At 37.6% G+C, this 104,180-nt stretch overlaps 3 protein-coding genes across 3 annotated transcripts; all 3 read left to right on the top strand.

The window, feature by feature from the left end:
* The first annotated feature begins 10,202 nt into the window (after positions 1-10,202).
* LOC120299451 (vomeronasal type-2 receptor 26-like) lies at positions 10,203-28,038 on the top strand. The gene is made up of 6 exons (XM_039324306.1): positions 10,203-10,207; positions 10,780-11,068; positions 11,369-12,226; positions 13,929-14,156; positions 26,130-26,256; positions 27,143-28,038. Exons 1-6 carry the CDS (start codon positions 10,203-10,205, stop codon positions 28,036-28,038), a joined length of 2,403 nt encoding a protein of 800 aa, XP_039180240.1.
* A 30,325-nt stretch (positions 28,039-58,363) lies between these two features.
* LOC120299450 (vomeronasal type-2 receptor 26-like) lies at positions 58,364-67,873 on the top strand. Its single transcript, XM_039324304.1, has 3 exons — positions 58,364-58,681; positions 65,616-65,742; positions 66,978-67,873. Exons 1-3 carry the CDS (start codon positions 58,364-58,366, stop codon positions 67,871-67,873), a joined length of 1,341 nt encoding a protein of 446 aa, XP_039180238.1.
* Positions 67,874-70,149: 2,276 nt separating this feature from the next.
* LOC120299449 (vomeronasal type-2 receptor 26-like) lies at positions 70,150-79,294 on the top strand. Its single transcript, XM_039324303.1, has 6 exons — positions 70,150-70,301; positions 71,299-71,587; positions 71,895-72,752; positions 74,073-74,300; positions 76,852-76,978; positions 78,399-79,294. Exons 1-6 carry the CDS (start codon positions 70,150-70,152, stop codon positions 79,292-79,294), a joined length of 2,550 nt encoding a protein of 849 aa, XP_039180237.1.
* Positions 79,295-104,180: the final 24,886 nt, after the last annotated feature.

Raw genomic sequence — 104,180 nt, 5'->3', positions numbered from 1 at the left:
CATGAAAACCCCATGGACAGTACTAAAAGGAAAAAAGATATGACGCTGGAAGATGAGCCCCTCAGGTCGGAAGGTGTCCAATATGCTACTGGGGAAGAGCAGAGGGCTAGTACTAGTAGCGCCAGAAAGAATGAAGCGACTGGGCCAAAGCCGAAAGGACGCTCAGCTGTGGATATATCTGGTGGTGAAAGGAAAGTCCGATGCTGTAAAGATTTTTTCTCCATAGGAACCTGGAATGTAAGATCCATGAATCAAGGCAAGCTAGACGTAGTCAAAAAAGAGATGACAAGACTGAACATCGACATCTTAGGAATCAGCGAACTAAAATGGACAGGAATGGGTGAATTTAACTCAGATGACCATCAGGTATACTACTGTGGGCAAGAATCCCTCAGAAGAAATGGAGTAGCCTTCATAGTCAATAAAAGAATAGGAAAAGCAATACTGGGATACAATCCCCAAAATGACAGAATGATCTCAATTCGAATCCAAGGCAAACCATTCAATATCACAGTAGTCCAAATCTATGCCCCAACCACTGGTGCTGAAGAGGATGAAATTGACCGGTTCTATGAAGCCCTACAGCACCTTATAGAATTAACACCAAAAAATGATGTCCTTATCATCATGGGGGATTGGAATGCTAAGGTAGGAAGCCAAAAGATAACCGGAATAACAGGCAAGTTTGGCCTTGGAGTACAAAATGAAGCAGGGCACAGGCTAATAGAATTTTGTCAAGAGAATACGATGGTCATAACAAACACTCTTTTCCAACAACCCAAGAGACGGCTCTACACATGGACATCACCAGACGGTCAACATAGAAATCAGATTGACTATGTACTCTGCAGCCAAAGATGGAGAAGCTCTATACAGTCAGTAAAAACAAGACCAGGAGCTGACTGTGGCTCAGATCATGAGCTTCTCGTTGCAAAATTTAGGCTTAAATTGAAAAAAGTAGGGAAAAGCACTAGGCCACTCAGGTATGAACTAAATCATATTCCTGATGAATATACAGTAGAGGTGACAAATAGATTTAAGGAACTGATCTGATAGACAGAGTGCCTGAAGAACTATGGATGGAAGTTCGCAACATTGTACAAGAGGTAGCAACTAAAACCATCCCAAAGAAAAAGAAATGCAAGAAAGCAAAATGGCTGTCTGAGGAAGCTTTGCAAATAGCTGAGGAAAGAAGGGAAGCGAAAGGCAAAGGAGAAAGAGAAAGATACACCCAATTGAATGCAGAATTCCAGAGAGTAGCTAGAAGAGATAAGAATGCCTTCTTAAATGAACAGTGCAAAGAAATAGAAGAAAACAACAGAATAGGGAGGACCAGAGATCTCTTCAAGAAAATTGGAGATATGAAGGGAACGTTTCATGCAAAGATGGGCATGATAAAGGACCAAAATGGCAGAGACCTAACAGAGGCAGAAGAGATTAAGAAGAGATGGCAAAACTACACAGAAGAACTATACAAGAATGAGCTTAACATCCCAGATAACCACAATGAGATGGTCATTGATCTCGAACCAGACATCCTAGAATGTGAAGTGAAATGGGCCTTAGAAAATCTGAGCAACAACAAAGCTAGTGGAGGTGACAGTATTCCAGCTGAGCTATTCAAAATCTTAAAAGAAGATGCAGTAAAAGTGCTACACTCAATTTGCCAGCAAATTTGGAAAACTCAACAGTGGCCACAGGATTGGAAAAGGTCAGTTTACATTCCAATTCCAAAGAAAGGCAATGCCAAAGAATGTTCAAACTATCGCACCATTGCACTCATTTCACATGCTAGTAAAGTTATGCTTAAAATCCTACAAGCTAGACTCCAGCAGTATGTGGATCGAGAACTACCAGAAGTACAGGCAGGATTTCGAAGAGGCAGAGGAACTAGAGATCAAATTGCCAACATACGCTGGATCATGGAGAAAGCTAGGGAGTTCAGAAAAACATCTACTTCTGCTTCATTGACTATGCAAAAGCCTTTGATTGTGTGGATCACAACAAATTGTGGCAAGTTCTTAAAGAGATGGGAGTACCAGACCATCTCATTTGTCTCTTGAGAAACCTATATGCGGGTCAAGAAGCAACAGTGAGAACCGAACACGGAACCACTGATTGGTTCAAAATTGGAAAAGGAGTCCGGCAAGGCTGTATACTGTCGCCCTGCCTATTTAACTTATATGCAGAGCACATCATGAGAAAGGCAGGGCTAGATGAATCAAAAGTTGGAATTAAGATTGCCGGGAGAAATATCAACAACCTAAGATATGCAGATGATACCACTCTAATGGCAGAAAGTGAAGAGGAACTAAAGAGCCTCTTGATGCGGGTGAAGAAGGAGAGTGCAAAAGTTGGCTTGAAACTCAACATTAAGAAAACCAAAATCATGGCATCCGGCCCTCTCAATTCCTGGCAAATAGATGGGGAAGAAATGGAGGTAGTGACAGATTTTATTTTTCTGGGCTCCAAGATCACCTCAGATGGGGACTGCAGCCAAGAAATTAAAAGACGCTTGCTCCTGGGGAGGAAAGCTATGGCAAATCTAGACAGCATTCTAAAAAGCAGAGACATCACCCTGCCAACAAAAGTACGCATAGTCCAGGCCATGGTTTTCCAGTTGCAATGTATGGCTGTGAAAGTTGGACCATAAGAAAGGCTGAGCGCAAAAGAATTGAGGCCTTTGAACTATGGTGCTGGAGAAGACTCCTGCGAGTCCCTTGGACTGCAAGGCGTTCAAACCGGTCAGTCCTAGAAGTGATCAACCCCGACTGCTCTTTAGAAGGCCAGATCCTGAAGCTGAAACTCAAGTACTTTGGCCACCTAATGAGAAGGAAGGATTCACTGGAGAAGAGCCTAATGCTGGGAAAGATTGAGGGCAATAGAAGAATGGGATGACAGAAAATGAGATGGCTGGATGGAGTCACTGAAGCAGTAGGTGTGAATTTAAATGGACTCCAGAAGATGGTAGAGGACAGGAAGACCTGGAGGAGCGTTGTCCATGGGGTCGCGATGGGTCGGACACGACTTCGCAATTAACAACAACAACAACAACAAGTTCACCAGAACAGGATCAACCCCCATTTCTACATTCCTTGATGATGATGATGTCCTTCGAGAGCCTGAATAAATATTATAAAATGCAAGGTAGATTCTGCTATTTATTTATTTATTTATTTATTTATTTATTTATTTATTTATTTACTTCACTCTTTTTCACTTCCCATCTCCTTCAGAGAGGTGCTCTGGGAAGTATACAACTTAATCAATTAAGCATTAAAAAAAGAATAATTTAAGATTTTCTTTTTAAAAAAGCAAAGTACAATGCACTGAAGAAAGTATAAAATATTAAGCAAAATTGGTGAGCAAAATGATCACAAGAAGTGTATTTCCATTCTTTTTTTCCTCTGTAATTGTGCTTTATTTTGTTTTGTGTAACTGAAGTCTTACTCCCCTATTTTCTACTTCTTGTCTTACTTACAAAGGTTCATCAAAGTGCAGCAACGTCTATTGAGACATGATAAACACATTTCATTCTGATATTTTTCAAACTACTGCTGCAAAGAATGGTACTGATTACTGATTACTAACTAAGGATAGTTATTGTCCCTTCTTCTTCAAATCTTAAGGGAATTCCAGCAGACACAGTAAAAACTATGACAATGGATTAAAACATTAATATCTGCTTCGAAAATCAAAAGTGCATGTAGGGAGAAAAAGAAGGATTTGTATTCCATCTGTGACTCTTTATTTTCTTAGCTTTAGACAAAATTCATTATCTTAATCTTAGATAATATTAAGGAATGGTCAGCTTTTCAATTGAATGGTAACATAGGGTCTACTGTTTGATGTCTACTATGATTATATATTATAGTGAATTTGTTGTTGTTGTTGTTGTTAATTGCGAAGTGGTGTCCGACCCATCGTGACCCCATGGACAACGTTCCTCCAGGTCTTCCTGTCCTCTACCATCTTCTGGAGTCCATTTAAATTCACACCTACTGCTTCAGTGACTCCATCCAGCCATCTCATTCTCTGTCGTCCCCTTCTTCTATTGCCCTCAATCTTTCCCAGCATTAGGCTCTTCTCCAGTGAATCCTTCCTTCTCATTAGATGGCCAAAGTATTTGAGTTTCAACTTCAGGATCTGGGGTTGATCTCTTCTAGGACTGACCGGTTTGAATGCCTTGTAGTCCAAGGGACTCGCAGGAGTCTTCTCCAGCACCATAGTTCAAAGGCCTCAGTTCTTTTGCGCTTAGCCTTTCTTATGGTCCATAGTGAGTTAGTTATATTAGTTATATTAGTTTTATTCAAAACATTTGTTTTACTTATTTTTCCAACTGTGATGTGCATTTCTCCTCCCTACATCTGCAAACTTAGTAGTCCTCTCCCAATTGTCCACAAATACTATCAATCTGGAGATTTAATCATTGCTGCTATTATTTATCAGGTTCCCTTTCTTATAAATGAATTCACTTTTCAAAGCCTTCCTTCTTTTGATGTCCTTGATCATTACCAGTAAGTATCCTACTACTTCTCCTCATCCTCACACCACACATCCTCTTCCCGCTAAAAAGCTGTATTTTCTTTCACTTTTATGCTTAAATATATTGTTTGCTCATCAATTCATTTGATCAGATCCATTGACCATATTTAGTCATTTTTAATTCTAGACCACACAAATGCTTAATCTTTTCTAATACTGATCTTGAAACTGAGATGAATATTATTAACTTTAACCATAATGTATATGACTTTCATTCTCCTCAAGAAACTTCCTTCCTTCAACAAAGTCCCTTGTTGAAAGTAACAAGTTGGACTAATCTGAGGGTCCTTGGTGCTCTCTGAGCTTGATTATTTTCTTTCAGAGGATTCATTAGGCTAACTAGGTAACATCATCAGTGCTGATAATGCTAACTAGTTAGGGCAATGAAACATCTGAAGAAAACTAGCAAACTCAGAGAGCACCAAGGATGCCTCATGTCAACCCAGAGTGGAATTGAAATCCAGGAAAACCCTCCAGGATGAAGGGATAGAATTAGAATGGTGGGCATATCTGCAACTGCAGGCGAGATATCGGAAAGACAAAAAAGAGTTAGGCATTAAATTAGAACCAATAGAATTGGATAAAATAATATTGGGGTCGGAGGATAAAATGATTAAAAAATTATACCACTATTTGTTAGATCAGGCAATGTACAAGGAACAAGTAAAAGTGACTATGTTGAATTGGAGCAAGGACTTTGGTCTTAATTTTGATCTGCACATCTGGCAAGATCTATGGGCAAGAAACAAGAAGCTTACTTTGGCCACCTCTTACAAAGAGAACCTTTACAAAATGTTTTATAGATGGCATCTCCCACTCACAAGACTGGCTAAAATGTGTACCAATGCCTCCCCTAAATGTTGGAAATGTAATTTGACAAGTGAAACTTACTATCATATGTGGTGGGAATGCACGCAAGTCATGATTTTTGGAACAGGATTAAAGTATGGTTGGAAGAAATATTAGAGCAAGTGGTAGAACTAAAACCAGAATTCTTTCTATTAGGTTTAACTACGCAAAAGCATGACAAAGGCATACTCTATTTAATGCTACACATTTTAATGGCTTCCAGACCGGTTTTTGCTCAAAATTGGAGGAATAAGGGAAGTCCAATGGAAGAAGAGATCCTGCATAAAATTTTATCATGTCCTGAGATGGACAGGCTTACAATGATTATGAAAGACAAGACAGAACACGAATACTTCGAAATCTGGGGCAAATTTTACCATTGCTATGAATTAAGGACAACTGCTCAGACTTCAAGTTAATGGTAGAATTAAAAGATATATATAACTGTACATATAATTGTATATATAATTGTATTGTATAGAAGATGAGGCTTATACAGAGGTTAAGAATGATGTATTAAGCTTTTGTACCATGATAGGAACTGATAGGAAAATTCATTCTGGAATGTCATGTTTGTCCATGGTTGTTTTAATTGTATTATAAATAAAACTATTTAAAAAAATTAAAAAAATAAAAAAGAACCTTTGGGGATTTCTTTGATAATGATTGCAGTCTCATTTTCTGTCATCTCAGCTGTGGTGCTCTGGATCTTCATTAAATATCAGACCACACCTATTGTTAAAGACAATAATAGGAATCTCACCTATAGCCTTCTCATTGCCCTCCTCCTCTCTTTCCTTTGCACTTTGCTCTTCATTGGACAACCTGACCAAGCCAAATGTCTCTTGCGACAAACTGCCTTTGGCATCATCATCTCTGTAGCACTTTCTTGTATATTGGGAAAAACAATTATAGTGGTCCTTGCTTTCATGGCTACCAAACCCAGCTCCAAAGTTAGGAAATGGGTTGGAAAAAAGATGGCCAATCTTAACTTGCTTCCTGGCTCAATTTAACATCTGTATAGTGTGGCTGGCAATTTCTCCTCCCTTCCCAGATTCTGACATGCACTCCATGCCTGAAGAAATTGTCCTGCAATGTAATGAAGGTTCAACCACCATGTTTTATACAGTCCTTTCCTTTTTGGGGTTCTTGACTACTGCCAGCTTAACGGTGCCTTTCCTAGCTAGGAATCTACCTGACAGCTTTAATGAAACAAAGTTTATCACTTTCAGCATGTTGGTCTTTTGCAGTGTTTGGGTGTCATTTGTTCCAACTTATCTGATCACCAAGGGAAAATATATGGTAGCTGTAGAGATCTTTTCCATTTTGGTTTCAGCGGCTGGATTACTGGGTTGCATCTTTTCCCCCAAATGCTATATCATTATTCTGTGACCTGATCTGAAACAAAAGAGGCAACTAATGAAAAAATGAAACTGATTTTAACACCAAATCCTTTGAATAAAGCCAAATTGGTTACTTTTAGCATATAGATTTTTTCCCCAGCTTAAGATTCCCTCTATCATTACATCAATATGATGTAAAAAACAATGTACTGAAAAGTTCATTTAACAAGCTATAGAATTGCTCTGCATCTTTTCTTTGAAATTTTAAATAATTATTCTGAGCCCTAAACAGAATGGTAGGAGATAGCTAAACAAGAAAATGTTAAAAATATTTTATTTATATAATGTGCATTAATGTAAAACTTTATGGATGTAAATCCTGAAGCCATGGGCTTCACAACATCCCTGCCAAAAAGAAAGAAAATGCCTTTGTTATATCATCCATAACACGGAAAAGATCCCTGGCACATATGAAGCCAAACATTTGTCAACTTTCTAAGTGTTTCAAGATGCTGTTAATAAAAAAATTCTAAGGGATAATATGAGTGCCTTACTTGCCACTTCAAGATCTCCCAATATTCCCCTTAATCATTTTTAAGGGACAGGAAAATTCAAATTAAAATCCCTTTCCACAATTCTTAAAGTCTGAGAACCACTTTGCTGTAGCAGGCAATGTGCTAGGCCAGAAACAATGGAACTAAATGTTCTTGTTCTCCTTTAGTCATAAAAGGAGATATGTGGTTCTGGAACCTGGGGAGAGGTGTTTGAAGTTGATGATGTTGTAGATTTTCTTCTCAACCTCCCTGATGAAGTAGTTTTATTCACAAAGACAACTGTCCCACCAACAGCGACTTCTTTAATTTTGATGTCACTATTATTCCTGAATAATAGTTATTGGATGACATCTGAATCTTTCCTACTGAGATTAGTGCATAAAGGGAGCATTGATTATTTTGGATTTAGGTGGATGGTGAAGGTAATAATTGTGGACATCCAATTCCTTGTTGCATTCATCTGGGTGTATCCTTGCATTGTCATCATCATAGTCAGCCATTCAGTTACATCTGATCCTTGGCCCTTCTATGTATCAGCAATCCTCAATAAATAAATAAATAAAGAAGAATAATTTTTTTACTTATTTGTTCAACTGGGTTCTCTTTATCTATTTTTAGATCTGTTCTGTGTGGAGAACAGATCACACTTTGTGCATTGATTTATGCAGAAATATTGAAAACTAAAATGGGTTTACAAACATTGAAGTGTCAATGTATATTTCAGGGTGCCAAGAATTATAGTATGATTATGAATGAAATAAAACAAGGGTAGTAATACACATGGCCTCATCAATCTGCCGCTGGAACAGTTATATCTGGTGTACCATGTGTGGTACCACAAATGTTCTCCTGATTGCTGCAGGATCTTCAGAACCAGAGATAGCAGAAGGAAGATTCTGATAGTTGAGGAAGCATAAGTCCACCAGAATAGGCTCAACCTCCATTCCAAAGGCCCATTTCCAATTGACTCTATTTTCTACATTCCCTGATAATGTCCTTATAGGGCTTTCCATTCTTCCATGCATTTCCATTCTTTCTTTTTCCCTCTAGTAGTGTTTTATTTTCTTGTATGCATATGAACTCTTATTCCCTTATTTTCTACTACATGTCTTAGTTCCAAAGGTTCATAACAGTGCAGCTATGTCTATTGAGATATGATAAATATGTTACCTTCTGATATTTTTTAAACTGTGTGGTATCACAAATGTTCTCCTGTCTGCTGCAGGATCTTGAAAAGCAGAGATAGCAGAAGGAACATTTTGAAAATGCCCATCTCTTAGTTGAGGAAGCATAAGTTGACCAGAACAGGCTCAATTCCCATTCCACATCCCCATTTCCAATTGACTCTATTTTCTTCATTCCCAGATGATGACTTTCTAGAGCTTGAATAAATTATAGTATTCAAGGTAGATTTTGATATTTATTTATTTAATTATTTGTTTTTTTTAATTTATTATTAGTTTGCTAGTTTGTTTGTTTGCTTGCTTGCCTACATTACAATCTTCTTTACTTCCCATTTCCCTCAAAGAGGTTTATTGGGCAATATACAATTTAATCAATTACATTAAGCATTCTGATTACTATCTAAGGATAGTTATTGTCCCTTCTCCAAATCTTAAGGGAATTCCAGTAGACACTGTAAAAACTGTGACCATGGATTAAAACATTTGCATTCTATTAATGTCTGCTTTGAAAATCAGACATGCATGTAGGGAGAAAAAAAGGACTTGTGTTCCATCTGTGACTCTTTATTTTCTTAGCTTTAGACAAAATTCATTATCTTAATCTTAGATAATATTAAGGAATGGTCAGCTTTTCAACTGAATGGTAACACAGGGTCTACTGTTTGATGTCTACAATGATTACATATTATAGTCAATTAGTTATATTCAAAACATTGGTTTTACTTTTTTTTCCAACTGTGATGTGCATTTCTCCTCTCTACACCTGCAAACTTAGTAGTCCTCTTCCAATTGTCCACAAATACTATCAATCTGGAGATTTAATCATTGCTGCTATTATTTATCAGGTTCTCTTTCTTATAAATGAGTTCACTTTTCAAAGCCTTCCTTCTTTTGATGTCCTTGATCAATACCAGTAAGTATCATACTACTTCTCTTCATCCTCACACCACACCTCCTCTTCCCCCTCTTTGCTACTAAAAAGCTGTATTTTCTTTCACTTTTATGCTTAAATATATTGTTTGCTCAACAATTCATTTGATCAGATCCATTGACCATATTTAGTCATTTTTAATTCTAGACCACACAAATGCTTAATCTTTTCTAATACTGATCTTGAAACTGAGATGAATATTATTAGCTTTAACCATAATGTATATGAATTTCATTCTCCTCAAGAAACTTCCTTCCTTCAACAAAGTCCCTTGTTGAAAGGAAAAAGTTGGACTAATCTGAGGGGTCCTTGGTGCTCTCTGAGCTTGATTGTTTTCTTTCAGAGGATTTATTAGGCTAACTAGGTAACATCATCAGTGCTGATAATGCTAACTAGTTAGGGCAATGAAACATCTGAAGAAAACTAGCAAACTCAGAGATCACCAAGGATGCCTTATTTCAACCCAGAGTTAAAAATATTATCCTTCTTTGGACTAATCTAAATATTGCAGAAGCTCCCTCATTAATCTTGAGGAGATTTTTTAATTATTATTTCATCCATATATCAAACAGGAAACCCTTAGTGTATAATTTAGGTTATTACAAATCTAAAATGTAAAAGGGAGCTGGCTTCCTTCAATTAGAAAATACAGATAAGATATAGATAATACTGAAATCAGATAGAAACATAGAAAACTAATAGCAGATTTTTTTTCTGATGATGAACATGTGTTTATCCCCTCCAAGTATAAACTAAGTTACTGGTGATTGATACACATTCTCTTTGAAAGTTGGTTATGAGGTACTACCATTCTTTCTGTAAATTTAATATTTTCTAATAATAGCTTTGAACTTCTCTTCTGTCAATTTCAGATTAGGCCCCCATTGTTTTATGTTTTAATTAAAATTGAGAATACTGCCTTCTAGAACCTTATTCACACTTGAAATATAGTTAAAGGATTCAGTCATGTACTTCATTTCCCTCTGTCTTCTAAGCTGAATATATTCAGTTCCTCTAATATTTCCTAATGTTTTTTTGTCCCTCAAACCTTGCACCATTTTTTTTACCCTTTTCTGGAGTTGCTCAATCTTATCAATATATTTTTTTAAGTTAGGTCACCAAAACAGTACACAGTATTTCAAATGAGATGCAATTAAATGCTAGCCTTAACTCAATGTTAAGTAGCCACAACTAGGTAGTGCTTCCTGGTTGATAGAATCTAGAGCTATTATTTGATAGTGACCAAATACCAGGTGTCCAGAACAAACAATCAGCACTAGTTTATATGTTTATGAATACATATGTATAAATTAAAATAGCTGTCCAATTCTGAAACAGAAATATATTGACAAGGCTTATAACTTGCCCTGAAGGTTCATCACTCATAATTATCAGCACACTTTGGCTCTGGCATTTGCTGTAAAGGAGATCAATGAAAATGGGCTGTTACCTAATGTTAGCCTTGGTTTTCACATTGCTACTGACAGCCATGAGGAAATTACAATTTATCATTTGGCAATGGAATTTCTATCTACCAAAGATAAATTTATACCCAACTACAAATGCAATGACCTGACCAACACAGTAGCAGTCATTGGAGGAGCCTGTATTAACAGCTGTATAAACATGGCAATCATTCTGTGCAACTACAAATTTCCCCAGGTGAGATACAAATTTGGATAAATATGACATGTTCACCAGCTATTTATTCTATTCAAAAAATTGCTCATTGGAAAGAAATATTTGAGCAAAACTATGAGTAAGTCATAAAACTGTCACTTTTTACCTGATGAGCAAAACTGCAGATGTCATGTAAAACTAATGTTAAGTATCATATATTTGTATCCCATTCAAACCCAGAGATTGGATTAAATCAACAGATATGATTTGCTTTTCATTTTTATTTTCTTTATTTTGGAAGATACCCTTTATTCCTTTGTTCTTCTGACTTTCTCCATTTAGATTACATATGGATCAGCTCCACTGATGAATACTGAAACAGCAATATTTCTCAAATCAATGTTCCCAGATGAGTATCACCAATTTAAAGGAATACTGCACTTATTGTTGCATTTTGGATGGACCTGGGTTGGATTAGTTTCTTTTTATGATGAAGATAGAGACAGGTTCATTCAAAAGAGCCTTTCCATGTTTTCAGAGAGAGGAATCTGCTTTGACTTTATAGAATGTCTTCCACAAATGGTATTTGGTAATGAAGGTGCTGAATGGATAGATAATGTAGGTAAAATATTCAAAGTAATAATGAAAAGTACAGTCATTGCAGTCATCTTAAGTGCTGAAATTACAGGCATAGTACCTTTCAGAGTAATGATCTATCTTTCCAATTATGATGATATTCCAAAGGACAGAAAGGCTAAAGTTTGGATCATGACAGCCCAGATGGAATTCACTTCCATTCGGATGCAAAGACAGTTGCCCATTGATTTTCTCCATGGTGCTCTTTCCTTTGGAATTCACGCTAAGGAGCTGACTGGGTTCCAACAATTTATGCAGACGAGAAACCCAAACCTAGAAAAAGATGATGGATTTATTAGGGATTTCTGGAAGGATGCATTTGAATGCTTATTCTCCAGTGATATTACAGATGGGAATGCTGAAAGGATCTGCACTGGAGAAGAGAAGCTGGAGACTCTTCCTAATTCTGTCTTTGAGACCACCATGAATGTACATAGTTACAGCATCTACAATGCAGTCTATGCTGTGACACATGCTCTGAAGGCCTTGCGATCTTCCAAACATAAAAGGGGTCAAAAAATGGATGAGAGGAGATGGAGGCTCTTCCTCCAATCACCCTGGCAGGTAATGTTGGCTAATAGAAAATTTGGGGAGATCATCATGTACCAGCATAGGAGACCAGTTTTATGTTTTGTTTTGTTGTTTTATTTTAACTGTTAGAATGCTTTAAAGATAGATTTGAAAGCTATATGAAATACTTGATATTTTCATATCAAAGAAAATAAAATTAATATATGAAAATATAAGGCTTATATCTAGACACAGTTAGAAATACGTGACATAAAACTTCATTTTATGTCTAAAATGGTACGTACGGGATCTTATTCAATCCATTATATTTGTCAATTTTAAATATAAAAACTCAAAAGCTTCATTGCATAGCATTATTATTCCTAATCAGATGGATTTTGGAGTTACTAAAATTCAAAGATTCCCCAAAGTGGTTTTTCAAAATGCAATTGGACTTCCTTTGTTTCTCCTTCAAGGTGTATTGCTTCAGTTCAGAACTGAGTGTCATGGTTCTGATAGATGAAACCATTTAAAAGAACTTCAGGGCAAGCATTTCTTCCTTAAATAATAATTTTATTTGGCTACAACATAACAGCACATACAAGGGTGAACCCAAGACTAAATTCCCCTCCCCTTAGTTACAAAGTTGCAAGTTTCATTTCCCACCCCAAATTGCTATCATAAATCACATTCACCAATTGTTTGAAAATGTGAAATTCTGCCAAAATGTTATCAGCAATAACCTTGGTTCGCATACATGTGAAATGTTTTGGCTAATTTAAAACTACACAAACATCCTCCTTCTTCTAACTAAATATATGACAATGAAGACAAAACGAAAATGGCTTCAGTTCGGTTTATCACAGCGTTGACACTGAGGAAGCTTCTTGGATGAGAAGCAAAATATCTTCAAGGAAAAAAAAAAGAAAGTCCAGTAATCTTTTGAAAAAGCATTTTTGGAACAACAACATGGATGAATGATAATCGCCATAGACAGTAAAATTCAAAGGGAATAAAAATAATTATAAAAATGACAAGAAATCTGTGAAAATAAGAATATTCAATTGAACAGCAAAGTTGTCAATGTATCACACGAAGAAAAAGTCAAGTTTAATTTGTTTTACTTTATTTCTTTTACAAAAGTAACAGGAATTAAAATCTATCTTCTAGAATATTCTATCTCAGAGAATTCTATCTTGCCTAAACTAAGTGCCTTTTTAAGATCCTGTAATCCCTGAATTTGGGGTAAAGTCAGGGCAACTGAATGAAGCTGAGTGTTTACTGGCCAAGAAACCTTTCCTGATACCGCAAGAAGTTTGCAACAAATATTTTCTCTTTGCACCCTGATTGAGAAACATCTGTTGCTTCTTAGGATTGAACTCTTAACCTTCTGGATGGGAGGAAGAGTCTTTACCACTAGGCCACCAGGCGGTTCTCTATCTTGCCTACACTATATGGCAGAACACTGAATTCACAATTTCTGAAAAGATTAACAAAGCAAAGTAATCCCTCAGATCTCTTCCTTTGTTGATTTTGTGTTAGGATTCTCATCTGACAGTTTTTCACTAGAGAGTAGAAAATGCATTTGATAAAAATACATTCCTTCATTTGAAATTGGTGTAGACTGAAGCAGGTCTGAACAGCTTGCTTTTTATTAAGCCTAGACCAAATTGAAAGAAAGAAATAGAGATTTTCCAATCTTCTTCAAAGATTTGAAATAGTTTTCGGTGTCTTTTTTTTCTTCTTCTTCATTTAGCTGCATCATTTTTTGCAACAAGTCTCCTTTAACAACAGCGCTGGAGAACAGATTTCCTTTGGCCCCAATGGAGAACTAGAAACTGGATTTGATATTTTCAATTGGGTCACGTTTCCAAACAAGTCCTTTCTGAAAGTCCAACTTGGAGAGATTGACCCCAGAGCTCCCCCAGACAAGCTCCTCACCATATCTAAAAAAGAAGCTGTTTGGCCTCTCATATTTAACCAGGTTTGTCTCATTCTTCCCAGTTCCTGAAATTATTAACCACTGATCCATTGAAGTAAATATTTAAATAAACACAACTACAGCAACACTAGGAGTAAGCAAATCTTTAGTAATCCATATGCTATTGATCACATGTAGTTCTTGACTTACAACAGTTCATTTAGTAACAAGTCACAGGTACGACATTGGAAAAAAAATGAGGTATGGCCATTTTTCACATTTACAACCATTGCAGCATCCCCAAGGCCATGTGATCAGAATTCAGATGCCTGGCAACTGACTCGTATTTATGACAGTTACAGTGTCCCAGAGTCATGTGATCACCTTTTGTGAGTCATGGGGAAACCATATTCACTCAACAACTGCAGTGATTCACTTAACAACTGTGGGGAGAAAAGTCATAAAATGGAACAAAGTTCACTTAACAACCATCTTACTTAGCAACAGAAATTTTGGGCACAGTTGTGGTTGTAAGTGAAGGACTACCTATATTATTATTTATTTATTAAAGCAATATACTGCTCATATGTAGATGGCTTGTAATCATAAACCTTAGGTGAAAGATGAAAACTTAGAGCAATAAATATTGACATTAAAATTTATTTCAAATTGAAAGGATTAGAAAGAAGGGACCAAGATTTACATGGGGAAGAGGTGGGATCTTATTTTAGTCCATTAACCTCCCCCAAAATGATACATCTGCTTTGGAGCTCCAGGCCAGTTCTCAGAATGAGGTCTTCAGGCGCTTTGATTGCCCGAAGGAGTGAGTGGGTGTTTTTTTTTAATGTGACATGAACACAAACTACTAAAGTCAAAGAGGTCTCTGTGGGGGGGCATCCTTGATGCTTCTTGAGTTTGGTTGTTTTTTGCAGACATTTTATTACCCAAACTAGGTAACATCGTCATTGTGATACCATATTCAGAGAACACCAGGGACCATTCAGTTCAACCCAGAGCAAGGAATATTCTCCTTTACTGGGATAAAATAGATGATTTAGGATTTCTATATCTAAAATATATATCTTTTTAATAACCTCCAATGGTTGGTGAAGGAGTTGGAACATTCTGAAATGATTAAATTAAATTATATCTACAGTTATAACTGACCGGAGACCGCTGATATGTTTTTACATGACAGAAAAAAAAAGGCAGTTATGGGCTGTAGTTTCAATGATTGAAAAAAATGGATAAATCTAGAGTGAGAGATAAGTTTGTAATAATTCTTGTATTGCTGTAAAAATAAATTGGGCGCTTTTTCTTTCTATTTTTATCAATTTCTTGCACTATTTTTCACTCTTTCATTATTTCTCTGTTCTTTTTATTCTGTATTAGTTTGTTAATTCCTATATTCCATTTAAAACTTTAATAGTTTTAATAAAATATCCCCCCAGAAAAAGATGAAATAGGGAAATTTTACTGAAGACTTTCTCTGTCCATCTTGCTATCTAGCTAATTATGCTAATAATATCTTATCTTGTCACCACAAGGCAACTTTAGGTAGCAGTTAGCACTAGCACTTAGACTTATACATCATTTCACATTGCTTAAAACTTTACAGAGTCAGCATATTACTCCCAACAATCTGGGTCCTCATTTTAGCAACCTCAGAAGGATGGAAGGCTGCGTCAACCTTGAGTTGCTGAGACTAGATGACCTCCAAGGTTCTTTCCAAATTTATTATTATTATTATTATTATTATTATTATTATTATTATTATTATTATTATTATTATTATTATTATTACCGATCATCGCACAGTCAGCCAGATGTTCAGACTGGATTTGGCATTTTGTCTACCTATCGAGTCCTTACCCAGGACCTGGGATAGGCAGATGTGGATGTTTGATGGTATTACAGATATCGTCGCAGGATGGAAGCAGTTCCTAATAAGGCCGCCTTTTGCAATTGACTAATAGCGAATTTGTCAATGCCAATGGTGTTCAAGTGGTGCTCCAGTTGTTTTGGGATTGCACCCAAGGAGCCTATGACTATTGGTACTACCCTTGCTTGCTTTTGCCACAGTCTTTCTATTTCTATTTGTAGGTCTTTGTATTTTGTTATCTTCTCCAGTTCTTTCTCTTCTATTCTGCTGTCTCCAGGCACTGCCACGTCCACTATCCAGACTTTTTTGTCTTTCTTATCGACAATTGTTAAGTCTGGGGTGTTATGTTGCAGGTGCTTGTCTGTTTGAATTCTGAAGTCCCAGAGCAGTTTAATTTTATCATTTTCTATGACTTTCTCTATTTTATGATCCCACCAGTTTTTGCTTACAGGCAAATGATATTTTTTGCAGATCTTCCAATGCACCATTGTTGCTACTTTGTCATGCCGCTGCTTGTAATCAGTCTGTGCAATCTTCTTGCAACAGCTTACCAAGTGGTCCACTGTTTCTTCAGCTTCTTTGCATAGGCGGCACTTACTGTCTGTTGCTGTCTTCTCAATTTTGACTTTGTATGCATTTGTCCTTAAGGCTTGGTCTTGTGCAGCCAGAATTAGTCCCTCGGTCTCTTTCTTCAATTTTCCTGCTCTTAGCCATTGCCAGGTTTTATTATTATCTGCTTTCCCAGCTATTTTTTTAATGTATTGGCCATGTAGTGCTTTGTCTTCCCATGCCTCTATTCTGTTCTTCATTTGGTCTTTCTTGTAGGCCAGTTTGGTCTCTCCAGTAGTTAGTAAGCCTTCCTGATATACTAATTTCAGTGCATCTTCATCATTGTTCTTCAGATATTCTTCCAAAGCCATTTTTTCTTCTTCAACCATCTGATGTACTTGTAGCATTCCACGCCCACCTATTTGCCTTGGTAGATAAAGTCTATCAATGTCACTGCGTGGATGAAGGGCATGATTCATTGTCATTATTTTTCTGGTCTGCCTATCCATTGCTTTTAGTTCTGCTTGAGTCCAGTCCACTATTCCAGCTGTGTATCTAATGACTGGGATTGCCCAGGTGTTGATTGCCTTTATGGTATTTCCTCCATTGAGTTTGGATTTTAAGATCTTCTTCACTCTCTTGATGTATTCACCTCTAATCTTTTTCTTGACTTCAGTGTGCTTGATGTTGTCAGCTTGAAGGATACCCAAGTATTTGTAGTACTCTTCCTCATCCAGACTCTTAATGTTATTTTCGTGGGGCATCTTGATTCCTTCAGTTTTCACTATTTTTCCTTGTTTGATAGTAAGTGTGGCACATTTGTCCAAGCCAAACTCCATTACAATATCTTGGCTATATATACGGACAGTGTTGAGCAGCGATTCTATTTCAGATGATGTTTTTCCATACAGCTTCAGATCATCCATGTAAAGGAGGTGGGATAGTCTGGCAGATGTTTTTGATGTTTGATAGCCATGTCCTGAGTTATTCAGTATTGTTGACAGAGGAAACAGTGCAATAACAAATAGTAATGGTGATAATGAATCTCCTTGAAATATTCCTCTCTTGATATTAACCTCTCCCAGCTTTTCACCATTGATCTGCAACTGTGTCTTCCATTGTGCCATCGATCTTTGCACAAATTTTCTGATGTTTCTACTTACTCCTGTTATTTCTAGACTTGATTATCCAGTCATGTGGCGAGAGTCAAATGCCTTTAAACACCTTTTCTTCCAGTAGTTCTGCAGCTGCTGGCCCTGGTTGCTCAGCCAACAGTCCTGAGTCCTGTAACCCATTTTTCACCAGATATCCAGGAACTCCAATATTATTATATTATTACTATATATTATTATTATTATTATTATTATTATTATATTATTATTATTATTATTATCATCATCGCCCAGTCAGCCAGATGTTCAGACTGGATTTGGCATTTTGTCTACCTATCGAGTCCTTACCCAGGACCTGGGATAGGCAGATGTGGATGTTTGATGGTATTACAGATATCGTCGCAGGATGGAAGCAGTTCCTAGTAAGGCCGCCTTTTGCAATTGACTAATAGCGAATTTGTCAATGCCAATGGTGTTCAAGTGGTGCTCCAGTTGTTTTGGGATTGCACCCAAGGAGCCTATTACTATTGGTACTACCCTTGCTTGCTTTTGCCACAGTCTTTCTATTTCTATTTGTAGGTCTTTGTATTTTGTTATCTTCTCCAGTTCTTTCTCTTCTATTCTGCTATCTCCAGGCACTGCCACGTCCACTATCCAGACTTTTTTGTCTTTCTTATCGACAATTGTTAAGTCTGGGGTGCTATGTTGCAGGTGCTTGTCTGTTTGAATTCTGAAGTCCCAGAGCAGTTTAATTTTATCATTTTCTATGACTTTCTCTATTTTATGATCCCACCAGTTTTTGCTTACAGGCAAATGATATTTTTTGCAGATCTTCCAATGCACCATTGTTGCTACTTTGTCATGCCGCTGCTTGTAGTCAGTCTGTGCAATCTTCTTGCAACAGCTTACCAAGTGGTCCACTGTTTCTTCAGCTTCTTTGCATAGGCGGCACTTACTGTCTGTTGCTGTCTTCTCAATTTTGACTTTATATGCATTTGTCCTTAAGGCTTCGTCTTGTGCAGCCAGAATTAGTCCCTCGGTCTCTTTCTTCAATTTTCCTGCTCTTAGTCATTGCCAGGTCTTGTTATTATCTGCTTTCCCAGCTATTTTTTTAACGTATTGGCCATGTAGTGCTTTGTCTTCCCATGCCTCTATTCTGTTCTTCATTTGGTCTTTCTTGTAGGCCAGTTTGGTCTCTCCAGTAGTTAGTAAGCCTTCCTGATATACTAATTTCAGTGCATCTTCATCATTGTTCTTCAGATATTCTTCCAAAGCCATTTTTTCTTCTTCAACCATCTGATGTACTTGTAACATTCCATGCCTACCTATTTGCCTTGGTAGATAAAGTCTGTCAATGTCACTGCGTGGATGAAGGGCATGATTCATTATCATTATTTTTCTGGTCTTCCTATCCATTGCTTTTAGTTCTGCTTGAGTCCAGTCCACTATCCACCTCTAATCTTTTTCTTGACTTCAGTGTGCTTGATGTTGTCAGCTTGAAGGATAACCAAGTATTTGTAGTACTCTTCCTCATTCAGACTCTTAATGTTATTTTTGTGGGGCATCTTGATCCTTCAGTTTTCAAATTTTCCTTGTTTGATAGTAAGCGTGGCACATTTGTCCAAGCAAACTCCATAACAATATCTTGGCTAGTATATACGGCCAGTGTTGAGCAGCGATTCTACTTCAGATGATGTTTTCCATACAGCTTCAGATCATCCATGTAAGGAGATGGGATAGTCTGGTAGATTTTTTATGTTTGATAGCCATGTCCGGAGTTATTCAGTATTGTTGACAGAGGAAACAGTGCAATAACAAATAGTAATGGTGACAATGAATCTCCTTGAATTATTCCTCTCTTGATATTAACCTCTCCCAGCTTTTCACCATTGATCTGCAACTGTGTCTTCCATTGTGCCATCGATCTTTGCACAAATTTTCTGATGTTTCTACTGACTCCTGTTATTTCTAGGCACTTGATTATCCAGTCATGTGGCAGAGAGTCAATTGCCTTTTTGTAGTCAATCCATGCAACATTCAGGTTGGTCTTCCTTTTCTTGCAGTTTTCCAAGATCATTTTGTCTATTAGGAGTTGATCTTTTGTTCCTCTGCTATTGGGGCAGTTTTCTTTCTGCTCAGGTGGAAATAGATTGTTTTCAACTAGATGCTGTTGTGCTGCATCAGCTACCACACCAGTTAATAATTTGAAAGTTGTTGGTAAGCAGGTAATTGGCCTGTAGTTGCCTGGTGTTGCCTTTTGCTGGATTTTTCATTATTAGGTAGGTTTTCCCAGTTGTTAGCCATTTTTCAATTTCTCCTCCTTTTAGTATATTGTTGAACTGCTTGGCAATGAGTGGGTGTATAACAGTTAATTGTTCCAACCAAAACCCATGCAGTTCATCTTCACCTAGTGGTGACCAATTTTTGATTTTCCTTGCTCTTTTTTCTACCATTTTTGTTTTTATTACTAGTTCTTTCATTTCAACTTCTGTTTTATTTGCATCCACCTCTTTTAACCAAGCCGCATCCTTGTTGTATTTCTTTGGGTTATCCCATATCTGCTTCCAGAACTGCACTGTTTCTTCCTTGTCAGGTACTGACTGATTCTTTGCAGTTTCTCCATTGATGGACTGGTAGAAACGTTTCTGATTGGATTGAAATTGGAGGTTCTGCCTATAGTTTGCAATTCGAGCTTCATATCTACTGATTTTCCTGGCTATAGCTGTTATTTGTTGCTTTATTATTTCCAGTGCTTCCTTATCTTCCTTGTTTGTAAGTGGTATTTCTTGATTAGGTATTCTTTGGTCTTCTTGTTCTTCAGCTTCTTTTCTTTCATCTGTTCCAGCTTGCTTGCATGTGATCTTAACTTGCTGATCTTATTTTCTAGTCTAACCTTCCATTTTTCTGGTGCACTGTTTGTTGTTTTTTTCTTCTTGTTGTAATTTTGCGCCATCCCAGGTCTAGTTATAACTGCAGCTGTGCTGTACATAGTGGTTTGTTTTGCAATTGAATGGTGCTTATACTTGAGTATTGCAGTATTTGCATCTTTATGCTTGTGCTAGCTGGTTCTTTGGACCAAGCTCAATGCAGGCAAAGCCTTTATTCTGTTGTTTTGTGTGTTCTAGATGACTCAGTATTCTTTCTTTCAGTTCTTTATTCTTTTATTTGTTAGAGTGATTTTGTTCTCCTTGTTTCTTGCCCTTGGTAAACCTTGCAGTTCGTACAATTCTGTTTCTGTGAATACTTTATTTCGTGTTATAAATCGGCGTTATGGATAGTCTTGTTCTGTTCTTTCGATTCCGATGTTCTTTCCAGAATGGTGCATTCATTTAGATATCCTCTTCTTGTTGGACTTGATCTGTAGTAACAGATCATTATTTCTTTGTTTTCCATCACTGTGTATCTGCGACGGGTAAACACCTTTTCTTCCAGTAGTTCTGCAGCTGCTGGCCCTGGTTGCTAAGCCAACAGTCCTGAGTCCTGTAACCCATTTTTCACCAGATATCCAGGAACTCCAATATCTAGCACGGACCTTGTTAACCCGGGCGACATCCGAGCCGGTATGGCATTCTGAAATTTATGTCTCACCATATTTTTTATGGGAGAGACACTCTTTGTCTGACTCCTCTGATGAGACCTGTCCAGTATGGTTGAACCTCTAGCATAGCTCTCATCTTCATCAGAGTACACAAGCCCCACAACCACGTCAAGGTAGTGCCTCACTGGGGGATATTCATTATTATTATTATTATTATTATTATTATTATTATTATTATTATTATTATTATTATCGATCATCGCACAGTCAGCCAGATGTTCAGACTGGATTTGGAATTTTGTCTACCTATCGAGTCCTTACCCAGGACCTGGGATAGGCAGATGTGGATGTTTGATGGTATTACAGTATCGTCGCAGGATGGAAGCAGTTCCTAATAAGGCCGCCTTTTGCAATTGACTAATAGCGAATTTGTCAATGCCAATTGTGTTCAAGTGGTGCTCCAGTTGTTTTGGGATTGCACCCAAGGAGCCTATTACTATTGGTACTACACTTGCTTGCTTTTGCCACAGTCTTTCTATTTCTATTTGTAGGTCTTTGTATTTTGTTATCTTCTCCAGTTCTTTCTCTTCTATTCTGCTATCTCCAGGCACTGCCACGTCCACTATCCAGACTTTTTTGTCTTTCTTATCGACAATTGTTAAGACAATTATTATTATTATTATTATTATTATTATTATTATTATTACTATCGATCAACGCACAGTCAGCCAGATATTCAGACTGGATTTGGCATTTTGTCTACCTATCGAGTCCTTACCCAGGACCTGGGATAGGCAGATGTGGATGTTTGATGGTATTACAGATATCGTCGCAGGATGGAAGCAGTTCCTAATAAGGCTGCCTTTTGCAATTGACTAATAGCGAATTTGTCGATGCCAATGGTGTTCAAGTGGTGCTCCAGTTGTTTGGGGATTGCACCCAAGGAGCCTATGACTATTGGTACTACCTTGCTTGCTTTTGCCACAGTCTTTCTATTTCTATTTGTAGGTCTTTGTATTTTGTTATCTTCTCCAGTTCTTTCTCTTCTATTCTGCTATCTCCAGGCACTGCCACGTCCACTATCCAGACTTTTTTGTCTTTCTTATCGACAATTGTTAAGTCTGGGGTGTTATGTTGCAGGTGCGTGTCTGTTTGAATTCTGAAGTCCCAGAGCAGTTTAATTTTATCATTTTCTATGACTTTCTCTATTTTATGATCCCACCAGTTTTTGCTTACAGGCAAATGATATTTTTTGCAGCTCTTCCAATGCACCATTGTTGCTACTTTGTCATGCCGCGGCTTGTAATCAGTTTGTGCAATCTTCTTGCAACAGCTTACCAAGTGGTCCACTGTTTCTTCAGCTTCTTTGCATAGGCGGCACTTACTGTCTGTTGCTGTCTTCTCAATTTTGACTTTGTATGCATTTGTCCTTAAGGCTTGGTCTTGTGCAGCCAGAATTAGTCCCTCGGTCTCTTTCTTCAATTTTCCTGCTCTTAGCCATTGCCAGGTTTTATTATTATCTGCTTTCCCAGCTATTTTTTTCATGTATTGGCCATGTAGTGCTTTGTCTTCCCATGCCTCTATTCTGTTCTTCATTTGGTCTTTCTTGAAGGCCATTTGGTCTCTCCAGTAGTTAGTAAGCCTTCCTGATATACTAATTTCAGTGCATCTTCATCATTGTTCTTCAATATTCTTCCAAAGCCATTTTTTCTTCTTCAACCTCTGATGTACTTGTAGCATTCCACGCCCACCTATTTGCCTTGGTAGATAAAGTCTATCAATGTCACTGCGTGGATGAAGGGCATGATTCTTGTCATTATTTTGCTGGTCTGCCTATCCATTGCTTTTAGTTCTTGCTTGAGTCCTTCCACTATTCCAGCTGTGTACCTAATGCTGGGATTGCCCAGGTGTTGATTGCCTTTATGGTATTTCCTCCATTGAGTTTGGACTTTAAGATCTTCTTCACTCTCTTGATGTATTCACCTCTAATCTTTTTCTTGACTTCAGTGTGCTTGATGTTGTCAGCTTGAAGGATACCCAAGTATTTGTAGTACTCTTCCTCATCCAGACTCTTAATGTTATTTTCGTGGGGCATCTTGATTCCTTCAGTTTTCATTATTTTTCCTTGTTTGATAGTAAGTGTGGCACATTTGTCCAAGCCAAACTCCATTACAATATCTTGGCTATATATACGGACAGTGTTGAGCAGCGATTCTATTTCAGATGATGTTTTTCCATACAGCTTCAGATCATCCATGTAAAGGAGGTGGGATAGTCTGGCAGATGTTTTTGATGTTTGATAGCCATGTCCTGAGTTATTCAGTATTGTTGACAGAGGAAACAGTGCAATAACAAATAGTAATGGTGATAATGAATCTCCTTGAAATATTCCTTTCTTGATATTAACCTCTCCCAGCCTCTCACCATTGATCTGCAACTGTGTCTTCCATTGTGCCATCGATCTTTGCACAAATTTTCTGATGTTTCTACTGACTCCTGTTATTTCTAGGCACTTATTATCCAATCATGTGGCAGAGAGTCAAATGCCTTTTTGTAGTCAATCCATGCCACATTCAGGTTGGTCTTCCTTCTCTTGCAGTTTTCCAAGATCATTTTGTCTATTAGGAGTTGATCTTTTGTTCCTCTGCTATTGGGGCGGTTTCCTTTCTGCTCAGGTGGAAAGAGATTGTTTTCAAGTAGATGCTGTTGCACTGCATCAGCTACTACACCAGTTAGTAATTTGAAAGTTGTTGGTAAGCAGGTAATTGGCCTGTAGTTGCCTGGTGTTGCCCCTTTTGCTGGATTTTTCATTATTAGGTAGGTTTTCCCAGTTGTTAGCCACTTTTCAATTTCTCCTCCTTGTAGTATATTGTTGAACTGTTTGGCAATGAGTGGGTGTATAACAGTTAGATGTTTCAACCAAAACCCATGCAGTTCATCTTCACCTGGTGCTGACCAATTTTTGATTTTCTTGCTCTTTTTTCTACCATTTTTGTTGTTATTACTAGTTCTTTCATTTCAACTTCTGTTTTATTTGCATCCACCTCTTTTAACCAAGCCGCATCCTTGTTGTATTTCTTTGGGTTATCCCATATCTGCTTCCAGAACTGCACTGTTTCTTCCTTGTCAGGTACTGACTGATTCCTTGCAGTTTCTCCATTGATGGATTGGTAGAAACGTTTCTGATTGGATTGAAATTGGAGGTTCTGCCTATAGTTTGCAATTCGAGCTTCATATCTACTGATTTTCCTGGCTATAGCTGTTATTTGTTGCTTTATTATTTCCAGTGCTTCCTTGATCTTCCTTGTTTCTAAGTGGTATTTCTTGATTAGGTATTCTTTGGTCTTCTTGTTCTTCAGCTTCTTTTCTTTCATCTGTTCTAGCTTGCTTGCATGTGATCTTAACTTGCTGATCTTATTTTCTAGTCTAACCTTCCATTTTTCTGGTGCACTGTTTGTTTGTTTTTCTTTTTTGTTGATTTTGCATCCCAGGTATTCTGTTATAACTGCAGCTGTGCTGTACATTAGTTGGTTTGTTTCTTGCAGTGAATTGGTGCTTATACTTGATATTGCAGTATTTGCATCTTTTAATGCTTGTGCTAGCTGTTTCTTTGGAACAAGCTTCAATGCAGGTAGCCTTATTCTGTTGTTTTTGTGCTGTTCTAGATGCTCAGTTATTCTTTGTTTCAATTCTTTTATTTCTTTAGTTAGAGGGTTTTGTTCTTCCTGAGGTAGAGGTGCCTGGTTTCCAAATGAGAACAGTTGTATATCTCTGCTGGATTCCTTCACTGCCAACTCCCCCTGGTTTGCCTCTACATTCTGAATTACTTCTGGTAAGGCTTTGATTTCTTTGCCCTGGGTAAACCTTTGCAGTTCGTCCAATTCTGTTTCTGTGAATATTTTATTTCGTGTTATAAATCGGCGTTGATCTGCTAGTCTCTGTTCTGTTATTTCTGATTCTGGATGTTGTTCTTTCCAGAACTGGTGCATTCGTTTTAGATATCCTCTTCTTGTTGGACTTGATCTGTAGTAACAGATCATTATTTCTTTGTTTTCCATCACTGTGTATCTGCGACGGGTAAACACCTTTTCTTCCAGTAGTTCTGCAGCTGCTGGCCCTGGTTGCTCAGCCAACAGTCCTGAGTCCTGTAACCCATTTTTCACCAGATATCCAGGAACTCCAATATCTAGTGCGGACCTTGTTAACCCGGGCGACGTCCGAGCCGGTATGGCATTCTGAAATTTACGTCTCACCATATTTTTTATGGGAGAGACACTCTTTGTCTGACTCCTCTGATGAGACCTGTCCAGTATGGTTGAACCTCTGGCATAGCTCTCATCTTCCTCAGAGTACACAAGCCCCACAACCACGTCAAGGTAGTGCCTCACTGGGGGATTATTACTATTATTATTATTATTATTATTATTATTATTATTATTATCTAAAAGTTAATTATAAACTAAACAGTGAGGGAAAGAGTATTGTGGAAAAAATCTTTCTTATCTTTTTCTACATTTCTAAGGCATAATTTTACATTTTATTTTTATTAATTTTTATGGGATGGCAACCCCACACTTGCATATTAGGTGGCCCTATATTTTTGCTGAGTTAAAGTATTTATCATTTTTATATGAATAAATTTGATTTGATTTTACATGACCCCCCCAAAAATCTGACCTCAAGCAGAGCATACTCTGAGAGATCCAGAATTACAGATTTTCCCACATCAGCTTCAGATATAGTGCCCCAATAGAAAGTTCTATTGATTAATGCAATATCTATGAAATAAAAAGCAGTTGAAGACACAATGGAGAGTTTACATGAGGAAAAAAAATGGAAAATGCAATCCCACTGTTTGGATTATATACAAAGAGTTAATGTGTATACAATTGATGAAGAAAACAAGATGCCCCAAATAAATTCTATGTGTGAATTCTCATTTTATTTCTGAATAGACATTACCACTTTCCATCTGTAATAAGGAGTGTCCTCTTGGCCATAGCAAGATAAAATTGGAAGTAAAATTTTCCTGCTGCTATGACTGTAAACTTTGTCCAGAAGGAAAGATAGCTGACCAATTGGGTAAGCAAAGGAATATATTAAATTTATCAATGATATAATAAATATAAACCAGGGCTGAATTTTTAATTCATATTATGGTGATTGAAAATCCTGACCGTCACATCATATTGAAAGATTATAAACTGTTATTTTTTCAGAAAAAAAACATTTAACATATAGAATCCACTCCAACTTAGGCACTGAAAAAAAGAAAAAACAGTAAAGTGATTGAATGATTCAATGATTGATTGATTGAATGAATGAATGAATGATTCTGGAATTCCCAAGGTTGTCTATCTCATATAATAAGACTAAGAAGCTTCCCACAATCTTTAAAATAGAAATAACAATTTAAAAACTCATTTTTCCTACCAGTTGCCAGACAAATCACCCTTCTGAGTCAACACTCCAACACTTTTGGGAAACAACAAAGTTTTCCAGCCTACTACAAGAATAAAAGTTTAGGGATGCGTTGTAATTCAGGTTGAAGAGTATTGGAGAAGGCTGGATGGTACAGACCAGATTCAACTGTGAACTCCCACATCACAACATTTAACACAAAAGATCTGGAGCATACCCACCTATTGGACTTATTGAGAAAGACAGATACCATTGAAGAGAGGTGGTCACACTTATAACTTGGGTCAGTGACATTCAGGGATTGAACGGTGATAACCAGCAACCTCAATTGCCATTAGGAGCAAGTACTGTACAAGCAGGAGTAGTAGAACTGAGTGAGTTAAGTGTAGACCAGTTATGGTTTTGATATGGGCAGCACCATATAAAGGGATTCCATAATCAAACTGAGAGCTAAGTAAAATTGCAGAATGCTGTAAAATCAGGGCATACTGAAATTGAAAATGAAGATGCTTCAAAATAATGTTTTCATGAATGGTCTCTTTTTCAGACTTAGAGGACTGTTTCCCATGTCCAGAGGATCAATATCCAAACAAGGATAAGGACGGTTGCCTTCCAAAAAGTATAACTTTCTTAACATACCAAGAACCTTTGGGGATTTCTTTAGCAGTGATTGCAGTCTCCTTTTCTATAATCTCAGCTGTGGTGCTGTGGATCTTCATTAAATATCAGGACACACCTATCGTTAAAGCCAATAACAGGAATCTCACCTATAGCCTTCTCATTGCCCTCCTCCTCTCTTTTCTTTGTACTTTGCTCTTCATTGGGCAACCTGACCAAGCCAAATGTCTCTTGCGACAAACTGCCTTTGGCATCATCTTCTCTGTAGCTCTTTCTTGCATATTGGGGAAAACAATTATAGTGGTCCTTGCTTTCATGGCCACCAAGCCCAGCTCCAAAGTTAGGAAATGGGTTGGAAAAAAGATGGCCACTACTATTATCTTAACTTGCTTCCTGGCTCAATTTAACATCTGTATAGTATGGCTGGCAACTTCTCCTCCCTTCCCAGATTCTGACATGCACTCCATGGCTGAAGAAATTGTCCTGCAATGTAATGAAGGTTCAACCACCATGTTTTATACAGTCCTGTCCTTTTTGGGGTTCTTGACTGCTGCCAGCTTCACAGTGGCTTTCTTAGCTAGAACTCTACCTGACAGCTTTAATGAAGCCAAGTTTATCACTTTCAGCATGTTGGTCTTTTGCAGTGTTTGGGTGTCATTTGTTCCAACTTATCTGAGCACCAAGGGAAAATATATGGTGGCTGTAGAGATCTTCTCCATTTTGGCTTCAGCAGCTGGATTACTGGGTTGCATCTTTTCCCCCAAATGCTATATCATTATTCTGAGACCTGATCTGAACCAAAAGAAGCAACTAATGAAAAAATGACACTGATTTTAACACCAGATCCTTTGAATAAAGCCAGATTGGTTACTTTTAGTATATAGATTTTTTCCCAGTTTGAGATTCTGGATTATTCCTTTATTTTCACTTCAATATGATGTACAAAAAATTTTGCTGAGAAATTTAATTAACAACCTAGATAACCTATCTGCATTTTTTCTTTAAAATGTTAAATAATTATTCTGAGCCCCAATTAGAATATTAAGGAATAACTAATCAAGAAGATATGAAAAATATTTTAGTGATATAATGTGCCTTAATGTAAAAAATGATTTATATCCTGAAACCTATGAGCTTCAAAATATCCCTGCCAAAAAGAAAGAAAATGTCTACTTTGTATCACTCATTACATTAAAAGCATCCCTGGTACATGTAAAGCCAAACATTTGTCAACTTTCTGGGTGTTTCAAGATGCTGTTAATCTAAGGGATAACATGAATGCCTAATTTGCCACTTCAAGGTGTCCAATATTCCTCTTAATCATTTTTAAGGTACAGAAAAATCAAATTAACATCCCTTTCCACAATTCTGAAAGTCTGAGAGCCACTTTGGTGTAGCAGGCAAGGTGCTAGGTCAGAAACAAGGGGACTGAGTGTTCCTGTCCTTCATTAGTCATGAAAACCTAAGTATGTTGATTTGAAACCTGGGGAGACATATTTGATCTTAATGATGTTCAAGATCTTCTTCTCAGCCTCCCTGAGAAAGTAGTCTTATTCATGATGACTACTGTCCTACCATTGGTGACCTTTTTACTTTTGATGTCACTATTATTCTTGAACCTTGGATAACATATAATTCTTCCCTACTGATGTTAATGCATAAAGGGGGCATTGATTATTTTGGCTTTAGCTGGATGGTGAAGGCAATAATTGTAGACATCCAATTCCTTGTTGCATTCATCTGGGTATTTCATCGTCATAGTCAGCCATTCAGTCACATCTGACCCTTGGCTCCTCTATATATCAGCATTCCTCAATAAATAAATGAACAACAATAATTTTTTGACTCATTTGTTCAACCTGGTTTTCTTTATCTATTTTTAAATCTGTTCTATGTGAAGAACAGATCACACTTTGCTTATTGATTTATGCAGAAATATTGAAAACTAAAATGGGTTCACAAAAATTTAAGTGTCGATATATATTTCAGAGTGAGGTAAAGCAAGGGTAGTAATACATATGGCCTCATCAATGTACAACTGGAATAGTCATAGCTGGTGTGCCATATGTGATACCACAAATGTTCTCATGATTGCTGCAGGATCTTGAGAACCAGAGATAGCAGAAGGAATCTTCTGATAGCTGAGAAAGCATACGTCCACTCTAATTTTCATTCTAAAGCCCATATCCAACTTAGCAGATTTTCTACATTCTCTGAAGATGTCCTTCTAGAGATTTCCATTCTTTCTTTTCCCCTCTAGTGGTGTTTATTTTCTTTTGTGTTTATGAACTCTTATTCCCCTATTTTCTACTTCATGTCTTAGTTCCAAAGGTTCATAACATTACAGCAATGACTATTGAGATATGATAAACCCGTTTCCTTTCCAAATTGAGTGGTACCACAAATGTTCTCCTGACTACTGCAGGATCTTCAGAAGTGGAGATAGCAGAAAGAATATTCCCAAAATGCCCATCAATTAATTGAGGAAGCATAAGTCCACCAGAACAAGCTCAACCCTCATTCCAAAGCCCTTTTTCCAATTGACTCTATTTTTCAGATTCCCAGATGATGATGTTGTTCTAGAGCTTGAATAAATATTACAGTTTTCAAGGTATTCTGCTATTTGTTTGTTTGTTTGTTTGTTTTTCACTCTTCTACACTTCCCATATCCTTCCGAGAGAAGCTCTGGGCAGTATACAATTTAATCAATTATTTAAGCAGACTAATGTAAGACTTTCTTTAAAAAAAGAAAAATATTAAGCACTGAACAAAGTATTAAGTAGTAAGCAAAATTGGTGAGCAAAATGACCACAACATGTATATTTCCTTTCTTTTTTCCCCTCTATTGGTGTTTTATTTTATTTTCTGTTTATGAACTCTTACCATAAATGCCGGCGTATAAGGCGACTTCCGCGAGCGCTGAAATCGGCGCCAAAGACAGGGGTCGTCTTATACGACGAGTCGTCTTATACGCCGGAAATACTGGTAGTTTCCGGCGTATAAGACGACGTTCTAGGAATGCTGCCCGGCTATAAAGACGGGGGTCATCTTATACGCCGCGTCGCCTTGAACGCTGGCATTTACGGTACTTCCCTATTTTTACGTTCACATCTTACTTCCAAAGATTTATCACAGAGCAGCAATATCTACTGAGATATGATAAACATGTTTTGTTCTTATATTTTTCAAACTACTGCTGCAAAGAATGGTACTGATTACTAACGAGGGATAGTTATTGTCCCTTCTTCTCCAAATCTTAAGGAAATCCCAGCAAAAACTGTGTAAAAACTATGGCCACAGATTAAAACATTACGTTCTGTTAATTGCTGCTTCAAAAAACAGAAGTGCATGTAGGAAGGAAAAGAAGGACTTGTATTTGATCTGTCACTCTTTATTTTCGTAACTTTAAATAAAATTCATTACCTTAACCTTAGATAATATTAAGGAATGGTCAACTTTTCAGTTGAATGGTAACATAGGGTCTACTGTTTGATGACTACAATGATTACATATTATAGTGAATTGATTATATTCAGAACATTCGTTTTACTTTTTTTTTCAACTATGATGTGCATTTCTCCTCCCTACACCTGCAAACATAGTAGTCCTCTTCCAAATGTGCATAAATATTATCAGTCTGGAGATTTAATCATTGCTGCTATTATTTATCAGGTTTTCTTTCTTACAAATGAGATCACTTTTCAAAGCCTTCCTTCTTGTGAAGTCCTTGATCAGTATCTGTAAGTATCCTACTACTTCTCTTCCTCCTCCTTATTCCATACTTCCTCTTTCTCCTCATTACCACTGAAAAGTTCTATTTCCTTTCACTTTTATGCTTAAATACCGTAGTTTCCGGTGGATAAGACAACTTTCTAGGCATGGAAATCGGCGCCAAAGTCAGGGGTTGTCTTATACGCTGGCAAATACGGTATATTGTTTGCTAGTCAGTTGGTATGAGGAGTTCCAATGATAACATTTAGTCATTTTTAATCTAGACTACACAAACACTTAATCTTTTCTAATACTGATGATAAAATTGAGGTGAATTTTATTAACTTTAATGATAAAGTATATGAATTTCATTATTCTCAAAAAGGTCCCTTGTTGAAAATAAAAGTCAAACTAATTTAAATATTGCAGAAGCTGTTTGGTTAATCTTCAGCTTTTTTGTCTTTTATTTTATACAGATAAATATAGATATTGTAATACTGAGATCAGGTAAAAACATAGAAAACTGATGGCAGAAATTTTTGATCTGATAATGGACATGTATTTATCCTCAGCGTGTTTAAACTCACTTGCAGGTGACTGAAGTTGGGTCCAAGGTTCTAATATTCTTTCTCTGAAATTAATACTTTCCAAGAATAGTTTTGAACTTCTCTTCTGTCAGTTGCAGATTATGCCTCCTTGTTTTCATGTTTCACTTAATATTGAAAATACTGCCTTATAGAACAGGGCTTTTCAACCTTTTCACCCATTGTACCACTTTTAGGATATGGCAATATCCAAGTACCACCAGTCTCCTAGAAAGGTGTCAAAAACTTGATGACCCAAAAAAAGGGGAAAAAGTGATAAAGTACAGGTAGTCCTCGATTTACAACAGTTCGCTTAATGACTGTTTGAAGTTACAATGGCACTGAAAAAAGTGGTCCCCAAGTCACAGCCAAGCAAGACACCTGCCTGCCCACCCAGCGGTGCTCTTCCTCCTGTTCAAGGTTTTCATTATTGTGAGCATTTCTGTTGGAGATTGGCAGCGGGGGTGGGGTGGGGGGCTGTTTTGTTTTTATTCCACCCATCTGTTTTTATTCCACCCTGGTTGCAGCAGGGTTTGGTCACTTCACATGACCCTGGGACACCATGATAAATATGAATCAGTTGCCAAGCATCTGAATGTAAATCACAAGACCCTGGAGATGCTGCAACATTCCAGCTGATCAGCGCTTCTTCTGGGCTCAGCAGAAGTGCCAGGATCAGCACCAAGTTCCAGCTAGAGCCTGGTACTGATCCTGGTGCTTCCACTGAGCCCTGACAGCCCTGAAGAAGTGCTGATCAGCAGGAAAGTGGCACTGATCCTGGTGCTTCCATTGAGCCCTGACAGCCCTGCAGCTCCAGCCATTTCTCACTCAGGCTTGTGTGGTGCTGCCACTGGTTCAGCCCATTCCCCTCCCCTGCTACCACTTTTCTAGGATGGTCACGTACCACCTGTCAGGTGCCAATATACCACAGGTGGTACCTATACCACTGGTTGAAAAGCCCTGTTCTAGAACTTCATTCACACTGTTAATATATTTAAAGTTTCAATCATGTCCCCCCTTTCCCCATGTCAGTGCTTCCTTGTTGATCCAGTCTAGAATTAATATTTGCTAGTGATCAAATTGCAGGGTCCAAAACAAACAATAAGCACTAATTTATATCTTTATTAATATAAATGCGGACAAACAGCTTACCGAATCACCCCAATTCACCGCTGTAACCCAGGTAGTCCAGAATATCACACAAGACCACCCTAGTAACAACGGTGCACGAGGGGGAGGTATTGGAGAAAAAAGAAAGAACACTCGTATAGAGAACAGCTGCATGGATGTGGATTGGGGGAAAAAGAAAAAGGAGAAATGCAAATCACCACACAAGCCTGAGCGGGAAAGTGGAAGAAGGGGTGAGAACAACCAGGGAGATAGGGAGGGCGTCCCACCTATCCTGGAATCCAAGGAAAAGAAGACAAGTGATGACATACACGTAGATAAGTGGTGCAGGAAGAAACGGATCACCGGAGTGCAATCCACCCAATTAGGTCCGATAACAAGATCAAGAAGCCAGGCGCAGACCTTGGCTTGCTTATAAGAGACTCTCTCACTTTCTAGCGTTTTAAGCCCTAATGATGCCGGGAGGTGACAGCGAAAGCTTGGCATTTTTTAATTAAACTTTTATAGTTTTAACTACCCTGGTGCTCATTTTATTTTAAACATGATATATATGTATAAATGAAAACAACTGTCCAATTCAGAAACAGAAATATATTGACACTGTTTATAATTCTCACTGAAGATCCGTCATTCATATTTACCAACACATTTTGGCTCTGGCAGTTTCTGTAAAGGAGATCAATGAACATTCTGGAATTTTACCAAATGTTAGTCTCGGTTTTCATATTGCTACTGACTATCTTGTGGAAACTACAACTTATCATTTAGCAACGGAATTTCTATCTACCAAAAATAAATTTATACCTAACTACAAATGGAATGACAAGACCAACACAGCAACTGTCGTTGGAAGAGCCTATATTAACATGTCTCAACATGGCAATCATTCAGTGCAAGCAACATATTTCCCCAGGTGAGACACAAAAAGGGATCAATATGAGAAGTTCACCAGCTATTTATTTTATTTAAAAATTGGGTCACTGAAATGAAATATTTGAGCAAAATCATGAGTAATTCATAAGTCTATCTATTTTTAATTGAGGAGCAAAACTGAAGTTGTCATGTAAAACTAATTCTTAAGCAACCTATCCCACTCAAACACAGTGATTGGGTTAAATAAACACATAAGCTTTGCTTTCTTATTTTTAATTTCTTTATTTTTGAACAGACCCTTTATTCCTATGTTCTTCTGATTTTCTCCATTTAGATAACATATAGATCAGCTCCACTGATAAATACTGAAACACCAATATTTATCAAATGGATGTTCCCAGATGAGAACCATCAATTAGTAGATCAGGGGAATGCTGTGGACATAATTTACTTGGACTACAGTAAGGCATTTGATAAAGTAGATCACAACCTATGTAATCACAACCTATGCTCCAAAACTGCACATTTTTAAGAAGAGACTGGATAGCCATTTGTCTGAAATGGTATAGGGTTTCCTGCCTGAGGAGGGGTTTGGACTAGATGACCTCCAAGGTCCCTTCCAACTTTATTATTATTATTATTATTAATAATAATAATAATAATAATTTAAAGGAATACTGCACTTATTGTTGCATTTTGGATGGATCTGGGTTAGGTTAGTTTCTGTGTTTGAAGAAGATAGAGACAGGTTCATTCAAAAGAGTCTTTCCATGTTTCCAGAGAGAGGAATCTTCTTTGACTTTATAGAACGTATCTGTTCAACTATGATAATGTTCCAAAGGAGAGAAAGGTCAAAGTTTGGATCATGACAGCCCAGATGGAAATCACCTCCATTCTGATGCAAAGACAATTGTCCATTAATTTTCTCCATGGTGCTCTTTTCTTAGCAATTCACTCAAAGAAGCTAGCCAGATTCCAACAATTTATGCAGAAGAGAAACCTGAGCATAGAAAAAGATGATGGGTTTATTAGGAATTTCTGGAAAGATGCATTTGAATGCTCATTCTCCAGTGATATTACAGATGGGAATGCTGAAAGGATCTGCACTGGAGAAGAGAAGCTGGAGAAACTTCCTAGTTCTGTCTTTGAGACCACCATGAATGGACATAGCTACAGTGTCTACAATGCAGTCTATGCTGTGGCATATGCTATGAAGGTCTTGAGCTCTTCCAAACTCAAAAGGGTTCAAATAATGGATGAGAGGAGATGGAAGCTTTTCCTCCAATCATCCTGGAAAATAATGTTGGCTAATACAAAATATCTGGAAATCATCAAGTACAGAATAGGAAATGGGCATTTTTGTATTGTTTTGTTATGTTTGTTTTGTTTTACAGATAGTTTTGAAAGCTATTTGGAAGTACTTGATATTTTCATGTAAAAGAAAATAAAAATTAAATATAAATCTAATACTTAAATATAGGGACAGTAATAAATACGTTACATATGAAATTTCTTTAAGTCTTAAATGGTATGTACAGGATCTTCTTCTATCCATTATATTTGACAATTTTAAATGTAGAAACATAATAGTAGTAGTAGTAATCATAATCATAATCATAAAAAAGTTGGAAAGGACCTTGGAGGTGATCTAGTCCAACCACCTGCTCAGGCAGGAAACCCTATACCATTTCAGACAAATGGCTGTCCAGTTTCTTCTTAAAAACTTCCAGTGTTGGAGCATTCACCGCTTCTGGAGACAGGTTGTTCCACTGGTTAATTGTTCTAACTGTCAGGAAGTTTCTCCTTAGTTCTAGGTTGCTTCTCTCCTTGATTAGTTTCTGCGCTGCCTTCAGGTGCTTTGGAGAATATCTTGACTCCCTCTTCTTTGTGGCAACCCCTGAGATATTGGAAGACTTCTATCTTGTCACCCCTTGTCTTTCTCTTCATTAGACTAGACATACCCAATTCCAGCAACAGTTCCTTATATGTTTTAGCCTCCAGTCCCCTGATCATCTTTGTTGCTCTTCTCTGTACTCTTTCTAGAGTTTTAACATCTTTTTAATATCATAATGACCAAAACTGGATGCAGTATTCCAAGTGTGACCTTGTAAAGTGCTATTAATACTTCATGTGATCTTGATTCTATCCATCTGTTAATGCAGCCTAGCGCTTTGTTGGCTTTTTTGGCAGCTGCAGCACACTGCTGGCTCATATTTAAGTGATTGTCTACTAGTACTCCAAGATCCCTCTCACAGTTGCTACTCTTGAGCAAGGTACCACCTATACTATATCTGTGTATTTGGTTTTTCTTGCCTAAATGTAGAACCTTACTTTTTTCACCATTGAATTTCATTTTGTTAGATAGTGCCCAATGTTCAAGTCTGTCAAGATCCTTCTGTATCTTAAGCCTGTCTTCTGGAATGTTGGCTATTCCTGCCAGCTTAGTGTCATCTGATCAGTTCCCCATTTATCCCCTCATCCAAATCATTGATAAAGATGTTGAAGAGCACTGGGCCCAGAACAGAGCCCTGGACCACCCCAATACACACATCCCTCCATGTAGATGCAGTTCCATTGAGGACCATACACTGAGTATGGCCGGTCAGCCAGCTACAAATCCATCTGGTGGCAATGCTGTCTAACTCACATTTTTCTATCTTATCAAGAAGTAGGTTGTGGTCTACTTTACCAAATGCCTTACTGTAGTCCAAGTGCCACTAATTTTGTCACTTGGTCAAAGAATGAAATAAGGTTTGTCTGGCATGATCTGTTTTTGATAAACCCATGTTGGCTTTTTGTTATGACTTTGTTTGCCTCTAGGTGTTCTCTGATTTGTTGCTTGATTATCTTTTCCATGATCTTCCTAGGTATTGAGTTCAGGCTGATAGGTCTGTAGTTTCCTGAATCCATTGTTTTCCCTTTTTTGAAGATGGGAACTACGTCAGCTCTTTTCCAGTTCTCTGGTAGTTCCCCAGTGCTCCAGGATCTTTGAAAGATATAGTTCAGTGGTTCAGAGATCACATCCGCCAGTTCATTTAGAACCTTGGGGTGTAATCCATCTGGTCCTGGTGATTTGAACTCATCTAGGGTGGACAGGTACTCATTTACCATTTTCTTGTCTATCTTAACTTGTATTTCTAATCTGCTTTTTATAGTACTGTTTTTCATAGGTTGGACTGTTTTTTCCCTTTGTGTAAATACGGATGCAAAAAACGAGTTAAATAGTTCTGCTTTTTCCCTGTTGCTGTCACCTTCTTGCCATTTTCTCCCACTAATAGATCAATCATTTCCTTATTTTTTTCTCTTTTTTTACATGTTGAAAGAAGCTTTTTGTTGCTGTTATTTTTGACTTTTATTGCAAGCTTTAGTTTATTTTGAGCCTTAGCTTTCCTCACTCCATCTTTGCAGGCTCAGACTATTTGCTGGTATTCTGCCTTAGTTATGTGCCCCTCTTTCCACTTTTTATACTTGCTTTTTTTTCTCTTTCAATTTATCAGAGAGTTCTTTATGTGGTCATGCTGGTTTCTTTTGAGATCTGTTACTTTTCTTCTTCTTTGTTATTGTGCTAGACTGGGCTTTTATAATCTCACTTTTCAGAATTTCCCAAGCTTCTTCAGTTGTTTTCCCCTTGAGGATTCTCATCCATTGAATCCTTCCCAAGCTATCTCTAATTTTGTTGAAATTAGCTCTCTTAAAGTCTAAGACTCTAGCTTGACTTTGTTCTATTGCTTGTGCTTGCATAATATTGAATTTCAATATTGCATAGTCAACCCCTCCCCCCCAAGGTTCCTGTGGTTTCAACATCTTCTATCATTTCTTTTCTGTTAGTGAGAATTAAGTCCAATATGGCTAATCCCCTAGTTCCCTTGAAAACTGCTTTAGTACTGAGCATTTCCTGGCCATGATGCTGTTCCTGACAACACATGTAGTTTGCAGTAGATATTTTCCCTTTGCAGCCTGATTGAGAAACATCTGTCACTGCCTAGGATTGAACTCTCAACCTTCTGAATGGGAGGCAAGAATCTTCAACACTAGGCTACCAGGCTGCTCTCTATCTTCCCTACATGATATGGCAGACTTGAAATCCCCATTTCCAAAATGGTTAATCAAAGCAAAGTGATCCCTCAGATTTCTCCCTTTGTTGATTTGCCATTGGAATTCTCATCTGACAGTTTTTCACCTGAGGGTAGAAATTGCATTTGATGCAATTTCTTTACCACTTTGAAATTGTGTAGATCAAAGCAGAATTGAACAGCTTACTTTTCATTAAGCCTAGACCAAATTGAAAGAAACAAATTGAGATTTTCCCATCTCCTTTAAAGATTCCTGATAACTTTCTGTTTTTTTTCTTTTTTTCTTTTTCCTTTAGCTGCACCATTTTTTGCAACAAGTCTCCTTTAACAACAGTGCTGGAGAACAGGTTTCGTTTGGCCCCAATGGGGAATTAGAAACTGGATTTGACATTTTCAGTTGGGTCACATTTCCAAAACGTCCTTTCTGAAAATCCAAATTGGAAAGATCGACCCCAGAGGTCCCTTAGACAAGCTCCTCTCCATTTCTCCCAAGGAAGCCATTTGGCCTCTCATATTTAACCAGGTGAGTCTCATTTTTCCCTGTTCCTGAAATTATTAGCCATTGATCCATCAAAATAATGATTAAACAATGACAACTACAGCAACACTTGGAGCAAGCAAGCATTTAGTAAGCAAATATGTTATTCCTGTATGTTATTCATTACAGGTCACCATTACAGCCAACTGACTGTATTTATGACAGTTGAAGTGTCCCAGAATCATGTGGTTTATGACAAAAGTCATAAAATGGAACAAAACTCACTTAACAACTGAAATTTGGGGCTCATTTGTGGTTGTAAGTTGAGGACTATTTGTATTATTATTTATTTATTAAACTTATATACTGCCCATCTTTAGAAGGCTTGCAATCACAAAAGCAAGATGAAACATCAAAACAATACTGTAAATATTGACATTAAAACTGACTTCAAACTGAAAAGATGAGAAGGAAGGGAGCAAGATTCACATGGGGAGGAGGTGGGATCTTATCTTAGTCCAATAACCACCCCCAGAATGATACATCTGCTTTGGAGCTCCAGGCCAGTTCTCAGAATGAGGTCTTCAGGTCCTTTGGATTGCCCAGAGGAGTGAGTGGGTATTTTTTCTTTTTGAATGGGACATGAATACAAACTACTAAATTCAAGGCACCTGGCAACTTTGGGTACTTTACAACATTAAAATAAAACCATAAATATATTTATAAATATATAAAATCATATCAAATATGTAGATAATATATATTAAAATGTATTCTAATACACAAGGAAAATTTGGAAATAAACCTCCATATGGTTTTCAATGACAGACGCTTGCAGATACAGAACTTTTATTATACACATTAGAAAGTTACAACATTACATTATTTTTTGACATAATTGCCATTCAAACTGAGGCACTTGTCATAACGTCATACAAGACTGAAATTCCTTAGTAGTCGCTTGGCACCAAATCTGGGCTATGGGTGTGTGTGATCAAAAACATCCTAACAGAGCTGCTTCAAAAGTTCTTGGGTGCATCTAGTGGCGTGTGGTGGGAAACCCTCAGATCCCGTCTATTATGCCTACTATCAGCTTCTCCAAATAAAAGCTCCTTTTGGAAGAAACCACTTCCACAAGTTCTACTTCCTTGGGATGAGGTATTGAAGTGGGCCCTGACATTAGACAGGATCTGCAGTAATAGTCAGCCTGGAAGGAAAGCCCTTATCAGGGCACTTTACAAGACCATGTCAGACAATGGAGCAGGGAAGGAAAAATCCACTCCAAAGGGGGAGCCCCCCTGCCAGCTGGAACCCTGCAAGCTATCCAAGTCTGAGTCTTCCTACTCATCAGAAGAAGAGGTAGTGGAGGTGCACAGCCACAAACCTCAGTGGTAGATGGGTGTTGGAAAGAAGGATGACTAGGAGAAAAAAGTGAGGAAGGTAACACTCTGACAAGGCAGCCACCAACCAGGCTAGAAGGAGGAGATGGAAAGGTCCCTCCACCTCAGCGAGGATGAAGAAGACCACCCAGGGCATTCGAGCATGTTGCTGGTGCATGTGATCAGCATGATAAAGATAGCTCTAGACCAGTGATGGCAAACCTATGGCACGTGTGTCAGAGATGGCATGCAGAGCCCTCTCTGTGAGCACATGTCACCGCCCCAGCACACGTGGTCTCTAAAGGTTTGCCATCACTGGTCTAAGCCCAGCAAGTCCAGAACCACCATCAGGGAGGCGCCCCCTCCCTCCACAGCAGTGCAGCTATGCCTCACTTATGGGTGGGCAGGGTGGGGCCTCATTGAGGAGGAGGAGGAGGAGGAGCTCGTCCCTCTGTGATAAGCTGCAGCTGCGCTTATAAGCTGTAGGAGCCCAACCCCGATGTGCTGGCCATGTGGTTGTGGTTTGCCCCTCTACACCTGCTGCTCTGGTGGCACCTCCAAATAGCTGCCATCCTCCAGTGGGTCTTCTCCTTCCTGGCACTGGGTGAGGACAGGACAGTGACACCGGTGGCAAACTTGGCTGTGTCCCAGCCATGGGGGAGGTTGCAGGAGAGGCAGTGCTGGCTGGCAGTCATGGCCAATGTGGGGCAGTGGGCCAATGGCCATGAAGGGAGCTCAAGGTTGGGGCAGGGAGGGAGTTACAGTGTCCTACTTTGCTCTTGCGGGTGATGGCTTGCTATGCTTCATGTGGGGCTGCTTTTCCAAACCCCAACTGCTCCAGCCCTGCAGGGTGCTGCCGCTTCCTCTCAGCTGGGGCTGTCCATAGGTGGGAGCAGCCGGAGCGGTGGGTCCTAAGCACGTTTAGAGGGCCATATGTGCTGCTACTTGGGGGCTGATGAGGTGGAGGAGAGGGTCACTTGCTGCCTCTTTCATAGCCCAGTGCTGCCTAGGGCTTTACCCAGTGCTGCTGCTCAGAGACAGCTGGCTGCTGGCACTTGGCTACATGACCTGGCTCTACCTGGACTGGGAGATGCCAACTCGCAGTGAGCATCGCTCTGCCTGAGCTGTCTGGCAGAGACTATTTCCCCATCACGGTGAGCAGAGGAACCAGGAGCATCATGCCTGATGGAACACCCACTTTCTCCATTCAGGTGGTGCCAGCTCCACCAACACAGCCTTTATAACATACTAGAGTGGGCCCTGAGAATGCAGGGTTCAAAACGGTGCTGGAACTGCTTGGGGAGAACCACCCAAGCACAGTGGGGTTGCCCTGTTTTAAGTGCATGGTCTAAACCTCATCTCCTCCACCAATGTCAAGCCGGTGTAGCCCCCCTTCTAAAAATGCCATCCTTTCTGTGCCCCCTCGATCAGAAAGTGTTGGCCCTGTTTAGACTTTTATTTTAAGCTTTTATTATTCCCTGCCTGCTGCAGCTGACTCAGTTCCCCATCTTCCAGGAAGCAGCCACTCCCCACCCCCATTGACGCTGCCAAACTGCATGTGCCCCTTTCACTGCATGGGGCTACAGTTGTTGCTGCCGCTATTAATAACCACTCCACGCATGCATGTACACAGCAGCTGGCCTACCACTTCCACGTCTCTGTTGCTAGGCCATTGGTCCCACCACAATCTCAATGGAAGCCAGTTGTTTGGCACCTTGAGAGCAGAGGGCAGGGCTGCAAAAGTCCCAGCCAAGTGAGGGAGTAGGCACACACTCTTCTTCTTGAGGAGTTTCTCTCCGAACGCTCGTACTTCCACTTTGCCAGACCACATGTGAAGGCACATGAGGACTCATCTCAGGAGAGGCATTGCCCACGTGGGAGGTGGGAAAGTTCAGGCAATGGTGCCACTGCCCTGCCCTCTGCCTCGGCTCACCTCACTCCACAGGACAAGCCTCTTGCCCCTTGCTCTACCCACCAGAGATCCCCCGGATCTCCCCCAACCCTGCTTGGCCCTCACAGGCATCTCTCCCCATGAGCAACATTGCGGTGTTCAGGATACACATCTTATCTATTTGAATTCTCATCATCTTACATCAACTAATTAATAATACAATATAACATCCTTATTTTGTGATAAATTCCAAATATCTTAAATTTAGTAACCAAAATTTCTCTTATTTTAACATTTAATACTTCCTCTCTTTTTCTCTTAAAATCTACTATCTCATATTTATGCTAGTAATGTTTATTATTACCACTATGTAAAAACATATTTATTACATTCATCAATAGATTTTTAGCTTATATATATCTTAATTACATTTACATTTAACCTTTATAAGCAAATCAATGTTCAAATTTAACTGCTAATATTTATACTTCCAAGTTTTAAAAGACCAAAGTTTTCTTTATCTCAACTCATAACAATATCTAGTATTCAAAGTACACATCTTATTTATTTGAGTAGATTCTATTTTAATTCTCACTAATAAGTCAAAGCCCCAATTTTCTTCAATCTTATTCTAGCTTTCTTTCTTTGTCAAATCGTCTTCCATGTCCATGCTTTTTAGTCATCAAATAAATCTTCCTGTGTTGTTATGTATGTTGTTTGATGTAGAAAAAAACATCCAGTTGCCATTTTTTTGAGAGGACTAACAAATCATCTCTCTATTTTTCCATTTCGAAGTAGTTGTCCTGAACTGTTTATCTTCTCTTCAGTCTGTTCTTCTTGATCCCCAGGTTTCTTTTGATTTAAATAGGAAGTCTTTTCCCTTTTCCATGTTGTCAGTCTCTTTTCTGGGTTTTCCATTAACTGTATGTGTTGAATCTTCTATCATAATATTTAATTGTTCCACTCTTTCTAATATATTCTGTGTAGTTGATTTTATAGTTGTAATCAAAGTTTGAGTTTGTATATCTGGGCTGACATCTTGTTCTTTTCTATAACTTCTTATTTCATCAGTAGCTGTAAGAATAGTTTCATAAATTGCTTTCAACATAAAGAGAATATGTTCCTGATCTTCATTCATATTCTCCTAGTAGTAGTTGTTGTTGTTGTTAATTGCGAAGTCGTGTCCGACCCATCGCGACCCCATGGACAACGTTCCTCCAGGTCTTCCTGTCCTCTACCATCTTCTGGAGTCCATTTAAGTTCACACCTACTGCTTCAGTGACTCCATCCAGCCATCTCATTCTCTGTCGTCCCCTTCTTCTATTGCCCTCAATCTTTCCCAGCATTAGGCCCTTCTCCATTGAGTCCTTCCTTCTCATTAGGTGGCCAAAGTACTTGAGTTTCAACTTCAGGATCTGGCCTTCTAAAGAGCAGTCGGGGTTGATTTCTTCTAGGACTGACCGGTTTGAACGCCTTGCAGTCCAAGGGACTCGCAGGAGTCTTCTCCAGCACCATAGTTCAAAGGCCTCAATTCTTTGGCGCTCAGCCTTTCTTATGGTCCAACTTTCACAGCCATACATTGCAACTGGGAAAACCATGGCCTGACTATACGCACTTTTGTTGGCAGGGTGATGTCTCTGCTTTTTAGTATGCTGTCTAGATTTGCCATAGCTTTCCTCCCCAGGAGCAAGCGTCTTTTAATTTCTTGGCTGCAGTCCCCATCTGAGGTGATCTTGGAGCCCAGAAAAAATAAAATCTGTCACTACCTCCATTTCTTCCCCATCTATTTGTCAGGAATTGAGAGGGCCAGATGCCATGATTTTGGTTTTCTTAATGTTGAGTTTCAAGCCAACTTTTGCACTCTCCTTCTTCACCCGCATCAAGAGGCTCTTTAGTTCCTCTTCACTTTCTGCCATTAGAGTGGTATCATCTGCATATCTTAGGTTGTTGATATTTCTCCCGGCAATCTTAATTCCAACTTTTGAGTCATCTAGCCCTGCCTTTCTCATGATGTGCTCTGCATATAAGTTAAACAGGCAGGGCGACAGTATACAGCCTTGCCGGACTCCTTTTCCAATTTTGAACCAATCAGTGGTTCCGTGTCCAGTTCTCACTGTTGCTTCTTGACCCGCATATAGGTTTCTCAAGAGACAAATAAGATGGTCTGGTATTCTCATCTCTTTAAGAACTTGCCACAATTTGTTGTGATCCACACAATCAAAGGCTTTAGCATATTCAATGAAGCAGAAGTAGATGTTTTTCTGGAACTCCCTAGCTTTCTCCATGATCCAGCGTATGTTGGCAATTTGATCTCTAGTTCCTCTGCCTCTTCGAAATCCTGCCTGTACTTCTGGTAGTTCTCGATACACATACTGCTGGAGTCTAGCTTTTAGGATTTTAAGCATAACTTTACTAGCATGTGAAATGAGTGCAATGGTTCGATAGTTTGAACATTCTTTGGCATTGCCTTTCTTTGGAATTGGAATGTAAACTGACCTTTTCCAATCCTGTGGCCACTGTTGAGTTTTCCAAATTTGCTGGCAAATTGAGTGTAGAACTTTTACTGCATCATCTTTTAAGATTTTGAATAGCTCAGCTGGAATACTGTCACCCCCCACTAGCTTTGTTGTTGCTCAGATTTTCTAAGGCCCATTTCACTTCACATTCTAGGATGTCTGGTTCAAGGTCAGTGACCATCTCATTGTGGTTATCTGGGATGTTAAGCTCATTCTTGTATAGTTCTTCTGTGTAGTTTTGCCATCTCTTCTTAATCTCTTCTGCCTCTGTTAGGTCTCTGCCATTTTGGTCCTTTATCATGCCCATCTTTGCATGAAACGTTCCCTTCCTATCTCCAATTTTCTTGAAGAGATCTCTGGTCCTCCCTATTCTGTTGTTTTCTTCTATTTCTTTGCACTGTTCATTTAAGAAGGCATTCTTATCTCTTCTAGCTATTCTCTGGAATTCTGCATTCAATTGGGTGTATCTTTCTCTTTCTCCTTTGCCTTTCGCTTCCCTTCTTTCCTCAGCTATTTGCAAAGCTTCCTCAGACAGCCATTTTGCTTTCTTCCATTTCTTTTTCTTTAGGATGGTTTTAGTTGCTACCTCTTGTACAATGTTGCGAACTTCCATCCATAGTTCTTCAGGCACTCTGTCTATCAGATCTAATTCCTTAAATCTATTTGTCACCTCTACTGTATATTCATCAGGAATATGATTTAGTTCATACCTGAGTGGCCTAGTACTTTTCCCTACTTTTTTCAATTTAAGCCTAAATTTTGCAACGAGAAGCTCATGATCTGAGCCACAGTCAGCTCCTGGTCTTGTTTTTACTAACTGTATAGAGCTTCTCCATCTTTGGCTGCAGAGCACATAGTCAATCTGATTTCTATGTTGACCGTCTGCTGATGTCCATGTGTAGAGACGTCTCTTGGGTTGTTGGAAAAGAGTGTTTGTTATGACCATCGTATTCTCTTGACAAAATTCTATCAGCCTGTGCCCTGCTTCATTTTGTACTCCAAGGCCAAACTTGCCTGTTATTCCGGTTATCTTTTGGCTTCCTACCTTAGCATTCCAATCCCCCATGATGATAAGGACATCATTTTTTGGTGTTAATTCTATAAAGTGCTGTAGGGCTTCATAAAACTGGTCAATTTCATCCTCTTCAGCACCAGTGGTTGGGGCATAGATTTGGACTATTGTGATATTGAATGGTTTGCCTTGGATTCGAATTGAGATCATTCTGTCATTTTGGGGATTGTATCCCAGTATTGCTTTTCCTATTCTTTTATTGACTATGAAGGCTACTCCATTTCTTCTGAGGGATTCTTGCCCACAGTAGTATACCTGATGGTCATCTGAGTTAAATTCACCCATTCCTGTCCATTTTAGTTCGCTGATTCCTAAGATGTCGATGTTCAGTCTTGTCATCTCTTTTTTGACTACGTATTGACTATTATAAAGCTTTTAACCTAATATACTACTAAGAGTAGTATATTATGTTAAAAAGCTTTACAATCAGAGAGTGCAAAGAAGAATTTTGTCACTGAGTATACAACACAGCTGAGCATCTCACAGCTGATATCTCAAGATTACAAAAGTCTTATGTATAGTCTGGACTATTGGCTAAGTCTCTTTTAAGCAATAACAAGTTGTAAAATCAGGTTTAGCCACAAGATGTCGCCCATGCCAATTAGAAATTTCTTTTTAAGTCCAAAATTTTTATAATCTTTTCAATTTTACTTCTTTTTTGTAAGTAAAAACCCATCACAGCAGGTGTATTTCTGTTCTTTTTTCCCTCTAATGGTATTTTAATTTATGTTCTATTATGAACTCTTCACCCTATTTTCATATCGACTTCATATCTTCTGAGATTCATCACTGTTCAGCAGTGTCTATTGAGATATGATAAACATGTTTCCTTCTGATATTTTTCAAACTACTGCTGCAAAGAATGGTACTGATTACTCTAAGAATAGTTATTGTCCCTTCTTCTCCAAATCTTAAGGGAATTCCAGCAGACACTGTAAAAACTTTGACCATGGGTTAAAACGTTGCATTCTATTAATATCTGCTTAGAAAAACAGAAGTGCTTATAGGGGGGGGGAGGATTTGTATTTCATCTGCGACTCTTTATTTTCTTAACTTTAGATAAAATTCATTATCTTAATCTTAGATAATATTAAGGAATGGTCAGCTTTTCAGTTGAATGGTAACATAGGAGCTACTGTTTGATGTCTACAATGATTATATATTATAGTGAATTAGTTATATTGAAAACAATGGTTTTACTTTTTTTTCCAACTGTGATGTGCCTTTCTCCTCCCTACACCTGCAAACTTAGTAGTCCTCTTCCAATTGTCCATAAATATTATCAATCAGGAGATTTAATCATTGCTGCTATTATTTTTCAGGTTTTCTTTCTTACAAATGAGATCACTTTTCAAAACCTTCCTTCTTCTGAAGTCCTTGATCAGTTCATGTAAGTATCCTACTACTTATTCTCCTCCTCATACTACAACTCCTCTTACCCCTCATTGCCACTGAAAAGTTGTATTTTCTTTCACTTTTATGCTTAAATATATTGTTTGCTGGTCAGTTGGTATAAGGAGTTCCAGTGACCATATTTAGTCATTATTAATTCTAGACCATACAAACAATCTGCCCTAATACTGATGCAATCTAGAACTAAGGAGAAACTTCCTGACAGTTAGAACAATTAACCAATGGAACAACCTGCCTCCAGAAGTGGTGAATGCTCAACACTGGAAGTTTTTAAGAATAGGCTGGACAGCCATTTGTCTGAAATAGTATAGGGTTTCCTATCTGAGCAGGGGGTTGGACTAGATAACCTCCAAGATCGCTTCCAACTTTTTTATTATTATTATTATTATCGATCATCACACAGTCAGCCAGATGTTCAGACTGGATTTGGCATTTATTCTACCTATCGAATCCTTACCCAGGACCTAGGCAGATGTGGATGTTTGATGGTATTACAGATATCGCCGCAGGATGGAAGCAGTTCCTAATAAGGCCGCCTTTTGCAATTGACTAATAGCAAATTTGTCAATGCCAATGGTTTTCAAGTGGTGCTCCAGTTGTTTTGGGATTGCACCCAAGGAGCCTATGACTATTGGTACTACCCTTGCTTGCTTTTGCCACAGTCTTTCTATTTCTATTTGTAGGTCTTTGTATTTTGTTATCTTCTTCAGTTCTTTCTCTTCTATTCTGCTATCTCCAGGCACTGCCACATCCACTATCCAGACTTTTTTGTCTTTCTTATCGACAATTGTTAAGTCTGGGGTGTTATGTTGCAGGTGCTTGTCTGTTTGAATTCTGAAGTCCCACAGCAGTTTAATTTTATCATTTTCTATGACTTTCTCTATTTTATGATCCCACCAGTTTTTGCTTACAGGCAAATGATATTTTTTGCAGATCTTCCAATGCACCATTGTTGCTACTTTGTCATGCCGCTGCTTGTAGTCAATCTGTGTAATCTTCTTGCAACAGCTTACCAAGTGGTCCACTGTTTTCTCACCTTCTTTGCATAGGCGGCACTTACTGTCTGTTGCTGTCTTCTCAATTTTGACTTTGTATGCATTTGTCCTTAAGGCTTGGTCTTGTGCAGCCAGAATTAGTCCCTCGGTCTCTTTCTTCAATTTTCCTGCTCTTAGCCATTGCCAGGTCTTGTTATTATCTGCTTTCCCAGCTATTTTTTTAATGTATTGGCCATGTAGTGCTTTGTCTTCCCATGCCTCTATTGTGTTCTTCATTTGGTCTTTCTTGTAGGCCAGTTTGGTCTCTCCAGTAGTCAGTAAGCCTTCCTGATATACTAATTTCAGTGCATCTTCATCATTGTTCTTCAGATATTCTTCCAAAGCCATTTTTTCTTCTTCAACCATCTGATGTACTTGTAGCATTCCACGCCCACCTATTTGCCTTGGTAGATAAAGTCTATCAATGTCACTGCGTGGATGAAGGGCATGATTCATTGTCATTATTTTTCTGGTCTGCCTATCCATTGCTTTTAGTTCTGCTTGAGTCCAGTCCACTATTCCAGCTGTGTATTATTATTATTATTATTATTATTATTATTATTATTATTATTATTGATCATCGCACAGTCAGCCTGATGTTCAGACTGGATTTGGCATTTTGTCTACCTATCGAGTCCTTACCCAGGAGCTGGGATAGGCAGATGTGGATGTTTGATGGTATTACAGGTATTGTCGAAGGATGGAAGCAGTTCCTACTAAGGCCCCCTTTTGCAATTGACTAATAGCGAATTTGTCAATGCCAATCGTGGTCAAGTGGTGCTCCAGTTGTTTTGGGATTGCCCCAAAGGAGCCTATCATTATTGGTACCACAGTCTTTCTATTTCTATTATTATTATTATTATTATTATTATTATTATTATTATTATTATTATTATTAACTTTAACCATGAAATATATGTATTTCATTTTCCTCAAGAAACTTCCTTCCTTAAACAAATCTCCTTGTTGAAAGTAAAAAGTCTGACTAATCTAAATATAGCAGAAGCTCTCTGGTTAATCTTGAGCTTTTTTGTCTTTTATTTCATCCAGATATAAAACAAGAAACCCTCTAGTGTGTAATTTAGGTTACAGTATTGTATAGTTACATATCTAGAATGTTAAAAGGAGTTGGCTTCCTTCTCTTAGAAAATACAGGTAAGATACAGATAATACTGAAATCAGACAGAAACATAGAAAATTGATGGTCTGATGATGGACATGTATTTATTCTCAGCATGTTAAAACTCAATTACTTGTGACTGAAGTTGGTTCCAAGGTTCTACTATTCTTTCTCTGAAGTTAATACTTTCTAACAACAGATTTAAACTTCTCTTTTGTGAGTTTGAGATTATGCCCCCATGTTTTCGTGTTTCACTGAATATTAAAAATAGTGCCTTCTAGAACTTCATTCACACTGTTAATATATTTAAATTTTCAGTCATATTCCCCCTTTCCTCCTGTCCTCTTGGCTCAACAAATTTAGTTCATCCAATCTTACTGATATGTTTTTGTCCCTCAAACCTTGCATCATTTTTGTTGCCTATTAATGGACACCCTCAATCTTATCAATATGTTTCTTTTAAGTGAGGTATCCAGAAGTGGAGATAGTATTCCAAATGGGGAGTGATAGAATGCTAGAATTAACTCAATGTTAAGTAGCCACAACTTGGTCCGTGCTTCCTAGATGATTCAGTATAGGACTAATTTTTGAAAGTGACCAAATAGCAGGTGTCCAAAATAAACAATAAGCACTAATTTATATCTTTATTAATATATATGTATAAATTAAAACAGCTGTCTAATTCTGAAACGGAAATACATTGACCCAGTTTATAACTTTCCCTGAAGGTTCATCACTCATAATTACCAGCACACTTTGGCTCTGACATTTGCTATAAAGGAGATCAATGAAAATGGTCCTTTACCTAACATTAGCCTTGGTTTCCATATCGCTACTGACTATTCTGTGGAAAGTACAACTTATCAATTAGCAATGGAATTTCTATCTACCAAAGATAAATTTATACCCAATTACAAATGTAATGATGAGACCAATACAGTAGCTGTCATTGGAGGACCCCGTATTAACACCTGTGTCAACATGGCAATCACTCTGTGCAACTTCAAATTTCCCCAGGTGAGACACAAAAATGGATCAATATGAGATGTTCACCAGCTATTTATTATTGAGAAAAGTATTGTCATTCAAATGAAATATTTCAGTTAGACCATGAGAAATTCATAAGGCCATCCGTTTTTTAAATGATGAGCAAAAGTGCATAAGTTATGTAAAACTAATTTTTGAGCACTCCATTTTTCTATCCGACTTAAATCCAGAGATTGGGTTAAATAAACACACATGCTTTGTTATTTATTTATTTATTTATTTATTTATTTATTTATTTATTTATTTATTTATTTATAGCAAGATGCCCTTTATTCCTTTGTTCTTTTCACTTTCTCCATTTAGATCACATATGGATCAGCTGCATTGATGAATACTGAGACAGCAATATTTGTCAAATGGATGTTCCCAGATGAGAACCAGCAATTTAATGCAATTCTGCACTTATTGTTGCATTTTGGATGGATCTGGGCTGGGTTAGTTTTTCGATATGAGGAAGACAGAGACAGGTTCATTCAAAAGAGACTTTACATGTTTTCAGAGAGAGGAATCTGCTTTGACTTTATAGAACGTATTCTACAAATGATGTATGGTAATGATGCTGCTAAGTGGATAGATAATGCAGATAAAGTGTTCAAAATAATTATGAAAAGTACAGCCATTGCAGTCATCTTAAGTGCTGAAATTACAGGCATGTTGCCTTTGAGACTAATGATCTCTTTTTCCAATTATAATGATATTCCAAAGGAGAGAAAGGCCAAAGTTTGGATCATGACAGCCCAGATGGAATTCACTTCCATTCGGATGCAAAGACCATTGCCTATTGATTTCCTTTATGGTGCTCTTTCCTTTGCAATTCACTCAAAGAAGCTGACCGACTTTCAACATTTTATGGAAAAGAGAAACCCCAATGTAGACAAAGACGATGGGTTTATTATGGATTTCTGGAAAGATGCATTTGAATGCTCATTTTCCAGTGATATTACAGATGGGAATAGTGAAAGGATCTGCACTGGAGAAGAGAGGCTGGAGACTCTTCCTAATTCTGTCTTTGAGACCACCATAGGTGGACATAGTTATAGCATTTACAATGCAGTTTATGCTGTGGCACATGCTCTGAAGGCCTTGCAATCTTCCAAACATAAAAGGGGTCAAAAAATGGATGAGAGGAGATGGAAGCTTTTCCTCCAATCACCCTGGCAGGTAATGTTGGTTAATACAAAATTTGGGGAAATCATCAAATGCCAGAATAGGGGTTTTTTATATTGTTTTGTTATGTTTTGTTTTTGTTTGCTTTGGTTTTCTTTTGTTATGTTATGTTTTCTTTTTAACAATTATAATGCTTTACAGCTCTATGGAAGTAATTGATATTTTCATATAAAAGAAACTAAATAAATTAAATAAACATCTGAAGCTTAAATATAGAAAGTTATAAAAAAAACTTTATTTTATGTTTAAAATGGTATAAATAGGATCTTGTTCAATTCATTATATTTGACAATTTGAAATGTAGAAAGATGAAAACTTTTTTTTTATTAAGTATCATTATTATTCCTCATCAGCCCAATTTTGGAATTACTAAGATTCAAAGGACTAAAAGATGCGTTTTCAAATGGCAGCTGGACTTCCTTTGTTTTCCCATGAAGATTTTTCAGTTCAGTTCAGAACTGGAAAAGCTTCTTCAGTGAGGAGTGAAATGTCTTCAGAGAAAAACCAAGAAACTCCAGTTGAATTTTGAAAAAAGCACTTTTGGGACAACCATGACTTGGATAACTGTGAATTTCCACAGACACACAGGTTATGTAGAAAGTTAACAAAGGATCAGTTATAAAGGACTCAAATCTTATACACCAATGCACAGAGTATGAGTAATAAACAGGATGAACTAGAAATTCAGGTAAATGAAGGCAGATATGATAATGTTGCCATTACGGAAACTTGGTGGGATGAAACCCACAAATGGAACACACAGCTAGAGGGATTTAAATTATTTAAAAGAAAACAGACCAAATAAAAGAGGAGGTGGAGTTGCTCTCTATACAAGAAATAACTATATCTCTACAGAAATAGAATACAACAATGATGAAAACTGTCTCGAATGCATTTGGGTCAATATAAAAGGGGAAAAAAATGACATTGCCATAGGTGTATACTATAAACCATCCAATCAAACAGAGGAAATAGATCAACTTTTTGCTACTCAGCTAACTAAGGTATGTAGGAAGCACTTCACAATAGTAATGGGGGACTTTAATTACCCTGACATCAACTGGGAGACAAACTCTGCACCAAGTGGAAGATCAAACAGATTTCTGACAAACCTAGCAGACAACTTTGTCTGCCAAAAAGTAGAGAAGGGAACTAGGGATCAGCCATATTGGATCTAATTCTCACTAACAGGGATGAAATGATAAAAGGTGTTGAAGCCACAGGAACCTTGGGGGGGGGAGTGACCATGCAATATTGGAATTCAACATTATGGAATCACAAGCAATAGAACACAGTCAAACTAGAGTCCTGGACTTTAAGAGAGCTAATTTCAATAAACTTAGAGAGAGCTTGAGAAGGATTTCATGGATGAGAATCCTCAAGGGGAAAACAACTCAAGAAGCTTGGGAAATTTTGAAAAGTGAGATTATAAAAGGCCAGTCTAGCACAATACCAACGAAGGAGAAAAATAACAGCTTTTAAAAGAAACCAGCATGTCTGCATAAAGAACTCTCTGATAAATTGAAAGTCAAAAAGGACAAGTATAACAAGTGGAAAGAGGATAACACAACTAAGGCAGAATATGAGCAAATAGCCTGAGCCTGCAAAGATAAAGTGAGAAAGGCTAAGGCGCAAAATGAACTAAGGCTTGCGACAAAAGTCAAATAACAAAAAAGCTTCTTTCAACATGTAAAAACAAGCAAAAAGTTAAGGAAATGATTGGTCCATTAGTGGAAGAAAGTGGCAAGAAGGTGACAAGCAACAGGGAGAAAGCAGAACTATTTAACTCATTTTGTGCCATCCAACCAATCAAAAATAATACCATAAAAAACACATTAGAAACACAAGTTAAGATAGGCAAGAAAATGATAAATGAGCACTTGTCCACCCTAGATGAGTTAAAATCACCAGGACCAGGTGGATTAGATCACCAAGGTTCTGAGGGAACTGGCAGATGTGATCTCAGAACCACTAAACTATATCTTTCAAAGATCCTGGAGCACTGGGGAACTACCAGAGGACTGGAAAAGAGCTGATGTAGTTCCCATCTTCAAAAAAGGGAAAAAAATGGATCCAGGAAACTACCAACTTATCAGCCTGACTTCAATACCTAGGAAGATTCTGGAAAAGATAATCAAGCAACGAATCAGCAAACACCTAGATACAAACAAAGTCATAACAAAAAGCCAACATAGGTTCGTCAAGAACAGATCATGCCAGACAAATCTTATTGCATTATTTGACCAAGTGACAAAATTAGTGGACCAGAGGAATGCTGTGGATATAATTTACTTGGACTTCAGTAAGGCATTTGATAAAGTAGACCACAACCTACTACTTGATAAGATAGAAAAATGTGAGTTAGACAGCAGCACCGCCAGATGGATTCATAGCTGGCTGACCGGCCATACTCAGTGTATGGTCCTCAATGGAACTGCATCTACATGGAGGGAGGTTTGTAATGAGGTGCCCCAGGACTCTGTTCTGGGTCCAATGCTCTTCAATATCTTCATCAATGATTTGGATGAGGAGATAGATGAGGAACTCATCAAATTTGCAGATGACACCAAGCTGGCAGGAATAGCCAATGCTACAGAGATAGGAAAGATACAGAAGGATCTTGACAGACTTGAACATTCGGCGCTATCTAACAAAATGAAATTCAATGGTGAAAAAAGTATGGTTCTACATTTAGGCAAGAAAAACCAAATGCACAGCTATAGTAGAGGTGGTACTTTGCTCAAGAGCAGTAACTGTGTGAGGGGTCTCAGAGTCCTAGTGGACAATCACCTAAATATGAGCCAGCAGTGTGCTGCAGATGCCCCAACACAATGCTAGGCTGCATTAACAGAGGGATAGAATCAAGACCACATGAAGTGTTAATACCACTTTAAAATGCCTTGGTAAGGCCACACTTAAAATATTGCATCCATGATGTAAAAAAAATGTTGAGACTCTAGAAAGAGTACAGAGAAGAGCAACAAAGATGATTAGGGGACTGGAAGCTAAAACATATAAGAACAGGTTGCTAGAATTGGGTCTCTTCTAGTTTAATGAAGAGAAGGATGAGGGGTGACATGATAGCAGTGTTCCAATATCTCAGGGGTTGCCTGAAAAAAGAGGGAGTCAAGCTATTCTCCAAAGCACCTGAAAGCAAGACAAGAAGCAATGGATGTAAACTAACCAAAGAGAGAAGCAACCTAGAACTAAGGAGAAATTTCCTGACAGTTAGAATAATTAATTAGTGGCAAAACCTTCCTCCAGAATCTGTGAATGCTTCAACACTGGAATATTTAAAAAGGAACTGGACAGCCATTTGTCCGAAATGGTATAGGATTGGACTAGATAACCTCCAATGTCCCTTCCAACATCATTATTATTATTATTATTATTATTATTATTATTATTATTATTATTATTACTACTACTACTACTACTATTATTATTACTATTATTATTATTATTACAACTACTACTACTACTACTATTACTACTATCAGTGCTTTTTTTCTTAAAAAAAAGGTGCCGGAATTCCATTCTCGGCATTCTATGAGAAAAAAAGCCCTGATTACTATTACTATTACTATAATCTCTCCCTTTGTTGATTTGGAATTGTCATCTGACAATTTTTCAACTAAGAGGAGAAAATTTGATAAAAATATATTTCTTTACCAGTTTAATATTGGTGTAGACCGAAGCAGAATTGAACAGCTTCATTTTCATTAAGCCAAACCAAATTGAAAAAAACAAATTGAGATTTTCCCATTCCCTTCAAAGATTCATGATAACTTTCTGTGTCTTTTTTTTTCCTTTTTCATTTAGCTGCACCATTTTTTGCAACAAGTCTCCTTTAACAACAGTGCTGGAGAACAGGTTTCTTTTGGTCCCAATGGGCAATTGGAAACTGGATTTGATATTTTCAATTGGGTCACATTTCCAAACAAGTCCTTTATGAAAGTCCAAATTGGAAAGATTGACTCCACAGAACCCCCAGACAAGTTCCTGACCATTTCTGAAAAAGACGCCATTTGGCCTCTCAGATTTAACCAGGTTTGTCTCATTTTTCCCTGTTCCTGAAATTATCAGTCACTGATCCATTGAAGTAAATGATTAAACAACCACAATTACAGGAATACTTGGAGTAAGCAAGTGTTTAGCAATCTGTATGTTATTCATTATAAATAGTCCTTTATAATAATAATAATAATAATAATAATAATAATAATAATAATAATAATAGTAGTAGTAGTAAAGTTGGAAGGGATCTTGGAGGTCATCTAGTCCAACCCCCTGCTCGGGCAGGAAACTCTACACCATTTCGGACAAATGGCTGTCCAGTCTCTTCTTAAAAACTTCCAATGTTGGAGCATTTACTGCTTCTGGAGGCAGGCTGTTCCACTGATTAATTGTTCTCACTGTCAGGAAGTTTCTCCTTAGTTCTAGGTTGCTTCTCTCCTTGATTAGTTTCCACCCGTTGCTTCTTGTCCTGCCTTCAGGTGCTTTGAAAAATAGCTTGACTTAGCTTAACTTAACACAGTTCATTTAGTGATCGTTTGAAGTTACAATGACACTGAAAAAAATGATGTATGACCATTTTTCACACTTAGAACCAGTGCAGCATCCCCATGGTCCTGTGATCAAAATTCAGATGCTTGGCAACTGACTCATCTTTATGACAGTTGCACTGTCCCACCTTTTTGAGTTACTGGAAAGCCAGATTCACTTACTTTAGTGATTCACTCAACAACTGTGGTGAGAATGGTCATTGGTCATGGAGCATATTCACTTATCTCTGTCAGCAACAGAAACGTTGGGCTCAATTTTAGTTGTACATCAAAGACTACCTGTCTTATCGTTTATTTATTAAACGTATATGCTCTCCATCTCTAGGTGGTTTGTAATTGTAAAAACAACTTAATATATCAAAACATTAAATATTGACATTAAAATTGATTTACAATTGTCAAGAGAAGGAACGAAGCTAGATGTCCATGAGAAGGAGGTAGGATCATATCTTAGTCCATTAGTCCACTATCCACCCCTAGAATAATACATCCAATTGGAGCTCCAGACCAGTTGGAAAAACAAGGTCTTCAAGCCCTTTGAAATGCCCAAAGGAGTGAGTGGGTATTTTTTTTCTTTTGAATATGACATGAATACAAGCTACTAAACTCAAAGAAGTGTTTGTGTATGTGTGTGGGGGGGGGAGGTGTCCTTGTTGCTTCTTGAATTTGGTTGTTTTCATGTAGACATTTCATTACCCAAACTAAGTAACATCATTTATTTACCATTTACCTTATGATTTATCATGAAGTGTTGTATTTTATGAGTTTAAGATGAGACAAATTCCTTGTGTGTCCACTTGGCCAATAAAGAATTCTATTCTATTCTATTCTATTCTATTCTATTCTATTCTATTCTATTCTATTCTATTCTATTCTATTCTATTCTATTCTACTCTACTCTATTCTATTCTATTCTAATCGTCATTGTGATACCAAACTCAAAGAGCACCAAGGATCTTCATTTCCACCCAGAGCTATAAATATTCCTCTTTACTTGGATCAAAGAGGTGGCTTAGGATTTATATATATAAATATATAATTTCATTCCAATGCTAAGCTATCTTAGTACACATGATTTATTTCTAATTGCATTTGGAAAATAGTTAGAGATCTGTTTACTTTAAGATAAATAAACATTCATTGAAGTAGAATGGATTTTTTTAAAAGGCATGTATAAATTTTATGACTTCAACACTTTAGAATTAACTTTTTAATAACCTTTTCTGATTGCTGAAGAAGTTGGGACTTCCAGAGATGGTTAAATTAAATTCTTTGATCATAGAAAATACAGTTATATCTATAGTTATAGCCAACTGGATGTCAACACTGTAAACATTGGATGTTCCTGCTCTGACAACTGATGAAAATGCAGCCATTTTCTCTTTTCTTTTAATATGCTTTTTCTGGTATTTAGAAATCAGGTGCAGAAGGGGGGGTTAGGATGAAAGCTCGAGCTCAGCTAGCCATAATAGTAACACTTCTTTGTTGGAACTCAAGGATGAGCTGTTAATGTTTTGGCGGGCTGAGGAGCTGGGGAGAAAGCCCGCATTTTTGGATTTATGACAGCTTATTGTGGGTGGGAATTGCACTTTGTTACTTTGTATCTAGGGGAAGGGATTCAACTATGTAGAACCAATACTTTGTTTCCTGAATAAAATGTTCTTTAAGGAAGAATTTTTGCCTTGAAGTTCTTTTGATGGGTTTTATCTATCAGAATCATGACATTAACCCAAAAACTCACCTTTCTACTTTAACTACCTTGGGGTCCTGAGCTCCATTCACCTTCCCTAAGTTGGGGGATAGGATGACAAAGACTCGGGGAAGATCTCAGCATGGAGAAGGAAGAAGCACCTGTAACCAGCACTCCAGCCATGGCTGCTGCCTCAGTGTACGGAGCACAAGCCAGCACACCAGCAAAGAAACATTTGATGCCTTAAAGCAGGGGAAAGACCAAAGATGCGAGATGTGATCTGGTCATCAGAATGGACCCTGCCCAGTGGAGACTCCAAGCACCTTGAGGCAACCGTGCCAAAGGCAAATTCTTTAAAAGCATCTGAAGCCAACTTGCAGGCAGCAGCCTCTCCAGGATCATGCTCCCTGGACCGTAGGGGAGCCAAAAGATTGACGGCCAATGAGGACTCTGGAGAATGGAAGTACCTGTCCAAAATCCATAGCCAATTGTTGGTGGAGATGTTGGTGGAGAGATTCGAAGGGCTGGAGGTGAGAAGCAGGAACAACTTTCTCACTCTTCGCATGCCAGTGAACATGATGATCAGTGGGTCCAACACCACTCTGTGCCTACGAGAAACCCCAGCTCCACTGATAGAGCGCAGGTGATTTCTCCAGCCTCAAAGCTACCAGCATAGATTTTCAGCGCTGCAAGAAAGGAGAGTCCCAGCCGCTGCTCAAAACATGGCAGTCCGAGTTGTTGCCACTCTTCCAAGGCTCTCGAGCGCCAATCACGATGCAGAGCCCCAGCCATCCCTTGTTGGCATCGGTTGTCATGATTCCTCATCAGGCACCACCACCATGATGGTTCTAGGTGGCAGAATTACAATGACAGCCCTGATGGATGGCCCCACTACCAAAGCCCAAGCCAACACCGGGGCAGCCAAAGTCCAGATCGTCACCAGTATCATGAGAACCCTAGCCATCGCTACTATCAGTCACACAGTCCTGTGTATCACCATCAATGCCACCCAAGCTTAAGGCCTAAGCAGGGAGGAGACCCAGATGTGAGTATTCAACAAGGTTTAGTACAACAGCTGCATGACCTGTTGGCTGGGCAGCAAAAGGTTGGGGTGGCGCAACTATTGGGGGCCCTGTCGCAATTGGGGATGCCACAGCCACCACCACTGTGAGGTCAGCAGCCGGTGGGAGTGCAGCAGCAGTGGAGTTGGCAGCAGTCCCTGAATGTACAAAAACCACTGGGGGGCCTGCAGCAACTGCTGCTGCCAGGATGTCAGCAGCCATTGGGAGTGCAGCAGCAATGTGGGTGGCAACAGCTCCTGAATGTCTGCAGCAATTAGGGATGACACAGCCACTGTTGGAAGGTCAGCAGCCATTGGGAGGCCAACAACCACTGGGAATGCAATCGCAATGTGGAGGCAGCAGCCCATGATGGCACCGCCCCTTAGAGTGACTTTTGATGGCAATCCAGAGAAGTTGATTTTCTTCCTTAGTCAAGTACATTCCCACAGGAATCACAATGCCAATTTCTACCCAAATCTACCTGCTACGGTAGACATGTTTGTGGCCAATATGGAAGGGGAAGAGTCTGAGTGGCTAAACAATCGGTACAAAGAGCAAGCGCCTGAACTGGGGGATCTCCATCCCTTACTCCTTGTATTAAGAGCCAAGTTCGAGGGCCCATCCATAGCCCTCAAAATGGAGAAACAAATTCCCAAGATAATTCAAGTCGGTAAACGTGCATTGGAATACATATGAGAGATTTGCAAGATAGTAGGTTGGATAGAAAGGTGGCCTGAGCAGTCCCTAGTGCAGTGGTGGCAAACCAATGGCGCGTGTGCCACCGGAGCCCTCTCTATGGGCACGCACCATCGCTCCAGCACACGTGGTCTCTACAAGTTCGCCAACACTGGCTTAAGGCCAGAAAACCTGGAACTGCTGTTGGTGAGGTGCAACAGCAGCACATCTCCCCCCACACAGCAGTGCAGACATGCCTCATTTATAGGCAAGTAGGGCAGAGCTTTTTGGAGGAGGAGGAGGAGGAGGAGGAGGAGGAGGAGGAGGAGGAGGAGGAGCTCATCCCTCCATGATAAGCTGCAGCTGCACTTGGTGGGCAACCTGTAGGAGTCTGACCCCATCGTGCTGGTCATGTACTTGCGATTCACCCTGCTGTGCTTGATACTCCAGCGGCACCTCCAGCCACCGTCCTCCAGTGAGTCTTCTCCTTCCTGGCACTGGCTGAGGACAGGATGGTCTCAGCAGTGACAAACTTGGCTGTGTCCCAGCCGCAGGGGAGGTCACAGGAGAGGCAGCGCTGGCCAGCAATCATGGTCAGTGTGGGGTGGCAAGCCTGGTGGGCAGGCCTGGTGGGCACAGGTGGACGATATCCATCCAAAGCTCTGACTCATAGGAATGGATGGAAAATATCTGGCAGCAAGAAGGGAAATCGAAAGAGACGGTGGACAGGACCCTGCAAACAGAGTATGAAAGGACGCTGTGTGAGGGTTGGGTTGTGGCGGCGGGAGCAGAAGGCTCCATGCGAGGGTTGGGTTGGTGTGGTGGGAGAAGGGTGCTCTGCGAGGGTTGAGTCAGTGTCCTGGGAGCAGGATGCTCCGTGTGAGGGTTGGGTCAGAGCGGTGGTGGCAGTGGAGCGCTCCATTGGGGTGGGGAGGGGGAAAGTAGTGGCTGGCAGTAGGGCGTTTCTCATTCTCACTGCATTTTTTTTCTCCACTGGATGTTCACTGCCAGACTGTTTTGCTTGATGCGGCAGAATGGGAAGGATACACATTCTGCAGTAAATTTTAAAGAGAGTTTTAAAAATATGGCAGAGAAAATCCTGCCCCTTACATGGGATCATGGTTTTTTTTTTCTCTCCACTCCCTTTGGCTGTTCGCTGCCAGGCTGTCTGGGGGCAAAAAGCCAAGGAGATAGAAGAGAAGACTCCTTATGTGAGATTGGGGGGGGGGGGTTCTCAGCTCTCCAAAGCTTTTCACTGCCAGATTGTTTTGCTTGATGCAGCAGAATTGGAAGAATCCACATTCTGCAGTAAGTAAACTTTAAAGAGACTTTTTAATTCTCCCTCAAAAAGCAAAAAAAAAATTACAGTCTACAAAAATTAAAAATGGATATAATTTCCCTCCAAGAAACACATATTAAGAGACAACACTATAAGTTGTTAGAACAACCAAAAATTGGTAAACTTCACTTTGCATTAGCACTTCAAAAGAAAAGAGGAATAGCTTTATACATTAAAGAAAGGATGAATTCTAAACGAATTTCCGCAGATGAAGAGGGGAGAATATTAATGGTGGAAATAAAGATGGATCAAAAACAGATACTGATGGTAGCAATATATGTACCAAATGATAAACAAGAACAATTTTACCAAAAATTACATTAAAATATTAGATTTAAACTATCAAAATCTTTGTAGAATGGGAGACTTCAATGCAATAACAGATGGAACTTTGGACTATAAAAGTGCTAAACAAGGGAGGAAAGAGGAAATATATTACTTAAAGTGTTTTTAAAAATGGTAAAAAAACTCTGTATCCAAAATATATGGAGAGAAAAAAAATCCAAAGAAATTACAATATACATTTATTCAAATAGACATAAATCATGGTCTAGAATTGATATCATATGGACATTCTTGGAACTTAATATGATGATACAAAAAATTGAGATAGAAACTAATGTTTGGGCAGATCACAACCCAACAAAGATGACTTGGAGAGGAACCAAGAAAAAAATTAAGATGGTTCTTGAACAAATCTGCATTGAAAGAAAAAGAATTTATACAACTAGTGACAAAGGAAATGGATTTTTTCTTCAAAATAAATAAGAAAGAAAAGACATCGCTTCAAAATGTGTGGGATACGGCTAAAGCATATTTCAGAGGGTTGGCTATAGCCGAAAAGAATAAAGAAAAGAAACAACAACAGTTAAAGTTGAAGGAAGAATTCAGAAAGTTAGAATCAGAATTACAAATTGACCCACAAAAGAAAATACTTATGCAACAAATGGAGATAATAAAACACAAATGAAATTTAGCTGAGACAGAAATAATGGCTCAACAGATTAAAAGGGCTAAACAGAACTTTGTTTGAAAATGCCAACCAACTGGGGAGATGATTAGCACATAGATTGAAAAAAGAAAAAGAGAAAAAACTGATAAATAAACTGCAAGACTCAAAAAGTAAATTACAGTTTCAAAATGATACAATTAAAAAAAATATCAAAGACTATTATGAGATACTTTACAAGCAGAGGAAATTTCAAAAGAAAAAATACAGCAGTATTTTAAAAAAAAGCAAACTTACCAAAAATTTCAGAGAATATTCAAAATATATTAAATGGAAAAATGTCAATGATGGAGATTACAGAGGCTATAAAAAAGGCACAAAAAATGGTAAGACTCTAGGTCCAGATAGATTACCTGCAGAGCTTTATAAATCATTACAAGATATACTAAGTCCTATATTGAAAGAACTGTGATATGAAATACTTTTGGAGCTAAAATACCAAATACACTGAGCCAGTATTAACAATACCCAAAGAAGACTCTGATCTAATGCCAATAAAAACTATAGTCCAATATCGTTATTAAATGTAGATTATAAAATTTTCACCTCAATAATAGCAGAAAGATTAAAGAAACTTTTGACCAAATTTATACATACAGATCAAAATGGTTTTCTACCTAAAAGACAGATAAAAAATAATTTAAGAATGATTCTTGACATGTTAGAGTATTATGAAATTCATCCATGAAATTAATTCATGACTTTAATATTTCTTGATGCACAAAAATCGTTTGACAATGTAAACTGGCAATTTATGTTTCAGCAACTAGTGGAAATGGATTTTGGAGAAAACTTTATCAATGTAATTAAAACAATATATTGTAAACAAACAGCTAAAATAATTGTAAATGGAGATTTTACAGAAAACTTTAACATTAAAGAAGGCACAAGACAGGGATGCCCACTGTCTCCATTATTATTTATACTAACACTGGAAGTATTGACTAGAAACATCAGACAAGATATAGAAATTAAAGAACTGGAGATAAAAGGTGAAAAATATAAACTACAAGCATTTGCAGATGACTTGGTTTTTATATTGGAAGATCCACTTGAAACAAGCACTAAACGTATAGAGAAAATAGAAAAATTTGGAGAAGCAGTAGGGTTGAAAATAAACAGAGAAAAGACTAAAGTGCTAATAAAAAATTTAACAGAAAAACAAAAAAACCAACTAGCAAGAAAAACTAATCTTGAAATAGTTAAAAAAAGTTAAATACTTGGAAATTTATCTAAAACAAGATGTGTAACAATAAAAGAAGATAATTACATAAGAGTGCTAAAACAAATAAAATTGGATCTGGAAAAATGGAAAGACTTACAACTTTCAATGCTGGGGAGAATAGCAACAGTGAAAATGAATAGCTTACCAAAAATACTCTTTCTATTTCAAACAATCCCTATAAGACTGGGAAAAGCCTTTTTTATGAACTGAATATAACAATAATGAAATTTATCTGGCAAGGAAAAAAAACTAGAATTAGACTGAAAATGCTACAAGAAGTGAAAGAAAGTAGAATATTTGGACTGCCGGACTGGGTCTTATACTACCAAGCAACTACTTTAACATGGCTTAAAGAATGGATAATGCTTAAAGACAAAAGACTATTATATCTAGAGGAGCATGACCTAAAAATTGGTTGGCATGTCTTTCTGTGGTATGGGAAGAATAAAATATATAGATACTTTCAAAACTACTTTATAAGAATTGCACTTCTTTTAGAATGGGAAAAAATAAAAGCAAAAATTTATATCAAGATACCTGGATGGCTTTCAACAACGGAAATATTTGCTTACCCAAATTTAATTAATTATAACGAAGTTGTGACCTACAAAGATATCTTGGACAATGAAAGAAAATTGAAAGACAGATAAAATTTACAAGAATAAGGTATTGATCTATCATGGTGGCCACATTTGCAAATCCAAACGAGATATGAAAAAGATGTTAAAACAATGGGATTTTATAAAGAACAGACAAAATTTGACCATATACTGTTAAAAACAGATGAAAAGTTGATTAAGAAACTCTATAAATATCTATTAAGCTTAAAGATGGAGGAAGAACAAGTAAAAGAAACAATGATAATATAGGCAAAGAACTTTGGATATAATATAGAATTAGAAGATTGGCAAAAGTTATGGGAAAGAAATATTAAATTAACTAAAGCAGTAGCATATAAAGAAAACTTATATAAAATGTTTTACAGATGGCAGTGAGATTAGCAAAAATACTTCAAAATAGTGATGGAAATGCAAACAAAGACCAGATGTTTATTACCATATCTGGTGGACATGCCCTAAAGCAAAAAGATTTTGGTTAAAAATATATTTATTGTTGGAGAAAATGACTACAAAACAAATAGACTTTAAACCAGAATTATTTTTGTTAGGAATAATAGGAGCAAATTATGAGAAAGATTGTACAGTATATATTTAACTCTACATGTACTAATTGCAACAAGAATTGTATTTGCCCAACATTGGAAAAATGAAAATTTACCAACTGAAGAAGAATTAATTAAGAAAATTTCAGAGTGCAGAAATGGACAGATTGACTTTAAAGATAAAAGAGAAAAAAGACTTAGTGTATTTTAGAACAGGGCTTTTCAACCTTTTTACCCATTGTAACATTTTTAGGATATGGCAACATCCGAGTACCACCAATCGCCTAGCAAGGTATCAAAAACTTGATGACCAAAAAAAAAAAAAAAAAGGAAAAAAGTGATAAAGTACAGGTAGTCCTCAACTTACAACAGTTCATTTAGTGACTGTTTGAAGTTACAATGGAATTGAAAAAAGTGTTCTCAAAGCCACAGCTGAGCAAGACACCTGCCTGCCCGCCCACCTATCTGAGGTTTTCATTATTGTGAGCATTTCTGTTCAGGACTGACAGCGGGGGTCGGGTCGGGGGTGGTTGGTTTTTATTCCCCCCATCTGCTGGGTGGTTGCAGCAGGTTTTGGGCACTTCACATGACCCTGGGTCACTGTGACCATCATAAATATGAATCAGTTGCCAAGCATCTGAATGTAACCACAAGCCCTGGAGATGCTGCAACATTCCAGCTGATTAGTGCATCTTCTGGGCTCAGCAGAAGCGCCAGGATCAGTGCTGCTTTCCAATTGAGTGGTGCTTCTTCAGGGCTCAGCAGAAGCACCAGGATCAGCGCTGAGCTCCAGCTGGAGCCTGGTGCTGATTCTGGCACTTCCGCTGAGCCCTGACAGCCCTGCAGCTCCAGACATCTTTTGCTCAGGCTTGTGCGGTGCTGCCACTGGTTCAGCTCATTCCCCTCCCCCGCTACCACTTTTCTAGGATGCTCGCGTACCACCTGCCAGGTGCCAATGTACCACAGGTGGTACCCGTACTACTGGTTGAAAAGCCCTGTTTTAGAACATGGGATAATTTTTTATCAATGGCTAGAAAAACCAGTTAGAGAGAAAGGAATGTGATATGTAACTTTGAATATATATTAGCAAGAAGAAGACCATTGAGTGATTAATTAACATATTGTTTATGATAATTAACTGCTACTCATTGCTTTTTTAAAAAATACATGAATCCAGACATTATGCTGTTTGCTAAATATTGAGAATGTTATTTTAAAAAAACCTAACCCTAACCCTAATCCCAATCCCAATCCCGATCTCACCTTATTCCTAATCCTATAAAAAGTAATAAAATATATATGAGAATGCACGTTTTCTTTTTTAAAAAAAAAATAAAATAAAATTCTAAACTCTGCTGAAGGTGTTATCTAGCCTGGTAATGAAACAAACCTTCACTCTTCCTACATTCAAGTTACAGATATTCACCACTCTTGCAAATTATAAACTAATCAATGAGGAAAGGAATATGATGGAAAAATTCTTTCTTATGTGTTTCTACATTTGTAAGGCAGAATTTTACTTGTTATGTTTATTATTTTGTACAGGATTGTAACCCGACACTTGCATGTTAGGTGGTCCTATATTTTTTTCTGTGTTAAAGTAGTTATCCTTTTTATAGTACCGTATATGCCAGCGTATAAGACGACTTCAGGAAGCACTAAACTTAGCGCCAAAGATGGGGGTCGTCTTATACGCCGAGTCATCTTATACGCTGGAAATACTGGTAGTTTCCGGTGTATAAGACAACGTTCTAGGAAGGCAACTCGGTGATAAAGATGGGGGTCGTCTTATACGCCGGGTCACCTAATATGCCAGCATATACGGTACTCTTTTTATTGTAAAATCTGGTGAAAATCCATAATAAGGATATTTGATTTGATTTGACACGAACCAAAAAATGAGACCTCAAGCAGAGCATACTCTGAGGGATTGAGATTTAAAGATTTTCTCACATCAGCTTTTGCTACATTGCCTCAAACTGATTTTACAATACAGGGAATGATTAATTGATTAATGTAATAGGTATGAAATAAGAAGCAGTTGAGGATACAATCCTCAGGAATCAGGAAGAAAAGTGGAAAATTCAGTACCAATTTTTGAATTAGATATGAAGAGTTTGGGTGTGTACAATTGATGAAGAGAACAATTCTCCCAAAATAAATTATATGTGTGATTTTATTTCTGAACAGACAATACCTCTTTCCATCTGTAATAAGATGTGTCCTCTTGGCCATAGCAAGATAAAAGTGGAAGGAAAATTATCCTGCTGCTATGACTGTAAGCCATGTCCAGAAGGAAAGATAGCTGACCAATTGGGTAAGCAAAGGAATATATTAAATGTATCCATGATATAATAAATATAAATGGGGGCTGAATTTTTAATAAATATTATGGTGATTGATAATCTTGAGCTTCATATCATATTGATGTGAAGCAGTGAAATATTTTGGATTTTTTTTCATACTCCTTGGTGATAAAACCAATTAGTTCATTCTAACTTGCAGTATCAGTAAATTCGTCAGATTTAAATTATCTATTCTTATATTTCCTTGAAAAATTATAAAGTTTTTTTTTTCCCAAAAAGCTTTGTCCTTATTTTTTGGAAGTAAAAGTGATTTTGCATTGGTAACTTTTTCTACGGTTTTTACTTGTTTTCACGTCCTATGTTATCCAAATTATTGATTTATTAATTTGTTTTATATTTTATATATATATTTGTTTTATCATGAAAGGTAAAATACAAAACAGAAAAAAAAGCAGTACAAAAAAAAGAAAGAAAAAGGTGGTCCAAATACCAAATAAATTTAACATTTAATATTGAGAATCCACTCCAGCTGGGCACTGGAAAAAAAAACCCAGTAAAGTGATTGATTGATTGATTGATTGATTGATTGATTGATTCTGAAATTTATAATATTGTCTATCTCATATAATAAGCCTAAGAGCCTTCCCACAATCTTTATAAAACCAAAATAGTAATTAAAAAACTCACCCTTGCTACCAGTTGCCAGACAAATCATCCTCCTGTGTCAACCCCATCCTAGTCCAACACTTTTGAGCACCACAAGATTTCCCAGCCTGCTACAAGAATAAAAGTTTAGGGATGTCTCATAATTGAGGTTGATGGATGGTACAGACCAGATACAAATCTGAACTCCAAGCCAACAATATTTAACAGAAAAGATCTGGAGCATGCACATCTATTAGACTTATTGAAAAAAACAATTACCATTGAAGAGAGGTGATCTCACCTATAATTTGGCTCAGTAACATCCAGGGATTTAATGAATGATCAGGGATTTAACAATAACCAGAAACTTGAATTTTGTATGGTAAACCGTTAGGAGCCAGTATAGCAGGGACAGTATAGCAGGAATTAAGTGCAGACAAGTTGTGGTTTTGAAATGTCTTCAAGGGTATCATATAAAAGGATCCCATAAAAAAACTGGGAGCTCAATAAAAGTGCAGAATGTTGTAAAATCAGGACATACTGAAAATGAAATGAAGATGCTTTAAAACAATAATGTTTTCATGAATGTTCTCTTTTTCAGACTTAGATGACTGTTTCCCATGTCCAGAAGATCAATATCCAAACAAGGATAAGGATAGTTGCCTTCCAAAACGTATAGTTTATTTAACTTATCAAGAACCATTGGGGATTTCTTTGGCAGTGATTGCAGTCTTCTTCTCAATCATCTCAGCTGTGGTATTGTGGATCTTCATTAAATATCAGGACACACCTATCATTAAAGCCAATAATAGGAACCTCACTTATAGCCTTCTCATTGCTCTCCTCCTCTCTTTCCTTTGCACTTTGCTCTTCATTGGACAACCTGACCAAGCCAAATGTCTCTTGCGACAAACTGCTTTTGGCATTATCTTCTCAGTAGCTCTTTCTTGCATATTGGGGAAAACAATTATAGTGGTCCTTGCTTTCATGGCCACCAAGCCTGGCTCCAAAATTAGGAAATGGGTGGGGAAAAAGATGGCCACTGCTATTGTCCTATCTTGCTTCCTGACTCAATTCAACATCTGTATAGTGTGGCTGGCAATTTTTCCTCCCTTCCCAGATTCTGACATGCACTCCATGGCTGAAGAAATTGTCCTCCAATGTAATGAAGGTTCAACCACCATGTTTTATACAGTCCTGTCCTTTTTGGGGTTCTTGATTGCTGTCAGCTTCACGGTGGCTTTTCTAGCTAGGAATCTGCCTGACAGCTTTAATGAAGCCAAGTTTATCACTTTCAGCATGTTGGTCTTTTGCAGTGTTTGGGTGTCATTTGTTCCAACTTATCTGAGCACCAAGGGAAAATATATGGTGGCTATAGAGATCTTCTCCATTTTGGCTTCAGCAGCTGGATTGCTGGGTTGCATCTTTTCCCCCAAATGCTATATCATTATTCTGAGACCTGATCTGAACCAAAAGAAGCAATTAATGAAAAAATGAAACCGATTTTATCACAAAATCCTTTAAATAAAGCCAAATTGGATACTTTTACCATATATATATATATATTTTTCCCCAGCTTGAGATTCTGCACTCTTCCTTTTATTGTCACTTCAACATGACATGCAAACCAATTCACTGAGAAATTTATTTAACAACCTAGAGAACTGCTTGGCGTCCTTTCTTTAAAATATTAAATAATTATTCCGAACCGTAATCAGAATAGTAAGGGATAGCTAACCAAGAAAATATTAAAAACATTTTATTTATATAATGTGTATTAATGTAAAAATTAATGGATTTATAATCTGAAGCCTATGAGCTTCAAAATATCCTTGCCAAAAGAAAGAAAATGCCTACTTTATATCACCCATTACATTAAAGGCATCCCTGTTAAATGTGAAGCCAAACATTTGTCAACTTTCTGGGTGTTTCAAGATACTGTTAATAAAAAAATCTAAGGGATAACATGAGTGCCTAATTTGCCACTTCAAGGTCTCCAATATTCCCCTTAATCGTTTTTAAGGTACAGAAAAATTGAAATTAACATCTCTTTCCACATTTTGGAAAGTCTGAAAGCCACTTTGCTATAGCAGGGGAGGTGCTAGGCCAGAAACAAGGGGAATCAGTGTTCTTGTTCTCCATTAGTCATAAAAGCCTAGGAGATCTGTTGTTCTATAACTTGGGGAGAGGTATCTGAAGTTAATGATCTTGGAGATCTTCTTCTCAGCCTCCCTGAGAAAGTATCTTATTCAGGAAGACTACTGTCCCACCATTGGTGACTTCTTTACTTTTGATGTCACTGTTATTCCTGAACCTTGGATGGCATCTAATTCTCCCCTACTGAAATAAGTGCATAAAGAGGGCATTGATAATGCTTGGTGGGTGATAAGTTTTAGCTTGATGGTTAAGGCAATAATTGTAGACATCCAATTTCTCGTTGCGTTCATCTTTATCTATGTTTATTCATACACTATCATCTTCATAATCAGCCATCAGTCATGTCTGACCCTCAGCCACTCTATGGATCAGACCTCCTCAGTAAATAAATAAACAAGAAAACATTTTTGACTCATTTGTTCAAATGTGTTTTTTATGTATTTTAGGATTTGTGTGGAGAAGAGATAATACTTTACTTATTGATTTATGCAGAAATATTGAAAATTAAGATGGGTTCACACACATTTAAGTGTCAATGTATATTTCAGTGTACCAAGAATAATAGTATGCTGATGAATGAGTTAAAATAAGAGAATATATACACATGGCCTCATCAAGCTGCTATTGGAGTAGTCATAGCTGGCATGCCTTGGGTGGTACCACAAATGTTCTCCTGGCTGCTGCAGGATTTTGAGAAGCAGAGATAGCAGAAAGAATGTTCCAAAAATCCCCATCTGTAAGATGAGGAAGGATAAGTCCACTAGAACACGTTCAACCCCGATTTCTATATTCTTCAATGATGATGTCCTTCTGTAGCGTGAATAAATATTATTGCATTCAAGGTAGATTTTGCTTTATTTATTTGTTTGTTTCTTTGTTTGTTTGTATTTCACTCTTCTTCACTTCCCACCTCCCTCAGAGAGGTGTTCTGGGAACTCTACAATTTAATCAATTAAATTAAGCATTAAAAATAGAATAATTTAATATTTTCTTTAAAAAAGCAAAGTATTATGTAATGAACAAAATATTAAGTATTAAGCGAAATTGGTGAGCCAAATGACCTCTAAGATGTATTTCCATTCTTTTTTCCACTAGTGGAGTTTTATTTTCCTTTGTGCATATGAAGTCTTACTCCCCTATTTTCTACTTCATGTCTTATTTACAAAGGTACATCACAGTGCAGCAATGTCTATTGAGATATGATAAACATGTTTCATTCTGATATTTTTCAAACTAATGCTGCAAAGAATGGTACTCATTACAATCTAAGGATAGTTATTGTCCCTTCTTCTACAAATCTTAAGGGAATTCCAGCAGACAATGTTAAAAACTATGACCATGGATTAAAATATTGCATCCTATTAATATCTGCTTTGAAAAACAGAAGTGCATGTAGGGGGAGGAAAGAAGGACTTGTATTTCATCTGTGACCCTTTATTTTCTAGATAAAATTCATTATCTTAACGTTATATAATATTAAGGAATGGTCAGCTTTTCAGTTGAATGGTAACATAGGAGCTACTGTTTGATGTCTACCATATTATATTAAATTGGTTATATTCAGAATATTGGTTTTACTTTTTTTTCCAACTGTGATGAGCATTTCTCCTCCCTGCATGTGCAAACTTAGTAGTCCTCATCCAATTGTCCATAAATACTATGAGTCTGGAGATTTAATCATTGCTGCTATTATTTATCAGGTTCTCTTTCTTACAAATGAGATCACTTTTCAAAGCCCTCCTTTTTTTGATGTCCTTGATCAATACCTGTAAGTATCCTTCTACTTCTCCTCGTCCTCTCACCACACCTTCTCTCTCCCCTCATTGCCACTAAAAAGCTGTATTTTCTTTCACTTTTATGCTGAAACATTGTTTTCTTGTCAATTTCTTTGACTAGTTCCAGTGACCATATTTAATCATTTTTTAATTCTAGACCGCACAAATGCTTAATATTTTCTAATATTGATCTTGAAACTGAAATGAATATTATTAGATTTAACCATAATGTATGTGATTTTCATGATCCTCAAGATTTCCTTAGAAAATACAGATAAGATATAGAGAATAGTGAAATCAGATAGAAACATAGAAAATTAATAGCAGATTTTTTTTCTAATGATGAACATCTGTTTATCCCCACCATGATTAAACTGAGTTACTGATGATTGATTCACAGCTTCCTCTGGAAGTGGGTTCTGAGGTACTACTACTCTTTCTGTAAACTTAATACTTTCTAACAAGACGTTTTGAACTTCTCTTCTGTCAGAATATTAGGCCCCCATGCCTTTCTGTTTTAATTAATATTTAGAGTACTGCCTTCTAGAACTTTATTCACACTTGGAAGATAGTTAAAGATTTCAGTCATGTCCTTCCTTTCCTTCTTTCCTCTAGGCTGAATATATTCAGTTCCGCTTATATTTCCTGATATGTTTTGTCCTTCAAACCGTACACCATTTTTGTTGCCCTTTTCTGGACTTGCTGAATCTTATCAATATCTTTTTTTTAAGTTAGGTCATCAAAACTGTATACAGTATTTCAAATGGGGTCTGACTAAATACCTTAACTCAATGTTAAGTAGCCACAACTAGGTAGTGCTTCCTGATTGATACAATCTAGGCCTATTATTTGATAATGACCAAATTCCAGGTGTCCAGAACAAACAATTAGCACTAATTTATATCTTTGTGAATAAATATGTATCAATTAAAATAACTGTCCAATTCTGAAACAGAAATGTATTGACATGGCTTATAACTTGCCCTGAAGGTTCATCACTCATAATTACCAGCACACTTTGGCTCTGGCATTTGCTGTAAAGGAGATCAATGAAAATGGGCTGTTACCTAATGTTAGCCTTGGTTTTCACATTGCTACTGACAACCATGAGGAAATTACAACTTATCATTTGGCAATGGAATTTCTATCTACAAAAAGTAAATTTATACCCAACTACAAATGCAGTGACCTGACCAACACAGTAGCAGTCATTGGAGGAGCCCGTATTAACACCTGTGTCAACGTGGCAATCATTCTGTGCAACTACAAATTTCCCCAGGTGAGATACAAAATTGAGATACATCTCAATATGAGATGTTCACCAGCTATTTATTCTATTCAAAAATTCGGTCATTGAAAAGAAATATTTGAGCAAAACTATGAGTAAGTCATAAGACTTTCCCTTTTTACCTGATGAGCAAAACTACAGATGTCACATAAAATTAATTTTAAGCCCCCTACTTTTGTATCCCAGTTAAATACAGAGATTGGATTAAATTAACAGATATGGTTTGCTTTTTATTTTTATTTTCTTCAATGTGGAAGATACCCTTTATTCCTTTGTTCTTCTGACTTTCTCCATTTAGATCACTTATGGATCAGCTCCACTGATGAATCCTGAAACAGCAATATTTGTCAAATCAATGTTCCCAGATGACTCTCACCAATTCAAAGCAATACTGCACTTATTGTTGCATTTTGGATGGACCTGGGTTGGGTTAGTTTCAATGTATGACGAAGATAGAGACAGGTTCATTCAAAAGAGATTTTCCATATTTTCAGAGAGAGGAATCTGCTTTGACTTTATAGTATGTCTTCCCCAAATGATGTATGGTAATGAAGCTGGTGAGTTGGTAGAAAATACAGATAAAATATTCAGAGTGATAATGGAGAGTACAGTCATTGCAGTCATCTTAAGTGCTGAAATTACAGGCATAGTGCCTTTGAGACTAATGATCTATTTTTTTAATTATGATGATATTCCAAAGGAGAGAAAGGCCAAAGTTTGGATCATGACAGCCCAGATGGAATTCACCTCCATTCGGATGCAAAGACAGTTGCCCATTGATTTTCTCCATGGTGCTCTTTCATTTGCAATTCAGTCAAATGAGCTGACCGACTTTCAACAATTTATGCAGACGAGAAACCCAAACCTAGAAAAAGAAGATGGGTTTGTTAGGGATTTCTGGAAAGATGCATTTGAATGCTCATTCTCCAGTGATATTACAGATGGGAATGCTGAAAGGATCTGCACTGGAGAAGAGAAGCTGGAGACTCTTCCTAATGCTGTCTTTGAGACCACCATAGGTGGACATAGTTATAGCATCTACAATGCAGTCTATGCTGTGGCACATGCTCTAAAGGCCTTGCAGTCTTCCAAACATAAAAGGGGTCGAAAAATGGATGAGAGGAGATGGAGGCTCTTCCTCCAATCACCCTGGCAGGTAATGTTGGCTAATAGAAAATTTGGGGAAAACCATCATGTTCCAGCATAGGAGATCAGTTTTTTGTTTTACTTTGTTGTGTTGTTTTAACTGTTAGAATGCTTTGAAAGCTATATGGAAATACTTGATATTTTCATATGAAAGAAAATAAAAATTAATATATGGAAATATAAGGCTTAGATCTAGACACATAGAAATCTGTGACATAAAAACTTCATTTTATATTTGGGATGGTATGTATGGGATCTTATTCAATGCATTATAATTAACAATTTTAAAGATAAAAACTCAAAAATTCCTTGAATACCATTATTATTCCTCATCAAATGGATTTTGGAGTTACTAAAATTCAAAGTTACCCATAGTACATTTTCAAAAGGCAATTGGACTTCCTTTGTTTTTCCTTGAAGATATACTGCTTTAGTTCAAATCTGAGGAAGCTTCTTGGATGAGAAGTAAAACATCTTCAAAGAAAAACAAAGAAAGTCCAGTTTTCTTTTGAAAAAGTATTTTTTGGACAACCACAACATGGATGAATAATGATCTCCATAGATATTAAAATTCGAAGGCAATAATAATAATTATAAAAAAAATGACAAGAAATCGGTGAAAATATAAATAGTATTATTTCAGTTGAACAGCAAAGTTGTCAATGAATCACATGAAAAAAAATTCAAGTTTAATTTATTTTATTTTATTTTTGTACAAAAGTAACAGGAATTAAAAGCTATCTTCTAGAATTTTCTATCTCAGAGAATTTTACCCTGCCTACACTATGTGCCATTTTAAGATCCTGTAATCCCTGAATTTGGGATAGAGTCAGGGCAACTGAAAGGAGCTGAAAGTTTACTGGCCATGATGCCTTTCCTGACACTGCATCAAGTTTGCAACAAATATTTTCTCTTTGCACCCTGATGGAGAAACTTCTGTTGCTGCCTAGAATTGAACTCTTAACCTTCCAAATGGGAGGCAAGAATCTTTACCACGAGGCCACCACTGTGTTTTTCTCACTATATGGCAGAATGCTGAATTCACAGTTTCTGAAATGGTTAATCAAAGCAAAGTGATCCCTCAGATCGCTCCCTTTGTTGATTTTGTGTTGGAATTCTCATCTGACAGTTTTTCACCAGAGATTAGAAAATGCATTTGATAAAAATGTATTTCTTTATTAGTTAGAAATTGATGTAGACCGAAACAGATTTGAGCAGCTTACTTTTCGTTAAGCCTAGACCAAATTGAAAGAAAGAAGTAGATATTGTCCCATCTCCTTCAAAGTTTCGCAATAACTTTCTGTGTCTTTTTTCCCTCTTCTCCATTTAGCTGCACCATTTTTTGCAACAAGTCTCCTTTAACAACAGTGCTGGAGAACAGGTTTCCTTTGGCCTCAATGGGGAACTAGAAACTAGATTTGATATTTTCAATTGGGTCACGTTTCCAAACAAGTCCTTTCTGAAGGTCCAGCTTGGAAAGGTCGACCCCATGGCTTCCCCAGACAAGTTCCTCACCATATCTGAAAAAGAAGCTGTTTGGCCTCTCATATTTAACCAGGTTTGTCTCAGTTTTCCCTGTTCCTGAAATTATTAGCCACTGATCCATTGAAGTAAAAGTTTAAATAACCCCAAGTAGAGCAACACTAAGGGTAAGCAAACTTTCAGCAATCCATATGCCATTGATCACAGGTAGTCCTTGACTTACAACAGTTCATTTACTCACAGGTACGACATTGGGGAAAAAAATGAGGTATGGCCATTTTTCCACTTACAACCGTTGCAGCATCCCCATGACTATGCGATCAAAATTCAGATGCCTCACAACTGACGTATTTATGACAGGTGCAGTGTCCCAGAGTCATGTGGGCACCTTTTGTGAGTCATGGGAAAACCATATTCACTCAACAACTGCAGTGATTCACAAAACAACTGTAGTGAGAAAAGTCATAAAATGGAACAAAGCTCAACTATTTCACTTAGCAACAGAAAGTTTGGGCTCAGTTGTGTCTGTAAGTCAATAATACTATGTGTATTATTATTTATTTATTAAACCTATATACTGCTTATCTTTAGATGGCTTGTAATAATAAAAACAAGACGAAACCTTAGAACAATACATATTGACAATAAATTGATTTCAAATTGTAAGGATGAGGAGGAAGGGAGCAGGTGTCACATGGGGAGGAGGTGGGATCTTATCTTAATTCATTAACCACCCACAGAATACATCCATTTTGACGTTCCAAGCCAGTTCTCAGAATGACGTCTGCAGGCCCTTTGGATGGCCCAATGCAGTGAGTGGGTTTTTTTTTTTTTTTTAATGTGACATGAACACAAACTACTAAAATCAAGAAGTCCCTCTCTGGGGGGAGGGTCATTCATGGTGCTTCTTGAGTTCAGTTTTTTTCTTGTAGACATTTTATTACCCGAACTAGGAAATATTATCATTGTGCTACAAAGTTCAGAGAACACCAGGACCATTCAATTCAATCCAGAGCTATGAATATTCTCCTTTACTGGGATCAAAGAGATGGCTTAAGATTTCTATATCCAAAATATATAACTTTTTAATAAACTCTTCTGGTTGGTGAAGAGGTTGGAACATTCAGAGATGATTAAATTAAATGCTTTGATTAGAGAAAATACAATATCTACAGTTACAACTGACCAGAGACCTCTGATATATTTTTCCATGAAAGAAAAAAAATGCAGTTACGGGCTGTAGTTTCAATGATTGGAAATATGGATAAACCTAGAGTGAGATATAACTTTGTAATAATTCTTGTATTGCTGAAAAATAAATTAGGAGCAGTTTCTTTCTATTTTTATCAAATTGTTCCCTCTTTCATTTTTTCTCTGTTCTTTTTATTCTGCATTAGTTTGTTATTTTCTATATTCCTTTGAAAACTTAATACTTTTAATAAAATGTCACCCCCCCCCAAGAAAAAAGATGAAATAGGAAACATTTACTGAAAACTTTATCTGTCCATCTTGCTATCCAGCTAATTATGCTAATCCAGGTAAAATAATATCACTGTATAGAGAATTTAAATGGGTTTCTTTAAATCATTAAAACAGTCTGGAGAAACTATGTTTTTGAAATATATTTCAAATATGTATTTATTGATCTTCATTTTATTTTACTTATTACATTTGTTTGCCATCCATGTCGCCATAAGGGAACTTGGGTCAGCACTTTGCACTAGCACTTATATACCATTTCACATTGCTTTATAGGCCTTCCTTAGCAGTTTATAGAGTCAGCATTTTGTTACCAACAATCTGGGTCCTCATGTTAGTGACTTCAGAAGGATGGAAGGCTTTGTTAACCTTGATTTGCTGAGACTCGAACTGCTAAACTTCTGGCAGCTGGCAGCATGCTGTACTTCATTCTAACCACTGCACCACCAGGGCTCTTTAGTTTACAACATTAAAATAGAACTATAAATATACAGTATGTATAAATATATAAAATTACATCAAATATATAGAATATAAATCAAAATATATTCTAATATAATATGCTAAAAGAAAGATTTTTTTCTCAAGATGATTATCTATCTATCTATCTATCTATCTATCTATCTATCTAATCATCTAATTATCCAATCATAAGGCAGCAGCATTCCAAATATTATGAAAAAAATCTTCCTTATCTGTTTCTACATTTAAGGCAGAATTGTACATATTATGTTTATTATTTTGTATGGGATGGTAACCCCACTCTTGCATATAAAGTGGCCCTATATTTTTGCTGTGTTAAAGTATTTAACCTTTTCATATGAATTGATTTGATTTGATTTTACATGGCCCAAACAAAATGGGACCTCAAGCAGAGCATACTCTGAGAGATCCTGAGTTACAGATTTTCCTACATCAACTTCAGGAATATTGCTCCAAAGGAAAGATCCATTGATTAATGTAATATGTATGAAATAAGAAGCAGTTGAAGATACAATGGGGAGTTTACATCAGGAAGAAAACTGGAAAATGCAATCCCACTATTTGGATTACATACAAAAAGTTAATGTGTGTACAATTCATGAAAAGAACCCCCTCCCCCCCAAAAATAAATTCTATCCGTGAATTCTCATTTTATTTCTGAATAGACATTACCACTTTCCATCTGTAATAAGATGTGTTCTCTTGGCCATAGCAAGATAAAATTGGAAGGAAAATTATCCTGCTGCTATGACTGTAAACTTTGTCCAGAAGGGAAGATAGCTGATCGATTGGGTAAGCAAAGGAATATATTAAATGTATGAATGATATAATAAATATAAACTAGGGCTGAATATTTAATTAATATTATGGTGATTGAAAATTTTGAAGTTCACATCATTTATTTATTTATTTATTTATGAGACTTATATACCGCTTTAAGCGCAAGCACTCTCTAAGTGGTGTACACCAGTAAGCAATGTATATATATATTTACATTGCCCCCAACAATCTGGGTCCTCATTTTACCTACCTCGGAAGGATGGAAGGCTGAGTCAACCTTGAGCTGGTGAGATTTGAACCGCTGACCTGCTGAACACAGTCAGCTAAAGTGGCCTGCAGTACTGCACTCTAACTGCTGCGCAACCTCGGCTCATATTGAAAGATTATAAGCAGGTTTTTTTTTTTGTTCAGAAATCTTTGTTGTTACTTTTTGGAAGTCAGAGTGCGTTTGCACTGGTAATTTTTTCCATGCTTTTCTCTTTTTTTAACCTCCATTTCTACCCAAATTAATTTTTTTTTTATTTTTTTAATATTTATTTTGTTTTACAATGAAAAGTAAAATACAAAACAGAAAAAAAACAAAGTAGAACAAAACAAAACAAAACATCCAGTACTAACAAAAATACAAAAAAATGGTGTACCTAAAAAAGAGAAAAAGGAGTCCAAATACCAAATAAATTTAACATTTAACATATAGAATCCACTCTAGCTTAGGCACTGAAAAAAAGAAAAAAAGTAGAGTGATTGATTGATTGATTGATTGATTGATGGAATGATTCTGGAATTTATAAGGCTGTCTATCTCATATAATAAGACTAAGAGGCTTCCCACAATATTTAAAAACAAAAATAACAATTTAAAAACTCACCCTTTCTACCAGCTGCCAGACCAATCACCATCCTGAGTCAACACCCAACCTACTCCAACAATTTTGGGGAACAACAAAATTTTTCAGTCTGCTACAAGAATAAAAGTTTAGGGATGCCACATAATTCAGGATGAAGAGTATTGGAAAAGGCTGGATGGTACAGACCACATTCAGTTCTGAACTTCCACATCACAACATTAAACACAAAAGATCTGGAGCATGCCCACCTATTGGACTTATTGAGAAAGACAGATACCATTTAAAAGAGGTGGTCACTCCTATAACTTGGGCCAGTGACATTCAAGGATTGAACGATGATAACCAGCAACTTGAATTTTTATGGTAATCCACTAGGAGCAAGTATAGCAGGAGTAGTACAACTGAGTTAGTTAAGTGCAGACCAGGATTGGTTTTTAAATGGTCTTTAAGGGCAGCACCACATAAAGGGATTCCATAATCAAACTAGGAGCTCAGTAAAACTGCAGAACGCTGTAAAATAAGGACATGCTGAAAATGAAATGAAGATGCAAAACAATAATGTTTTCATGAACGTCTCTTTTTCAGACTTAGAAGACTGTTTCCCATGTCCAGAGGATCAATATCCAAACAAGGATAAGGATGGTTGCCTTCCAAAAAGTATAGTTTTTTTAACTTATCAAGAAACTTTGGGGATTTCTTTGGCAGTAATTGCAGTCTCCTTTTCTGTTATTTCAGCTGTGGTGCTGTGGATCTTCATTAAATATCAGGACACACCTATAGTTAAAGCTAATAACAGGAACCTCACCTACAGCCTTCTCATTGCTCTCCTCCTCTCTTTCCTTTGCACTTTGCTCTTCATTGGGCAACCTGACCAAGTCAAATGTCTCTTGCGACAAACTGCTTTTGGCATTATCTTCTCGGTAGCTCTTTCTTGCATATTGGGGAAAACAATTATAGTGGTCCTTGCTTTCATGGCCACTAAGCCTGGCTCCAAAATTAGGAAATGGGTTGGAAAAAAGATGGCCACTACTATTATCTTAACTTGCTTCCTGGCTCAATTTAACATCTGTATAGTGTGGCTGACAATTTCTCCTCCCTTCCCAGATTCTGACATGCATTCCATGGCTGAGGAAATTGTCCTGCAATGTAATGAAGGTTCAACCACCATGTTTTATACAGTCCTTTCCTTTTTGGGGTTTTTGACTGCTGTCAGCTTCACAGTGGCTTTCCTAGCTAGGAATCTACCTGACAGCTTTAATGAAGCCAAGTTTATCACTTTCAGCATGTTGGTCTTCTGCAGTGTTTGGGTGTCATTTGTTCCAACTTATCTGAGCACCAAGGGGAAATATATGGTGGCTGTAGAGATCTTCTCCATTTTGGCTTCAGCAGTTGGATTACTGGGTTGCATCTTTTCCCCAAAATGCTATATCATTATTCTGAGACCTGATCTGAACAAGAAGAACCAACTGATCAAAAAATGAAACTGATTTTATCACCGGATCCTTTGAATAAAGCCAAACTGAGATTCTGCATTCTTCCCTCCATCGTCGCATCAATATGATATACAAACCAATTGCACTGAGAATTTCATTTAACCACCTAAATAACTGCTCTGCATCTTTTCTTTGAAATGTTAAATAATTATTCTGAACCCTTATCAAAATGATAAGGGATAGCTAATCAAGAAATATTAAAAATATTTTAGTAATATAATGTGAATTAATGTAAAAATGAATGGATTTAAATCCTGGAGCCCATGGTGTACACCACATGCAGTGATGCGATTCAGCCAGTTCACACCAGTTCGGAAGAACCAGTAGCTAATTCTTTGTTGCCCAAGCCCAGAATAGACTTCTGGAAGCAGCATCCAAACAGAGAACCGGTTGTTGAGATATTTGAATCCCACCACTGACCTCATCCCTGCCAAAAAGAAAGAAAATGCCTACTTTCATTTTACGTAATCTAAAATCTTCCCTGGTAAATGTGAAGCCAAATGTTTGTCAACTTTCCATGTGTTTCAAGATGCTAATTAAAAAAAAAACTAAGTTAAAATATGAGTGTCTTATTTCCCACTATAAGATCATAACTAAGTCAGAATATCAGAAAATAGCCCGAGCCTGCAAAGATGAAGTGAGGAAAGCCAAGGCTCAAAATAAACTAAGCCTTGTGACCAAATTCAAGAATAACAAAAAAAGCTTCTTTCAACATGTAAAAAACAAGAAAAAAGTGAAGGAAATGATTAGTCCATTAGTGGGTGAAAGTGGCAAGAAGATGACAAGCAACAGGGAGAAAGCAGAACTATTTAATTTGTTTTTTGCATCTGTCTTTACACAAAGAGAAAAAACAGACCAACCTATCAAAAATAGTGCCATCAAAAACAAAATAGAAACACAAGTTAAGATAGGCAAGAAAATGGTAAGTGAGCACTTGTCCAGCCTAGATGAGTTCAAATCGCCAGGACCAGATGGATTACACCCCAGAGTTCTCAAGAAACTGGCAGATGTGATATCGGAACCACTGAACTATATTTTTCAAAGATCCTGGAACACAGTGGACCTACCAGATGACTGGAAAAGGGCTGATGTAGTTCTCATCCTCAAAAAAGGAAAAAAAAAACGGATCCAGGAAATTACAGACCTATCAGCCTGACCTCAATACCTGGGAAGATCTGGAAAAGATAATCAAACAACGAATCAACGAACACCTAGAGGCAAACAAAGTCATTACTAAAAGCCAACATGGGTTTGTCAAAAATAGATCATGCCAGACAAATCTTATTGCATTCTTTGACCAAGTGACAAAATTAGTGTATCAGAGGAATGCTGTGGACATAATTTACTTGGACTTCAGTAAGGCATTTGATAAAGTAGATCACAACCTACTACTTGATAAGATAGAAAAATAATCTATTATTATTATTATTATTATTATTATTATTATTATTATTATTATTATTATTATTATTATTATGGATCATCGCACAGTCAGCCAGATGTTCAGACTGGATTTGGTATTTTGTCTACCTATCGAGTCCTTACCCAGGACCTGGGATAGGCAGATGTGGATGTTTGATGGTATTACAGATATCATCGCAGGATGGAAGCAGTTCCTAATAAGGCCGCATTTTGCAATTGACTAATAGCGAATTTGTCAATGCCAATGGTGTTCAAGTGGTGCTCCAGTTGTTTTGGGATTGCACCCAAGGAGCCTATGACTATTGGTACTACCCTTGCTTGCTTTGCCACAGTCTTTCTATTTCTATTTGTAGGTCTTTGTATTTTGTTATCTTCTCCAGTTCTTTCTCTTCTATTATGCTATCTCCAGGCACTGCCACGTCCACTATCCAGACTTTTTTGTCTTTCTTATCGACAATTGTTAAGTCTGGGGTGTTATGTTGCAGGTGCTTGTCTGTTTGAATTCTGAAGTCCCAGAGCAGTTTAATTTTATCATTTTCTATGACTTTCTCGATTTTATGATCCCACCAGTTTTTGCTTACAGGCAAATGATATTTTTTGCAGATCTTACAATGCACCATTGTTGCTACTTTGTCATGCCGCTGCTTGTAATCAGTTTGTGCAATCTTCTTGCAACAGCTTACCAAGTGGTCCACTGTTTCTTCAGCTTCTTTGCATAGGCGGCACTTACTATCTGTTGCTGTCTTCTCAATTTTGACTTTGTATGCATTTGTCCTTAAGGCTTGATCTTGTGCAGCCAGAATTAGTCCCTCGGTCTCTTTCTTCAATTTTCCTGCTCTTAGCCATCGCCAGGTTTTATTATTACCTGCTTTCCCAGCTATTTTTTTCATGTATTGGCCATGTAGTGCTTTGTCTTCCCATGCCTCTATTCTGTTCTTCATTTGGTCTTTCTTGTAGGCCAGTTTGGTCTCTCCAGTAGTTAGTAAGCCTTCCTGATATACTAATTTCAGTGCATCTTCATCATTGTTCTTCAGATATTCTTCCAAAGCAATTTTTTCTTCTTCAACATCTGATGTACTTGTAGCATTCCACGCCCACCTATTTGCCTTGGTAGATAAAGTCTATCAATGTCACTGCGTGGATGAAGGGCGTGATTCATTGTCAGTATTTTTCTGGTCTGCCTATCCATTGCTTTTAGTTCTGCTTGAGTCCAGTCCACTATTCCAGCTGTGTACCTAATGACTGGAATTGCCCAGGTGTTGATTGCCTTTATGGTATTTCCTCCATTGAGTTTGGACTTTAAGATCTTCTTCACTCTCTTGATGTATTCACCTCTAATCTTTTTCTTGACTTCAGTGTGCTTGATGTTGTCAGCTTGAAGGATACCCAAGTATTTGTAGTACTCTTCCTCATCCAGACTCTTAATGTTATTTTCGTGGGGCATCTTGATTCCTTCAGTTTTCACTATTTTTCCTTGTTTGATAGTAAGTGTGGCACATTTGTCCAAGCCAAACTCCATTACAATATCTTGGCTATATATACGGACAGTGTTGAGCAGCGATTCTATTTCAGATGATGTTTTTCCATACAGCTTCAGATCATCCATGTAAAGGAGGTGGGATAGTCTAGCAGATGTTTTTGATGTTTGATAGCCATGTCCTGAGTTATTCAGTATTGTTGACAGAGGAAACAGTGCAATAACAAATAGTAATGGTGATAATGAATCTCCTTGAAATATTCCTCTCTTGATATTAACCTCTCCCAGCTTCTCACCATTGATCTGCAACTATGTCTTCCATTGTGCCATCGATCTTTGCACAAATTTTCTGATGTTTCTACTGACTCCTGTTATTTCTAGGCACTTGATTATCCAATCATGTGGCAGAGAGTCAAATGCCTTTTTGTAGTCAATCCATGCCACATTCAGGTTGGTCTTCCTTCTCTTGCAGTTTTCCAAGATCATTTTGTCTATTAGGAGTTGATCTTTTGTTCCTCTGCTATTGGGGCGGTTTCCTTTCTGCTCAGGTGGAAAGAGATTGTTTTCAACTAGATGCTGTTGTACTGCATCAGCTACCACACCAGTTAGTAATTTGAAAGTTGTTGGTAAGCAGGTAATTGGCCTGTAGTTACCTGGTGTTGCCCCTTTTGCTGGATTTTTCATTATTAGGTAGGTTTTCCCAGTTGTTAGCCACTTTTCAATTTCTCCTCCTTGTAGTATATTGTTGAATTTGGCAATGAGTGGGTGTATAACAGTTAGATGTTTCAACCAAAACCCATGCAGTTCATCTTCACCTGGTGCTGACCAATTTTTGATTTTCTTTGCTCTTTTTTCTACCATTTTTGTTGTTATTACTAGTTCTTTCATTTCAACTTCTGTTTTATTTGCATCCACCTCTTTTAACCAAGCCGCATCCTTGTTGTATTTCTTTGGGTTATCCCATATCTGCTTCCAGAACTGCACTGTTTCTTCCTTGTCAGGTACTGACTGATTCCTTGCAGTTTCTCCATTGATGGATTGGTAGAAACGTTTCTGATTGGATTGAAATTGGAGGTTCTGCCTATAGTTTGCAATTCGAGCTTCATATCTACTGATTTTCCTGGCTATAGCTGTTATTTGTTGCTTTATTATTTCCAGTGCTTCCTTGATCTTCCTTGTTTCTAAGTGGTATTTCTTGATTAGGTATTCTTTGGTCTTCTTGTTCTTCAGCTTCTTTTCTTTCATCTGTTCTAGCTTGCTTGCATGTGATCTTAACTTGCTGATCTTATTTTCTAGTCTAACCTTCCATTTTTCTGGTGCACTGTTTGTTTGTTTTTCTTTTTTGTTGATTTTGCATCCCAGGTATTCTGTTATAACTGCAGCTGTGCTGTACATTAGTTGGTTTGTTTCTTGCAGTGAATTGGTGCTTATACTTGATATTGCAGTATTTGCATCTTTTAATGCTTGTGCTAGCTGTTTCTTTGGAACAAGCTTCAATGCAGGTAGCCTTATTCTGTTGTTTTTGTGCTGTTCTAGATGCTCAGTTATTCTTTGTTTCAATTCTTTTATTTCTTTAGTTAGAGGGTTTTGTTCTTCCTGAGGAAGAGGTGCCTGGTTTCCAAATGAGAACAGTTGTATATCTCTGCTGGATTCCTTCACTGCCAACTCCCCCTGATTTGCCTCTACATTCTGAATTACTTCTGGTAAGGCTTTGATTTCTTTGCCTTGGTTAAACCTTTGCAGTTCGTCCAATTCTGTTTCTGTGAATACTTTATTTCGTGTTATAAATCGGCGTTGATCTGCTAGTCTCTGTTCTGTTATTTCTGATTCTGGATGTTGTTCTTTCCAGAACTTGTGCATTCGTTTTAGATATCCTCTTCTTGTTGGACTTGATCTGTAGTAACAGATCATTATTTCTTTGTTTTCCATCACTGTGTATCTGCGACGGGTAAACACCTTTTCTTCAGTAGTTCTGCAGCTGCTGGCCCTGGTTGCTCAGCCAACAGTCCTGAGTCCTGTAACCCATTTTTCACCAGATATCCAGGAACTCCAATATCTAGCGCGGACCTTGTTAACCCGGGCGACGTCCGAGCCGGTATGGCATTCTGCAATTTACGTCTCACCATATTTTTTATGGGAGAGACACTCTTTGTCTGACTCCTCTGATGAGACCTGTCCAGTATGGTTGAACCTCTGGCATAGCTCTCATCTTCCTCAGAGTACACAAGCCCCACAACCACGTCAAGGTAGTGCCTCACTGGGGGTTATTATTATCGATCATCGCACAGTCAGCCAGATGTTCAGACTGGATTTGGCATTTTGTCTACCTATCGAGTCCTTACCCAGGACCTGGGATAGGCAGATGTGGATGTTTGATGGTATTATAGATATCGTCGCAGGATGGAAGCAGTTCCTAATAAGGCCGCCTTTTGCAATTGACTAATAGCGAATTTGTCAATGCCAATGGTGTTCAAGTGGTGCTCCAGTTGTTTTGGGATTGCACCCAAGGAGCCTATGACTATTGGTACTACCCTTGCTTGCTTTTGCCACAGTCTTTCTATTTCTATTTGTAGGTCTTTGTATTTTGTTATCTTCTCCAGTTCTTTCTCGTCTATTCTGCTGTCTCCAGGCACTGCCACGTCCACTATCCAGACTTTTTTGTCTTTCTTATCGACAATTGTTAAGTCTGGGGTGTTATGTTGCAGGTGCTTGTCTGTTTGAATTCTGAAGTCCCAGAGCAGTTTAATTTTATCATTTTCTATGACTTTCTCTATTTTATGATCCCACCAGTTTTTGCTTACAGGCAAATGATATTTTTTGCAGATCTTCCAATGCACCATTGTTGCTACTTTGTCATGCCGCTGCTTGTAATCAGTTGTGCAATCTTCTTGCAACAGCTTACCAAGTGGTCCACTGTTTCTTCAGCTTCTTTGCATAGGCGGCACTTACTGTCTGTTGCTGTCTTCTCAATTTTGACTTTGTATGCATTTGTCCTTAAGGCCTTAGCCAGAATTAGTCCCTCGGTCTCTTTCTTCAATTTTCCTGCTCTTAGCCATTGCCAGGTTTTATTATTATCTGCTTTCCCAGCTATTTTTTTCATGTATTGGCCATGTAGTGCTTTGTCTTCCCATGCCTCTATTCTGTTCTTCATTTGGTCTTTCTTGTAGGCCAGTTTGGTCTCTCCAGTAGTTAGTAAGCCTTCCTGATATACTAATTTCAGTGCATCTTCATCATTGTTCTTCAGATATTCTTCCAAAGCCATTTTTTCTTCTTCAACCATCTGATGTACTTGTAGCATTCCACGCCCACCTATTTGCCTTGGTAGATAAAGTCTATCAATGTCACTGCGTGGATGAAGGGCATGATTCATTGTCATTATTTTTCTGGTCTGCCTATCCATTGCTTTTAGTTCTGCTTGAGTCCACTATTCCAGCTGTGTACCTAATGACTGGGATTGCCCAGTGTTGATTGCCTTTATGGTATTTCCTCCATTGAGTTTGGATTTTAAGATCTTCTTCACTCTCTTGATGTATTCACCTCTAATCTTTTTCTTGACTTCAGTGTGCTTGATGTTGTCAGCTTGAAGGATACCCAAGTATTTGTAGTACTCTTCCTCATCCAGACTCTTAATGTTATTTTCGTGGGGCATCTTGATTCCTTCAGTTTTCATTATTTTTCCTTGTTTGATAGTAAGTGTGGCACATTTGTCCAAGCCAAACTCCATTACAATATCTTGGCTATATATACGGACAGTGTTGAGCAGCGATTCTATTTCAGATGATGTTTTTCCATACAGCTTCAGATCATCCATATAAAGGAGGTGGGATAGTCTGGCAGATGTTTTTGATGTTTGATAGCCATGTCCTGAGTTATTCAGTATTGTTGACAGAGGAAACAGTGCAATAACAAATAGTAATGGTGATAATGAATCTCCTTGAAATATTCCTCTCTTGATATTAACCTCTCCCAGCCTCTCACCATTGATCTGCAACTGTGTCTTCCATTGTGCCATCGATCTTTGCACAAATTTTCTGATGTTTCTACTGACTCCTGTTATTTCTAGGCACTTTATTATCCAATCATGTGGCAGAGAGTCAAATGCCTTTTTGTAGTCAATCCATGCCACATTCAGGTTGGTCTTCCTTCTCTTGCAGTTTTCCAAGATCATTTTGTCTATTAGGAGTTGATCTTTTGTTCCTCTGCTATTGGGGCGGTTTCCTTTCTGCTCAGGTGGAAAGAGATTGTTTTCAACTAGATGCTGTTGTACTGCATCAGCTACCACACCAGTTAGTAATTTGAAAGTTGTTGGTAAGCAGGTAATTGGCCTGTAGTTACCTGGTGTTGCCCCTTTTGCTGGATTTTTCATTATTAGGTAGGTTTTCCCAGTTGTTAGCCACTTTTCAATTTCTCCTCCTTGTAGTATATTGTTGAACTGCTTGGCAATGAGTGGGTGTATAACAGTTAGATGTTTCAACCAAAACCCATGCAGTTCATCTTCACCTGGTGCTGACCAATTTTTGATTTTCTTTGCTCTTTTTTCTACCATTTTTGTTGTTATTACTAGTTCTTTCATTTCAACTTCTGTTTTATTTGCATCCACCTCTTTTAACCAAGCCGCATCCTTGTTGTATTTCTTTGGGTTATCCCATATCTGCTTCCAGAACTGCACTGTTTCTTCCTTGTCAGGTACTGACTGATTCCTTGCAGTTTCTCCATTGATGGATTGGTAGAAACGTTTCTGATTGGATTGAAATTGGAGGTTCTGCCTATAGTTTGCAATTCGAGCTTCATATCTACTGATTTTCCTGGCTATAGCTGTTATTTGTTGCTTTATTATTTCCAGTGCTTCCTTGATCTTCCTTGTTTCTAAGTGGTATTTCTTGATTAGGTATTCTTTGGTCTTCTTGTTCTTCAGCTTCTTTTCTTTCATCTGTTCTAGCTTGCTTGCATGTGATCTTAACTTGCTGATCTTATTTTCTAGTCTAACCTTCCATTTTTGTGGTGCACTGTTTGTTTGTTTTTCTTCTTTGTTGATTTTGCATCCCAGGTATTCTGTTATAACTGCAGCTGTGCTGTACATTAGTTGGTTTGTTTCTTGCAATGAATTGGTGCTTATACTTGATATTGCAATATTTGCATCTTTTAATGCTTGTGCTAGCTGTTTCTTTGGAACAAGCTTCAATGCAGGCAGCCTTATTCTGTTGTTTTTGTGCTGTTCTAGATGCTCAATTATTCTTTGTTTCAATTCTTTTATTTCTTTAGTTAGAGGGTTTTGTTATTCCTGAGGAAGAGGTGCCTGGTTTCCAAATGAGAACAGTTGTATATCTCTACTGGATTCTTTCACTGCCAACTCCCCCTGGTTTGCCTCTATTATTATTATTATTATTATTATTATTATTATTATTATTATTTCCCAATATTCACCTTAATCATTTTAAGATATAGAAAAATTCAAATTAATATCCCTTTCCACATTTCTGAAAGTCTGAAAGCCACTTTGCTGTTATAGGGGAGGTGCTAGGCCAGAAACAAGGGGCTCAGTGTTCTTGTTCTCCATTAGTCATAAAAGCCTAGGAGATGTGTGGTTCTGGAACTTGGGGAGAGGTATCTGAAGTTGATGATCTTGGAGATCTTCTTCTCAGCCTCCCTGAGAAAGTAGTCTTATTCATGAAGACTACAGTCCCACCATTGGTGACTTCTTTAATTGTGATGTCACGATTATTCCTCAGCCTTGGATGGCATCTGATTCTCCCCTAAGAGATATGTGCATAAAGAGGGCATTGATAATGCTTGTGGGTGATAAGCTTTAACTTGGTGGTTAAGGCAATAATTGTAGACATCCAATTCCTTGTTTTGTTCATCTTTATCTATGTTTATCAATACACTGTCATCGTCATAATCAGCCATTCAGTCATGTCTGACCCTCAGCCACTCTATGGATCAGACCTCCTCAATAAATAATGAACAAGAATTCATTTTTTGACTCATTGGTTCAAATGTGTTTTTTTATGTATTTTAGGATTTGTGTGGATAAGAGATGATACTTTACTTCTTGATTTATGTAGAAATATTGAAAACTAAGATGGGTTCACACACATTTAAGTGTCAATGTATATTTCAGTGTGCCAAGAATCATAGTACGCTGATGAGTGAGTTAAAATAAGAGAAGTAATACACATGGCCTCATCAATCTGCTATTGGAGTAGTCATAGCTAGCATGGCTTGGGTAGTACCACAAATGTTCTCCTGGCTGCTGCAGGATTTTGAGAAGCAGAGATAGCAGAAAGAACGATCCAAAAATCCCCATCTGTAAGATGAGGAAGGATAAGTCCACTAGACAGGTTCAACCCCCATTTCTATATTCCTCAATGATGATGTCCTTCTACAATGTGAATAAATATTATTGCATTCAAAGTAGATTTTGCTATTATTTGTTTATTTGTTTATTCATTTATTTGTATTTCACTCATCTTCACTTCCCACCTCCCTCAGAGAGGTGCTCTGGGAACTCTACAATTTTATCAATTAAATTAAGCATTAAAAATAGAATAATTTAATATTTTTTTAAGAAAAGTAAAATATTTCGTAATGAACAAAATATTATGTATTAAGCAAAATTGGTGAGCCAAATGACCTCAAAGATGTATTTCCACTCTTGTTTCCACTAGTGGAGTTTTATTTTCCTTTGTGCATATGAAGTCTTACTCCCCTATTTTCTACTTCATGTCTTATTTACAAAGGTTCATCACAGTGCAGCTATGTCTATTGAGATATGATAAACATGTTTCATTCTGATATTTTTCAAACTACTGCTACAAAGAATGGTACTGATTATGATCTAAGGATAGTTATTGTCCCTTCTTCTACAAATCTTAAGGGAATTCCAGCAGACACTGTTAAAAACTATGACCGTGGATTGAAATATTCCATCCTATTAATATCTGCTTTGAAAAACAGAAGTGCATGTAGGGGTAAAAAGAAGGACTTATATTTCATCTGTGACTCTTTATTTTCTTAACTTTAGATAAAATTCATTTTCTTAACGTTAGATAATATTAAGGAATGGTCAGCTTTTCAGTTGAATGGTAACATAGGAGCCACTGTTTGATGTCTACCATGATTACATATTATATTAAATTAGTTATATTCAGAACATTGGTTTTACTTTTTTCCCCAAGTGTGATGTGCATTTCTCCACCCTACACCTGCAAACTTAGTAGTCCTCATCCAATTGTCCATAAATACTATGAGTCTGGAGATTTAATCATTGCTGCTATTATTTATCAGGTTCTCTTTCTTACAAATGAGATCACTTTTGAAAGACTTCCTTTTTTTGATGTCCTTGATCAATACCTGTAAGTATCCTTCTACTTCTCCTCGTCCTCACACCACACCTTCTCTCCCCCCTCATTGCCACTGAAAAGTTGTATTTTCTTTCACTTTTATGCTGAAACATATTGTTTGCTCATCAATTTGTTTCACTAGTTCCAGTGACCATATTTAGTCATTTTTAATTCTAGACCGCACAAATGCTTAATCTTTTCTAATACTGATCTTGAAACTGAAATAAATATTATTAGCTTCAACCATAATGTATATGAATTTCATTCTCCTCAAGAAACTTCCTTCCTTCAACAAAGTCCCTTGTGGAAAGTAACAAGTTGGACTAATCCGAGGGGTCCTTGGTGCTCTCTGAGCTTGATTGTTTTCTTTCAGAGGATTCATTAGGCTAACATCACCAGTGCTGACAATGTTACCTAGTTAGGGTAATGTAATATCTGAAGAAAACTAGCAAGCTCAGAGAGCACCAAGGATCCCTTATTTCAACCCAGAGTTACAAATATTATCCTTCTTTGGACTAATCTAAATATTGCAGAAGCTCTCTGGTTAATCTTGCGGAGGTTTTTTTATTATTATTTCATCCATATATCAAACAGGAAAGCCTCAGTGCATAATTTATGTTATTACATGTCTAGAATGTAAAAAAGAGCTGGCTTTCTTCCGTTAGAAAATACAGATGAAATATAGAGAATACTGAAATCACATAGAAACATAATATCAGATTATGTTCATAATACAGAAAACTAATATCAGATTTTTTTTTCTAATGATGAACATCTGTTTATCCCCACTATGTTTGAACTGAGTTACTGGTGATTGATTCACATCTTCCCCTGGAAGTGGGTTCTGAGGTACTACTACTCTTTCTGTAAACTTAATACTTTCTAACAAGAAGTTTTGACTTTTTCTTCTGTCAGTATGATATTAGGCCCTTGTGCCTTTCTGTTTTAATTAATATTGAAAATACTGCCTTCTAGAACCTTATTCACACTTGGAATATCATTAAAGATTTTAATCATGTCCTTCATTTCCTTCTGTCCTCTATGCTGAATATATTCAGTTCCTCTAATATTTCCTAATATGTTTTGTCCCTCAAACTTTGCACCATTTTTGTTGCCCATTTGTGGACTCGCTCAATCATATCAATATCCTTTTTTAAGTTACAGTATTTCAAATGTAGTCTGACTAAATGCTAGCCTTAACTCAATGTTAAGTAGCCAAAACTAGGTAGTGCTTCCTGGTTGATACAATCTAGGGCTATTATTTGATAGTGACCAAATGCCAGATGTCCAGAACAAACAATCAGCACTAATTTATATCGCTTTGTATAATGTACAAATTAAAATAGCTGTTCAATTCTGAAACAGAAATATATTGACATGGCTTATAATTTTCCCTGAAGGTTCTTCACTCATAATTACCAGCATACTTTGGCTCTGGCATTTGCTGTAAAGGAGATCAATGAAAATGGGCTTTTACCTAATGTTAGCCTTGGTTTTCACATTGCTACTGACAACCATGAGGAAATTACAACTTATCATTTGGCAATGGAATTTCTATCTACAAAAGGTAAATTTATACCCAACTACAAATGCAATGACCTGACCAACACAGTAGCAGTCATAGGAGGAGCCCGTATTGACACCTGTATCAACATGGCAATCATTCTGTGCAACTACAAATTTCCCCAGGTGAGATACAAAATTGGGTCAGTATGAGATGTTCACCAGCTATTTATTCTATTCAAAAATTTGCTCATTGAAAAGAAAAATTTGAGCAAAACTATGAGTAAATCATAAGGCTGTCCTTTTTTACCTGATGAGCAAAACTGCAGATGTCACGTAAAATTAATTTTAAAAATCCTATTTTTGTATCCCACTCAAACCCAGAGATTGGATTAAACCAACATATATGGTTTGCTTTTTATTTTTATTTTCTTTATTTTGGAAGATACCCTTTATTCCTTTGTTCTTCTGACTTTCTCCATTTAGATCACTTATGGATCAGCTCCACTAATGAATACTGAAACAGCAATATTTGTCAAATCGATGTTCCCAGATGAGTATCACCAATTCAAAGCAATACTGCACTTATTGTTGCATTTTGGATGGACCTGGGTTGGGTTAGTTTCTCTGTATGATGAAGATAAAAACAGGTTCATTCAAAAGATATTTTCCACATTTTCAGAGCGAGGAATCTGCTTTGACTTTACAGTATGTCTTCCCCAAATGGTGTATGGTAATGAAGCTGCTAAGTGGATAGATAATGTAGATAAAATATTCAAAGTAATAATCGAGAGTACAGTCATTGCAGTCATCTTAAGTGCTGAAATTACAGGCATAGTGGCTTTGAGACTAATGATCTATCTTTTCAACTATGATGATATTCCAAAGGAGAGAAAGGCCAAAGTTTGGATCATGACAGCCCAAATGGAATTCACCTCCATTCTGATGCAAAGACAGTTGCCCATTGATTTTATCCATGGTGCTCTTTCATTTGCAATTCACTCAAATGAGCTGACTGGATTCCAACAATTTATGCAGACGAGAAACCCAAACCTAGAAAAAGATGATGGGTTTATTAAGGATTTCTGGAAAGATGCATTTGAATGCTCATTCTCCAGTGATATTACAAATGGGAATGTTGAAAGGATCTGCACTGGAGAAGAGAAGCTGGAGAATCTTCCTAATGCTGTCTTTGAGACCACCATAGGTGGACATAGTTATAGCATCTACAATGCAGTCTATGCTGTGGCACATGCTCTAAAGGCCTTGCGGTCTTCCAAACATAAAGGGGGTCAAAAAATGGATGAGAGGAGATGGAGGCTCTTCCTCCAATCACCCTGGCAGGTAATGTTGGCTAATAGAAAATTTGGGGAAACCATCATGTACCAGTATAGGAAATGTTGTTGTTGTTGTTGTTTTTACTTGTTATGTTTTGATGATATAAGATACTACAGAAAAGAACAAGATGTCAGCCTAAATATATGAACCCAAACTTCGATTACAACTACCTGTGAGAGGGATCATGGAGTCCTAGTGGACAATCACTTAAATATGAGCCAACAGGGTGCTGCCACTGCCAAAAACACCAACACAGTGCTAGGCTGCATTAACAGAGGGATAGAATCAAGATCACGTGAAGTATTAATACCACTTTACAATGCCTTGGTAAGGCCACACTTGGAATACTGCAATCAGTTTTGGTCACCACGATGTAAAAAAGATGTTGAGACTCTAGAAAGAGTACAGAGAAGAGCAACAAAGATGATTAGGATTGTTGTTGTTGCTGTTAATTGCGAAGTCATGTCCGACCCATCGCGACCCCATGGACAACGTTCCTCCAGGTCTTCCTGTCCTCTACCATCTTCTGGAGTCCATTTAAGTTCACACCTACAGCTTCAGTGACTCCATCCAGCCACCTCATTCTCTGTCATCCCCTTCTTCTATTGCCCTCAATCTTTCCCAGCATTAGGCCCTTCTCCAGTGAGTCCTTCCTTCTCATTAGGTGGCCAAAGTACTTGAGTTTCAACTTCAGGATCTGGCCTTCTAAAGAGCAGTCGGGGTTGATCTCTTCTAGGACTGAACGGTTTGAACGCCTTGCAGTCCAAGGGACTCGCAGGAGTCTTCTCCAGCACCATAGTTCAAAGGCCTCAATTCTTTTGCGCTCAGCCTTTCTTATGGTCCAACTTTCACAGCCATACACTGCAACTGGGAAAACCATGGCCTGGACTATACGCACTTTTGTTGGCAGGGTGATGTCTCTGCTTTTTAGTATGCTGTCTAGATTTGCCATAGCTTTCCTCCCCAGGAGCAAGCGTCTTTTAATTTCTTGGCTGCAGTCCCCATCTGAGGTGATCTTGGAGCCCAGAAAAATAAAATCTGTCACTACCTCCATTTCTTCCCCATCTATTTGCCAAGAATTGAGAGGGCCGGATGCCATGATTTTGGTTTTCTTAATGTTGAGTTTCAAGCCAACTTTTGCACTCTCCTCCTTCACCCGCATCAAGAGGCTCTTTAGTTCCTCTTCACTTTCTGCCATTAGAGTGGTATCATCTGCATATCTTAGGTTGTTGATATTTCTCCCGGCAATCTTAATTCCAACTTTTGATTCATCTAGCCTGCCTTTCTCATGATGTGCTCTGCATATAAGTTAAATAGGCAGGGCGACAGTATACAGCCTTGCCGGACTCCTTTTCCAATTTTGAACCAATCAGTGGTTCCGTGTCCAGTTCTCACTGTTGCTTCTTGACCCGCATATAAGTTTCTCAAGAGACAAATGAGATGGTCTGGTACTCCATCTCTTTAAGAACTTGCCACAATTTGTTGTGATCCACACAATCAAAGGCTTTAGCATAGTCAATGAAGCAGAAGTAGATATTTTTCTGGAACTCCCTAGCTTTCTCCATGATCCAGCGTATGTTGGCAATTTGATCTCTAGTTCCTCTGCCTCTTCGAAATCCTGCCTGCACTTCTGGTAGTTCTCGATCCACATACTGCTTGAGTCTAGCTTGTAGGATTTTAAGCATAATTTTACTAGCATGTGAAATGAGTGCAATGGTGCGATAGTTTGAACATTCTTTGGCATTGCCTTTCTTTGGAATTGGAATGTAAACTGACATTTTCCAATCCTGTGGCCACTGTTGAGTTTTCCAAATTTGCTGGCAAATTGAGTGTAGCACTTTTACTGCATCATCTTTTAAGATTTTGAATAGCTCAGCTGGAATACTGTCACCTCCACTAGGTTTGTTGTTGCTCAGATTTTCTAAGGCCCATTTCACTTCACATTCTAGGATGTCTGGTTCGAGGTCAATGACCATCTCATTGTGGTTATCTGGGATGTTAAGCTCATTCTTGTATAGTTCTTCTGTGTAGTTTTGCAATCTCTTCTTAATCTCTTCTGCCTCTGTTAGGTCTCTGCCATTTTGGTCCTTTATCATGCCCATCTTTGCATGAAACGTTCCCTTCATATCTCCAATTTTCTTGAAGAGATCTCTGGTCCTCCCTATTCTGTTGTTTTCTTCTATTTCTTTGCACTGTTCATTTAAGAAGGCATACTTATCTCTTCTAGCTACTCTCTGGAATTCTGCATTCAATTGGGTGTATCTTTCTCTTTCTCCTTTGCCTTTCGCTTCCCTTCTTTCCTCAGCTATTTGCAAAGCTTCCTCAGACAGCCATTTGCTTTCTTGCATTTCTTTTTCTTTGGGATGGTTTTAGTTGCTACCTCTTGTACAATGTTGCGAACTTCCATCCATAGTTATTCAGGCACTCTGTCTATCAGATCCAGTTCCTTAAATCTATTTGTCACCTCTACTGTATATTCATCAGGAATATGATTTAGTTCATACCTGAGTGGCCTAGTGCTTGTCCCTACTTTTTTCAATTTAAGCCTAAATTTTGCAACGAGAAGCTCATGATCTGAGCCACAGTCAGCTCCTGGTCTTGTTTTTACTGACTGTATAGAGCTTCTCCATCTTTGGCTGCAGAGCACATAGTCAATTTGATTTCTATGTTGACCATCAGTTGATGTCCATGTGTAGAGCCGTCTCTTGGGTTGTTGGAAAAGAGTGTTTTTTATGACCATCGTATTCTCTTGACAAAATTCTATTAGCCTGTGCCCTGCTTCATTTTGTACTCTAAGGCCAAACTTGCCTGTTATTCCGGTTATCTTTTGGCTTCCTACCTTAGCATTCCTATCCCCCATGATGATAAGGACATCATTTTTTGGTGTTAATTCTATAAGGTGCTGTAGGGCTTCATAGAACCGGTCAATTTCATCCTTTTCAGCACCAGTGGTAGGGGCATAGATTTGGACTATTGTGATATTGAAAGGTTTGCCTTGGATTCGAATTGAGATCATTCTGTCATTTTGGGGAGTGTATCCCAGTATTGCTTTTCCTATTCTTTTATTGACTATGAAGGCTACTCCATTTCTTCTGAGGGATTCTTGCCCACAGTAGTATACTTGATAGTCATCTGAGTTAAATTCACCCATTCCTGTCCATTTTAGTTCGCTGATTCCTAAGATGTCGACTTTCAGTCTTGTCATCTCTTTTTTGACTACGTCTAGCTTGCCTTGATTCATGGATCTTACATTCCAGGTTCCTATGGAGAAAAAATCTTTACAGCATTGGACTTTCCTTTCACCACCAGATATATCCACAGCTGAGCGTCCTTTCGGCTTTGGCCCAGTCGCTTCATTCTTTCTGGTGCTACTAGTACTAGCCTTCGGCTCTTCCCCAGTAGCATATTGGACACCTTCCGACCTGAGGGGCTCATCTTCCAGCGTCATATCTTTTTGCCTTTTAGTACTGTCCATGGGGTTTTCATGGTAAAGATGATTAGGATACTGGAGGCTAAAACATATAAGGAACAGTTGCTGGAATTGGGTATGTCCAGTTTAATGAAGAGAAGGACGAGGGGGAACATGATATGCAGTGTTTCAATACCTCAGGGGCTGCCACAAAGAAGGAGTCAAGCTATTTTCCAAAATGCCTGAAGGCAGGACAAGAAGCAATGGATTGAAACTAATCAAAGAGAGAAGCAACATAGAACTAAGGAGAAACTTCCTGACAGTTACAGTAGAACAATTAATCAGTGGAACAACCTGCCTCCAGAAGTGGTGAATGCTCCAACACTGGAAGTTTTCAAGAAAAATCTTCTACTAAATTTATTCTCTGCTTGCCATCTGGGTGAAACAGCGTCTCAAAGAATGCTACTTCTTTGTTGAAAAGGCCACTCAAAAAAGTCCAGCAAAGTAAGCATTTACCTTTCGCTGGCCTCACAACCCAATCAATAAATCGATCTGTTGCCATGATGAAAAGTAATTAACTGGCAATCTGGGTGATAGAGGCCTCAGTCAGAGAAAGAAACAAGTAATTCAAACTTGTGTTAAAAGCAGCCTAGCTCTGGCAAAGAAATTAGAAAACCCAGCGATAGAAAGAGAAGTATCAAAATTGAGTTTCTTTATAAAGAAGGAAAAATACCTAATTTGGTATCCAATTTATGAGAAACTAAACTTAAAATCCCAGAAAATTGACAACTCAACAAAAGGGATAAAAGGCGAAAAGCCTATTCCAAGCATAGTCTAAGGCAGCAGTGCCCTCTAGTGGCAACCTGCAAACAATAAGCCTGCATTTATGTCACCTGAGACAGTGCGCTCTGGTGGTCAGAGAGGAAACTTCCTTGAAGTCTCAACCCATGCAGCAAGTGTACTCTGGTGGCCAAGGAGAGAATTTCCCTGAAGTGCTTACCCAGATAGTACCCCGTAGTGGCTAAAGAAGGAATTTCCCTAAAGTCTTTACCCACATACAGAGAGCGCCCCCTAGTGGCTAAAGAAGGAACTTCACTGAAGCCTTTACCCATGTAGAGTGCCCCCTAGCAGTGAAAGAGTGAAATTCATAGAATTCATCCAAAATAGCTAGGAAACCTCCCAAGCCTGCCCCAACCATGATGGAGTGTCCTATTGGCCTTGGAGAGCTGCTGCAACCAACAAGACATTGAGAACTGCTCCGACTAACAGCCATGGAGAGCTGTTCCAATCAACCATCAATGGAGAACTGCTGCAACTAATTGACCTTGAATCATGCACAGAACCTGATGTACAAGCTTCAGTGAGGCCAAAGACATTTCAGAAACCCTATGACTTGAGGCAACAAAGAAAGCCTAAAGAAGTTATGCGGTCAAGCCTGATGGAGAAATGGAATGAGCTCCATCAACATCATGAAAGATACTGGGAGAAGTTACAGAAACTCTGCAAAGCACCCATAGAGGAGCTTTCTCCCGAACACACTCTTTCAGTGAAGGAGTTTTTCTTCAAATGGAAAGACTATGAGTGCCATCTCAAAGAGGTCCAGTTGCAGCTAGGGGATCCAAAATTCAAAAAGAGAATGCAACACCTCAGGCTAAAAAACAAGGAATGCAAGTGGTTCTTAGAAGATAATAACTGCCTCCCTGAGGTCGAGCTACACATGAAAAAAACACTGAGTGAGAAGGCTGAGTCCGAAGCTTCCCAGCAGGCACATAAATCTTCTTCTCACCCATCCAAGGAAGATTCACTCTCGCATCCCAAGCCACCACAGTCCGAGGCGCACAGCAGAGTATCACAGCATTCTCAGGTCTCAGGCACCTCCCATCACTCAAAGGTATCTTTCCACCTCAGAAGCATGACACAACAATCTCATGTTACAGGTCCCTCCCACCATTCAAAAGCGTCTTCTTGTCACAGCCGCGTGTCCCGAGTTTCAATGGCAGAGAGCTTTGCCATTCAAGCCACACAAGCAGCAATCGAAGGTGAAGCAGCCAACACAGTTCTTTGCATGTTGGAAGCAACTACAACTGCAAAGGGAAGAATTGGCTAAAGTGGAGGCTGAAGCAGCTCAAATGGAGGCTGAAGCAGCAAAAATGGAGGCTTTATGCAGAGAAGGCTGCTAGGTTCCACTTAAGACAGACAGATAAACTTGGTGAACAAGTCATACAAAGATTACTTTTATTCCAGGTATCCTCAAAACATTAACTCATGGTTATTGCAAAAGTTCTTCCAGAATGTAGGTAGTAATCTGGACTCATCTCACAGATAAAAGAACAATGAATTTCCCCCTTATGTGTAAACCTTACATACTGCTGGAGCTCTCAGCCCAGCCACCACTAGGACTCATGCAGGGAAGTAATAAAAACCTGACATGTAACAGGATGTCTGGTCATAAATGCAAGACCCTCCCAGTGGCCAACCAGAACACAGATATAATCATGTAATAACCAAAACTACATTTCCCAGAAGCCATCTCTTAAGGAGACAGTGTCAATGCTAAATGCTCTGACACAATTTTTAAGCTAAATATGCTCTGGCCAAAGTTACACTGGTCCAGCACAACGGAAAACCCAGAAAAGGGCTGATAACACTGAAAATGGAAAAGACTTTTCATATAAACCAGAAGAAACCTGAGGATCAAGAAGAAGAACAGACCGAAAGGAAAATAAACATTTCAGGACAACTACATCGAGATGGAATAATAGAGAGATGATTTGTTAGCCCTCCAAAAAAAAAAATGGTGACTGGATGGCCTCTTTTATCTCAAATAATATATATAATAACAGAGGGAGATCTATTTGATGACTTAAAGGCATGGACATGGAAGATGAGTTGACAAAGAAAGAAAGCTAGAATAAGACTGAAGAAAAGATATATATAAGCTAAAAATCTATTGATAGATGTAATAAATTCTACTTAGTTGATATAATAAGATCTGTACTAGCTTAAATATGAGATAGTAGACATTAAGAGAAAAAGAGAGGAGGTATTTGATGTTGAAACAAGGAAAATCTTGGTTACTAAATTTAAGACATTTGGAAATTAGAAGAAAATAAGAATGTTATACTGTATTATTAATTAGAAGATGCAAAATGGTGAAAAATAGAATATATTCTAATAGATAAGATGTGTATCCTGAATATTAGACTTTATGATGAACTGTGATAAAGGGAACTTTGGTTATTTAAAACTTGGAAATTATAAATATTAAATGTTAAATTCAAATATTAAATGGGAAACTAAAAATTGGGGAAAACTAATTAGGACATTGATTGTCTACGAAGATTGAATGTTAAAATAATTAGGATATGTATAAGCTAAAAATTATTGATAAATGTAAGAATGTTATTTTTATTTAATTGATATAATAAGAATTGTATTAGTTTAAACATGAGACAGTAAATACTAAGGGGAAAACAGAGGAAATATTTAATGTGGTAGTTTGAGACTTGTACTAAAGATACTTGTATATCATTGAATTATCAATTAAATCAGCCACCACATTGCTTCTTAAACACTCAAATGTAAAATTAGACAATCAATAAAACATTAAAAAAAAAGAATAGTGTTAAGTCTTGGGTTAACGTCATGGTTCTGATTAATGAGAACATTTAAAATAACTTCAAGGCAAGCATTTCTTCCTTAAAGAACAATTTTATTTGGCTGCAACATAACAGCAGATACAAGGGTAAATTGCCCTCCCCTTGGTTACAAAGTTGCAAGTTTCATTTCCCACCCCAAATTGATGTCATAAATCACATTCACCAATTGTTTGAAAATGTGGGCACTCCTCCCAGCTGCTTCAGCCCACCAAAATGTTATCAGCAATGACCTTGGTTCCCATAGATGTGAAATAATTTGGCTAACTGAAAACTACACATCGCCTCCTTCTTCTAACAAAATATATGGCAAAGAAGACAAGATGAAAAGTGGCTTCAGTTTGGTTTGTCACAGACTTGACAAAGAAAGTCCAGTTGTCTTTTGAAAAAGCATTTTTGGGACAGCCACAAAGTGGATGATTGATAATCTCCACAGACATTAAAATTTGAACAGAATAATAATCATTATAAAAATGACAAGGAATTTCAATTGAACAGCAAAGTTGTCAATGTATCACATGAAGAAAAATTCAAGTTTAATTTAATTGAGAAACATCAGTCATTGCATAGGATTGAACTCTCAACCTTCCAAATGGGAGGCAAGAATCTTTACCACTAGGGCACCAGGCTGTTCTCTCTCTTGCCTACACTATATGGCAGAACACAGAATTCACAATTTCTGAAATGGTTACTCAAAGCAAAGTGATCATTCAGATCTCTCACTTTGTTGATTTCTCTTCTGACAGTTTTCACCAGAGAGTAGAAAATGCATTTGATAAAAATATATTTCTTTAGCAGTTTGAAACTGGTGTACACTGAAGCAGATTTGAACAGCTTACTTTTCATTAAGCCTAGACTAAACTGAAAGAAACAAATAGAGATTTTTCCCATCTCCTTCAAAGATTCACAATAACTTTCTGTGTTTTTGTTTCTCTTCTTCATTTAGCTGCACCATTTTTTGCAACAAGTCTCCTTTAACAACACTGCTGGAGAACAGGTTTCCTTTGGCCCCAATGGAGAACTAGAAACTGGATTTGATATTTTCAATTGGGTCACATTTCCAAACAAGTCCTTTCTCAAAGTCCAACTTGGAGAGATTGACCCCACGGCTCCCCCAGACAAGCTCCTCACCATTTCTGAAAAAGAAGTCGTTTGGCCCCTCATATTTAACCAGGTGAGTCTCATTTTCCCCTCTTTTTGAAATTATTAGCCACTGATCCATCGAAGTAAATGATTAAATAACCACAAGTACAGCAATACTAAGAGTAAGCAAACCTTGAGCAATCCATGTTATTGATCACAGGTAGTCCTTGACTTACAACAGTTCATTTAGTAACAAGTCACAGGTACGACATTGGGAAAAAATGAGGTATGGCATTTTCCACATTTACAACCGTTGCAGCATCCCCATGACCATGTGATCAAAATTCAGATGCCTGACTCTTATTTATGACAGTTGCAGTGTCCCAGAGTCACCTTTTGTGAGTCATTTGGAAACCATATTCACTCAACAACTGCAGTGATTCACTTAACAACTGTGGTGAGAAAAGTAATAAAACAGAACAAAGTTCAACTATTTCACTCAGCAAGGTTTGGGCTCAGTTGTGTCTGTAAGTCAAGGACTACCTGTATTATTATTTATTTATTAAACCTATATGCTGCTCATCTTTAGATGGCTTGTAACCATAAAAAAGATGAAAACTTAGAACAACAAATATTAACATTAAAATTTATTTCAAATTGAAAGAATGAGAAGGAAGGGAGCAAGATTCACATGGGGAGGAGGTGGGATCTTATTTTAGTCCATTAACCACCCCCAGAATGATACATCTGCTTTGAAGCTCCAGGCCAGTTCTCAGAATGAGGTCTTCAGGCCCTTTGGATTGCCCAAAGGAGTGAGTGGGTATTTTTTTTAATGTGACATAAACAAAAACTACTAATGTCAAAAAGGCCTCTGTGTGTGGGGTGTGTGTCCTTGGTGCTTCTTGAGTTTGGTTGTTCAGAGAACACCAAGGACCATTCAGTTCAACCATTTTCCTTTACTGGGATCAAAGAGATGGCTTAAGATTTCTATATCTAAAATATATAACTTTTTAATAACCTCCTCTGGTTGGTGAAGAAGTTGGAACATTCAGAGATGCTTAAATTAAATGATTAGAGAAAATAGAATATCTACAATTATAACTGACCGGAGACCTCTGATATATTTTTGCATGAAAGAAAGAAAAAATGCAGTTATGAGCTATAGTTTCAATGACTGGAAAAATGGATAAACCTAGAGTGAGAGAGATAACTTTGTAATAATTCTTGTATTGCTGAAAAAATAAATTGGGAGCATTCTCTTTCTATTTTTATCAAATTTTTGCACTATTTTTCCCTCTTTCATTTTTTCTCTGTTCTTTTTATTCTGCATTAGGATGTTAATTTCTATATTCCATTTAAAACTTTAATACTTTTAATAAAATGTCCCCCTCAAAAGATTAAATAGGGAAAATTTACTGAAGACTTTATCTGTCCATCTTGCTGTCTAACTAATTATGTTAATACAGGTAGAATAATATCACTGTATGCAATTGAGAATTTAAATGGCTTTCTTGAAATTATTAAAATAGTCTGGAGAAACTCTGTTTTTGAAATATATTTCAAATATTTAGTTATTTATTTTCATTTTATTTTACTTATTACATTTGTTTGCCATCCATGTCACCACAAGGCAGATTTGTGTAGCACTTTGCACTAGCACTTATACACCATTTCACATTGCTTTACAGCCCTCTCTTAGAAGTTTACAGAGTCAGTATATTGCTCCCAACAATCTGGGTCCTCATTTTAGTGACCTCAGAAGGATGGAAGGCTGCGTCAACCTTGATTTGCTGAGACTCAAACTGCCAAACTATCAAACTGATGGCAGCTGGCAGCATGCTGTACTTCATTCTAATCAGGGCTCCTTAGTTCACAACATTAAAATAAAACCATAAATATATGTATAAATATATAAAATCACATCAAATATATAGAATATATATCAAAATGTATTCTAATATATGATGCAAAAACAAAGAAATTTTTCTCAGGATGATTATGTATCTATCTATCTATCTATCTATCTATCTATCTATCTATCTATCTATCTATCTATCTATCTAATCATCTAACTATCCAATCATAAGGCAGCAGCATTCCAAATAAGATTTCACACTACCTAGAACATTCATTAAAGAAGATGAGAATTCATATATATTTATTTCTAAAATTAAATTATAAACTAATCAGCGAGGGAAGGAATATTATGGAAAAATTCTTCCTTATCTGTTTCTATATTTGTAAGGCAGAATTTTACATATTATGTTTATTATTTTTTATGGGATGGTAACCCCACTCTTGCATATTAGGTGGCCCTATATTTTTGCTGTATTAAAGTATTTATCATTTTATATGAATAAATTTGATTTGATTTTACACGACCCAAACAAAATGGGACCTCAAGCAGAGCATACTCTGAGACATCCAGAGTTATTGATGAATGTAATATGTATGAAATAAGAATCAGTTGAAGATACAATGGGGGATTTATATCAGGAAGAAAACTGGAAAATGCAATCCCACTGTTTGGATTATATACAAAGAGTTAAAGTATGTACAATTGATGAAAAGAATAATCCCCCCCAAAAAAATTTAATGTTTAAATTCTCGTTTTATTTCTGAATAGACATTACCAATTTCCATCTGTAACAAGGAGTGTCCTCTTGGCCATAGCAAGATAAAATTGGAAGGAAAATTATCCTGCTGCTATGACTGTAAGCCATGTCCAGAAGGAAAGATAGCTGACCAATTGGGTAAGCAAAGGAATATATTAAATGTATCAATGATAAAATAAATATAAACAAGGGCTGAATTTTTAATAAATATTATGGTGATTGAAAATGTTCAGCTTCACATCATATTGAAAGATTATAAACAGGTTTCTTTTCCAGAATTTTTTGTTTTTACTTTTTGGAAGTCAGGCTGCTTTTGCATTGGTAATCTTTTCCATGCTTTTCTCTTTTTTTCACCTACTTTTCTACCCAAATTATTTATTTTTTATTTTTTTCATATTTATTTTGTTTTACAATGACAGGTAAAATACAAAACAGAAAAACAAAGTAGAACAAAACAAAAACAAACACTCAGCACTAACAACAATACAAAAAAGGAATCCAAATACCAAATAAATTTAACATTTAACATATAGAATCCACTCCAGCTTGGGCACTGAAAAAAAGAAAAAAGTAAAGTGATTGATTGATTGAATGAATGAATGAATGATTCCGGAATTCATAAGGCTGTCTATCTCACATAATAAGACTAAGAGGCTTCCCACAATATTTAAAAACAAAAATAACAATTTAAAAACTCACCCTTGCTACCAGCTGCCAATCACCATCCTGAGTCAACACCCAATCTACAATTTTGGGGAACACCTATCAGACTTATTGAGAAAGACAGATACCATTTAAGAGAGATGGTCACACCTATAACCTGGGCCAGTCACATTCAGGGATGTGCATCTTGAATTTCGTATGGAAAGTCACTAGGAGCAAGTATAGCAGGAATAGTACAACTGAGTTAATTAAGTGCAGAGCAGGTTTGGTTTTGAAATGGTCTTCAAGGGAGCACCATATAAAGGGATTCCATAATCAAACTGGGAGCTCAGTAAAACTGCAGAATGCTGTAAAATCAGGGCATA

Source organism: Crotalus tigris, unplaced genomic scaffold, assembly GCF_016545835.1.
Source record: "Crotalus tigris isolate CLP2741 ecotype Arizona unplaced genomic scaffold, ASM1654583v1 scf7180000024297.1652928, whole genome shotgun sequence".
NCBI lineage: Eukaryota > Metazoa > Chordata > Lepidosauria > Squamata > Viperidae > Crotalus > Crotalus tigris.
This window is presented reverse-complemented; position numbering and strand designations above follow the sequence as displayed.

Coding starts and splice junctions, on each gene's coding strand:
- LOC120299451 (XM_039324306.1), top strand. Junction 11,069..11,368: donor GCAACTACAAATTTCCCCAG/GTGAGATACAAA, acceptor TTCTCCATTTAG/ATTACATATGGATCAGCTCC. Junction 26,257..27,142: donor AAAGATAGCTGACCAATTGG/GTAAGCAAAGGA, acceptor TCTCTTTTTCAG/ACTTAGAGGACTGTTTCCCA.
- LOC120299450 (XM_039324304.1), top strand. CDS start 58,364: ATGTGGAGGCAGCAGCCCATGATGGCACCGCCCCTTAGAGTGACTTTT. Junction 58,682..65,615: donor AAATTCCCAAGATAATTCAA/GTCGGTAAACGT, acceptor ATTTCTGAACAG/ACAATACCTCTTTCCATCTG. Junction 65,743..66,977: donor AAAGATAGCTGACCAATTGG/GTAAGCAAAGGA, acceptor TCTCTTTTTCAG/ACTTAGATGACTGTTTCCCA.
- LOC120299449 (XM_039324303.1), top strand. CDS start 70,150: ATGTGCAAACTTAGTAGTCCTCATCCAATTGTCCATAAATACTATGAG. Junction 72,753..74,072: donor TCCTCCAATCACCCTGGCAG/GTAATGTTGGCT, acceptor TTCTCCATTTAG/CTGCACCATTTTTTGCAACA. Junction 74,301..76,851: donor GGCCTCTCATATTTAACCAG/GTTTGTCTCAGT, acceptor ATTTCTGAATAG/ACATTACCACTTTCCATCTG.